Raw genomic sequence first — 144,179 nt, forward strand, 5'->3', positions numbered from 1 at the left:
TAACAAACAAGTAGCGGGTGCCTTATAAATGGCTTTAAGCTGTACATTTACAAGATTGCGGTTCAGATCCATCTCTGCAGACTTCTCATCTGTACACTTATCAATATTCCATTTTATTCCGTTAGTCAACATTAAAACAATGCGGGCAAATAGTATTGTTGGAGCATCTTCAATTGAAAATACAATCAGTTCTACAACACAAAAGTACATACAAAATAAACTCCTATTTGCCACTTTCCAAGATGGTTACCCTCTGTTTAGCCATATTCATTTTTAGGGTTTAGTTCTCCTTTAAGTAGCACAGATGTTTCATCACTGATATAGAATCAATGTAGCATCATACTCAAAAGCTAAACCACTAAATGATCTACAAATACTGGAGAAAACGAGGGGTTCTTCTTAAAGGAGAAGGAAACCCTGTAGAAAATGTATCTATGTGGGGTGGGGGGTGCAGGTTTTTTCTACAGGGTTTCCTTCTCCTTTAAATCTTGTTTTATTACCCGGTTGCCTCTTTAAAATAACGCTTTAATACACAATTTGATTTCATTATCTCCTAAAATGTTGAAATTTATAGGACAAGAAATGTACTGCACGTTGGATTAGTTATATCAAAAAGAGAATAAAAAGGTTAGGGGGAGAAAATGCTTTTATAACCATATGTAGAGCACAAATACCGTACTAGCGGACTGCTGATACCCAGTTCATTTATGGGGGCACATTTAATTAGGGTCGAATATCGAGGGTTAATTAACCCTCGATATTAGACCGTCTACGTTAAATCCTTCAACTTCGAATATCGAAGTATTTAGCGATATTCATTCGATCGAATCGAGCGATTCGAAGGATTTTAATGCATCGATTGAACGATTTTGCTTCAATCAGAAATTGCCTAGAAAGCCTATGGGGACCTTCCCCATAGGCTAACATTGATGCTCGGTAAGTCTTAGGTGGCGAAGTAGGGGGTCGAAGCTTTTTTTTTAAAGAGACAGTACATCGACTATCGAATAGTCGAACGTTTTTTAGTTCGAATCGTTAGATTCGAAGTCGTAGTCAAAGGTCGAAGTAGCCAAAAAAAATACTTTGAAATTCGAAGTATTTTTATTCCATTCCTTCACTCGAGCTAAGTAAATCTGCCCCATAGTCATTGTCTGGCACCCTAGGATTGTATATTAGTGTGTGAACTGCTTGCAATTCTTTATAAATATATACATAAAAGATATTTGTAGCCTTAAATGTTTCCTATATATTATATACTGTCAGTGTTACAATACTTACTGAAACTATTACTGCCCCTTCTGCAGGCTCTAATAATGTGCAGAGAAGTAAAGGCAAGGCTAAGCACTGCAGGATAAACATAAAGAACAGGTCTAGACACCAAATCTGGTTTTTCACACCAACCCACTGCTAGAAACTCACTAAGATGTGCCAAATAAAAGCTGCAAGAAATTTGAAAGATACCGTCTCCTGTGTTGTCTTCGATCTGCACCATGGAGCGGGGTAGGATTGTGGGTAGGATTGTGCATTAAGCACTGCAGGAGTCTGAGAGTCAGAATATTTTACAGTCAAAACAAAAGTAAAGCTAATGGCACACAGGTGATAATGCAAGTAGCTTCCAGAGTGTTTTCTTGTTTGGCGGGAAGCTTAACACTTATAACTGCCCCCCCATTAATTCCTATGGGAATAATGTGCCTGTGGTTCAGGTGATTTCTAAATGCATGGGAGGGGGTGCTTCAATGCCAACATGAAATACACACGATGGCAACAAACCCACAGTATCCCTCTTGTGCCATTACTATAAACCTACAAATACAATGTCTCCCCCAACCCCCCCCCCCCTTGTAGGTTCTTTTCATTTTTAAGAGACAGACCATAAATTTAAGCATTAAAACTAAAAAAAACTCGAGGCTTTCCAAATATTTGTTACACTGTCCCGGATTGATAGCTCAAGCAATGTTAGAAAATTTACAAATAGAACATTTTAAAAATATCACAAAAAATATATTACATCATTTTTTTTCTAATAAGAAACAATACAGTAAAATCTAGTTGAAAACTCTATTATTTTACATTCCCATAATCCCATATTTGCATCTATACATTGAGGAAAGCCATTGAGTGTTTGCATGAAACAAATTGCTGTAACACATTGTTGCAGTCCACAAAGCCCCTCCCTTCCCGAGTGTAACGGTAAAAACCAATGAAGAAAAGCTTCAATAAAAAAAAGTTCAGTTCCTAAAGCAGGTGTTATTGACCTATGGGCCACAACTCAAAAATGGGTTGGCCAAATATTTTACATTATTTCACGATCACCCCCTTGAATACAATGTGAAGATGGAATCTACCACACTGCATGGAAGCCATGGTTTTCATGATCGACAGGTATGGGTCCTGTTATACAGAATGCTCGGGACCTGTGGTTTGCCGTATAACAGATCTTTCCATAATTTGGGTCTTCATACCTTAAAACCTACTAGAAAATCACTGTAAACATTCAAAAAACCTATAGGCAGGGTTTGCCTCCAATGAGGATTAATTATATCTTAGCTGGGATCAAGTACAAGGTATTGTTTTATTATTATAGAGAAAAGGGAAATCATTTTTAAAAAAAATTGGAAAAATGAAGTCTATGGGAGACAGGCTTTCCATAATTTGGAGCTTTCTGGATAATGGGTTTCCGGATACCAGATTATATACCTGTATTGGAGCGGTACGAGCTCCTGCATGATTATACACAAATATACAGATAAATAAAGCACCCTGTGTTAAAAAAAATCATGCATCAATATTTTTTTCTGAACATTTATGTATATCAATAAATGTAAACCCTTACAAATATTAAATATTTTTAGGGATTCACCAAATTTAAAATTTTTGGTTTTGGCAAATACCAAACTCTCCAAATAAAACATATGGCAATGCTCCCAAAGCGAATCATAGATTTATCTATGTTATTTAGAGATTATTAAAAGGTTCTTAAAGGGTCAGTTTACTCCTGTTTACAGCAAAATAAATTCTTAAAAATTATTTTTTTATTGTAAAACATTAACAATATTTACTTCCTCGACGCGGTGCATCAGCAGATGAAATTCTCAAACCTGCCCCATCCACAAACTGGTATCTACAGAACATGGGGTATTGGTGGAGGTCAGCTGGCTACAGTACACATAAAATAACCATAGCAAACAGAATGATTGTTACATGTATGGCCTGTAATTAGCCCAGTTAGTTTAAATAAAGTTCATAAGATCATCCCCAGGAAGATGGCAATATCTTTACTTGCCTTGTTTAACTCAAGGAATAAAAAACACACATTTTTTAAATTGTAAATAAATAATGTTCAGTGCAAGTCCAGTTTGTGAAACTACTGTTGAACAAGGATGTATACTGCCTCTTTAGATAGAATAAAACTAATTTAGTGCTGATTAAGACTGAATATTTTTAACACCTTGCCACAGATCTGTTAGTTAGGCCCCCATATGCACACCAAGAAGCCTTTAACTTCAGTGGGAAATGGTTACACTGTGGGCCACAAATCAGTATAATGTGATTGATTTATTATCTGAAACCGTTCAATTAGCAGTTCTGCTGCACAGTGCAAAGTGGTTTCTGCAAATTGTACTGGATGCATCTTTTTAGTAAATCAGACACATACCTACCTTGAGCAGGTTTAGTGTAGTTTAATGGGATAATGTATGAATTTTGATCAGTATTTATGCTAGCATAACATGCCCCTTCTTGTAAGGTTCTAGTAAAGCTAATGGCACACTGGATGTTTTCTCCAGTGGTGCAAATATGCCAATCCACTGCATTCCTTCCCCTGTATGTGTGCACTGATAGACATGGGATCAGCCCATACAGAACAGATTTCAGCGTGGAAATGCCAAAAGCTGAATCATACGTAATCCGTCTTATCTGATAACAGCATCCCTTTAACTGGCATCCCTTTATCTCTATGCCTTTACCTGTGAGTATATGCATGTCTGAAGAGAATAACATCTATTATCTTTGGTAGGATTACAAGAAATCCCCATTAGTATAGAACAGCTATAGGGCAGAGACACACACATGGAGATTTAGTCACCAAGCAACAAATCGCCTCTTCTTCGTGCGACTAATTTCCCTGAACTGCCTTCCCGTCGGCTAGAATCGAAATCGCCGGCGGGATGGCACTCAGAGCGCTTTGTTTTCTGGAGACGTCCGAAGTTGTCTCACGAGGAAACTTTGGACGACTTCAGAAAACTAAGTGATATCATAGCGCCGGCTACTTAGATTGTAGCCGGCGGGAAGACATTGCGGGGAGATTAGTCACCCAAAGAAGAGGCATTTTGAATGCCCTACTACTCCATCCTCAGAAAGTCTTGATCCTAGGCCAGATCAGGACATCACACTGTAGAAGGGGACATGAGCTTCGGGGGTGCTAGGTCCAACAGGGCCTGTACTGTTCCTGCCACTTCCTCCAAGCCAGATTCTTCAAGAATGTGAGGAGGAATACACAGTCGACCCTACAGGAATGCCATTAAAAAAGTGACAAAAACAAAACATAAGAAAAACAAAAAGTGAAATGATATAAAAATTTGATGTATAAAGACAAGAAATGAAAGAAATGTTAACAAAAAATAATGGCAAAAAGAACAAAAGACATGGTTATCCACTATACAGTTAGGTCCATAAATCTTTGGACAGAGACAAACTTTTTTTCTAAACAATGAAATGAAACAACTCAGATGCTGCATTTTTCCTGCGTTCGGTGCCTACACGCGCCTGTGTGAGCACAGCCCCATTTGAAATAATGAAATGCGTCTATTCCTGTGCTCCCCTGTGGCTGAACGCCGAAAAACGGAACGCAGGGGAGCGCAGGTAAAAGCGCTCATGTGTAAGGGCTCTAATAGTGCTACTCCAGCAGACTTCTGCACTGAAATCCAATTCTCAAATAGCAAACAGTTTTTTTTATATTCAATTTTGAAATCTGACATAGTGCTAGACATATTGTCCCAGCTGCCCCAGTCGTGTGACTTGTACCTGCACTTTAGAATGGAACTACTTTCAGGCAGGTTGTAATTTCTCCTACCTAATGTAACTGAATCAGTCTCCATGGGACTTGGCTTTTACTATTGAGTGTTGTTTTTAGATCTACCGGGGAGCTGTTATCTTGTATTAGGGAGCTGCTACCTCGTTACCTTCCTATTGTTCTGTTGTTAGGCTGCTGGGGAGGGAGGGGGTGATTTCACTCCAACTTGCAGTAACGGAAGTAAAGAGTGACTGAAGTTTATCAGAGCACAAGTCACATGACTGGAGGCAGCTGGGAAACTGACAAAATATCTAGCCCCATGTCAGATTTCAAAATTGACTATAAAAAAATGTATTTACTCTTTTGAAAAATGGATTTCAGTGCAGAATTTTGCTGGAGCAGCACTATATATTAACTGATGTGTTTTGAAAAAAAAAACATGTTTTCCCATGACTATCCCTTTTAAGCTGCAAAAACAGAAAAAAACTCATCCGAGAAATTGCTACAATATTAGGAGTGGCAAAATCTACAGTTTGGTACATCCTGAGAAAGAAAGAAAGCACTGGTGAACTCAGCAACACAAAAAGACCTGGACGTCCACGGAATACAACAGTGGTGGATAATCGCAGAATCATTTCCATAGCAAAGAGAAACCCCCTCACAACAGCAGAACAAGTGAACAACACTATTTAGGAGGTAGGTGTATCGATATCCAAGTTTACTATAAAGAGAAGACTGCATGAAAGTAAATAAGATTAGAAAAAAAAGTTGTCTCTGTCCAAAGATTTATGGACCTAACTGTATACTTCGGGTCTGGAGTGTAAAGCAGCAATATCACAAGAGAACGTAGCAGAGAATAATAGACAGAATCTGAGAGCTTCAATGAAGTCTGTAGCAAAATTTATTAACAAAAAATTTGCAGAAAAACAAAGTGCAGTTGGCATCGAGATGATCGAGCATAATTACTTTATCAGTGCTCTGCACTTATCCTTTAACCTTGCCAGCAGCCTGCAATTGTATGTACCACTCACACCTTTAATTTTGTATTCATTTCTATGACAGAGTAAAAAGTTAACAGTCAGAATGTGTAAGGCACCAAACCCACATGCAAACCTTAGATCTCTACATTACGTACAAGTTCCTTGATAGCTGGATAAGTCTGAAATGCTATTATGGATCCAGTCAGTGGGCAGGCCATAGAAATAACACTTGCAAACCTGCAATGAGACGCTCCATTTCTGAAGTAGGCTCAACAGAGTTTCTTGTTATGGCCTGTTCTTAGGCATATCACAGTGATTTTCCATTTGTTCATGTGCATATTTACTAGGACTGAGTGAGCACCAAGTATTGTGGTTTCTTTGCAGCATTAGAGAGTCAAAAGTACACCACAAGAAAATCAACTTTGGTATAACGGCTTTTATAACAGCACCAAATGAAGCCTAAGCAAGTTAAGTTCCTAGGTTATAAAGATGTGACCTGTGTACATACAGTAAATGATAAAGGTACACAAATAATACAGTACTTTGAGGAGAAATGAAGAAATATACTGTTGGTCTTTAAATGTATGCAATAAAATTATACTCCCTCTTTATTGCGACACTGGAATATTGTGCTGCCTGAATATAGGCCCCACCCCCCCAAAAAAATCATGTTTCTTTTGTCTTTCTTTTGTTTGAGTTGCTTCCTTGAATGCACCACCACAGTTCACCTCTACCCATTTCCCAGAGATAAAGAAGTGGAATTAAGGTATGAGGAAAGTGCAAGGCAGCATTAACCTAATGTTTCCTTTTCAATACAAATAAAGAGCTGTTTGCAATACAAATAACGAGTGTCAGATCTCCTCAAATTAAAGAAATACCAAGCAAGTATGGGATGACTGTTGCACCCAGAGCTTTCATTTAGAAGTCAACAGGAAGTGTTAAGTAGAAGATCTTTTCTGTCCCTCATGCATAGTTGTGATGTACATACTTGTATGCAGAGATACTGTAGTCTGTAGCAAAGTACAGGTATAACACTAAATGTGCTTATCACCGAAAGTTTTAAGGAGAAACGCAAACTGTTCACTTGTCCCTTCAAAAGTAACCCCTGCCTTTTTATGCCTGTGTCCAAAAGTTCAGAACCCAGCGATAAAGCAGGAAGAGAAGAAGCATGAGGGTGCAGTAGAACACCACAAAGCCCAGGAGATGAAGAGAAATAGCAGGTGTTTGTGAGCATTCTCCAAAGGAGAGAAGACATTCCAGAGTTCCCTTAATGCTGCAGAGGTTTAGCTGGAGAATATCAGAAGGAAGACAAACTTTGTCCTGTCCAGTGGTGCAAGCACGAAGGCAAAAACAGAAATGCAAAGTCAGTCATGCAAATACGAACCTGCAGTTAGAGCCACATTAGTCCACATAACAGAACCAAAAAAAGCAGGGTTAAAGGAGAACAAGGACAATCTGATTTTTTTTTTAACATTAGAAAACATTTCAACAAATTCCTATACATTGTGCTCATGCAGAAAATGTGATGTAAAAAGGCATATAGTGACCCTCGTGTTTATAAGGCTAACACGTTACTACCCTAAAATCCTACCAAAACTGACTTGTGTTTCCTGCATATCTTATGAAAGGACACAAATTCACCTCACCCCAGTTATGCTTAGGAATGTACCAAATCCTGCAGGATTTAGCTGTTCTAGGATTTTTCCAACAATTGTCATAGTTTGAATATAGATGGAGTAAATATACTTCCATGAAATATTTGGAACAACTTCCCCCTTTCTGTACTTCCTAATACAAAGAACTAAGAAAAACAACACAAGTTATATAAAATGATCTATCACTGAATTTGTGAAGGAAAGGAGAAATAAAATAGGACGACTGTAAGGAGACATGGGTTAGATAAGCAATTAAAGAACATTATTAGATGAGTAAAGAAATCAAAGGAACCTGGGAAACAGATCATTGCTACCAATCAAATTCCATTTAGATCGAAATGGATAGAGGAAAACTAAAAGGGATCTACCCTTTATGATATCATATGATTCATGTTATATGTTCCCACAGTTGTTATAACTCATAACAAGAATGTAGAATATGTAGAATGACACTATTTACAATCTCACTTTAAACTAAATAAAGGCTGGCTGCAAATAAAGAGCAAAACCCTTACTTGAGGAACACCAATTTTCCTACAGGCTTCCAGGAAGTTTTCCACATTGCGTCGGCATTTTGCCATGGAGAGCTTGGGCTATAAAAAGAAACAGTAATGATGTTACAAGGAGGGGGGGCACCTTACGCTTCACCATAAATTTGGCTAAAACAATATAATTTGATTTTTACTGTGCAAAAAGCTTTAAAGGGATTCTGTCATATTTATGGTGGTGCTTTTATTGCTAAATGACAAAGCAAAAATCGACAAGTGTAGCTTTTGTTGTAATATTAGTATGTAGGCAGCGATTCCAGGTTATTGTCCCTGATCCTGTGCTTTCCGAAAGAGCCAGAACTTATTGTTTCTCAGTACAGTTATGGCATCCGTTATCCAGAAAGATCCGAATTATGGAATGGCCATCTCCCATAGACTCCCAAATTTTTTAAAATGATTTCCCTTTTCTCTCTAATAAAACAGTAACTTGTACTTTTTCCCAACAAAGATATAATTAATCCTTATTGAAAGCAAAACCAGTCTATTAGGTTTATTTAATGTTACATGATTTTCTAGTAGACTTAAGGTAGGAAGATCCAAATTAGGGAGAAATACGTTATCCGGAAGCCTCAGGTCTCATGCATTCTGTACTATTGTTTCCCCAACTCAATGAAGGACTTGGATTTTAACTACTCTTATTCTCATAACTATCAGGGAGCAGTTATCTTGTGTCAGGGAGCAGGTCAGCACTATTAACTGATGCTTTAAAGGGATCCTATCATCAGAAAACATGTTTTTTTTCAAAACGCATCAGTTAATAGTGCTACTCCAGCAGAATAGCAAACAGATTTTTTTATATTCAATTTTGAAATCTGACATGGGGCTAGACATTTTGTCAATTTCCCAGCTGCCCCATGTCATGTAACTGATTCATTTTGAAATTTTTTTTTCCCATGACAGTATCCCTTTAACAGGTGCTTTCCTGTGACAGAATCCCTTAAAGGGGAGTACAGCATCTATTACATCTAAAGATGTTTCTACCACATCAGTATTATTAATATCTACCCTATAGGTTCGATAGCAGTTGTTTTGCTAAAGGTAGGCTGCAGTGAGTCAGAGTCAAATCATACAGCCTGCCACACACTTACACAGTTGCTGTGCTTTCAGCTGCAGAAAAAATGCCCATATAGAAAATACAAGTCATAAAGACACACATACTGTACATGTAATGTACATGCTTAAAACAAACACACATACTTAAAATACATATAATTAGATAGATGTGGTAAAAAATGTTTCCACACTAGCAGCACTTAACAGGTCCCCTTTTTTAAGTAGTTTTTGGGTATTTTTACCTCCTGGATTTTGTAGGGAAAAACTAAACCCACAGATTTGTTTTCCAAGCTGTATCTACTACTGTGACACTACTTCAAACGAAATTGCAGGAACTCTTGACAAGCTTATGTACACTTTTCTAAAATATGTAGTTTTTCAGCGGCAGCTGAACAAAATCTCCAGATGGCTTGCATGCATATGGGGTAAAGGTAAAACATTACAACTATTAAGTCAAAGAGGATGGGGCAGCTGGGAGCGAATAAGTGTGATTAACGTTTTGTAGATCACATTACTGTGAAACACTCCCTGTTACATCTTTAAACTAATTTAGGCATGTCCGGTTCACTTTAAAGTGGACCTGTCACCCAGATACAAAAAGCTGTATAATAAAAGTCCTTTTCAGATTAAACATGAAATTGAGTTAATTTTGTTTTATTAAAGCATTCATAGCTGTTGTAAGCTCATTTAAAAATTTCAGCTGTCAATCAAATAGTGTCTGCCCCTCCTCTATGCTTTAGGCATAGAGGCAGGGAAGATAATTACTTTCACTTTCCATTCAGCACTTCCTAGAAATTGCTGCTCTCCCCACATTCCCCCGTTCTCTTCACCATTTAATTGTGTTTCCAGGGCATGGGAATGGACATCGAGTCACCCATTCTGGTGCACAAACAAGATTCTGAGATGATGCAAGGCTTGCCTAAATGACAGTGTCATCAAAATGGCTCCTGCCTGTTTTCTATAATTATGAGATCCCAGACTGCAGGAAACAGAATTCAAATAATTTATGTAGTGTAAGTTCATTTTGCTTGACTAATGTGATAAAATAGGATTTTAAATCATTTTTTTTTGGGTGACGGGTCCCCTTTAAAAACGTGATAACAGCACTTGCATTTGGTGCGGAGCTGTTAGGGAATACTTACGACAGCAGGAGAGGGAACATGGATACTCGGCACTGACCGAGGCCGAACATGATTGGCTAAGTGACACAGGACCACACCATCCATCAGGGCCGCACCAAGGTCATGGGGCAAAGACAGCTTTAAGCGTGACTCAATGTTCTATGAGTATAAAATACATCTTGTCAGCAGGGCAGATAAACAAGAAACAATAACATTTAATACAGAGTTTTGATTTAGATCCCCACAGTGAACATATATTTTATTTGTGTTCCACCTTTGCAGTATAAGGAAATTGACAAACACAGTGATTCTGGATGTTGTTCCCAGACAATTACTTTCCATTTGCTTCAATAGCAAGCACCTGGTACAACCCAGTCCACTCAGCAAAATGTGCCTGCTGCTTGAAAACCCACTGTAAAACTATAATTTCCTGATCCAAGAGTGCCATATCTCGGGGACAGCCCTTGAAGCAACTGGGAAGAAATTCAGGGCAATTGGATGCCCACCAGTCAAATTACTAAAGTCTTTTATAACAAAAAGCCCACAATCACTGCATGCATCAGCGTCTTGATGTATAGACATGAGCAGCAGACATTTGTGTGCACATTTTGAATTAGTTGTGCTTCTAACTGTTAAAAGCAGCAAGAACAACCTGCCGCCAACGCAAGAACAAACGTGAATTTAAAGCAACCAGTAAGCTCTAAATAAATCAGTGGACTGTGTCTCTAGCAACAATGGATGAATTCTCTGCAGTACCATTTCAAATTTCAGAAACGAATAGGCAGCCTGCCTGTGTGCCTGTATTAAAGTGTAAAGGAGCAAAAAAATCACTAACAAAAGCATTATATCCTTGCCCTTAATAAAAAGAGAGAGCACCGACTACAGAGGGTTACACAAGTTTTTTTTTTTTTTTTTTTACTGATGCTGAGGACCTTACAGAAGGATTAAAGGCGGTAGATGAACTTCAAATTAACTGTATGATGTAGACTTCAATGGAGGTTCATATTTTATTTTTGTAGTTTTTTAACTATTTAACTTTTTCCTTCAGTGGCTTTCCAGTTTTGAACTTGCCAGCTATCTAATTAAGTCTAATAGGGCCAGGGGCATAAGTGGTGTATTTTGGAACAAGAAATGCAAACTTTTGCCAAGCCAACACTGTGCCTGTCAATGAGGCTGCATGAAGGAGCACATGACAGCGGACATATCTGGGCTTTGTGATGGCCATTCCGACAATATGGATCACTGTTATGCTGGAATACAATTTTGCGACCAAGTTTCTGAGGTCTTAGCAGAGTTATGTCAACTTGATGTATATAAAGAGCGGAAATTAAGCTATTACAGATTAGTTCATAGAGAAATAAAGTACATACCCTTTTTAAAATAAAACAAGCAATGTATACTAACATGAAAAGAGAGAAGTTCTATATATAAAAAAATAAATTAATTAATTAAAAAAAAAAAAAAAAGAGTTTGAACATCATTAATAAAGGTGTATTTAAACGTTGGGGCTCAACTCTATGCTCATTTCTATAGGTGGTTTTTCCAGCAAAACTATTTAAATAACAAGAACTCACCTGTTTGAGAAGCAGGTGATACAGATGAAACAGACGATCTCTCATCACTCAGCAGGTAAAACATATAAATGAGCTTAGGACCATAAATACAAATACATGTTAAGGATTAAGGTACAAACAAATGGCATTATATTATAGGTATGGGATCCGTAAATTTATCTGGAAATCTGTTATCGATAAATGGCAAAAACAAAATAAGCCATTTACAATAGAACCCTAATTAAACAGTTAATTTTTGACTTATTATGTTTTTTTTTTCTTTTATTTCATGTTTACGGGGTGGCTTTCTCAACTGGGATATCTATGCCACGAGAGAAACACAGACCTCGGCTTTCTTTCCCTCCCACATCACTGTGCATCGACAGACACTATCAGCTTGTTAGAAGCATGCCAAATGAGGAGTTTACATCCGGTCTGTGCACTCAGGCCCATGGCACATTACCCATATTCGTTGCTAAAATATTTCATCCAATCGGAGACTCTCCTAAACCACTGCTGCTGTGTGATATTCACTTGCATGGGAAATGTAGAACAGCACTCCTACAAGCAAGGTTTAGCCTGATTATAGCACTAATGAATGACTTTGGGTTAGAAGGTTCCACTAACAATGATGGCACATATCCCTCTCAAGGGACTGAAAGTCAGCAGCAGAGTTTTGTGCACGGCACAGCTATAGGGTTGCCACCATTTCTGCAAAAAATAATGGAGAATACACGTGTGTGTGTCATGAGTTTAGATGTTTTCTATTAGGAAAATTACAGAAAGACCCCTTATCTGAAAAAATCCAGCTAAATGATAAAATTCCAGATAAAAAGTCCCAAACCTGTTACAGAGCAAACACGTAACAATTGCAGATCTCCCTACTTCCAACTAAAGACTGAAATATCAACCAAAACAGCACACTCTTTGACTCCCTTTTGAGTGCTCAACACCCATGGGGAAAAAGATGCAAATATTAAATTATATTTCCTCAACAGCCACTGGACCCAAAGAAAATGAATGGAAAAACAAGACCAGCTAATATGAAATACAATGGGCATAACACTTTCCTTAACTTGTTTGTTGTGTTTTTATTCCTAAATATTCCCAACAACAAAACAGAATATGAGGGTGAGGGGATTGCCCAATGAAACCCAGTCTAGACTATGTATGCCTGTTCTGCTGCCTATTCTACTCTGCTAACTGTATAAATATGTAAGTATAAACCAGCAAAACATATATGCAAACTATATTCAAAGACTGGAGCTTTCCAGGATGCTGTAGTAGGGTAATCAGGATATGGGGAGAAAAAACAACAGGAGTCATTATGCATTATTCACCTGCATGTGGTTTCCTGGTCTCCTTTTAATGGTATTCGTGTTACTGTCAACCTCAAAAACCAAGTGCGGCTCAAACCCATTCTGTCAACATCATCAGCAGCAGCACAATAAAGTCAAAAAGAAAAGAAAAAAGGAAATAGAAAAAGTCCTAAGCCAGAGAAGGACAGTAGACATAGATTGGCAACTGTGTGCTAAATAACAAAGCCTGGCAAATGGCAGAATTTGAGAAGAGTTCAGGAGTAGTAGCAGAATGCATGACACAACAAAGCATGCAAACATTGATCTACAAGACATCTGAATGAGGAGCAGAAGGTGCCAGGAACATGCATTAAACTCTGCATCCCTTGCATTTGCTGTGATCAAAGGATTCCAAAATGTAGAACAGAGCTTACTTAATTTTTTTATTTCTAAGTTAAACATAATTACTGAACTAAAAAGGCATGCTGTGACCACAGGGAGATAAAAGGTTACACAGCAGCAAAGGAGAAAAAAAATGGGATAAATAAAAACAGGAGCGCAAAACTGATCTGGGGTGAGAAGGGTAGAGACAAGGTGAAGGATAGAAATGTGAAAATCATATAAAAAGAGGAAGGAAGAAAAATTCTGCAAGGGAAAAGAAGAGGAGGATGAGCAGGGATAGTGTATGGTAGTTAAGCCACTGCTTTCAGAAAGAGCTAAAGTCAAAATTATGTTCTGCTTCTCATTTATATGCCTATGGTATAGTACTTCTATTTAAGTGAATGGGGGGCAGCCAGGGTAGTTTTAGGCATTCTCCTTTATTTGAAATACACCTTCATAAACAACAGCCAGTGTGTCACCAGTCTAAGCGAAGGAACATGCAGATTCATATGTGCCGCACTGTAAGCAGTATCAAAATGCGCACGCACGCACACACACAAAAACAAAGTCAATTCCATGCAGAAGAAGAATATTGGAAGAAATTAAGTAAACATACAAATAAAGGCTATACAACGACTACATATTTTATTATTATTCTACATTCTTTATTTTTCATTTTAAAAAGCTCATGCAATTCCTTTAATCTGTTATTAGCACTGAAGGTATTACAATTGCATGGAAATGTAAACCAAGCCAAGAATTTTACTAACCCATGCAGTCAACAAAAGAAATACACATTTCAAATTGAGAACTATTCTTCATAACAGCATAAACCAGGACTTGTTAAAGGCTATTTATTGGGATGGATAAATGGTTAAAAAAACAGCAAAAAACTGGATTTATCCAATTACACTTTGGATATGCCCTGGATTTAAACAAAAATATTGGGGTTCACGCAGTACAGGTACTTGAGTGGCACATACCAGGTAAGTTACACTAAAACCCACTTAAACCCTCCTGTTCAATTAACTTCAAATAATATTCAACAACGGGAAAGTCACTAGGTTGAAATCTCTGTTCTAAACTAGACCAAGAGTCACATTAAGGGTAATGACAAACTATGCAAATTCTAGCCCCCCCCTCAGCTCCTGGCCCTGTCAATGTGCAGATTGATGACTGTTTGAACAGTAAACACAGGTCACTAGACAGGCCCATGTGATTTTCACTCACCTTGGACTGGGGCAATTTGAAGCATTTTGCCCCCTTCCATAGAAGGGGGAAAGTGCTAGAAATCACCCACCATGCCATTACCCACACATTCTCCATGTTTGTCTAGCCCAGAAGCACTGTAGACAACCCTAGCTTCAGTGAAGGCATGCAACATTTATCCAAAGTCAACTTGCAATATTTTGTATGGTAAGGTCATACCGGGCGTTTGATTTGCAAGCGAGAACGTGTAGCAGAAGTCAGTTCTCTTTCAGGTCTTTTAATTAGCTGGCTTCTGCTACATTGTTTCCAGAGTCAGAACACCTATCAATAGCAATTAAATGTACATATAACTTTAACAACCATTAAGAATATAATTAATGTATATCTCAGAATTAGTGAAGCTGCAGACAGTCGCATAAAACAGTAATAATACCACATAGGACAATTTGCTACTGGTAGTCCACATTAATTTAAATAGATCCAATTCTACTGTCTTCTAATAATTTTTTTTGCAAATGAATGAGTAAGAGGCACCACGGGAGCAGTAACACTTGAAGCTACAATGTCCTGTCTGATTTTTACTTCTGTTTGCTTCTGCATTACGAAGGAGAGGAAATTACGAAGGAGGGGATAGCATGAAGAGTATCATGCTTTGATAATTTCACACATAGGACGTGTTTTTGTTAAATAATTTGATTGGGAACAATGTTTATTTAGCAAAGTTCTGCAACTTCAGTTATAATTTTGCAATATATGGAGATGTTTTCACTGTCCAAGTAGCAAAATATTATCTATTGGTATAAAAAACACTCTTTGTGCCTCTATGTTAAAAACTATAAAGTGATGTTCTGTGGGCTAGGAGCTGTGCGGTGTCATATGTGTTTGGGGTAGAGATGCATCGATTCCAGGATTCGGTTCGGTATTTGGCCAGGATTCAGTCTTTTTTAGCAGGATTCAGATTCTGCTAAATCCTTGTACCTGCCCAAACCGAATCCAAATATTTAAATTCATGTGGCTTTTCGTCACAAAACAAGGAAGTAAAAAAAAAACATTTTCCCTCCCTGATTTGCATATCCAAATTAGGGTTCGGATTCAGCCGAATCTTTCACAAAGTATTCAGGTGTTTGACGGAATCCAAAATAGTGGATTCATGCATGCTTAGGGGGGAAAGATAAGAATGCCTAGAAAGGATGTTCACATTTCAAAATACACAAACATGCATAATGCATTTTAATGAAAGATATAAGGCAACATGTACAACAAAGTCTATTTAATGGTGTCAATTGTCAACAGGCACTGCATGTAAAATGCCTCTGTGTTACTTCAGACTAATTACATGCTATTAGACTTGAAGAAGCCAAGGATGCTGCAAACAAATTGCATATTTTCAGTGATCTAATTTTCTGAGACATAGTACAAGGCAACTTAGGGTTCAAAACATTTACAGTCTTGGTTTATGCCATTCACATGCGATCTGCATCCCATGTTTTGTGTAGAAATGTGTCATGCTACAAAAACTTGTGGCAGATTTCGTGCAAGGTTCTTACCACTAACAAGGCACTATCATCTGTGTGCTGGGAACGTCTGGATGGAAAGGAACACTGAGATGGAAGTTGGAAGAGATGAAGGAATGTAAAAAAACAATAAAAAAATTAAATGCAAATTTAAACTGAAAATAATATTACATGGACAGAGACCGTTGATGAAATGGAGGGTGGGAAGGAAATGACAAAACAAAAGGGACATTTCCTATGAAAACTGAAAAGAAACAGAGTCTGGGTCAGGTCACATATTGAGATGCAAAGTGAAATGCAAGGTCACTCTTATCTGGCCATTAATGACTTGCTGTCTCAGTTTGTAGCTTTAACTTATTTCCAAAGAACTTTAACATAATAGGAAACAGCCTGTCAAGGAAGACAACCTGAATTATTTCAAATCATGCTATAAATTACTCATTCCTTTTGACGACCTAGCTTTACTCATGAAGGGATATCCTTAACATCTGGATTTATGACACTGAATGAAATTATTCTATTTTGCATTTAAATGATACATTTTCAATAAAATTACAAATTTTAATTACAGGTATGGGACTTGTTATCCAGAATTTTCAGGACCTGAATATGGGGCCTTTTTCTAAGTCTACTAAAATATATGTAAATAAAATACACCCAATGAGATTGTTTTCCCTCTAATAAGAATTAATTATATCTTAAATGGGATCAAGTACAAAGTATTGTTTTATTATTACAGACAAAATGGAAATGCATTTTAAAAATGTGAATTATTTGATAAAAATGGACTGTATAGGATATGGCCTGCCGATAATTTAGAGCTTTTCGGATAACTGGTTTCTGGATAACGGATCTCATACCTATATTTTAATGTTATTTGAAAAATTTAACCGACATAAGAAACAGTTTGTTTGTCTCTTACAATTCCCTCCTTTTTCTGACTACTCATACCATTGAAACATTTTACTCGTAGTCAGCTATCCTCAAGCCAAGAATCCAATTCCAACAATGCCTTACATTTGTCGTTGACAGAGCTGAGATGAAGGAGAAAGAGAAGTAAATGTAGATAAGGTGTGCTTCAAAAGCAGATTAAGCTCTTTGCAGCCCCGGGTGCACGCCGTACCCCCTGCCAGGGCAACGTATACATATAGTGAATAAAGCAGCAGCACTCCGGTATTTTTGAAAATTTGTAAATCTTTACTTAAATGCATTTAAGTAAAGATTTACAAATTTTCAAAAATACCGGAGAAAGAGAAGTAGAAACCTGCAAAGCTTTGTCTTCTTGGCTGGAAGAGAGCTGAATTCTGATACATTCTTACTGCTGTCTAGCAAACCGAGAAAGGGAAGAGCAACAGTAGACAGAAACTGCTTCAAATGTAATCTCATTCACAAAATACAAGATGCTTAATGAATGTATATTGAAAAGTAACTTGGAATTACATAGTTTTCATTAAAAAATGTAAAATGGCCATTACAGGACTTCCGGGGGGCGGGCCCAAGAGATGGCCGCTTTTTAATCAGAGCTCCTCCATCCATAGCGCCTATTCACGCTAAATACCAATTTTCTCCCCGGCACAATTGGACTGCCGGCTACTGGGAACAGAGGATAACCTGAGGGGACAAAAGGGTAAACACCTTACCACCCGGCTCCCCCTCATCTTGCGTCCCTGGAAGTCCCCGCTGCTGCACCAACTCAGAAAGCGGCTCGGGCGCCATCTCTGCGCAGCAACGCAGGAGGAGACGGCAGGTCGGGACACATCAGCGGTTAGGATATATCGCGCTGTCACAACTGTCAGTTCTAGTTGCCGGTCGGCGGGTGCTCTGACCGAGCAGCGGTGCTTCAAAGAGGCTGCGGATTACTGTGGGGTGCGCAGTCACGAACTGTTGGCCACGTGGAGACGCCATGTTTTAGAGATGCCATTATTGAGCGCCCTCCATCCACGGAATAACACTGGTGCTTATTACACATATAACCCGCTCTGCTTACGTGACAACACCCCAGTAATACTTTTGGCCATTACTTCCTGCGCAATCATTACCAGCAGGCCCAGGGGAAACGCCATATTTCGGCCTACCTGCTGACCTGACCGCTCCTACTACACTGCATAACTACAAGGTACCACACATAAATCACGCACTGACAGCCTTGCAGAAGATTTATTCAGCACTTTGTCCACACTTTTACAGTAAAGGTACTGAGACACGGCTGCATTGCCACAGCTATACTGCAACCTGCCCCTCTATCAACTATACCAGAACTCCAGACTCAGCCTCATTTCTGCAGTGACCTAGATTCGCTATTAGGTTGGTTTACCGTTTGGCTGACTGGGCAACTTCATATGGCAACCATGGTAAGGTTATCAGCCATACTATAAAAGTTTTTTCGTCAACCTGCTGACTTTGTTTACAAAATAGAGTTTAGTTAAAGAGTCTGCAGCACACCCCCTTCGACTCGATGGAGAATATGTAAAGGTTTACCTAACGCACACCCAAGGTCTTGCTTTACCAGTGAACGGTATCGCACTATCATTATATTATCCGGCCAATTCTCCTTTTGAAAAGGGAGCAGGATACCCTAGTTGGAGCTCGTTAATTCAACTCTTTCCTCATTTCTGCCAGAGACATGGATAAATTTCTCGGCCAATCTACAACTAAACCACAAAGACCGAACAGAACCAAACCGAAAGATAACAAAAAATCTGCTGAACAAATGGAGGTGGAATCTGACTCGCTACACTCTCAGGCAGATATTCCCACTACCGCGGAAGATCTGGTCCATATCCTTGGTCCCTTGCTTGACCAGAAACTTGCTCCGATAAAGGAATCTCTAACTGAGGTCTTGCAGCAAGTGACACACCACTCCCAACGGCTGACGGCTGACGAAAGCGGAGGACCGCATATCGACTTTGGAAGATGACTTGGAAAAGGCCCAGAATATCATCGACACACAACAAAAAGAAATCATCATCTTAGCCGACAAAATGGAAGACCTTGAAAATCGCAGTAGAAGAAACAATTTGAGACTTATAGGGGTCCCAGAATCCGTTAAAGGCAAGGATCTGGAAGATCTCTTAATTAACTGGCTACCTTGTGAGCTCCAACTACCTCTCTCACCGCCCCCGTTTCAAATCGAGCGTTACCACAGAATTGGCCAGCCTTTGAAAGAAGGGGCATCTAGACCAAGACAGGTTATTTTTCGTGTCCTTAATTTTGCCGACAAGAGCAAAGTCATTGAGGCCTATCGGAAGACAAAGGATTTGCAATTTGATGGGCACAAGATTTCTCTTTTTCAGGACTACTCGGCGTCAGTTTCAGCGAAGAGGCGAGAATTCTCACCCATTTGTAAATCTCTCTATTCCTCTGGATATAAATTTTCTTTGTTGTACCCAGCGAAACTGAAAGTTTTCAACAAAACAGATGGCAAACCACAATTCTTTGAGGACCCAGACAAAGCATTGGAATACATCAACACCCACCATTCCACCCAAGATGGCTGATTACCTCCGGAGGTAATTCTATTCATCTTCGAGTTGGTTTCTAAGCTACTGTTGGCTTGGCGCCTTTCTCACCATGGCTATCCTAATTTTGATAGACGTTTTTCTGATCGGCTACATTTTGAGATCGGCATAATCCGACTCTGCTCATCTCTCAAAACATGGAGACTCTTTATATTAGTCAGTGACATTTCGACTTGAGCCCTCATTAAGGGCAACTAGGGGATATATGCTACTGGACTTGATATCTGCGGAACTGTCTGCCTTAGATTGCATAAAACCCAAGATTTTTCAGCTGAGTGTGATATTGGACTGGGGTATCTTTCTGCTGAACTCAACCCCGTGAGGACAAGCTGACCTTCAGATGTTGAGATGGTGACTTGAAATGTGCTCAGTTGTCTTACCTACTCTGTTTTAGGGGATACCCTAGGTGAAAGGCTTAACGTGTTAGCTCTGTTTAAAGGTTCTGAGATTCCTAGTTTCCCTTTTTCAGGTACCTATCTTATCTCTACTATAGTTTAAACAAATTAATCAGTTGTGTTTAACATGTTACTCCACGGTTCACGGGAACACAGTTCGGAATGTCTTCAATTATGGCTACGGGGTGGAATGAGTTATTCCTTGCCTTGTGCTCTTTCTCTGATTTAATTGTATTATTCTAGTACATAGCGGGACCGCGGGTGTGCTCTATCAGTGACAGCTAGTTACACTGTCGCTAAACTCTGAGTCATGTAAATATTTTTGTTATTGTATTTTTTATGTTATGTTTTGGAATTTGGAATTTAAAATCTATCTACACACAACATGTTTCCCCATATCCTTCCTAGGTCCCGGACCCTGGTCTGCTCGCTGGGACAGCCAGACCGGGCATTCTGTTGGAATCAATTTGTTTGTTTTCTTCTTGAAGGGTATAGGATAACTTAAAATGGCGGCTAGCAGTGATAATACGGATTATACTTCTGATAAAAACCTTGAAAGTATAAAAATTATTTCATGGAACGTTGGGGGACTAAATACACCTCTTAAAAGACGTAAGGTTCTCGATCATCTTAAAAGGGAGAAAGTACATATTGCACTTCTTCAGGAAACGCTTTGGCGTAGACAAGATACAATTTCCATGAAAGACAGGTGGATAGGTTCATTAACAGCTGCTTCCTATGCATCAAAGTCCAGAGGGGTAGCAATTGTAATAAATGCTTCTTTACATTGCAGGAGGGGAAAAACTTATAAAGATAAATTGGGCAGATACCTGATTATGGACTTGGATATTCAAGGAACGAACTATACCCTTGTAAACGTATACGCTCCAAATAATGATAATCAATCTTTCTTTGCAGAATTGCTTCAGCGATTGGACTCCTGGGGGGCTTCGAATGTAATTCTTGGTGGAGACATGAACACAGTGAATGACCCGTATATGGATAAATCAGGTACATCTCTCATTCACACATTGAGACGTATCAAACCACTCCACACTTTCTGTAACCATCTTTTATTAAAGGATGTCTACAGATATTTATACCCTGACACTAGAGACTACACCTTTTATTCTGCAGTCCATAACTCTCATTCGAGAATTGATTACTTTTTTCTCTCTATCCACCTCCTCGCATCACTAGAAGACACCAGTATAGGTAACATAGACATCTCAGATCATGCACCTATGAGAATGACACTGAAATTATTTAATCCACAGCCTTTTTCTTCTAATTGGAGATTTCCAGCATATCTATACCATAACGACGATTTTAGAACCTACATTAAACAACACTGGGCTAATTATATCGATGATAATTTGGTACACTGGGAGGAAAAAAATTTGCTGTGGGCTGCTGCCAAGCCAGTTCTACGGGGTCACATAAAAGCCTACCTCATTAAAAGGAAAAAATCGTTTGATGCAAGGTACAAATTACTACAAAATGAGCTCACCCATGCTTATAAATCCTTCAAACTTACTAATTCACTTACTGCAAAAAAAAAATACGCAGAAACGAAGGCTCTTTTTAACACTTTATTGACAGAGCAAATGCAACATAAATTAAGCCATACGGCAAACAGATTCTATCGCTGGGGAAACAGATCAGGTAAATTATTAGCTAATATAGTCAAGAGCCAACAAGGGTCTACTTTTATTCAGAAACTTAAAACACCCACTGGCTGGGCACGTGATACGTCTGACATTGCCACATTGATGACAGCACATTTCAAAACACTTTACCAAAGAGTTCCTGATTCTCCTGAGCCCGGTCTCAAATTTCTTCAGGAAGCCCATCTGAATAAACTTACGGTCCAGGATAGGGAAATCTTAGATGCACCTATAACTGAAGCAGAAGTCTCAATGACGGTCACAAAACTTAAAAACGGCAAATCCCCAGGTCCTGATGGATTGGGGGTGGAATTTTATAAATTATTGTTGCCAGAAACGACTCCTTTACTTACGTCTCTATACAATGGTGTATTACAAGGTACCCCATTATGGGACAAGGCGGCCGATGCCAGAATTATTTTGCTACATAAGGAAGGCAAAGACCCTACTGACCCATCTTCGTATCGACCAATATCATTATTAAATCAAGACCTCAAAATTATGACGAAAATTATGGCTACTAGGTTGCAAAACATTCTTCCCCGTATACTTACCTCTAATCAGATGGGCTTCCTTAGGGATAGGCATCCGGTTCGGGCTATCAGACAAGCTATCGCCACAATCTATCAGTGTAACCTAGAAAAAAGAAGACAGGGATTGCTCCTAAACTTAAATGCTGATAAGGCCTTTGATAGGATCTCCCATGCACACATTCGTAGGCTCTTAAAATTCCAACATTTTGGAATTCATATGCTTAACCTATTCAAAACCTTGTATGATGCTCCTCAGACTTTTGTAACAGTTAATGGCTACAATTCAGAATCATTCGACATTCAACGAGGGACTAGACAGGGCTGCCCTCTTTCGCCTCTACTATTCAACATTGCGTTGGACCCCCTTATAAAACATCTTCTTTTAAATGAAACATTTGCAGGCATACCACTTGGACATATTAGACATAAAATAACAGCCTTTGCGGATGATATTTTGCTGTTTATTCATCGCCCTCACACAGAACTGGCTACGATCCTAGATACCATACGGATATTCAGTACTTTTGCAGGCTTTCGGATCAATCTCAATAAGTCTGAAGCGTTAGAACTTGGTGGCCCGGGGACTACAACACTTGGGAATACCGAATTCCCTTTTAAGAGGGCACAATCCTACATAACATATCTGGGTATTAAACTGCCGAAAAAACATACAGAGCTTTACTCACTCAATATTAGACATACTATTGATAACATTCAACAAGATCTAAATAAATGGGACTCACTAAACCTAACCTTTTTGGGGAGAATTCATCTAATAAAAATGATTTTATTTCCTAAATTACTCTATCAACTACAAATGCTACCTTACAGCATAAAACCATCCGACTACAAAAGGCTACTTAAAATGTTGCGGACTTTTATCTGGAAACAGAAACGTCCGAGGATGAGTCTATTCAAATTGCAACAGACCAAAGCCTTGGGTGGGGTTAACTTTCCAAATATTCGGGAATATAATGAGGCAGCATTACTACGTTTCGCTGGGGACTGGATGTATAATAGGGACACATATGCCTCAACAGAGCTTGATCAGCTCCTGACAGGAGGTCTCTCCCTTAACTTTCTTTTGCACACTCCATTAAGGGATATTCCACAAGATATGCGTGAACACCCCTTATTTATAGACACTTATAGAACATGGCATTCAGTGAGGCGCTTGTTACTCCATTTATCTGTCCTGGCTCGATAATCCGACATTTCCGATGGGGAAAAATAATAACACTCTAGTGGAATGGCATCAGGCCCGGACTGATAATCTGTCTAAACGGGCAAATGCCCGTGGGGCCGCTCTGTTTTTTATTAAGTGGGCCGCTCCTGATCTTATTGTCGGGGACTTGTAACTTTCACTACTCTTAGAAACCCCACCAAGTTCCCTTCCCCCAGCCCTTAGTACTGACTTTGTGGAGCAGTGACACGGATCTTTCTGCAGCTGTGCTGTCTCCTGTGCGTCTCCTAACAATCGGCTCTCGGCTAGCAGGCTGCAGTACAAACAGCAGACATGATCAGTGGATTGCAGAGTGAGCACCACAGTGCACCGTATGCTGTTTGCAGCCTGTCAGCTGAGAGCCGATTGTTAGGAGAAGTACAGGAGACAGCACAGCTGCAGAAAGATGTTTTAGTGAGTTGTGCTAACATGAAATACAAAGGCCCCTGACTGTGTAATGTGGTGTTTGTCATTGGTCTGGATGTTGGTAATAGGGCAGTCTCTGGGCAGAAGGAATATGGGGGGGGTCAAGGAATGAAGTGGGGGGACTGACCTGCACATGAGAATTACAGGGATTTCAGCTGGAATGTATCATTTGTGTGTTATAGACTGGGCTGAGGATTATTAGTCTGCTTCCATGGCTGCCCTTTTCTGTTTCCTTATTCTACAACTGCCAGTTTACTGAGCTCTGTGTGTGTGTGTGTTTGGGGGGGGTCGCCTGACCCCTTCTCCCCCCCAGCTGTCTTGGGGTTGCTTGTCCTCCCGGGTCAGTCACTTGACAGTCACCTGTGCTGTCTAGAGTCACTTGAGATAGGGACAACTTCATTATAATTGATAAGAAGAAAATTACCGGCACTCAGGACTCCATGCAAGCGGGCCATGCCTTGCGTGTTTATTAAACGTAACATTTCAGGGGCGTACCCATTTGTTAGACTGACGAAGGGGTACGCCCCCTGAAACATTACGTTTAATAAACACGCAGTGCCTGGCCCGCTTGCATGGAGTCCTGACTGCCGGTAATTTTCTTTTTATCACGTATTGCTGAGGGTGCCAATTCCCCCTTTTTTACTGAGCACCGGACCAATTTTGGCATGAGAGGCCAGGGTGTGCTGTTGGGTTTTGTAATTGGGCAGAACTATAGGTTCCATGCAGGATGCTGCCACTTTGTGATTTGTCTAAGTTGGAAAACTGGGCAGCAAACTGGAAAATGAGGTTCAATGTTGATAAATGCAGGTTATGCACTTTGGCAACAATAATATAAACACAAGTTATACACTAAATGGCAGTGTGTTGGGAGTTTCCTTAAATGAGAAGGCTCTTGGGGGTTTTTGTAGATAACAAGTTGTCTAATTCTGGGCAGTGTCATTCTGTGGCTACTAAAGCAAATAAAGTTCTTGTATAAAAAAGGGCATTAACTCAAGGGATGAAACATAATTGTGTCTCTTTATAGGTCCCTGGTGAGGCCTCATCTGGAGTATGGGGGCAGTTTTAGACTCCAGTCCTTAAAGGAGAATTCAACCCATTTGCAAAAAACCCTTTACCCCCCACCCCACGTAGACCTCCCTCCCTCCTCCCCCAGGCTAACTGCCCCCCCGGGGGAAATGTCCCATACTTTATACTTACCCCTCGGTGCAGATTCTGGCAGCGGACTTCATGGCATCCATCTTTCGGGTCCTCTGTAAGTTGAGTGGGAAACCCGCATTTTAGGCCCATGTGCAGTTGGAGCCGTTTGCCGGTTTGGACAACTGCGCATGCGCCAAATTCAACGGAAATTGCCGAATCGCTAGAAGAAGACCTGGAAGATGGATGCCGTGAAGTCCACTGCCTGAATCTGTGCAGAGGGGTAAGTATAAAGTATTGGGCATTTCCCCGGGGGGCAATTAGCCTGGAGGGAGGGGGGTACGGGGTTTTATAAATGAGCTGGAGAGAGTGCAGAGACTAAGTGCAACTAAACTGGTTAGTGGGAGAGAAAAGTTAAATTATGAGGGGAGACTTACAAGGTTGGGGTTGTTTTCTCTGGAAAAAGGCGCTTGCGAGGGGACATGATTAGACTTTACAAGTACATTAGAGGACATTATAGACAAATAGCAGGGGACCTTTTTACCCATAAAGAGAATCACCGTACCAGAGGCCTCCCCTTCAGACTAGAGGAAAAGAAGTTTCATTTAAAGGAACAGAGTAGGGGGTTCATCACAGTCAGGACAGTGAGGTTGGGGAATGCACTGCCGGGTGATGTTGTGATGCTGATTCAGTTAATGACTATAAGAGGGACTTGGATGATTTCTTGGACAGACATAATACAAAGGCTATTGTAATACTAAGCTCTATAGTTAGTATAGATATGGGTATAGATCATTTATGTGAAAATAGGGAGGGGTGTGTGTATGGGGCTGGGTTTTCATTTGGAGGGGTTGGACGTGATGGACTTTGTCTTTTTTCAACCTGATCTAACTGTGTAACAGACCAAAAGGCAGGATGGTACTTCCCTAATTTGCAGATTCCCATTCTCCCCGTCCCCCCAACAATCAGTGCAGATGAATGCTGGATACAAATCCCCCTTAATTTCTTCTGCCTTATGGTGTTTGTTACTTTACTATGTTCAGTTCCCCAACATTCCCTTATCAAAACTGTTGCAAGGATTTGGCTGGCTTTCCTCTGTTTTCCCACTGTGACACCATTCACCCTTTTCTTCCCTTAAAAAGCCATTCTGATTTTTAACTATCAAAAAAATAGGACTGATATACACGGAATTGTTTTTGTGCCATCTTCCTATGAGTTCTGGGGTATTATACTCGGAAATGCCTTTGTGCCATCTGTTATGAGTTTTAGGGTACGTTATACATTATATGTGTGGATGAGTACAAAACCATTGTGTGTTTACATGTGGGCTGCTTTGATTTTTTTTTTTGATTTTTTTTGCCCGGGCTGCTTTTTACTCCCAGTCCGGCCCTGAATGGCATAACCGAAATCTGAAAATTGTTAGAGATATTGTCAATGACACTTTCACTGTATTGCCCAAAGACAAGCTTCTCCAGAAATTCCCATTCCTGGCGAATGACTATCTGCTACTGAACCAAATTGTCCACTAAGCCACGAAAGTGTTGAGGCGTCTTTCCACGACAGATAAAGATAACCCAGTAAATCTACTGTGGCCCAGATGTAACACAATCAGAACCATCTCCCAGATTTACCGCTTTATTAGGACTGCTCTGTCGACTGAAGCACAGGACAGATCTTTACTCAGATGGACTTCTGTGATCCCACAAACAGAGGCCTCCCAAATACTTCAGTATCATGCAAAAACAATGCAAGCAATTTCTGTTAGCAAGTATCAAGAAATGGCTTTACAGGTATTGCATGGCTCTTATCTTACTCCTCTTAGGCGGCATCACATGGGTACTCTAAATTCGGATAATTGTCTGAGATGTCATCAACCCCGGGCTGACCTTGTGCACTGTCTTTGGCTCTGCCCTATCATTCAGCAATTATGGGGAGAAGTTCAGATATACTGGAAGTCTCTGACTCAACGAGTAAACGTTTTTACGCTAACATGGGCAATTTTTGGGATACCTCCTCCACACCTGAAGCTTTCGCACTCTGAAAGGCAGCTGGCAGAAAGGTTAATGGCTGCAACCCGGAAAACCATATTGCACCATTGGCTTTCTCCATCTGCACCCCCCCTATCTCTGGTCAAACAAAAGCTACACCATATATTTCACATGGATTGGGTGGAATCCACTACAAACAAAGAACAATTTACTGATAAATTTTTTCGACATGGATGAGTTACATTCAATCACTCCCAATTCATACTAGACATTTAACGATATATGCATTTAGATACACTACGTGGTATGATACGGAACTATTACTGGATAATGCTAATGTCCAAGACACAGACCGGTATATTCAAGATCTCCTACGCTCTCAGGACCAACCGCCACGAACGCCCCCCAGGAGCCACCACATAAATCAGATATTAAGAACAAGGTATTCTTAATTGTTTTTCTTTTCCCTTTCAATGATATGTATGAGGAAAATGCTGTTGTGTATTGTACGTTTGAAATCTATTAATGATGGATTTGTCCGTCTTTTTTTTTTTCTTTTCGTAATTCCGAATTCCTTTGTGTTTGTTTTTTTGATTTTTTATAAAATTTCAATAAAGACATATTAAAAAAAAAACAAAAAAAAAACATGGCCATTACATTAAGTGCTTATCACCTATTAGCCTCTTAACCACCTTAATTTGCAAAACTAATAGCATAAAGGCAGTTACTCTTGCCTAGACACAATAAATTAAATTTGTAAATACAAAACAGAACCATTTACAGAAGTTAAAAGTGTATTTGTGTCGACCATTGCTAAGGTTGGGAAGTATTTAGAAGACCATGTAATTTTAAGATAAATGTCAAATTTTACGCCACTTGAATACATATTTGGGACTTAATCTCACCTGATTGTTGAGGATGCTCTTTCTCTCAGGGCTCAGGGATATACTCTGTATAAATAATTAACAAAAATGTTATCACAGTATCAAAGAATTGGTTAATATGCCATATTGCGGAAGAAGTACTAGTCAAGGTAGCTGGAAGGAAAGGGTCAGTGGGTAATATCTTTATCATTATTACTACTAACACATGTATAAAATGCAACAATATTATGTAGTTCAGTACCACAGAACACTCTTGATGTTACTATGTAAAAGGATACACCATCTGGGTGTGTGCAAGATAAGGAGTCAGCAAAGTAATAGCTGTAGAACTTTGCCTTTTAAAGGGATATAGTATAGTATATACAAAAAGGGGGGTTGTGGGAGCACTCAAAAGGCTAAGTTAAAGTATATTTAAGTACAATGGAAGGGCTACTTTTTAATGCACATTCCCTGGTCCCCTGTCTCATAAGCAATTCTGTATAAATGCAAGTGCATGTGTTTCCAAAGTTATGATCATAAAGTTGATAAGCCACCATTACACGGCAAGCTAAACCCCATACGGTGGTCCCTAACTCATAATATAAAAAATCTTTTACTTCTCTGCATAGTAGCATTACTTGTAATCAGTGTCTTGTTGAACCTTGATTTCAGTCTGTGAAGTATAGTATATTTAAGTATGGATATGTTAAATGAGGGTAATTATTTTTATAATTCTTATTTTAGTAATTTTGTAATATTTTAATACCATGTAGGCAAAAGAGATAAATGGCCAGAGCGAGACTACCAGCTCTATAACTCCTCACCCTGCTAAGGGTGGTGGCAGACGGGGAGATTAGTCACCCAGCGACTAATCTCCTTTACTGAGAGTGACTAATCTCCCAGAATTGCCATCTCTTTGGCAAGAATATGAATCTCCGGTGGGATCGATTTGGATTTCCGAAGTCGACCTAAGCTGCCTCAGGCTGGGCGACTAATCTCCCATCTACCACCACCCTTCTAAAACTAAGCCTTGTGCAGTGTTAGACTCCCAAAGACAAAAATAACTATTTTCATTTAATGGTTTAGATTTCCTTTCAAATTTAGGGATTATAAGGGAAACCTACTTTTAAGGAGCCAAGCAAAGAATCAGTCTGTGATAACCCCCTTCTTATTCTCTCTTCTTCATATCGCTGAGCTGCTATTTGTGCCTCTCTCCTAGTGCTTTCTAGCAAAACTCTCTTGCGTTGTAGATCTGTGTCTGCTTGTGTTACCTGTAACAAGCCAAAGAGTTAAACTTTTAATTGGTATCAGAACAGAACTAATGGCTGCCACTTGGGTTTTCTGTTTGTAGTTGTTTTTGGTGAAGGAAAATAAGTTTGCTTGCTTTTCCCAGTGACATTATTACAGATTGAGTTTTTTTCTGTTAAAGTAGAACTAAAGCCTAACTAAAGAAATAGGGTAGAAATGTTGAACATTATGTTTTGGGCTTCTATACCAGCCCAAGGCAACCACAGCCCTTAAGCTGTAAAGATATGTGCAGCTGAAGATGCCCCAGTAGCTCCCAGTCTTCTTTTCTGCTGAGAAATGTCACAATATAAGGCTGATTAGTACTTAATACTAATACTTGATACAGACTACTACACAGTAGCTCAGAGACCAGGTATAGATGCGGGTTATGGATCTTAAAGGGATACTGTCATGGAAAAACATGTTTTTTTCCAAAACACATCATTTAATAGTGCTGCTCCAACATTTTGTCAGTTTCCCAGCTGCCCCAGTCTTGTGCCTGTACTTAAGAATGGAAATACTTTCTGGCAAGCTGTTATTTCTCCTACTTAATGTAAATGAATCAGTCTCGGTGGGACTTAGCTTTTACTATTTAGTGCTGTTCTTAGATCTTCCATGGAGCTTTTATCTTATGTTAGGGAGTTGCTATCTCGTTACCTTCCCATTGTTCTGTTGTTAGGCTGCTGGGGTGATATCACTTCAACTTGCAGTACAGCAGTAAAGAGTGATTGAGAGCACAAGTCCCATGACTAGAGGTAGCTGGGAAATTGACAATATGTCTAGTCCCATGTCAGATTTCAAAATTGAATATAAAAAAATCTGTTTGCTCTTTTGAGAAATGGATATCAGTGCAGAAATCGGTTTGCTCTTTTAAAAAATGGATTTCAGTGCAGAATTCTGCTGGAGCAGCACTATTAACTGATGTGTTTTGAAAAAAACATGTTTTCCCATGACAGTATCCCTTTAAATGTGGCAAACTCTACACTTTTGAACATTTTTTTTTTTAAACTTTTTAACACTATTTTTGCCCCAGCCCACATTTGATGATGTCACTGGTTTGCAGCAATAGCTGCTGGTAGCATATTGGGTTGTGAATAGGGCAGTTGCGGGTCAGGCCATCAATCAAAGCAGGGGAAAATTTAGGTCGCAAGTCTGGGTTTTAAAAACATGGACCTGTGCAGGACTCCACCTTATGCAATACTAAAATGGAGAACTACGTAATAATTGTTACAAAAACTAAAAGGAATAAGTGGGAAATTCATTTAAACATTATATTTTTAAAAACGACTTTCTGTTATTACAAAGCTGTACTGATTGAATCAGACCTCTCTGTCTACCGAAGCAATAAAGTAGTATTAAGGGCATCTTCTCTTTCAATTAAGTTTATTTTTAAAAACAACCCAAAGCAAGATTGCACATTTAAGATAAATAATGTAGAGACTTTGCAGCAGTGTGATGAATTAGTAATGGCAACCTCCCTTCTATAAATGAGATAGTGGTATTTGTGTGGCTATTTTGTCCATTGAAGTTTACAACAAATGTAAATCATGCTTTTTCATATCTTTGTACAGGTGGAATATTACTGAAGGTTCCTAAATAGACAACCGTTTTGGAGCTGCAATGCAATGAATGAACCCCAACATTAAATTTTCTGTTCCATATTGCCCAGCTGTCCAAAATATTCTGAAATAAGCACAACATGTCTAGAATATATCTAAGGGACCAAATAGCGAAAAGATACAAGTCTACCTTTGGCAACAACAGCATCAATATAAATGAAATGCAGTCCAAATAACGGTTTACTTTTTATGAACACAGATACAGTACTTACTTGGCTGGAGTTGGGTGTTGTGGAAAGCAAGTGACTAGCATCCAGAGGTTGCCTGAAAAAGAATAAATATACAGTTATAACAGTGTCTTTACAGTATGAATTGACTAGTAACAAAAGAGCTAAATCTATATGGACACCTTTCATTTTGCATTCGTGGTGACAGTTGCCTTTCTTTGTGGTGCAAAATGCTTAAGGATTCTGGTCTTCTTAGATCTTCTCTTTCTCTGTCAAAGAAGACAACATTTTAACACTTTGGTAGAAGTCATGTAGGTTATTCAATGCCTGACATGGCAAACTCCCTGAAGAAGCCGAAGTCCTTTAATTATTTGATAATAGTGGATATAGATTAATAGATGCCACTAACCTGGTTCGATGTAAAATGATCTTTCCATCAGCTGTTCTCATATCTTTCACTGATGATTTTTTCACAGGAGATCCCTATAAAAAGCATAACATGTCAAAATTAACCTATTCCAGCATGGAAAAATACAATAAATTGCAATGTGACAAACAGAATTGCATTCACAAATAATCTCACCTCATTGGAAATTCGTCTCTCCTCTATGTAAGAGATAAATTGTGAGCTCAGACTATTTCCTCTGGATAGCCTATTGTCCTCCTCCTCCTCTTCTGCAGCAGAGCTATCTATATAATCTATTTGATCTAAATCATGTTCCACTATTTAAAGAGAAAATACAGTTACCATACTGGTTTGCAACTAACCAGCCTCTCTTATAACTTTACACTGTTAGATAGGCCTTACCACCACCGTTGGGAATAACAGAGTTGCTCCTACTCTCTTGCAGATGATGTTCTCTCCGAAGTCGCTGCTCTCTGCCTGCATCGCTGTTTCTTACAGTTAGTTCTGAGAACTCATCAGTTGGCTTTATGAAAAATAAGATTGAAATAAAAAAATAAACACCTCAGATTTGAACGAGATATCTATCTTAAAAAAATGTATGTTTGTGTGTGCTCAAACTATATATGGTTGGGTGGTCGTGTCCTACACCTAGAGGGATGGAGTTAACACATAGGTGATACTTTCCGACAAAAGCTCCCTTGTAGTTTAGCGTAAGGGTTCAGATTCAGTTCAACTGAACAGTAATGACTGGCATATTGTGTGTTTTAAAATTCACAAAATCACCACATCTTACAGCAATATGGGAGTAAGGGATCCATTATAGGGAAACCCATTACTCAGAAAGCTGCTAAGTAGGGGATGATCATCTCCTATTGAGTCCATTTTAAGCAAATAAACCAATACAAATTATTTCATTCTTCTCTGTACTAACAATACTTTGTACTTGACGTTTAAATGTATTTTAGCAGACTTAAGGCATGGAAATTATTGAAAGATCCCTTATTCGTCAACCACCTGTAATTTTCTGGTGGTTACACCTATTACACATATTAGAGCTACAGTTTTTTTTTTGTTTTGTTTTTTTTTAAACAAAGTTTTTACCTCATTGCCAGACCACCTCTTGTCGCCACTATCCACACTGTTAAAACCAGAGTCCAGAGCACCATACCGGCGTCCAGTATAGACATCATCACGGCTGTAATGAGAAGGACACCTACTTTATGATCTATTTGTGCATGAAAACCATGGGCAAATATCACAATACCTTCACTGTTGCAAGTGATTTGTTTACAGGTAAATGGTCTTTGGGATTTAAAAAGAAAGGAAAAAACTAGTTCCTATTACAACTAACTTTTGTTGTAAGTAATTGAATGATGGCAGAAGCAGTCTATTATACAAGAGGAAAATTGTTAAGGGAATGCTAACAATCTGATTCCAAAAACAGTTATGCCTTTTAGATTACCCACTGTGAAACTGCATGACTAAACTGTTTGCAGTCAAGAGAGCATACTAATAAACCAATTTATATTTCATAAAAAGGTGCGAATACCCCAGAAAGTTATATATAATTCTGGAAAGTACACATTTTCTGGAATACAAAATGGATAAATATTTCTTTCTACTACAAACTACCAAAAGGCAGCAACTAATCTCCCATTATCATTAGGCACCAAGATAAACTATGAATGCCAGGGGTGTACTGAACAGTTTCATGCCCAATGTGCATAGGTTTACTAAAGTATATGGCATTTAGGGGATTATTTACTAAACCTCAAATTCTCTTAGGTAATCTTACCTAAAAAAGCAGCAATGCTAATAATCTAGTAACCAATACAAACCAAATGTGTATGCTTTGAAACAGGTTGCAAATAAATTATACCTGCTGAATGGCTCAGTGGGTTATAGACCTTGTGCAAACTTGATATTTGCATTGCTCCATGAAAAGAAGCAGGAATGACATAAAAGTTCTACAAAGAAAGAAAATCTCTCTACATTGGAGTTAAAAGTGCTCTGCTTACGCTCTTTTCTATTGAGTGATGCAGCAGCCACTATGCAACTATGCTGCAGTGACAACTGGAAAACCACAGCCAGGCCAAATAAAACTTACTTTGAATATTTTCAGGATTAGCCGATGGCTGGTTGCCTGGAGACATCATCACACTACCTTTGTAAAATATTTTAGTCTATGTAGCTTCAGAGGGCAACAAATGATGAATCAATAGCGTGTAAAACAAAATCAAAATAAGAACGTAATATCAGTACTTAAGAACATAAACTATAACGCAACATATGCAGCAGTGATGTAAGTCTGTAGCCTGGCCCTGGGCAGCACTTGACTATTAGAACATATTAGGGATGCACCGAATCCAATATTTTGGATTTGGCCGAACTCCCAAATCCTTCGCGAAAGATTCGGCCGAATACCGAACTGAATCCTAATTTGCATATGCAAATTAGGGGTGGGAAGGGGAAATCATTTTTTACTTCCTTGTTTTGTGAGAAAAAGTCACGCGATTTCCTTCCCCGTCCATAATTTGCATATGCAAATTAGGATTCGGATTGGCCAGGCAGAAGGATTCGGCCGAATCCTGCTGAAAAAGGCCGAATCCTGAACCGAATCCTGCATTCGGTGCATCCCTAGAACATATGAATCAACGTAATATCTTACCAAGTGCTAAAACCAAGTGTTCTCCGGTCATAATCAGGAATATCGGGGGCATTCTTGCAGGCTTCAATGTTCAAGTATTTGAATATATGGATTTTACCTTTGGTACATATCTGTTTAAATGTAAAAAAAAAAGTAATGTAACCATCATATGTCACAAACTAAATAAGCTAATCATAGCAAGCTTTCAAAACATTGTAAATGGATGTGGACAGTGAAGAGCAGTATAATGTTTACCTTTGTTAGCAACTAAAAAAAACAAGACAACGTGAAATTAAATCTATACCCTTTACTGGATAAATGAATACATTAATCTGATGAATGGACTTGAGAACTGGTGAAGCTTGAAGTTAAAAATCTATTCAGTCAGGAAATAAAAGCCATTGATTTATAACCACAGTATTAATTACTAACAACTGCATGGAAAAAATCTATGTTTTTTTGGGTTTTTTTTAACCGTTTTACTCCTATCTTGACTCTGCAGAGCACAGGCTCCTTACTGGATTAAACCATTGCTTCAAAAGATGTACAATGTACTAGCGGAAAAAAACAGTGCATACTGGAAGGTGTTACCTGGAGATTCAAAGTTTAACAAAAAAAATTTAAGCGTTGATATTGAACTGTGAAATTGTAAAAGAAACTTCAAAAGATGTACAATGTACTAGCGGAAAAAAACAGTGCATACTGGAAGGTGTTACCTGGAGATTCAAAGTTTAACAAAAAAAATTTAAGCGTTGATATTGAACTGTGAAATTGTAAAAGAGGGCATATGAAATGTAATGCTTATATAATGTCAGACCACTTTTTGGTTAATATTTGATACTAGACTAAGCTCACAGCACATAGGACAGGCAAAGACAGGTGAAAGGTGCAGTACATTCCCTTGTTCAACACAAGAATAGGGTTTGTGCTCAACATAATTTTTGCCTATTGTTAAAAAAAAAACAATAAAAAAACAAACAAACCTATGATTTTTTAGCTTAGCAAGGCAAACAGGAAAATATACTCCGTGTTTGGCTCTTGTGACATAGATACCGTATATACTCGCGTATAAGCCGGGTTTTTCAGCTCCCAAAATAAGCTGAAAAATGCTGCCTCGGCTTATACGCGGGTCAGTTAAAAAAAATTACCTCTTCCGTGCTGATGGCTGCGCCTGCGCCTTCCCTCTCTTGCTGACTGCTGCCTGGCTGCCGCCCCTGACTCCCAGGCTAGGGAGTGTGTGTGCCCGCGGTGCGCGCTCCCTGCAAGGCGTGCTGCTGCTAGTGGTGTCAGAGGAGGAGAGAGTCAGGGAGGGCGCCATAGAGAGAGAGAGAGGTCTGAGCCCGGCTGTGTGCGGCTGGGAGAGTCCGTGGGGATGAGCCAGACAGCGGGCGGCAGAGCTGAGGGACAACAGAGGAGAGAGTGAGGCAAGACCGGCAGCAGCAGCTTAGAAGGCGCAGGACAGGGCAGAGTGGGACACACGGACAGACGCTACCACTGACTGCGGGGGGAGCGCCTCGCACTTCTGCAGCCTGACATGTATGTGATCATCATAAACAGCATGGACTGTCTGTAGGCTGCATATAGTCTGCCCCCCCCTCTCTTTTGTGTCTGTGTGTGATTCCTACTGTGGTCTTTTGTCTGTCACCCTCTTTGTGTTTGTGTGGGCTCACTGTGACCTACTCTGTGTGTGTGTGACATTCTGTGTGTGAGACATTCTGTCATCTGATCTGTGCAAAATAGCCCCTTTTGTCCTTATTCTAATAATATCACTTTGTACTATACAGAACAGGGAGTGACACAACAAAGTGTGATGTGTTTGAATGTTACTGTTGTCACTCGTCAGTCACAATATTTCCCAGGGAACATGAGATCCATGCAGCTGCCAGATACTATCAGTGTAACTGTTACTCATGTACTCTCTAAATGTGTAAGTAGGCATGGTGTGTGGAGGCGTGACATGATTATTGAAACTTACCAGTAGCTGCTGCATTTCTCACCCTAGGCTTATACGCGAGTCAATAAGTTTTCCCAGTTTTTGTAGGTAAAATTAGGTACCTCAGCTTATACACGGGTCGGCTTATACACGAGTATATACGGTAATTAGATAACCAGTGCACAGGTAATTCCTCTGCACAAAATGGACTTTTGTTTATCTTCAAGCCAAAATAGTCAAAACAAATAGCTAAGAGAATGGGGCTGTTAATACAGACTTCATAATTTATTGTTCTCTCTCTCTCGCTCTTAAAGGACATGTCAACTCCTACAACAAAAATCTTATAAGCGATATGCCTTGTTACATGTTTTACATACCTAGTATTGCAGCCCTTGGAAAGTGATCCGTTTAGCAGCTCTGTTGATTTTGGCTGCCTGCTGCTGTCCTGCACTATCTGCCTCTCTCCCCCCTCCCTTCGGAATGCAAGCTGTAGTCTGGCGAGACGCACATGCGCACTTGTCTAAACTAATCTAGCACATGCGCAGTTTAGTTGAATCGGCCTCGGCAAAGCCATCCAGCCGCATCATGAGTGACCTCTGTGTCTTCATTCCGCCAATCAAAAAATAGCATTGGCGGTTGCTAGTGACTGTATTCTGCCAAGCTTTAGCTCTCTGCTCCCCCCGCTTCTAGCACATACAGTGGTGTGAAAAACTATTTGCCCCCTTCCTGATTTCTTATTCTTTTGCATGTTTGTCACACAAAATGTTTCTGATCATCAAACACATTTAACTATTAGTCAAAGATAACACAAGTAAACACAAAATGCAGTTTTTAAATGAGGGTTTTTATTATTTAGGGAGAAAAGAAATCCAAACCTGTGTGAAAAAGTAATTGCCCCCTGAACCTAATAACTGGTTGGGCCACCCTTAGCAGCAATAACTGCAATCAAGCGTTTGCGATAACTTGCAACAAGTCTTTTACAGCGCTCTGGAGGAATTTTGGCCCACTCATCTTTGCAGAATTGTTGTAATTCAGCTTTATTTGAGGGTTTTCTAGCATGAACCGCCTTTTTAAGGTCATGCCACAACATATCAGTAGGATTCAGGTCAGGACTTTGACTAGGCCACTCCAAAGTCTTCATTTTGTTTTTCTTCAGCCATTCAGAGGTGGATTTGCTGGTGTGTTTTGGGTCATTGTCCTGCTGCAGCACCCAAGATCGCTTCAGCTTGAGTTGACGAACAGATGGCCGGACATTCTCCTTCAGGATTTTTTGGTAGACAGTAGAATTCATGGTTCCATCTATCACAGCAAGTCTTCCAGGTCCTGAAGCAGCAAAACAACCCCAGACCATCACACTACCACCACCATATTTTACTGTTGGTATGATGTTCTTTTTCTGAAATGCTGTGTTACTTTTACGCCAGATGTAACGGGACGCGCACCTTCCAAAAAGTTCAACTTTTGTCTTGTCGGTCCACAAGGTATTTTCCCAAAAGTCTTGGCAATCATTGAGATGTTTTTTTAGCAAAATTGAGACGAGCCTTAATGTTCTTTTTGCTTAAAAGTGGTTTGCGCCTTAGAAATCTGCCATGCAGGCCGTTTTTGCCCAGTCTCTTTCTTATGGTGGAGTCGTGAACACTGACCTTAATTGAGGCAAGTGAGGCCTGCAGTTCTTTAGATGTTGTCCTGGGGTCTTTTGTGGCCTCTCGGATGAGTTGTCTCTGCGCTCTTGGGGTAATTTTGGTCGGCCGGCCACTCCTGGGAAGGTTCACCACTGTTCCATGTTTTTGCCATTTGTGGATAATGGCTCTCACTGTGGTTCGCTGGAGTCCCAAAGCTTTAGAAATGGCTTTATAACCTTTGAAATTGAACTCAGGTGTGATAAACCACAGTTAAGTTATTTTTTAACAAGGGGGGCAATCACTTTTTCACACAGGCCCATGTAGATTTGGAGTTTTTTTTCTCCCTTAATAACGTAAACCTTCATTTAAAAACTGCATTTTGTGTTCAATTATGTTATCTTTGACTAATAGTTAACGGTTTTTGATGAGCAGAAACATTTAAGTGTGACAAACATGCAAAAGAATAAGAAATCAGGAAGGGGGCAAATAGTTTTTCACACCACTGTATTTCTTCGTGCTGACTGCAGGGAGCAGAGCAAGAGAGCGGAGACATTAACTATTACACTGCCAACCAGGATAACTACTGTATGTAAGTTATTAGCAAGTTAGCAAGTCAGAAGGAGTCAGAGTATTGGCACATGCGCATTGCTAATAGAAAGAGCGCAAGCATGAAAAAATGGCCACTGGGTTAATGAAGGCGCTGGGAGGCAAACAATGCATCGGTGCAGGGAAGGTAGAGCGTTTTTCCAAGTAAAAATAATGCAGTTCGATTGGGGCTTAAGTAGGCTACACAGGCTTGGTAAAAGTCAAAACCGGCTTGACATTTCCTTTAAATGAGTTGCATTTTCCTTTAAAAAAAGTTGCGCTAGCGAAGGCTAATTTGCATACGGCGCGAAATTCAAATTTCAATGGAGGAACACGTATCTGCACTACAAATGCCTAGAAAACCTTCAAATCAGGCAATAAAAATGTTATTTTGCCCTACACATGTGCCCACTGTCTAGGTAAGTTGCCATGAGTCAGGAAATGTAGGGGGGAGGAAGGGGAGCCCCAAAAAATTTTCGATCTTTTTCAGCCTGTCAGCCATCGTGTAGAAAACACGCCAGCGTTTTTTGGGACTTAGAAAAAATTTTGACTTTTTTTGAAACAATCCCTATCTACTCTATTGCGCCTCGCCAGGTCTGAGGTGGCGAAGGAAGTCTAGCGTAAAAGGTAGCGTTCGCTACACTGCGCAAGTTAGTGAATTTGCGTAGTTTCGTCGCTAGCGAAGATTCGCCTGGCGTAAGGTTGCGAAGTAACACAAGCGAAACTACGCCAGCGTTCGTTAGTGAATTTGCGCAGTAGCGAAAATGCCAAACGCTAGCGAATTAACGCTAGCGTGCGGCGCTTTGCGCCTTAGTGAATTTGCCCCTAGGGGTCTTCTAAACAGAGGACACAAAACTATCCAGGCCAATTATTTCTATCCAGGATGTAGCATTCTTGCAGCACGATCTAGACAAAAATGGCAAACAGAACTGAGTGTTAATAAATGTAAATGTATGCACCTGGGAATAAAATATGCAAGCCAATTAAACCCTAAATGTGTATAGGCAAATTATTGATGGAGAGGGGCCAAGGGTTAATAAATTTAGCTAATAATCAGCTTGTCTGTAGCAAGCAATGCCAGTCAGCAGCTGCAAGGGCAAACAAGTTTTTGGGTAATTCTTTCTCTTTGCAAATAACTTGTAACTCCTCGTTTTAAGTGTGCAGTTCCGATTTATTCTCCATTGCTCAAAAGGGATTACTGAAATAGAGACAGTCCAGAGAAGAACAACATGGCGGGTCAAGTTGGGATAGTTTACACTGGAGAAAATGTGACTAAAGAGGGTAATCATCAATGTGTATACATATACAAGGGGACAATAGAATGAAAGAAATTGAACAGTAGATCCCACCAGCAGAAATTACATGATCCATTCAGATTTCAAGAAAAGAGGTTTTAAGTCATTATACTGGAAGATAAATTAGATGGCTTCTAGAAAAGTTTAGATGACTATTAAGCAAGAAAAAAAACAAAGGTGTATGAAAATAGATGTAACCAGGGACTGGTCCAATAGCCATCTTGTAACCGGGTAGGAATTTTTTACCCCCCTTTGAGGCAATTTGTAAAGGATTCAGACAGGATTTTTTGCAACTAACAGTTCAACAGGTTTCACTTAAAGGAGAACGAAAGCTTACCCAACATAGTTTACTGGAATGTAAGACCTCCTGATAAGTGTCCTGAATCTCTAGGTTTTTATTGCTGTAAAGGCATTCAGCTACCCATAAATCATGACTCTAGCTGTCCAAACTGCAGACCCTTTTGCGCATGCGCTAAAGTCCCTTCTATAGAAGGAGCATGAAGGATCAAAAGGAGCATGCGCCATAATGAGAGATACCGGAGATACTGCCCGTGGCAGTGGGGGTGTGGAATGCTAGCAATGCAGTGACGTCACTGTACTTCTACGGAGAGTTTGGAAGACTGGAGCGTGCAGAGAGAAAGTAAGCAAAGTAAGGGGAAACAGTGAGTGCTTAGAACAGTTTGAAAATCATGTTAAAATAAAACAGACTTAATTTTAACATGTCCTTGTCCTTTAAACAAAAATGCTGAGGTTGATGGATGCGTGTTTTCTTTTTTTAAGCCTAAATTACTATAAATTGAGATAGTTGTCACTTGAACCACTGCAGAATCCAAATATGGGTAATTGTTTTTCTAATATACTGTTTCCTGCACTGGTAAAATTTAGAAGAATTTACTTCAGAAACACAACTATAGTTTATATAAACAAGCTGCTGTGTAGCCATGGGGCAGCCATTCAAAGCACAGGTTACACAGTAGATAACAGATAAGTTCTGAAGGATCCCATTGCATAACAGTGAGCTTTTCTGTTATCTGCTTCATATCCTGTACCTTTTCTCCTTTTTCAGTTTTTAATGGCTGCCCCCCATGGCTACACAACAGCTTGTTTATATAAACTATAGTAGTCTTTCTGAAGCAATCACACCAGTTTTACCAGTGCAGAGCAACAGTACATTATATGGTCATTCCTTTAAAACACTTATATTTTGGTGTTACTGTTCCTTTAACAATGTAACTGGCTATAAATTAAATGATCCGCTTGTCTGGCAAGGGGCTGAGTCAGCAGCTTAAATCTGCCCATATATGGCCACCTTGAGACATGTACGTGCAACTTGATTATGTATGTTAATATAAATGAAGAAATCCCTGATGTAAACACTCACCTGTGCTGGTGGAGACTGCAGAGGATTGTTATCAAGGGTGATGGTTTGGAGATGCCGTAGGTTTCGAAAGCATACTGGAATACAAATAACTTTATTACATGAAATATCTAAGCGGACTAGTGGCAGTTCTGCAAGTTCTAAACAGAATGAAAAAAAAATAACATTTAGTATTTATTAATATTCATAAGTAAGAATATTGACATTTGTTTTGTTACAGAACACGTCATACATTTATAAATTACTTATTGCTTTTTTTAGGGTCAATCAGATTAAAAAAGAACAGACAGGTTTGAAGTACACACAGTAGTAGTAGCAGCACAGGAAATACAATTCAAGTAGGACAGACAAAAAGTGTCAGCTATAAAATCCCATATAACCAAGGAGAAATATAAACTAATGGAAGTTTATGATTGTAAAACAGTTGACAGTATAGACAAGGCATGCTGCCATAGCAACAGCAAAGAAAAGCATTATAAATCTCATGGCCCATTACATATTTGAAAAACAAGGTTGTCTTGGCATTATTGAGCATTTTAAACTAACATTTGTTTGTCCTCATCTGTAATGTCCTAATGTTATTGAATTTCTAACCACTTTTTGGTTGATTTTTTTGGAGAAAACTCACAATTCCTGTTGTTGCTTTATATACATGCACCCATAGACTGGGGTGAACTGTGAGTATATTCTCACTCTTTCACATTTTTGTTTATTTCTGTTATTGGACTTTAATGTACTTTGGTAGGGCTTATATTGGCATTTTGCACCATTCTTTTATTGTACCATTTCTCATTCTCTTTATTTGTTATGAAATTTTACATTACTGTTCCCAATTTCTAAATGGTTTTGGCTCAGCAGATATTCTTGTATACACCCCCATAATTTCAAGGCAAATACATCTACAATTTTTTTTTTGCAATTAAACTTTTATTAAGTTTTCAGATAAGTAGAGAAAATAAAAGAAAAAAAAAAGGGGGTACAGAAAGGAGAAAAAGGGGGGGGAAGTACATACAATTCAGATCTGCAATGCAAAAAATAGGCCCAAATATCGTATACATGAAGGCAGCAAAAGGGTGGACAGGGTTAGGGGAAGACAGAGGGTGGTAAACCCACACTTTATACTAAGGTTCGTTTATAATAGTCGGACTCCTTAAAGGAGAGCCATCGTAACCACCTTGCGGCATAAACAGCAGAAGAATCAGACAAATAAAGAGAGAGCTCCTCAAATTTATGCAATTCTTCCACCTTTAAGTACCAGTCACGAATCGTCGGGGCTAAGGTTTGCTTCCATTTTAAAGGAATTAGCAGTTTAGCAGCATTAAGTAAATGTGGTTCAATCGTGGAGGTAAAGGCACCAAGAGATTTATCCATGTGAAACAACAGGACGTATGTCGGATCATCTGGGATGTCGAAATGTAAGATTTCACGTATAGCTTGCCTCACATCATTCCAGAAAGGCATAACAGATGGGCAGGACCAGAAGATATGTAATAGGGAACCCTCATTTGTGCCACATCTCCAACACCTGTCACTAGTATTAGGGTAAATATGTTTTAGCCTGGTCGGGGTATAGTACCAGCGTGACATTATTTTGTAATTGGTTTCCTGTATTCTACAACATCTGGTACTCTTAAACAATTTAGACATGATAGCACTGAGCTGTTTTTCCGAAAAGTGTACATTGAGATCAGAGGCCCATGAGTCAACAAATGAAGGGGTAACAGAAGCGGTAGAGTAGCGTAAGATTTTATAAATGCTCGAAATTATATGCATGGGAGCGAGTTCCATTGAACACAGAGATTCAAAAGGAGTTTGAGCTCTACCCAATACGGTGATGCCACCTAGGGAATGGAAGAAATGTTTAATTTGAGCAAATTTCAAATGATCCAGTTTCGAGAAAGGTTTGACAGCGTGAAACTTTTCTTTATCTATGAAGTCACCCTTATCCAGAAAATGAAACAATTGCAAATTGTCTTCTATCAGCCAATGCGAAAAATATTGCTGGTGTTGTCCCAATGGAAATGCAGGGTTATTGATGATCGGTACAAGTGGAGAAGGGTATTGTGTCAATTTAAATTTTTGGCGGCATTTATCCCATATCGACAAAGTATGGGGAAGTAAAGGGTGATCAGTGAACCGAATACGTCTGTGTCTAGCATCTAGCCAAGCCAAATGAAGTAGGTAACTGTATGTTGCCTGTTGTTCTATCTCAACCCATAGTTTGGAATCTGTGTGATGTGACCAGTCGACAATTCGACCCAATACTGCTGCATAGTAGTAAAGTTTACAATCAGGAAGAGATACTCCTCCCTTTTCTCTAGCCATAACAAGGGTCCTATAGCTTAGTCTACTCTTTTTATTCTGCCATATGTATTTGGTAATAGTGGATTGTAGAGTGTCTAACATATGGTCTTGCACCGGTAAAGGGAGAGTTTGGAAGAGGTACAGAATGCGAGGAACAATATTCATTTTGATAACATTCATTCGACCAAACCAAGAAAGTGGTTTATCAAACCAAGAGTCTAGGTTTTTAGTAATAGCTGTCAAAAGATCTTTAAGGTTTCTCATCATCCATTCGTCATAGTCCTTGGTGATTTTAAGGCCTAAATATGTGATATACTGTGGGGACCATCTATACGGAAAGTTCTGTGACAAGGCTTGAATAGTTCTAGCGGATAAGGATATATTTAGTGCCATAGATTTAGAAAAATTTATTTTAAAGTTACTAAAATAGCCATATTGTGTAAATAATCTGTTCAATACCGGGATAGAGATTATAGGTCTTGTAATAAAAAAAAGAAGGTCATCGGCGTATGCCGCAATTTTATGGTGTAGTTTATTGACAGTCACACCATTAATGTCAGGGTGCAGGCGGACATGACAGAGGAAAGGCTCCAGAGCCATGATAAATAGAGTAGGGGATAGGGGGCATCCTTGTCTGGTGCCATTGCGTATATCGATGTAGTGAGACATCTGACAGTTAACGCGTACTCTGGCGATTGGATTATCATATAGAGCGTATATCCAATTTAAAGTTTTCGGGCCAAGACCAATATACTTCAAACAGGTAAACATGTATGTCCAATTGACACGGTCAAAGGCCTTTTCCGCATCTGTAGAAAGTAACATTAGTGGTAATTTATGAATTTTCGACCAATGTAAGATATTTATCAATTTGTTAGTATTGTCGCGGCCTTCTCTACCTCTCACAAAACCAACCTGTTCCGGATTTATGATTTTATGAAGAATGTTATTCAGCCTAAGTGCAATAATTTTCGCTAAAAGTTTAACATCACCATTCAGTAAGGATATAGGCCTATAACTGCTCGGGTCGAGTGGAGTCTTGCCAGGTTTCAACAGAAGACTGATGTGCGCCTCTAGCGATTGTTTATGAAAGCGGGACCCTTGTTGGATACTTTGAAAGGCTTTGAGTAGTTTAGGGAGAAGGCAATCTTTAAATGTTTTGTAGTATAAGATGGTAAGGCCATCCGGACCGGGCGCTTTCCCCACTGGTGTGTTTTGAAGGGCTGTCGTTAACTCATCTAAAGTCAAATCCGCATCCAAAATATCGAAGTCGTGTAGGGAGTGGCCATATTCAGGCATATCATCTAGAGAATTATCTGGCAGTTGATAAAGATTCCTATAAAATAGTTCAAAGGTTTCTGTTATTGATTCCGGAGTATGTGTAAGAGCACCATTTACTTTTTTGATAGCAGGGATAAAGTTTTTAGTTTGCTTATGTTTTAAAACCCTAGCCAAGAGCCGACCACATTTTTCTCCGTGTTCATAAAACCTATGTCTGGAAACAGTAATTGCTTTAAGGGTAAAAAAATCAAAATGAGTTGAAAGGGCTTTTCTGGCTTCCGTTAATTTTGCAAGGGTGTCGTCACTGTGTGACCGCTTATGGGTTTGCTCTAATTGTTGTATTCTACAGATGAGATCGTTTCTAGTATGTTCCCTTGTCACGTTTTCGTTTGGCGCCATGTTTGATAAGGTGTCCCCGTATTACGCATTTGTGTGCCTCCCAACATGTTAGGGGTGAAACATCAAGTGTGAGGTTCTCAGCAAAGTAGTGTTGAAGCTGAGTTGATATGTCCTGGCGTATGGTATCATCTGTCAAAAGCGATTCATTGAGACGCCAATTACCTTGTTTGAGTGTGGGAATAGGTGTACTCAGGGTAAGAGTTACCATAGAATGATCCGACCATGTTCTAGTGAGGATGTTACTATCTAAGACATCACTGAGCGCCGCATGGGATAAAAAAATATAATCAATTCTAGAATATGTGTTGTAACGGTGAGAGTAAAACGAATAATCCCTTTCATTGGGATATAGAATGCGCCAGGGGTCAATTAGTTGAAGGGAATGTAGCGTTTGTTTGCAACGCGACAATCGACGGGGCGCTATACTAGAATTGCCTTTAGAGCTGTCTAAGTGCGGATCTAGGGGTAAGTTGAAATCACCTCCCAGTACCAAGGTACCTTCTGTAAAGAGTGATAGTGCGTCTTGTATTCGCGTGAGTTCCTGGTCTTGGTCACTATTAGGTAAATATACGTTTGCGAACGTGTACCTCCGGCCCATGTAGAAGCCCTTCACAAAGACATACCTTCCCAACACATCACTCTTTCTATCAGTTACAGAAAAACCAAAGTTACTGGAAAAAGTAATTGCAACCCCGCGTGTTTTAGTGGGCTGGGGTCTACTAGTGAATAATTCTGGGAAATGTTTGTTATTCCATTTAGGCACTGCATCTTCTTTAAAGTGAGTTTCCTGTATAAAAATGATATTGGCCTTTTGTTTCTGAAGGTCTGAAGAAAGTAAAATCCTTTTTTGAGGGGAGTTGAGACCATTGGCATTAATGCATTAATGCTAACAATCTTGAAAGAACTTGTACCTCGAGATGTGGTGCGTAAGGCAGGCATTTATTATCTCTCAAATGGGAGTAGTAAGATAGTAGGTGGGAGAGACAAAAATGGAGAACAGAGGGAACAAAACAGAAAAGGGAATGGGGGATCAAAGTACGTCGCTACAAGGGGTAGGCTCAAGGCACTACTCCCGCAGGGTGGCTTGAGACGTAATAGCAGGGGGAAGTAGGCTGTGGGTCTAGAGTTTGGCAAGGAATTAAAGGAGAGGGCTCCCGCTCCTCAACCTCCGGGTCAACCACCGCAATCTCGAACCCAGAGAGACATGTATAGAAATAACATCAAAATAAGCTAATACCGTGAACAATATATTATTTTGCATTTTTTATTTTTTATTTTATTTTTTCTTCTTTTTTTTTTCCCTTCTTTTTTTCCCTCCTTTTTTCTTTTTCTCTCCTGTCCTCCGATATAGGCAAAAAAATAGAGGGGGAATCAGAGGGTAGGGAAGGATAGATTAAACAAAAAAAAAGGGGGGGTTAAAGGGGAAAAAAAAAAAAGGGGGGGATGTAGGGGTGGGGCAAGTAAGGCACTCTTAGGAGGTTAATAAACAGAAACTGGGGGTATGGAGGTCGCCTACGATAAAAGAGAAGCCCAGTGCAAGTATATATAGCAAGAAGTGTTAATTTCCAGTTGTATCCACAAGGTGAAGATGTCCAGTTGCTGCAAAGGACTTGTCCAAAAAAAAAAAAAAAGGGGGGGAGGAGGGAGGGGGGAAAGCAAGAACAACTCTGAGTCCCGTGGACAAAAATATCGCAAACCGAAGCCATAAGGTAGACAGTCTGTCTATATGTGAAGGTAAGGCTGTGAGTAACAAAAAGTAGAACCCACATTCAAACTTAAACCAAGAATGTGTAATCAAAAAAAAAACCAGTAGAAATTGGGAAAACATCAACAAGAGAGGCTCATGAGGAACCAAAGAGGTAGAGCCTTAGAGTTATCGAGTAAGGAGGTGGAACAGCCGAGCAGGGCAAACAAACAGCTTACCAACAAAAGTGTAGCGGTGATAGAAGTTGACCCTTCATCACCGAATCGCCATAGGAATCAATAGAGGTGTCGTGGAGCCGTCATGGATGCCAGGGCAGGCAAGAGATTCATCTCCGATGGTGTTATAGCGAGCCGACGCACCATGGCCTTAGGTGGGATGGGGTGGCTCCTCTGTATCAGATCTTTTCTCGGCAGCAATTGGTAATGCACTCCGTTGATCCAGGTCAAGCGGGGGTCTGTCTGGATAGACATATCTTTGCCAATCTTGTATATCCACAGGTGGCAGCTCAAGCTTGTGAAAAAAGACCTGCGCATCAGAGGGGTCTCTGAGTGTGTGTGTTTTGCCATCCTTATGTGCCAGTAGGGCGAAGGGGAAGCCCCATTTATAAGGAATATTCCGTTCCTTAAGAAGTTGAAGCACATTGCGTAGTAGGCGTCTCTGAAGGACCGTAGTATAGGCAAGGTCTTGATAAATCTCTATATTGTCTCCGTCTAACTGCACCACTTTGAGCTCCCTGGCCTTACGCAATATGGCTTCCTTAACGGTACAATTATGGAAGGCACAGAGAATATCTCTAGGTTTGTTAGGGCGGCCCCCACTAACTCTATGTAGTCGATCAATGTGCAGAGTTACCTCTTTGTCTTGCCCTAGGAGCTGATTAAAAAGGCCGGTAAGAGTGGGCCGTAGAGCTGCATTAGGAATATCTTCAGACACACCTCGTATGCGAAGGTTACAGCGGTGGCTCCTATTCTCCGCATCTTCCAACATGCGACGCAAGTTAAAGATGTGTCGGGCTTGCGTGGTCAATCTAGAGGAGTGGGTCGTAACGGTATGCAGGAGATCTTGATGTCGCTCTTCCAGATCGTTCAGTTTAATAGCAACGGTACGGATTTCAGCTTTTAAGACCTGCGTCTCCTTCTGTTGGCCGGTTTTAATTTCCGTGAGGAGATTTGCCAGATCAGCTTTTTGTGGCAGAGCAGCGATCAGCGAAAGCAAACTAGCAGTATCTGTAGCACCGGCAGGCTCCTGCATTTCCTCTAGGCGCTCTTGCTGCGTAGTATCAAAGGCCTCGTCAGCCGCCATATTGGGAGTCTCGTCAGCAGCAGGAGACGAAGGCGTTTTATTAAAAAACTGCCCGATTTCTTTGTCTTTCCTCGTCGGGACAGACTTCTGAGAGGAAGAAGTGGTAGTAGCTCTCTGGTTCCTTCTCATGATAAGGCAAATGTAGGAGAACGGTAGCCCAAAAGCGGTGAGGAGCAGGAGCCCTTGAAATACACGTCCGCTCTAGGCAACCATCAAGCCACGCCCCTCACATCTACAATTTTAATGCTGCATATTTAAATGGATTCTGTTGTGATTTTTATGGTGTAGTTTCTATTTCAAAATGACATGATTACATAACAAATAAGTTACTCTACCATATAAAATGTTATTCCTGAACCAATGAATGTATTTTTTTTTAGCTGTAAGGTGTGTAGGCAGCAATCTCAGATCACTGTGCCTGTGGTTCCAGAAAAAGCACGCACTCCACAACGGAATTGCTATTGTTTTTCCTACTCAATGTAACTGGAAGGTTTAGAGTGGGACTTGAATTTTTACTACTGAGCAATATTCTCATATATACCACTAGATGGAGCATTTTTATCAATGCCGGGGATCTGTTGATGCCTATACTCATGCATTAAAAGTGGGAAGGTGCTAGTTTTGGGATCATTTTCCTGTACTTATAAACAAATCTATATCTGAATGTGCCAAAATTACTATACAAATATGCAATAACTCTTACGCCATACCATATTAGACAATAAGAGGTCAAGCTGTTCAGTATGATCAGTATGAGATTCTAAAGTAACTAATACAGCAAGAGTGGATTCTGGACGTTAACGCTAGCATTTTAAAAATACACTTAACTCTTTGTGTGCCAAGCAAGAAGTGATGCATTCCCTGACAGTTCATAGAATGCACTTTCATAGCAGCTTCATCCACCTCTGAGGTGCATTCTTCTCTTTCAGAGCCCACTGAGGGCTTTGTGACAGATTGTGAGAACAGAGCTTCCTAGGATCCATAGCAAACAGCAGAAATGTGACAACAACGTGTTAGAAAATGTCTTGCTGTCCACAAGGAAGCTATTAACACTTCATTCTGTGCAGACTATTCATTAACGATCCTTTCTTTGCAGTGCTGTAGCCCTTCTGCTGTCTTTAGTTAGTGCACACTTATACACACACAATTCATCCTTTTAGGTCTCTTATTACTATGCACACTTATCCACAATGGTGCACACATTTGCACTCTTGCATACATTAAATAAAAAAAAAGAAGAAGAAAAGATGTAAAAAGTTTATTAACTGTGCGAAGTATATAGTGGATTAAGTTCTTTGACCACTAATCAGAACCGGTGTGTTGTGTGTTGCATTATTATTATGTGTATACATTGTTTATATGAATAGTAAGTAATAATTTGCAAAAAGCAAATATACATGACAATTGACACATTTACTTATCTTCATAAGCTAATTTAACAGAACTGTAAATTACTATAAATATGTCCATTAGCTATATAAAAGAGATTATGTAAATTAAATGTAGCACTTCACAAATAAAAGCAACAAACAACTTCAGGAAGCGTTAATTTAGAGAGACTAGGAAAGTGGAATATATACAACCAGCACCTGCAGAAGAAATTAAGTTACTCTACCACCTACCTTCAGGAAGTTGTACAAGGTGGTTTCTCCTGATGTTTAAGTCCCTTAAGGATTCTAACTTTCCGATTTGTGTAGGAATTGTCTGAATTTCATTACAGCTTACATCCTGAAACATCAAGAAAACATTTAGAAGAAGGAATCACTAAAGACAGATCTCAGACCATGATATTTCCTTATCATAATGGATTCAAATATTTGAATCCATGATAAGGAAATATCATGATTTTTTTTTAATTACAAGGCAGGGTACTGAAAAGGTATCACCCACCTACATTAGTTCAAGTATTATAATCTTACATACAAGCATGCAACACACTATTATCCAGAACTTTTTGGGGACCTTTTTGATCACTATACCTAGGGGCAGATTCACTATGGGTCGAATATCGAGGGTTAATTAACCCTCGATATTCGACTGGGAACTAAAATCGTTCGACTTCGAATATTGAAGTCGAACGATTTTGCGCAAATCCTGCGATCGAACGATCGAAGGATTTTTCGTTCGATCGAACGATTAAATCCTTCGAATCGAACGATTCGAACGATTTTAATCCAACGATCGAAGGAAAATCCTTCGATCAAAAAATCACAGGCAAGCCTATGGGGACCTTCCCCATAGGCTAACATTGAGTTCGGTAGCTTTTAGCTGCCAAACTAGGGGGTCGAAGTTTTTTTTACAGGGAAAGTACTTTGACTATCGAATGGTCGAATAGTCGAACGATTTTTACTTCGAATCGTTCGAATCGTTCGAATTCGATCGAATTCGAACGAATTTAACCAATTCGATGGTCGAAGTACCCAAAAAATACTTCGAAATTCTAATTTTTTTTCATTCGAATCCTTCACTCGAAGTTAGTGAATCTGCCCCCTAAAGTCTACTAAAAACATGTAAGCATTACATAAAATCCAATAGGGCTGTTCTGCCATCAGTATGGACTTCTGCAGCTTAGTTACCATCAAGTATAAGTTACTGCTAAATTATACCAGAGAAAAAGGAAAATATTTATAAAAATTATAATTCTTTGCTTAAAATGGATTAAATGATAGATGGCCTTCCTATAATTCTGAACCTGGATATTGGGTTTCTGGATAATCGTCAGCAATTTATAAAAATCAAAACAGGCCATTTCCTTCCCACATAGAGTAAAGGCCCTCCAATGGGCTTTCCCGAAACTATATATATATTGGGCAGGGTTGAAAATCCCATCTGATCGTGGCCGCATCTGTTTGTTGATGCAGTCCCACAATCTGACCACTGGCATTGCCTCCATTCTGATCTGATTGTTGGGCCCTAGGGCCCACAATTGGATCAGCCCGATATCGCCCACCTCAATGTAGGCATATCAGGGAGAGATCTGCTTGTTTGGCGACATCGACAAACGAGTGGATCTCCCTGTGTACGGCCACCTTAATACACGCATATTCTTGGTAAACCTACCAGTCAGATTCCTTAATGATCCAATCTCTTCTGGCAAAGAATCCAGCTTATTGTTACTGGCAATAAGAACTTTCAACGGAAGGCTGCATAGGTGTCCAGGCAGTGACGTGAGCTGATTGCGACTTAAAAAAAAAAAAAAAAGGTTTAGAAAAAAAGACCAGAGTAAAAAGGAATATTGCAATCACTCTCATTTAAAGTAGAATATACACACAAGATCTAAATTGCAGCAACAAGGTCAGTAAAGAAAAAACTTTTTATTATAACTACTGAAAGCAAAAGTTTGGAGAATTCTCTTTATTGTTTCAGCACAATAATGCCCCTTTGCACAACAGTTTTGTTGAAATGGGAGTAGAACTTCAAAAATCCCTTTCTTCCACTGCAACACCCAAAACAATGATATTTCTCTTATCATTTGTGAAGCAGTAGGGTACTGAATTCCAAATGACTCCCAAAAATCCACTGCTTATTACTTCCTGTTGCCAGTCTGAAGGCAAAATGCTAAATCTGCTTGTCATTAACATCAATAAAGTCTGCAAGCCAAAGAATTCCAAGAGAAATTTATAAGCAAAAACAAAGGACAAAAAAATATATTAAACAACAGAAGTTTAGCAGCTGCATGGAAAGTAGCGATCGAGCTATCACTAGGACACGTATGATGATATGGACAGCAGCTGTATGTGAGAAGTATATTTAGCCAATAAGTGTAGTGCATGTCAATAGTAATAATAAATTGCTGCTTCTCATTATAAAATAAATATCTAGGCACAACAGTTTTGGTTCAGAGACTGTGCAAATATCAATTGCTGGATACTGACAGATATTAATTCATTATTTGAGTGCATAGAAAAGCAGATCTCTGTGTTATACAATGCAGTTTAATTACATTACAACATGGAGTGGTTACCTGATATTCAGGAAGTTCAAGGCCTGTAAATTTAGGGTTGTTTCTGGCACATGTCGGATGCAGTTCTGGTAGAAGTTCAGAGTCTCCAAGGAAACATAGTTGCAAATCTCAGGTGGAATCTCACTTAGTCTGTTCCGAGATAAGTCTATAAGAAAGACAATCATTACGTCCTGAATAAAGTCTCACAATAGCGTAAAGTACAACCAGAGAGAATTTCATAAAATCCATTTGTAAGGGAATGAAAGACTGGCTGTAAAAAAAGGTGTCTAAATCGTTCCCCAAAAAGCACAGATCGCATGGCACAGAGAAAGTCTTGTAGTGGAAGCATGGGTCAAAATATTTTCAGCCAGCATTAACCTGCCCTCACCCATCCCAAAAGCCCCACTGCACAATGATAATTTATATACACAGGCTGGATTGACAATCCTTGATGTCACAGCTGGCCAAGACTTTTGGGGACTGGCAAAGGGTGCTGGGAAGAGTAGGGGAAAGGCGGAGGTACTGAACTGGGGAAGACTGTTTTGACATATGGAATTCTAAGCCAGTCCTTGTATGGCAACGTTTATAGTTTACTATATATATTTGTTCACAAAGATTTTCTGTAATTTTCCCAAGCTTTATATTTCAGAATGAAAACAAGAGTAAATGAAGATTTTCCTACATAAAGTGAGAAAATCTTAGACAGGGCTGCTGTTAAGGTGGCCATAGACGCACCAATAATATAGTATGAAACTAATTTTCGGGCAATATTCGGTGTGTGTATGGTGGGAGATGAGCCAATCAATTTCTAACCCCAGTAACAACAGATTAAAGGTGGCCATACACGAGCAGATAATGCTGCCGATATCGGTCGTTTAGACCAATTTGACAGCTAATCTGCCCATGTATGGAGGCTTCCAATGGGTCTTTCCGATCGATATCTGGACACGATATCGATCGGGAAGGTTTGATTTTTCTCCTGACCCGACCCGTCAGAGCCCATTGCGCTCGTCGTAATCCGATCGTTCGGCCATAGGGCCGAATGTTCAGATTACCCCTGAGATAGCCCTACCGTTAGTGGTATATCGGGGAAAAGATCCACTCGTTTGGCGTTGTCGCCAAACGCGCGGATCCTTTAGTGTATGGCCACCTTAAGGCTCTACCCACCACGTCACACCTTCAAGCCATTTTTCTCAAAGAATAAGCAGGTCAGACAAGAGCTGACAGACTACTTATACAAAGGATAGATTTTTTCTTTGTACATAAACAAACATATGTACTCATAGTTTGTGCAAGACTATAAAAGACAATCATTCTAATTTTGCTGCACAGTCCTAATGCAAAAACCCATAAAGACGTACAGTTACATAGTTACATTGGGTTGAAAAAAGACCAAGTCCATCAAGTTAAACCCCTCCAAATGAAAACCCAGCATCCATACAGACACCCCTCCCTACTTGCAGCACAGTTTGATTTATCAAGCCAGCATCATTTTCCAGGGGAAAGTCATTAGGACATAAAGATTTAAAGGAATAGTTCAGTGTGAAAATAAAAACCTGGTAAATAGATAGGCTGTGTAAAATAAAAAATGTTTCTAATATAGTTAGTTAGCCAAAAATGTAATATATAAAGGCTGGAGTGAACAGAAGTCTAATAAAACAGCCAGAATCCAACTTCCTGCTTTTCAGCTCTATAACTCTGAGTTAGTCAGTGACTTGAAGGGGGGCCACATGGTACATTTCTGTTCAGTGAGTTTGTAATTGATCCTCAACATTCAGCTCAGATTCAAAAGCAACAGATATGACCCATGTGGCCCCCCCTCAAGTCTCTGATTGGTTACTGCCTAGTAACCAGGGTAACCAGTCAGTGTAAACCAAAAGAGCTGAAAAGCAGGAAGTAGTGTTCTGACTGACATGTTATACATCAAATCACTCCAGCCTTTATACATTACATTATAACTGTTAGAAACATTTTTTATTTTTTATTTTGCACAGCCTATTTACCCAGTTTTTATTTTTTTACACTGAATTCCTTTAATGCATGGTCAAAAGGTAAGCCCCATATGCAATGCATACACTTAAAGGGGCAGTATACCCCTTGTTCAACACGAGTTCAATACTGAATACCATTTTTGCTTATTTGTTTAATCATGAAATATCTACAGTTTTTGTTATTTTCTTGAGCTAAACAGGGCAAACAGATAAATTGAAGTTACTCCATGTTTCATCTTTGCATGGTTGTGGAGGCCAGCCTGAAACCATCCACCTTCACCTATTTAAACTAACCACCACTGTGTGAGCGCACACAAGCAAAAGCAATTCAAATCATTGAAGATGGGGCACGGAGTGGATGCGTTTCTCTCAGTCTGCAAAAATACACAAGCAGAGAACAGCGGAGCCCATAGCCTTAATCTGCTAAAAAAAACTTTAAATATGAACTATACTTCCCTTTTTAACATTCAATCAGTTCAATGAATAGGCCTGTGCCTAGCATTTCTTGCCTTTTATTTTAAATATAAAATTTGTTTTTTGTTACTTCTTTGCACAGGGTAAAATCTCAGTCTACCTGTTCCTATGAGATAAAATCACCAAAAAAAACCCCCAATCATCAGTCCACCAAGAAGCCTTTTCTATAAACAAATCTCTCCCTTTCCCCAGCTGCTGTCGGTTAGACTGTACAATAAAATACAGCTCATTATACAAAGGTTTTTTTTTTTTTTATCATATCACTCGTTGGTGAGACCATACTGTCATTTTTATCATTCATTTGCCCTGTTTAAGAACTCAATTAAAACAATAGGCAAGACATACGTAGAGGTCAACCCCCTTTTTTTGTGGGTAGTGTGGTGAAATCTGAATATGCAAATTAGTTTAGTCAAATCTTTTGTGGAAGATTAGGCATTCAACAAAAATTGTGGATTTCATGGATTCACTATGCAAAACAATGGTAAGAGAATGCAAAAAAGGAGTACACTATGAGCTTTTTAAAGAGAAAGTTCATCTTTAACTTGTTACCAAGCAACATTGCAACAAGTTTTGCTTTATTGTCTGGCTTCTTAGCTGCTGACATTTCCATTCTGCCTTGTTCCAAAGTCAATTTTAACATTTATCTCATTGTGAAAGGGGTTGTTCACCTTCAGAAGACTTTCAAGTTGAGCTGTTTTCAGATTGTTTTCCAGAAAAAGTTTTCCAATTAATTTCCATTTTTTACCATTTTTCCAAAATCTAAGTTTAAAATATAAAGGGGAACTCCACAAAAACATAGCTTATGCTTTTTGAAAAGTAAACATAATGTCAAGCAACTTTGCACGAATGGCCATTACGTTAAAGAATACATAATTGTCCTTTTTACCATAGTCTCACTGCTGCAGCAAGGTATTCTATTTGGTTCTGTATGTCATTATAGTCTGAGAGCACAGTCTTCACATAGGTTTGCACAGAAATAATTACTTCATACATGCGGAAAAGTCACAGTATTTTTTCGTGTGCATAGGGCACAGATTAAGGGATTTTGCTACTTTATAGCATTTTTTCTATGAAAAAAAAGAAAGGGATTTCCTCTCTACTCATACTGAACTGTTGGCTTATTATGGTAAATGTGCACAGATGACTTGGCAATGTCCCAACACTTTCCAGGATTTCTGCAAAGACTGGTTTATTCTTTCTTAAAATGAGGATGTTCTGGCCTTGTTTATTAGGCACAATGCACTCTTTTTCAGATGATGTCATTGTATGGAGGATTGCCTGAAGGAATTAGTAAAAGAACACAGAACTTTTCATGGCTATACTCCCCCTCAACAACAAATAATTCTCTGTTGGGAAGCAACTTGTGGGACACTGAAAGCAATTTTTATAAAGTTGGAATACAGTGAACAAATCTGAGGCAGAATTCCATTGTCGCAAAATTAGAAGATATATGAACATATCAGTGTAAAAATAAAAACTGGATGAATAAACAGGCTGTGCAAAATAAAACATGCTGATAATATAGTTAGGCAAAAATGTATGCTGGAGTGACTGGATGTCTAACATAATAGCCAGGACGCTACTTCCTGCTTTGCAGCTCTCTTGGTTTCCACTGATTGGTTACCAGGCAGTAACCAATCAGTGACTTGAGGGGGGGGGGCACATGGGTCATAACTGTTGCTTTTGAATCTGACCTGCAAGCTAAGGATCACTTGCAAACTCACTGAATAGTTATGTCCCATGTGACCCTCCTTAAAGTCACTGACTAACTCAGAGTTAGAGAGCTGAAAAGCAGGAAGTTGTGTTCTGGCTATTACATTAGACATCCAATCCAATTTTTACCACAAAGTAATCAGTAATTTAGATTATATTCAATAGGTAGCTGGAATTTAACTTGAGACTGCTGAGCGAGTTTGAAGCAAGTGGGGTACTTTTTCCTTCTTATTAATTCTATTGCTATTTTGTATTACTTATCCTTCTATTCAGGCCCTCTCATTCATATTCCAGTCTCATTCAAACCAATGCATGGTTGCTAGGGTAATTTAGACCCTAGCAACCAGATTGCTAAAACTGCAAGCTAGAGAGCTGCTGAAGAAAAAGCTAAATAACTCAAATAGCACAAATAAAAAACAAACGCAGATTGCTTCGTAATATCACTCTCGACATTATAGTAAAAGTTAACTCAAAGGTGAACAACCCTCTAATCTGAAACATTGGGGTTTTCTCATTGCCATACAGGTCTGCTTTTTCTCACATTTTTTTGTGCTCTGAGGGTAACCTTTGGTATGTAATTTCTTATGATTTTTTGTTGTTTTTTTATTTTGTATATGTGTGCTATGTGTGAGCTATACATAAATATTTTACAAAACGCACCAGTTAATGGTACTGCTCCAGCAGAATTTTGCACGGAAATCATTTTTTTTTAAGTTTCCCAGGTGTCCTCATTTCACATGTAGGGTTGCCACCTGGCCAGTATTTTACCGGCCTGGCCAGTAAAAATGATGGTTGATCCCAATGTTATTAATAGGGAAAAAATATATATTTATAAAGGAATGCCGGTATTTTTTTCCAGAAAAGGTGGCAACCCTAGTCACGTGACATGTGCTCTAATAAACATCAGTCACTCTTTACTGCTACATTGCATGTTGGAGTGATATCACCCCCTCTCTTCCCTCCCTAGCATACTATCAACAGAACAATGGGCAGCTAACAAATTAGCAGCTACCTGACACCTCTGCTGAAGGATACAGGATCAGGTTGGCGAGACACCGGGAAAAAAGCAGTTAGGCCCCGCTGGCGCATACCCACTGGGTACACAAAGGGACGTGGCTTCCAACCCCCCTCCTTGGTCTTCCGCACGTTTGCAAAGGAATAGAAGGTAGGCAGGGGGTGCCAGAAGGGGTCGTGGCCAGGGCAGGGGGGCTTAGGATGTTTGCATTGCTAAAACTTCTCCCCAACTCCTACTTTTTCCTGCTTGGGTGCTATTATCCTGTCAATTTTAGCAATGCTCCCACCACCTTGTGGTAAAATACAATGGAAAGGGGACACACAATAGCTGTCTCAAAGCAGTTCCATCCTGAAGTGCCAGCTCCTTAACAAAGCTCAGAATCAGGCACAATGCACTGAGATGGCTGCCTCCACAACAATAAATTTGTTGGCTCAAGAATAAAATTTTAAATGGTAGGGTGATTTGCAATAACAGTGCAATTTAGAAGTAAGAAGTAAACCATAAAAATCATGACAGAATACCTTTAAGAAGGGCTGTGAAAATGAAGAATACAAATTCATGAATAAGGAAAAGGAAAACAATACCCAATTGTTTGCATATCCCAGCAGTTGCTATTGGTTTAATTACCAGGAAGTGAAAGCTTCATCCAACCACCCAGAAAGGTTTTCTGTCAAAAGTGGCCACAGAAAGACCAGCAACAAATTTGAAGGAGCCATATGGCTCAGTTTCTGCAGAGGTCAATGGATCTTCCACAATCCTCTGTGAAACAATTCAGTAGTCAAACTGCAGTGCTAAGAATGAGCAATAAAGGTATATATGGTGCATTATTTTAGTGATATTCACACACCTTATGTGCAAGAAAAAAAGGGGTGATTTTTAGCGCATGGTATTTATACCATGTAGACACCTTAGGGATTTCCCCCTAAAACTGCCACCGTAGACACAAGAACTTGGCTGCCTATGTGGTAAGTACAGCTCTGTACTCTAGATCCTCTAGCATTTAATCAGATTTATGACATAAATGCTTTTCAAAAAATACTTTCTAAAATAGCCTGTTTAATTGTCACTTCCCACTGTAATAGTTCGTCAAATTGACATGGTTTTTTTTTTGAGGAAGATTCTTTGCATTCTGGCCCCTCATATTTAGCAGGCAAAGCAACAAAAATGTCATTTTACAATTGAAGGTGCCCAAATATCGTAAAAATATAATTGCTTAATCAGATAAAGGTAAAATTATATTGTTTCTACTTGCATATCTGACAATTCAGCAGATACCATGGGTCACAAGAAAGATCATAATTGTAACTTATATGGCCACCTTTTAGCGTTTATCTATAGCACAAGTTGGCCATAGATGCAAAGATCCGATCGTACGATACTTTCCCATCTCCCGACCCGCCACTAATCATTCAGATCAAAGTCTTACCAGTCAGATGAAATAAAGAACAGATCAGCAATGTTCTGCCCCTGACAGCAATCGTACAATATCTATGTCCAACCAAAGCTAGTGACAGTCTCCCACTGAAAATCGTACGATCGGCAATACACGCAGAGATATTATCGGCAGCCGACAGAAATTTTCTAACCTGTCCGATCGACCAAACGACCGATCTCCGCCGGACGAAAAATGTCGGGACTCTCCACACACGGTTCGAAAATCGTACGAATCCTCGATTCGTACGATCAGATCTTTGCGTCTATGGCCAGCTTTAGAGTAAACGGTGACCGTCTGTTAGATTAGATAATGAAGGATTTCTTACCCTGGAACAAGTGGTACAAACTGTGAGCTATCAAATTACGATTGCAATAACTGAAGAAACAATCTCTAACAAACAACATGCCCCTTTTTAATCTACTAAAACAGTTGCATAAGGCTTCAGATTTGGGGTTAGAATGTGGCTTTTTTATGTATTTTCACACGAGGCTGTGCTTCGCCTTTAAATAACATACAATCTGTTTTAAAGTATCTTGAAATATGGCACAGCTCATTGGTGTTCAGTTACACAACATGTTATTTTTAAACTGCTCAGTAATTTGTAGCATGTGAAAAACCAGTCTGGGTTTCACAGCCCATCCTCCCAAACAGTCTTGGTTCATATGAGATTGTTTAGGATACTCATCTATGAACAGTCTGACGGATGTCAGGAATAAGAACGAATATTTTCTGCAGAATTGTTGTTGTTATAATCATGGATAAAACAGTACCAAATCATACATGAAAGGATTCAAATGAGCCGAAAAAGCACCAGAAAAATCAACATAATATAAGTAAAAATTACAGGGATTGAGAAGTACATCTTGTATTTGCCACACAGCTGTAGATAAATGTATGTACCGAAAAAGTAAATTTCATGCTTACTCAAAAAAGAAAAATAAACGGAGCAATAAATACATAGTTCCAGTCGAAACATTTACTCATACAATCCATTCTAATCGTGTTACAATGACTGCTTCTGCATTTTTATATACATTATGATTTTAAATTATGCTGTAAATCACTGACAGATTTCACCTGCTTTAATTGCAGCACACTGCTGACAGACAGCATGGATGAGCTGCTTGCAGCAGGAAAATATGTTCGGTTTTGAGAGACAAATGCAGAAGTTTGAGCCATAAACCACTTGGAAGGTCCCAACTGGCCCTTAGATTTGAACGCTTGTTCTCATGCAATCATAAACAAAACCCCATGTTAGTTTACTAATCACTCTGGGTGTTGTGCCAAAAAAACCTTGGCAATCCACTTTTGTTACAAAGAAAACCCTCTGCAGCTTTTAGGCAAACTAATGTAGGCTGCCAAGCTTTTCGTAGCACACAGGGTTTCAGGCAATCATAAATGGGCCCCTAAATGTATTCTGGGGCACCTAATTTACAGTTCATATATGTTGTGGACCCTATTTATAGGACCAGTAACATAAAAAAATGGAAAAAAAATGTGTTAGTATATATCGAAAAATAAACACCAACACAAATTAAACTTTTAAATTGCAAAGCCTTTATTAAAAAATGTCTAACTAAAACTCGACTTCCTCTCCTCTTCAGAAAAGGTGACAAGGCGACTATCCATTCTGCAGCAGTTGATTTCTCCTCCCTGGCTATCTCTCCTGGCCACCCTATGTCTGGCGTGCTCTGCTCTGCCAGCAAGAATGGGGCAGCGAAACCCCTCGCCTCTCCAGCCTGAACCCTCCTCCTGCTATAGCCTCGCAGCCCAGAAACCAGGGAAGGACCACCACATCCACACTCAGGGATTCCCCCCTAAAACTGCCACCCTAGACACAAGAACTTGGCTGCCTATGTGGTAAGTACAGCTCTGTACTCTAGATCCTTTAGCATTTAATCACATTTATGACATAAATGTTTTTCAAAAAATACTTTCTAAAATAGCCTGTTTAATTGTCACTTCCCACTGTAATAGTTCAGCTGCTGCAGAATGGATGGTCACCCTTTCTGCAGAAGAGAGGAAGTGGAGTTTCAGTAAGTTATTTTTTAATGAAGGGTTTTCAATTTAAAAGTTTAATTTGTGCCGGTGTTTATTTTTCGATGCATACTAACAAATTTTTTTAAACATTTTTTTGATGTTACTGGTCCTTTAATCTACTATCTCTACAAATTCAATCAGAACAATGCATAATCAGGCAAAGCCTTAAAGGGGTGGATCACCTCCAGGTTAACTTTTAGCATGTTATAGAACGGCAAATTCGAAGCAACTTTTCAATTGGTCTTCATTATTTTTTAATAACGTTTTTGCATTATTTGTCTTCTGCTTCTGACTCTTTCCAGCTTTCAAGCGGGGGTCACTGGCCACATCTAATAAACAAATTCTCTGTAAAGCTAAACATTTATTTCTACTTTTTATTACTCATCTTCCTATTCAGGCCCTCTCCTATTCATATTCCTATATATATTCCCATATTCCTTACTGTGCGGGTTACCATATGCACAAAACATAAGTACTTTTGCTCTGTTTTGCTGGGCTTCACTCTGTGCTGTGCCTGAAATCTGTGGTTTACTTGTGCATTCAGCAAACACCCAATGACAGTATAGAATATAAATGTAAAGAATAGTTTTCCTTTAAGTAGAGCATTTCTATTTAGAATAAGATGACATTTTGCTGGGGTCATTGGTTGTACTGAAGTGATGCAGATGTGGCCTGTGAGAAATTAATTGAAAATCAAGGCCATTTTTACATGGGCTTTATTGCCTAGTTTTGTTGTCCATTCTTTACATTTATATTCTATACTGTCATTGGGTGTTTGCTGAATGCACAAGTAAACCACAGATTTCAGGCACAGCACAGAGTGAAGCCCAGCAAAATAGAGCAAAAGTACTTATGTTTTGTGCATATGGTAACCCGCACAGTAGGTATGTTTGTCCCACAATGTGCGGTATCCGTATATATATTCTTCTGCAATGTTTATCCCACTGGTCATTTACTTCTTGTGGATGTTTTTCCAAAGTTATGACAAGTCTTTCCTAGTGTTAGTGGATATGTTCTTAAAGAGTTTGTACACTTTTGAATACATTTTTGCACTGATTTGAATAAGAGACTGGAATATGAATAGGAGAGGGCCTGAATAGGAAGATGAGTAATAAAAAGTAGAAATAAATGTTTAGCTTTACAGAGTATTTGTTTATTAGATGTGGCCAGTGACCCCCGCTTGAAAGCTGGAAAGAGTCAGAAGCAGAAGACAAATAATGCAAAAACGTTATTAAAAAATAATGAAGACCAATTGAAAAGTTTCGAATTTGCCGTTCTATAACATGCTAAAAGTTAACCTGGAGGTGATCCACCCCTTTAAGGCTTTGCCTGATTATGCATTGGCTTTGCCTGATTATGCATTGTTCTGATTGAATTTGTAGAGATAGTAGATTAAAGGACCAGTAACATCAAAAAAATGTTTAAAAAAATTTGTTAGTATGCATCGAAAAATAAACACCGGCACAAATTAAACTTTTAAATTGAAAACCCTTTATTAAAAAATAACTTACTGAAACTCCACTCCCTCTCTTCTGCAGAAAGGGTGACCATCCATTCTGCAGCAGCTGAACTATTACAGTGGGAAGTGACAATTAAACAGGCTATTTTAGAAAGTATTTTTTGAAAAACATTTATGTCATAAATGTGATTAAATGCTAGAGGATCTAGAGTACAGAGCTGTACTTACCACATAGGCAGCCAAGTTCTTGTGTCTAGGGTGGCAGTTTTAGGGGGGAATCCCTGAGTGTGGATGTGGTGGTCCTTCCCTGGTCGCTGGGCTGCGAGGCTATAGCAGGAGGAGGGTTCAGGCCATGGGCGTCCACAGAGGGGGGCAAGAGGGGGCAGTGCCCCCCCCTGGGACTGTGCGTGGTTTTTCCAAGTCCAAACCCGCCAATGGCTAGTTTTGAAAAAAAAAATGAGAAGTCCCGTGGGTAACTTCAGCTAATGAAAAATCAACACATTGACTGCATTTTTGTGGGGTAAAAACACAGAAATATATATTTACCCCCCAAAACCCATATATTTTTGGAAAGTACACATTCTCCCGAATCTAAAATGGGTACCCATGCCTTTCTGGTCCAAACTACTGAGTCGCAAGGCTTTCCCACAATTGTCGGTTTTGGTGAAATATCTGAAAATTGCCTCAAAGCTTCAATTTCTCAGCACCATATCACCCATGTATCGTTACACACCAAGAAAAAACACCCTAAATATGATTGCCAGGGTTCCTCCAAACAGTTTGGTGGCCATTGTTCATAGTTTTACCAAAGTATCTGGCAGTTAGAAGCCTCAAAATGAAGTTAGCGCATACAAATAGTCCTGTGGGTAACTTCATCTAATGAGAAATCAACACATTGACTGCATTTTTGTGGGGTAAAAACACAGAAATATATGTTTACCCCCCAAAACCCATATATATTTTTGGAAAGTACACATTCTACTGAATCTAAAATGGGTACCCATGCCTTTCTGGTCCAAACTACTGAGTGGCAAGGCTTTCCCACAATTGTCGGTTTTGGTGAAATATCTGAAAATTGCCTCAAAGCTTCAACTTCTCAGCACCATATCACCCATGTATCGTTACACACCAAGAAAAAACACCCTAAATATGATTGCCAATGTTCCTCCAAACAGTTTGGTGGCCATTGTTCATAGTTTTACCAAAGTATCTGGCAGTTAGAAGCCTCAAAATGAAGTTAGCGCATACAAATAGTCCTGTGGGTAACTTCATCTAATGAGAAATCAACACATTGACTGCATTTTTGTGGGGTAAAAACACAGAAATATATGTTTACCCCCCAAACCCATACATTTTTGGAAAGTACACATTCTACTGAATCTAAAATGGGTACCCATACCGTTCTGCTCCAAACTACTGAGTCGCAAGGCTTTCCCAAAATTGTCGGTTTTGGTGAAATATCTGAAAATTGCCTCAAACCTTCAACTTCCCAGCACCATATTACCCATGTATCATTATGTATCACAAAAAAACACCCAAATTGTGATTGCCAGGGGTCCTCCAAACAGTTTGGTGCCCACTGTGCATAGGTTTACCAAAGTATCTGGCATTTAGAGGCCCCAAAATGAAGTTAGCGCATACAAATAGTCCTGTGGGTAACTTCAGCTAATGAAAGATCAACACATTGACTGCATTTTTGTGGGGTAAAAACACAAAAATATATGTTTACCCCCCAAACCCATACATTTTTGGAAAGTACACATTCTACAGAATCTAAAATAGGTACCCATGCCTTATTGCTCCAAACTACTGAGTCGCAAGGCTTTCCCAAAATTGATGGTTTTTGTGAAATATCTGAAAATTGCCTCAATGCTTCAACTTTACAGCATCATATCGCCCATGTATCATTACGTATCACAAAAAAGCACCCAAATTGTGATTGCCAGGGGTCCTCCAAACAGTTTGGTGGCCATTGTTCATAGGTTTACCAAAGTATATGGCATTTAGAGGCCCCAAAATGAAGTTAGCGCATACAAATTGTCCTGTGGGTAACTTCAGCTAATGAAAAATCAACACATTGACTGCATTTTTGTGGGGTAAAAACACAGAAATATATGTTTACCCCCCAAACCCATATATTTTTGGAAAGTACACATTATACAGAATCTAAAATGGGTACGCATTCCTTTCTGCCCCAAACTACTGAGTCGCAAGGCTTTGCCAAATTTGGCGGTTTTGGTAAAATATTCTGAAAATTGCCTCAAAGCTTCAACTTTCCAGCATCGTATTGTCCATGTATCATTACCAGCATAAAGCATCCTAAATATAAACATAGGGGTCTACTAAACAGTTTGATGCCCAATGTGCATAGATATACCAAACTATGTGGCACACAGAGACCCCCAAATGACAATATGTATAGACATTTTCACGGCTGACGCGCTGGCTGCTGCAATATAACCACCCGGTGTGTGTATTATGCGACATTAGACCACCTAACAGTACAGAGACCCCAGAAAACCATATATTTTCAGAAAGTACACATTCTGACGAATCCAATATGGGTAAATAAGTGTTTCTACTGCAAACTGCATAGCAATGCTGAACATAACGGTTTTTATCAAATTTCTGGAAATCGTCACAAAGCTTGAATTTTACCCCATTATATGCCCCACATTTCGTAACTTATCAGCATAAAACATCCTAAATATGAGCGCCAGGGGTCTATTGAACACTTTGATGCCCAATATGCATAGATATACCAAACTATGTGGCGCACAGAGACCCCCAAATGACAATATGTATAGACATTTTCACGGCTGACGCGCCGGCTGCAGCAATATAACCACCCGGTGTGTGTATTATGCGACATTAGACCACCTAACAGTACAGAGACCCCAGAAAACCATATATTTTCAGAAAGTACACATTCTGACAAATCCAATATGGGTAAATAAGTGTTTCTACTGCAAACTGCCAAACTGCAAAGCAATGCTGAACATAACGGTTTTTATCAAATTTCTGAAAATCGTCACAAAGCTTGAATTTTACCCCATTATATGCCACACATTTCGTAACTTATCAGCATAAAACATCCTGAATATGAACGCCAGGGGTCTACTGAACACGTTGATGCCCAATATGCATAGATATACCAAACTATGTGGCGCACAGAGACCCCCAAATGACAATAGTGTATATACATTTTCACGGCTGACGCGCGCTGGCTGCTGCAATATAAGCATCTGGTGTGTGTAATATGCAACATTAGACCACCTAACAGTACAGAGACCCCAGAAAACCATATATTTTCAGAAAGTACACATTTTGACGAATCCAATATGGGTAAATAAGTGTTTCTACTGCAAACTGCCAAACTGCAAAGCAATGCTGAACATAACGGTTTTTATCAAATTTCTGAAAATTGTCACAAAGCTTGAATTTTACCCCATTATATGCCCCACATTTCGTAGCTTATCAGCATAAAACATCCTAAATATGAGCGCCAGGGGTCTATTGAACACTTTGATGCCCAATATGCATAGATATACCAAAGTATGTGGCGCACAGAGACCCCCAAATGACAATATGTATAGACATTTTCACAGCTGACGCGCTGGCTGCTGCAATATAAGCACCTGGTGTGTGTATTATGCGACATTAGACCCCCCTAACAGTACAGAGACCCCAGAAAACCATATATTTTCAGAAAGTACACATTCTGACGAATCCAAAATGGGTAAATAAGTGTTTCTACTGCAAACTGCCAAACTGCAAAGCAATGCTGAACATAACAGTTTTTATCAAATTTCTGAAAATCGTCACAAAGCTTGAATTTTACCCCATTATGTGCCCCACATTTCGTAATGTATCAGCATAAAACATCCTAAATATGAACGACAGGGGTCTACTGAACACTTTGATGCCCAATATGCATAGATATACCAAACTATGTGGCGCACAGAGACCCACAAATGGATATATAGTAGATAAAATTTACATAGGCAAAACTAACACAGAACAGTGTGAAATGCAAATAAATCACCAAAAACTAATAAAACCGCACAAATCAATGCTTTTTTTTTTCACACTAGTGTAATCGGCCACCAGAATTACCGTTTGAATATTTTAGCTGGGCCAAATCGATTATACGGACAGAAACAAGTGAACTTTATAGTCATCCAAGGGCCGCTCCCCCATAAAGCTGCTGCCGTAGGCACAGATCCTTATGTGCCAATATAAAATAAAGCCGACTGCCAGATATCAGGTAATAATTTTATTATTACAATGATGCACAGATTGCCACCTCTGCCTTTCTTGGCATGGCTGTGGTCTATGGGCACCCACAAATGCACCTGTCCTACCTTGTTTCACATTATTATGTGGAATGTGCATTGTCACCCAGAAAAGACTGCAGTGGCACAAATTTGCTACCATAATTTAGCTCATATACGGGGCTGCCATTAGAAATCGTGGGGCCCATACAACAAATATATAAACAACCTAAACACGCATTAATGGCCAGGGCTCTGATGGTCCCAGGGGCTCTATTAAAAAAGAAACCTAAAAAAAAGTCATTGCTACATCAAATTCTGCATGGCAAGAAAGCAGCAAGCAGGGTTGTTTCTGTCCAAGGTTAGATTAGTGAGTAGCAAAGACATGGAACAACCCTCTGTGCTGCTACCCTGCTGTCCAGAACTTGGAGCAGCTGATCATTTCACTATAGTCTCAGTAAGCAGAGCAAGTGGAGCGATGGGGGGAAAACACAGGCAAGAGATCACTTTTTTTATTTAATAAAAATATTTTGGATTTTTCAGTAAATGTATATTGGAAATAGTTTTATCTTGGAATAAAAAAAAAACCTGGGACTTAGTTTATGACTTTACATCCCCTTTAAAAAAATAGGGTGTTACTCCCACAACACCAGTCGGCTACCTAGAGAAGATCTGAGGGGACCTCTACCTCTCTGCCAGCTGGACCCGAAACCGACGCACAGGTTCCGGTTTTGTGTAACGTCACCCGGAAGTGACGTTACACGGTGACAAGCAGGCTTGCTCGCGCCCACATATCTTCTCTGTTGCCACGGAGACGGAGGGAGGCGGGCTCCGGAGAGCAGCCAATGAGTGAGGAGATTGGAAGGCAGTGGCCCGGCTGTCAATCTGAAAAGTTAAGGGAGGGGAGGGAAGGCAAAGAAGGGGAGGTCCGGATAGGGGAAGGAAGGCAAAGAAGGGGAGGTCCGGATAGGGGAAGGAAGGCAAAGAAGGGGAGGTCCGGATAGGGAGGGGACTGGGGAAAGTGTTTTGCGCTCTTCTATACTGGCGCAGTTAGAGGCAGTAGCTGTGAGAGACGGTCACAGTGCAGGCTGCTAGTGCTGAGCTAGTCGTAGAAATTAGAAAACAGGCGTTGTGCAAATATTGCGACTGTAGCAGGACCTAGGCAGGCATTTTTTTTAGTTTAACTATAACTAACTACTAGTTGAATATTTATTATATTTTTTAAGGTCTGAGTGAGACCTTGTGCTGGTCTTGTATTGTGGTGGACCACAACAGGGCCTGATTTAGATCAGTCTAAATAATCTTCATTAAGCACTTGTGACTGAAGTTCAGTCTGAGTCAGTCCTACACCATTGTATTTGGCACCTGAACAGGGAGTGTCTCTTGTAACTGAAGTTCAGTCAGGTTAAATAATTTTATCCAGCACCTAGGAGTGTCTCTCATTTTGTAACTTGAACATCAGTCAGGTTAAATAATTTTATGCAGCTCCCAGAACTAGGAGTTTAGTCAGTCTAAATAATCTGTATTCGGGGCCTTATAGTGGCACTTGTTCTATCTGAAATTCATTAAGCACTTAGGAGTATCACTTGTGCTAACTAGCTACAGTTTGGTTAGTCTAAATAATTTTTATTCATTTCAGAGCCTAGTAGTGGCACTTGTTCTAACTGAAGTTCAGTTGGTCTAAATATTTTTCATTAAGCACTTAGGAGTATTATTTGTTCTAACTAACTACAGTTTGGTTACTCTAAATAATCTTTGTTCAGGCCTAGTAGTGGCACTTGTAATTGATGTTCAGTCGGTCTAAATACTTTTCATTAAGCACTTAGGAGTATCACTAGTTCCAACTAACCTCAGTTTGGTTAGTCTAAATAATTTTTATTCAGGGCCTAGTAGTGGCACTTGTCCTAACTGAAGTTCATTAATATAAATATTTTTCATTAAGCACTTAGGAGTAGCACTTGTTCTAACTAACCAGTTCTGTTAGTCTAAATAATTCTAATTCAGGGTCTAGTAGTGGCTCTTGTTCTAATTGAAGTTCGGTCTAATAAATATTTATCATTAAGCACTTAGGAGTAGCACTTGTTCAAACTAACTACAGTACTGTTAGTCTAAATAATTCTTATTCAGGGTCTAGTAGCGGCTCTTGTTCTAATTGAATTTCATTCGTCAAAATATTTTTCATTAAGCACTTCGAAGTATCACTTGTTCTAAATAACTACAGTTTGGTTAGTCTAAATCATTTTTATTCAGAGCCTAGTAGTGGCACTTGTTCTAACTGAAGTTCAGTTGGTCTAAATATTTTTCATTAAGCACTTAGGAGTATAACTTGTTCTAACTAACTACAGTTTGGTCATTCGAAATGTTTTTTTTATTGAGGCCCTAATAATAGTGGCACTTGTTCTAATTGAAGTTTATTCATATATATATTTTTCATTAAGCACTTAGTAGTATTATTTGTTCTAACTAACTACAGTTTGGTTAGTCTAAATAATTTTTGTTCAGGGCCTAGTAGTGGCACTTGTAATTGAAGTTCAGTTGTTTAAATATCTTTCATTAAGCACTTAGGAGTATCACTAGTTCCAACTAACCTCAGTTTGGTTAGTCTAAATAATTTTTATTCAGGGCCTAGTAGTGGCACTTGTCCTAACTGAAGTTCATTAATATAAATATTTTTCATTAAGCACTTAGGAGTAGCACTTGTTCTAACTAACCAGTTCTGTTAGTCTAAATAATTCTTATTCAGGGTCTAGTAGTGGCTCTTGTTCTAATTGAAGTTCAGTCTAATAAATATTTATCATTAAGCACTTAGGAGTATTACTTGTTTTAAGTAACTACAGTTTGGTTAGTCTACATAATTTTTATTCAAGGCTTAGTAGTGGCACTCAGCACTCAGGAGTATCACTTGTTCTAACTAACCTCAGTTTGGTTAGACTAAACAATTTTTATTCAGGGCCTAGTAGTGGCTCTTGTCCTAACTGAAGTTCATTAATATAAATATTTTTCATTAAGCACTTAGGAGTAGCACTTGTTCAAACTAACTACAGTACTGTTAGTCTAAATAATTCTTATTCAGGGTCTAGTAGCGACTCTTGTTCTAATTGAAGTTTAGTTGTCTAAATATTTTTCATTAAGCACTTAGGAGTATTACTTGTTCTTACTAACTACAGTTCGGTTTGTCTACATAATTTTTATTCAGGGCCTATTAGTTGCACTTGTTCTAATTGAAATATTTTTCATTAAGCGCTTAGGAGTATCACTTGTTCTAACTACCTTTTGGTTAGTCAAAGTTTTTATTCAGGGCCTAGCTAGTGGCATTTGTTCTAACTTTAGTTCAGTCTGTCTAAATATTTTTCATTAAGCACTGAGTAGTATAACTTGTTCTAACTTACTACAGTTTGGTTAGTCTAATTAATTTTTATTCAGGGCTTAGTAGTGCCCTTTTACATCTCTTGCCTTGAGCCACCATTTCGTGATGGTCTGTGTGCTGTCTCAGAAATCACCTGACCAGAAATACTTCAACTCTAAGGGGGGAATTCACAAAAGTGTCGGTAAAATAAGTAACCCAGAAGTGGCGGTCGACAAATTTGTAAAATGTCGTACGAACAGCAAATTCACAAAGGCAGATGTTACCATCTCTGAATGTCTCGTAAGTCCGACAATTTTCTAAAATGTTGTATATCTTTTCATCGTACAAACGACATTTACCAAGACTTTTCAAAAGACAATTTGACCGACATTTTCGTTTTGGAGAACCTAAAGTGTCTGAAAAATTGTCGGTAAAAAAATGAGTTTACGAGTAATTCATAAAAATGTCGGGAAAAGTGGCGCCGAAAAAACCACGCCCACTTTTAACGACACTAATTCAAAAGTGTCGTACATGTCAGAAAATTGGCGGAGAAATGCTCTGTGAATTTGTCGGCTGTTGCTACGACACTTTCTACGACATTTTAAAGACATTTTTTCGTTCCCGACACTTTTGTGAATTCCCCCCTAACTGTAAAAGGGAGAAGTGTGGAAGCAAAAGACACAACTCTGTCTGTTAATTGGCTCATGTGACCTAACATGTATGGTTTGTTGGTATGTTTGTGAGTACAGTGAATCCTACGATCCCAGGGGGTGGCCCTTATTTTTTAAAATGGCAATTTCCTATTTATGATTACCCAATGGCACATACTACTAGAAAAGTATATTATTATGAAAATGGTTTATTTACATGAAGCAGGATTTTACATATGAGCTGTTTTATGCAATATCTTTTTATAGAGACCTACATTGTTTGGGGGGTATAGTTTTCCTTTAAGTATGGAGAATACTGACCTCAATGACAAGCAATGCAGGTGAAATGTAAAAGCGTTCCGAGTAAACACAGTGCAGAACAGAAGCTCAAGCCAAACAAATGCACATGGAAAGACCTTCACAAAACATACATTACAATGAAGCAGTATGCACAGTAAAGCCAAGTGACAAAACAGTGTTAAATCTCTTAAAAAAAACAAAAAAAAAACATACATACATTACAGCAGTGAAAAAAATTACTTGAGGTTAAAACAATGGCAGGAAGATATTTTTCCCAAGTATTATCAAATCTTCCAGCCACATAGCATGAAACCACTTCAGATTCTTGCTTATAACCCATTGTAGAAATTTAATTAAAAAAAAAAAGAATACAAAATAGTTTAATGACCAACAAATAAAATTACACCAGAGACTGTTTAATTCAGAAGTTTGTATATCACATAGCATGTATGTGATTCGGAGGACAAATCCACATATAAAATAATCCCTCTGTATGAAAGGAGCAGGAAAATATAATCAGTTAATGAACCAAATTGTGGATTTAATTCTGAAAGATGCTAAACATAATCCAAGACATAATTTCCGCCCAGAAAAGCAGCTGTTATCTGCATAATCCCTGTGCTGCAGAAAATGTACTCCTGAACTATTCCCTGATAAACCTTTAAAGAAAATATACAGATGAAGCAAAATGTTCACACAGAACAGCAAAGATAACTTGTCACACCATTCAGGCATTAGTCTTCGGACTGCCCAAATACTAAATGCAGACTAAACATACCATACTATGCTCACTAGTTTTTAAAAAGCACTTTTAGGGGCAGATTTATCAAGGGTCGAATATCGAGGGTTAATTAACCCTCGATATTCGACTAGGAACTAAAATCGTTCGAATATCGAAGTCGAACGATTTAGCGCAAATCCTACGATTGAAGGATTATTCGTTCGATCGAACGATTAAATCCTTCGAATCGAACGATTCAAAGGATTTTAATCCAACGATCGAAGGAATATCCTTCGATCAAAAAAACTCAGGCAAGCCTATGGGGACCTTCCCCATAGGCTAACATTGAGTTCGGTAGCTTTTAGCTGCCGAACTAGGGGGTCGAAGTTTTTCTTAAAGAGACAGTACTTCGACTATCGAATGGTCGAATAGTCGAACGATTTTTAGTTTGAATCGTTCGATTCGTAGTCGAAGGTCGAACTAGCCCATTCGATGGTCGAAGTAGCCCAAAAAACACTTCGAAATTCAAAGTTTTTTTAATTCGAATCCTTCACTCGAGCTTTGTAAATGTGCCCCTTAGTATTAGTGAACTATCCATTCACATCCAGTGAAACATTACATTCCTGCTTTTATGCATCGTTAAAAATATGTATGGAATAAGACTTTACTCTGAAATTAGTTGACAGGTGCGCCTTCACAAATAAAGTAAATATGTGGCCAAAAAAAAAAAGTATAAATTTTTTTTTAACTTCGACCTTTGATAAATATGCCCGAGTGTTGCAGTGGTACAAGAAGATTTACAGAAAGATTCTACTTTTCCACAGATGTGGAAAGAATGATGTATAGAATAAATATAAAGACAATGAACTCAATGAACGGACACATTAAACAATTCCATACAGGTATGGGAGCTGTTATCAAGAATGTTCAGGACCTGGGGCTCTCCGGATAACAGATCTTTCTGTAATTTGGATCTTCATAAGTTAAAGGGAGTCTGTCATGATTTTTATGGTGTAGTTTTTATTTCTAAATTACACTGCAAATAATTCACCCTACCATATAACCTGTCATTCCTAAACCAGCAAATTTATATTTTTTTTAGTTGTAATATTGGTGTGTAGGAAGCCATCTCAAGTTATTTTGCCTGGTCGTGTGCTTTCAGAAAGAGCCAGCACTTTAGGATGGAACTGCTTTCTGGCAGGCTGTTGTTTCTCCTACTCAATGTAACAAAGTGCCACAGTGGGACCTGGATTTTTCTATGGAGTGCTGTTCTTAGATCTACCAGGGAGCCGTTATCTTGTGTTAGGCAGCTGCTATCTGGTTACCTTCCCAATGTTCTGTTGTTAGGCTGCTGGGGGGGTGGAGGGGAGGTTGTTATATCGCTCCAACTTGCATTAAAGAGTGACTGACGTTTATAAGAGCACAAGTCACATGACTGGGGGCAGTTGGGAAACTGACAATTTGCCTAGCTACATGTCAGATTTCAAAATTAAATATAAAAACATCTGTTTGCTCTTTTAAGAAATGGGTTTTAAGTGCAGAATTCTGCTGGAGCAGCACTATTAACTGATGCGTTTTGAAAAAAACCTTTTTTCCCCATGACAGTATCCCTTAAGTATACTAGAAAATCATGTAAACATTAAATTAACCAAATAGGCTGGTTTTGCTTCCAGTAGGGATTAATTATACCTTAGTTTGGATCAAATACAAGGCACCTTTTGATTACAGAAAAAAAGGTAATAATTTTTAAAAATTTGGATTACCGTATATACTCGAGTATAAGCCGAGTTTTTCAGCATCCAAAATGTGCTGAAAAAATCTACCTCGACTTATACTCGAGTCAGTGGGCAGTAGCTGAGATTGCAGTCACTTTTAATCATTCCTATACCAACAGTTCGCTTGGGAAGAGACTGCAATATCACACAGTGCCCTCTGTTGGTTATATGAAAGAATAACAGTGCGCCCTCTGTTGGTTATATGAAAGAGTAACAGTGACTGCAATATCACACAGCGCCCTCTGTTGGTTATATGAAAGAATAACAGTGACTGCAATATCACACAGCGCCCTCTGTTGATAATATGAAAGAATAACAGTGACTGCAATATCACACAGCGCCCTCTGTTGGTTATATGAAGGATTAACAGTGATGGCAATATCGCACAGCGCCCTCTGTTGGTTATACGAAAGATTAACAGTGATGGCAATATCACACAGCACCCTCTGCACATGGTAGTGGGACAGTGGGACAATGCACACAGTAATCTGTTTGGCAATTCTCTCTCTTTGTCACCATCAACTTTGCAAAGAAGTCTGTTTGATCACTGGGGGGGTCGCTTTGGCGGAATGTGCGCTGTTGGGAGACAGGGCTGTAGTTGTCTCTAGGCTTATACTCGAGTCAATATGTTTTCCCAGTTTTCGTAGGTAAAATTAGGTACCTCGGCTTATACTCGGGTCGGCTTATACTCGAGTATATACGGTATGTAGATAAAACAGAGAGACATCCGTTCTGTAATTATCCAGAGTATTCTGGATAATGGGTTTCCAGATAACGGAACCCATACCTGTACACACATCATATAACAAACACATACATTATTACATGAGAGAGAGACATTTTTTTTTAATTTTTTTATTAGGGATGCACCGAATCCTTCTGCCAGGCCGAACTGAATCCAAATCCTTATTTGCATATGCAAATTAGGAGCAGGGAGGGAAATCTGACTTTTTGTCACAAAACAAGGAAGTAAAAAATGTTTTCCCCTTTACAACCCTAATTTGCATATTTGTTTCGTATTCAGCTGAATCTTTTATAATCCTCCAATGAAAATGCCGCACTCATAGGTCTTATCCATAAGTACTTTGAAAAGGGCTGAGGTGCAACCAAAATGTTAGTTTCTTAAATAAATCGTTTATACTTATGGATAAGACCTGTGAGTACGGCTTCTTCATTGGAGGATCGTATGTGTTATTGGTGGCACGCACCCAGGCAATGAGACCCGAATTATCGTGGGTGCTGTGATTTTGGGGAATATATATATATATATATATATATATATATATATATATATATATACACATATGTATATATATATACATATAGATATGTATATATATATATATATACATATAAGGATCCATGAAAAAGGTCTCTATGTGACCGAAAATGTCAGATAAAATGCCATTTGTGTGAAATAATCACAAACAACAGATAGTGCTGATCCTGCTTTTGTATATATGCTTGACAATTGATCGTGCACCTCTGGCCTTGCTAAAGGGTGAGTTTGGGCACTGTGGGATAGATATATATATATATGTATATAGATATATATATCTATATACATAGATATATATATATATATATATATATATATATATATATATACATCTCCTGTGCAGGGCACAATCACTAGATATCAACATAACTTCAATTTTGGGAAGAAAAAAATGCCAATAAAAGAGAACATTATTCTAAGATACCTTCCAATATACATTTATTAAACTAGGTCAGTGTTTTTAAAAATTATTTGTAAATACAATTGCTCTTGAAAGCAGCATTTGCTTAACTCTTGGGTGTTACTTTTTAAACAATGTTGCAACAATGTTCCCCAACAATGATCAGGCTTGTCTTGTCATTGTATCTACAGTCTGAGCCAACAGTGCAGAGTATAGAAAGGGATAAACACTGCTTTCAATAGCAATACATATACAAATAACTTAAAATACATAGAACATTTGTAATTAATGTATGTTACAAATTTGCTTAGACATGTTTTCTTTTATTAGGCAAAACTTATTTTTTGGGTTGACTTTCCTTTTAAAAACTTGCAGGATGTATATAGTTCATTGTGTGCCTTTAAGAACAGTCAGACGCATTCACTCAAGCAGTGTCCTGCAGTGCATACCAGATTCATAAATGTATGGACTTATATGGAGCAGGTTGAAAGACGTAAGTGTAAATGAAGCTGGAAGAGGTGGCACATATTCTGAAATGAGCTGGAAATGATCATAACATTTGCATTAAGGGAAGCCATAAGTTATGATAGGGCCTATTCAAATTCAACTATTCGCTGCCTAAAACCTGCCGAATTGCTGTTAAAGACTATGTGAGAGGTCCAGGGATCAATTTGGAGATGTTTGCAGCCTTCCTGACATTCAAGTTTTTTCTCCGAAATAAACTTGAATGTCAGGAAGGCTGCAAACATCTCATATCAAAGATGATCAAATACAAATCTAATTTGATTCGAGTTTTTGGCTCTTTTAAATTCATCCAGACAAAAAAAAAAAAAAACATTTTATTAATACATTTGGATTGGTCAAATTTCGAGTTTATAGGAGTTTTAAAAAACACATAGAGCATCAGTGGTGGTCTGCAACATCTGGCACTAGTCTTAGGGCAGAAAATGTGCTTTTAACTTTTTTCTATAAAAAAGTTCTTTGCCCAGGCTTGGAGGGGGCAAATAAATAGTACAGCGATTCTTGTAGGTCAGTCTTGTAAAGGCTGTACATGCACCCACCCCAAGCATATGCCAAAGTAACCCAAGCTGGTTTGTTTTTTGTTTTTTTTTAAAGTGGAGGCCCATGAGCATGGGGCACAAGGTTAGTTGCTCAATGGGGGTTCCTAACAAATTGCCATACATCAGTCATTTATTATTTTCTTACATATTAAGCAGTCGCCTGTCTCGAGATTACCAAACGTTAGTTAGAACAACTCAGTTTTCAGAAAAGCTTGCATTCATGCAGCTCTATATATTTGCTCAATATTCTTTTTATGTACAAACCCTATGGAAAAACAGATGTTGACAGTAAATGCAACAAAGTTTTCCAAATATAATGTAGGTGTCTGTAGCCTTAAATTTGCAGCATTTTACTGAAAACCACCACTATTTGTTTCACATACAGGTACGGGACCTGTTATCCAGAATGCTTGGGAACTGGAGTCTTCTGGATAACTGATCTTTCCGTGATTTGGCTCTTCAAATCTTAAGTCTACTAAAAAATCCTTTAAACATTAAATAAACCTAATAGGCTGGTTTTGCTTCCAATAAGGATGAATTATATCTTAATTTGGATCAAGTACAAGGCACTATTGTATTATTACTAGGGATGCACCGAATCCACTATTTTGGATTCGGCCGAACCCCCGAATCCTTTATGAAAGATTCGCCAATACCGAACTGAATCCGAACCCTAATTTGCATATGCAAATTATGGGTGGGAAAGGGAAAATTTTTTTACTTCCTTGTTTTGGGAAAAAAAAGTCATGCGATTTCCCTCCCCACCCCTAATTTGCATATAGAAGTTAGGATTTGTATTCGGTTCGGCCGGGCAGAAGGATTCGGCCGAATACAAATCCTGCTGAATAAGGCCGAATCCCGAACCGAATCCTGGATTCGTGTATCCCTAATTATTACAGAGAAAAAGTAAATCATTTTTTAAAATTTTAATTACTTTATGTCTATGGGAGTCAGCTATTCTGTAATTCAAAGCATTCTGGATAATTAGTTTATGGATAACAGATCCAATACCTGTACCAGAGATGCAGGCACAAGCAGTAAAAAGCTGAAACCACACATTGCAGGTATGAAGTCTCCATACATCACAGCATAAATTACCATAACAGACATTTTTACACATTTAAATTGTTATAGAACTAGCTATAAAAAATGTGTGCTTTGGTCAGATTCACACATATGCAGACACTGCTGTAGGAGGTCAGTCTCAATCTGCTTAGACTATAAATCCAACATTAACAGCTACTTTATGTAATCAAGTAATCATGTATGTGGTTTATTTTTTTAGGTAATCCTTTCTGCACATCTGCACTGTGAGTGGCATACATTCATTTTAGCATGAGGCAATGTTAGACCAATCAATACAAATAGACAATACTATATTATTATCAATCATTTCCTTTGAATCACAAGGAATACAAAAAGCAGGGCTGTAGCAGTAGTAAAAAAATACATGACAACTACTAGGAAACGCTTCCCAATAACAAAGATCAAGTTGCCCATGACAGTGGGATGGTCTCAAGGCAGGAAACAGATGCTGGGACTGCAGCCACAAGAAACCAAAGACTGGAAGTAGGTATAATGTATGTACAGAGGTCCTGTTGTGCACGAACAAATACGAACAAATAATATAAAAGGAATATGACATCATTATAACAAAAGAAGGCAACAAATATCATGCATCATGCTACTTATTATAAACTGTCATAACTGAAAGGCTAGCAACTCCCTCTATGATCCTCTTGAAACTCAAGCAGTCAGTGGCCATGCTTCCTGCAGCAAAATTCAGCACAAAAGGTAAGTATGTTGTCACTGCCAGGTACCACTTGTGCTCATGTCTGACAGGCTTTCACTACACAAACAGGGAGCAGAGTAACTAACTATTTACATTTCAGGAGGATCACGGAGGGGGCAGGCAGTTGCTGCTGGGGGCACTGGGGGTATATGTTCTATGATACATTAAAAAAAAAAATTAAACATATATTGAATGGTTTGCATGTTTTAAGGCGAATAGAATCCCTAACATTTAAGAAAAAAAGTACTTCCCCAAGTACAATTGTTTTAAAGTAATAATGCATATTTAAAACTGCAACTCAAACTCTTTCTGAGCACAATAAACAAAATATATTTCAAAACACATTTGCACAGCATTCTGTCAGTAACCTCAGATCCCCAAAGGTACAGGCTAAAGACTGGATCTACAATCCTTCCCCTTCCCTATCAAACACCAAACGAGGTCAGCTTCCAGTAATCATGCCACAGACACTACAGCGTATACTAGCCATCTGTGCAGCTGACTCAGTCCGTCAGCTGCTTTTATCGGCCCTTGTTTGGCCACCTTTACGTACATATTTTATTCATTGTTGCTGCAGGTGCACTACAGCCCAGAAAATTTGTAACAGCTCATTCATTTCTAAATAGTACTATTACTGAGTTTATCTGCAATTGTCCGTGAAATCAGCAGTTAGAAATATTTCTGACATAGGACCCTTCACCATCTTTCCCTGCCACTGTACAATAAAACACACGGAAAGACTTGTCTGCATATAATACCTTATTTCCCTACATGTTTATATTTTCCAAACACTTGAGCTACCAAACTTGTTTACTCAAGGGAAAAGCAAATACTGTATGATCCAGTCTCACAGCTCAACAAATCTAAAAAGGGCCAAAAACATAAAAATTAAAGCTTTATATAAGTATAAACCACGTGCTACTTCATAAGATCTCTAACTCCTTTGATATCAATAAGCTGTTTTGTACTTAGCAGCCCAGGAAACAGTCAGGAAAGTCAAGTTCTTGTGTGACTTGAAATGCCACCATTACATAGCAGATAAGCTATTGAGAATACAATGGTGCCTTAACAGAAGTCAAATGTTATTTAAAGTTCTACACACCTGAAGCAAAAATAAAAATATCTGCTATACAAACAGTGCTGAAGCAGCCAAGAAATATTTTGCTTGCCAATGAGAGACAAACGTATTTTCTATAACCTGTGTGCAGTGTTTTCAGTATAAGGTGTTACCGGCCATTTAGGGGCTACGACCAGCCAACACTGGACAAGAATCCTAGTCCAACATTGTTTTCACTTGAGTGTTGCCTCTGAACTTCTACTGATATATAGCCAGTCCTACAGACCTGCAATGTCTTTAGTGGAACATGCTTGTTAGAACATGCTCAGGAGGTATTTTGCACATGCCATTGGTAGGTAACACTATATGGTGTATGTCTTTCAATCCACGACCTCTGACAAGCCTTGCACTTGCTTACACCTATGTTGCCCCATGCTACAGGATTTTATTTTACAAATAATTGATTATGCTATAGTATTCCCAACTCCATATGCCATGCACCTGTCACAGGGACAGCAGGGACCCATGCCCTCACTACCTCAAGCTCCTCCCCTCTCTCTATCCTTTAAACTGGCAGCACCGGCTCTTCAGATATGGCACCAGCAAACATCACACCAGCCCAATGTGCATCCTGACAGATGTCAGCTATTAGTTTAACTCTATGGCTAGTATCCCCGGTCCCTCCCCAGCACGCTTTGCCTTGTCACAGAATAATAATGTCCGGCTCATTACAGGTCGCTAGAGGCCCACCAGCTGTTTTCGAACTAGAGTTTTGCTGTCAGGGGCTTCTGGGAGTTGTAGTACTACAACAACTGGAGGGACAATGGTTGGACATGCTGAGTGTGAGTGTCAAGGCAAACTAATATACACTCCATGGCTCACCGGCTTGGGTGGTGTCGCTGAGGTCGTGCTGGACTGCACTGCGCGGAAACTCTCTCAGTTTCCTGCCACTCAGGTTTAGGACCCCGGTCATGGCCGCTTCCTCCAGTGCTCTCTCTAAAGAACGGTTCCATGCAGCCGGCCCTACGCCCACTCCGACCCCCGACGCTGCTCCATGACTGTTATGGGTAATCCCAGAATAAGCAGACACTACCGAGCCCTCGGCCAACACTGCGGCCGCCATAACACCGACTCCTCTTTGCGCTTGCGCTGCCAGACTGACAGGAAGCGGGACACATGGGCGGGACTGGGCTGTAAAGCGCATGCGCTTCAGTGGAAGGCGGGGTCTGCTGCTAGACAGTGCTGCTCCTGCGCGTTTATGGGACCAAAAATGGAATTTCCGTACAACAGTGAAAAACACGATCAAAATATATTTGCTAATATTCCTTATTCTGTTCATGCTTATATTAGTGTCTCCTCTCTGCACCTGATAATCCCAGCATAAAGTACGACCGTGGCAATTATTAAAAGACATCATCACACTTCTCACATAATATTCTCCAGTTATATAAATGGTTATTAATCAAAATAAATAGATAATGAGTTCTGTTTAAATACTCGAGTTTTCTCCTCTCCTACAATGACACTTCGTTATTCCATACCATTACTTGGCTTCAGTGTGTATACTTTCAATTGCAAAGGCCGAAAAGGCCAGTCTGCACCTATATGTGCCATAAAGAAACCTTGACAATAGTCTGCAACTAGTAAGAACCGCGCAAATACAATGTACAGGGATTTGGCTGAACACTAACACTTCGTTTTTGCAGGACTCAGATTCACTTTTGAAGGTGAATTGCCCTGTAAGCTGTGAGTCTAACTTCTCCCAAGCGACCTGTTATCTAAATTGTTACAATTACCTTTTTGCTTATCTCAAAATTATTACAACAGTATCTTATCTGAACCTCGTGGCTGTTCTGGGCTCTCTGCCAAAAGCCAATTAAGTAAGAAACATTGTATCTGTTTTTAGCTGTTCAGTGCAGACAAAATCAGGACTTTCCAGTACAAACCCATGACTGCGGGTTGAGCTGTCAAAAGCCGGACTGTCCCTCTGAAAACAGGACAGTTGTGAGCTATGCTTTTTTTTTTTAAATTAAATGTTATTGATTAAACACATGTATGGCATACATAATCCAAGAATGACTTTTGCGTTACATATTTGGACAGGTTTATACATTATGATGTTGCATTGACAATAAACTTATTTAGTACCCGCTAAAACCTGTGTGGTGTGCTGTTTGTGTTTTTTGGGCAGGGCCACTCAATAGACTATTATTGAGTATTTTAATGCCTTGTATAAAAGTGTTACAGTCTACACTGCTATCATTTTCTGTTTCCCTTTATTTGAACGGGGGGGGGGGTGAGGGAGGGGGGTACCAACTGGTAGTCGTTCTGCATATGCTATATCAGATATAGAGATAATATAGGTCCTATAGTTTACTCTGTACAGAGCGTTTCCGTTTTGCATGTTAGCTACACTATTGTACATTTAGTCAAGGGTGGGAGGTATGCTTTTATTCATGCAAATTTTTATCACTGAGACCAAAGCACTGGGAAATTTAAAAACCTTTATCTCCTGCGCTTCCCCTGTATTTCTGAGCCAATGTGGTGTGGTTAGGCAGCATGCTGCCCCCTAAAATCCTGGTTCTTGGTGGCCTTTCCACAAATCTGATTCTCAACCTGCATTTATTCACAGGCCGAGAATGAACCTGGTGTGGCAGTACCCTTAGCCGAATAATACAATCTCCTGGGGTAATGAGAGAGCTAGGCCACCACCTTGTTGCCTGTACCAGGGATCCTTTGCAGCTGTTGCATTTGCTACTGATGCTGCACAGATTTTTGCAAGGCACTTGTTTATATTAAAAAAAATCAATGCCTTCAGAGGGTGTTTGTTTTTTTTTTTTATATAAAACTCTGGTTAGTACATCCTAGCTCAAGATTGTCCCCTGAAATAGATGAAATCTAAGCAGCGTCAAGATTCCTGAAAACCGTAAGTTCCCAAGGCACAGATAAGTAGAAAGACAAATCATAAAGTAGGAAATGTTCCAACATTCTAAAAGTGATAATTTACGTATAAATGCTGGTGTAATACTTTGTAAACTTGCAGTTTATCTCGATCCCCCATTTTATACTGGCCTGGGATATTTCTGCAGGAGCACTATGGAGTGATCATCTTCATCCACTTTTTCACTCTCCAGTGGCCCCAGACCAGCATGTGTGCAATAGAATTAAAAAAAAAAAAGGAAGCACTTTGATTGAAGTTTTTATTCTGTTGTACATGCACTAGCCCAGAAGTACAACATTACATGTTACTCCTACAGAAGTACTCTGGGCCAGTGCAGCTTCCAGTGACCAGGATCACTCGCCCAGTATATCTGGTAGGTCATTATAACCACTGATGTTAAAGTTTGGCACACTTCAGCTTTCCTTCTCGTTTAAGGCAAGGTAAAATACATGAACATCTAATGATTCTTTTTTTTTTTTTTAAACAGATTTTCTTTATTGCATTTTAAACATCCAGTTACATAGAAAAAGAAAGAGAAAGAGTCAAGAAAGATAGAACCTCAGGGTAAACCGAGGAAAAGGAAAGAGTAAAGAGGGGATGGGTCTTCCGCGTTCGGCACAAAGTGTTGCCAATGTGGGCATGCCTAACTAGGCATCCCACTACGGGTAAAAGTGCACAAGCCAGTTTCAGTCCGTACATATCAATAGGTCCCGGTCACATTCCACATATTGCCTTTAGCAGAGAAAAGGTAGATGACTTTCAAACATTCTGGCCCACCTCCAACCAGGCACGCCATATCTTCCCAAATTTTTCTGGGCAGCCTCTAGCCATATATGTCAATTTTTGACTGGGAAGAACACTGTCGATTAGTTTTTTCCAGAAGTTCAAAGACGGAGGTGCCGTTGCCTTCCAAGTCATCAGGATGGCTTTTTTGGCGAAGTGCAATAGCTGCAAAAGGCAGATTCATTCACTGGTGCTCAAATCTAGGCCTTCAGTTATTCCCAGTAGACAAAGTTCAGGTGAACATACATTGGGGAGTCCAAGCTTAATCTCCGCAAACTGCATTTTTTCCGCCCAGAAACTCTGCATTTCAGGACAGTCCCAAAAAACATGGCTATAAGTACCTTGAGCACCATTACACTTAGGGCAGACATCAGGACAGCCAGGATAAATCTGGGCCAGTCTGTGAGGCGTCAGGTATACACGATTAAGAAACTTTGTGTGTATGTACCTATCTCTACCAGAAATGTTAGTCTCAGGAATTTGACATAAAATTTCCTTCCAGTCACCTACGTTCAACTGGGGAAACTCAGGCTGCCATTTCTGGTGGAAATGTTGGAGCGGATCAAAGTCATCCCGCAGGAGAAGGGCATAGAACCAACTAAGTGACCTTACCAGTTCAGGGCGTCTCAAATATTTTTCTAAAGTAGTCTTCACTACCTCTGGAGCTCTCTCTGGAAACTGAGCTGATAACGCATGACGTAATTGCAAATATCTAAAGAGCATGTGATTTTGTAGGTCAAAGTCTTCCTTCAACCTTGCAAATTGTTTTATCTCCCCAGAACCAACCACATCCCCCAAAAACTTAATTCCAGCCGCTGCCCAGGTGGCAGCATCAGGCAAATGCCTTAATTGCAGAAAAGCGTCATTCCCCCACAAAGGGGACCACTTGGACCACTGATTTCTCTTACGGCAAGGAGACACCACCACTCTCTGGAAAATTGTACATATCGTCTTCATACCTGGTGTAAGAACATATATCGAGGCTATACCTCTATGTAACTGATTGGCCAAAGCCTCGAATGAGGAGACTATCCCTGCCTCAAGAACCACCGCCTGGTTGTTTGGATTGGGGTTCAGCCACCACCAGGCATATACCAGCTGGCTTGCATAAAAGTACAGTAGGAAATTAGGAAGGGCCAATCCCCCTCTGTTAGCTGGAGCCTGGAGAGTCTGCCACCCAATCCTCGGACGTTCACCTGCCCAAACAAAGCCACGTACTATGGCGTCTAAGTGCCTAAACCAGTTCCTAGGGGGTATAATTGGAGAGTTATGAAAGGCATAAAGAAATTTTGGTAGAAAAAACATTTTCAATAGATTGATGCGTCCAGGTAAGGATAAAGGTAGATTTGCCCAATTATGCACCCTAAGTTTGAGAGATCCAATGAGAGGGGCCAAGTTAAGATCCACATATTTTCTTGTATCTTTGTGTATCATTATCCCAAGGTATCTGAAACTATCCACCCATTGTGATAGGGGGCCATGTAGAACATCCTGCTGGGCTCCAGCATCAATGGGGAAAACAAGAGATTTCCCCCAATTTATCCGAAGACCAGAAAAATCTCCAAAGCCAGCTATCTCACTCAGGAGCTCGATCGCGAGGGCAAAGAGAAGAGGCGACAACGGGCACCCTTGTCTCGTCCCTCTAGCCAAGGGGATCTCACCAGATAGACCCGAGTTCACCCGTATCCTAGCCCTGGGGGAATCATATAAGGCCTTAACCCACGCTATAAAGTTATTACCAATAGCAAACCGAGAAAGGATCTGCCACAGGTAAGGCCACACTATAGTGTCGAAGGCTTTCTCGGTGTCCAAGGATACCACAATTCTCTCTCCCACATTCCGATGATTGGCCGAAATATTAGTGTACAGGCGTCTAATATTGATATCCGTACCCGTGTTTGGCATAAAGCCTGTTTGATCTGGGTGGACCAGATTGTCTATCACCAGTTTCAGGTGGTTTGCAAGGATTTTGGCCAGGATTTTAACATCAGAATTTAGGAGAGAGATCGGTCTATAGGAACCACAATTGTCAGGGGGTCTGCCTTCCTTTAAAATCAACACAATAGTCGCAAGTTTAGAGGTGGCTGGAAGGGGGGCACCCTGGATAATATCATTGAATAGAGAGGCCAATCGTGGGGCAATAGCCTCACCATGTACCTTATACCACTCTATAGGAAGGCCATCCGGGCCGGGCGACTTTCCATTTGGAAAAGCGGCTATAGCCTCCAGAACTTCCTCTGTGGTTATCACTTGGTTTAGTAACTCTGTATCATCTCTGGAAAGTTTAGGGAAGGGAATGCCATCCAGACACCGGTTCAGGGCATCCTGAGATAAGTCAACTTTTGAGCTATATAAGTCAGAGTAGTAGGAAAAAAATTCCTTCAATATCTGATCTGGGCTTTGGTGCACTGTTCCGTCAGCCGTAATGATCCTAGGGATTGCCGTTATCTGTGTCGGTTCTCTGGACAGCATTGCCAACAGCTTGCCACACTTATCCCCCTTGTCATACCAACTAGCTACTCGATACATCTCTCTCTCTGTGAATATTTTTCCATATATGCTAGATTGACATTCCTTTGGGCAGATAACAGCGCTTCACCAGTATCATTAGTTGGATTAACCGCGTGTGTTTCCTCTACCTCCTCCAAAACCTTGCGGACTTCTAACAACCCTGTATCCGCCTTACGTCTAGCCTCTTTGATAAGTGAAATGTATGTGCCTCGAGTGTAGGCCTTGGCTGCATCCCATACAGTTGGGGCTGGCGCTGTGCCTGAGTTAATCTCCCAGTACATTTTGAATTGCTGAGTAAACTCCTTCTTGACAAACTCATGTCGAATCCACTTTGGGGGTAGTCTCCACTGCCTCCCTCCCGGTTGGGGCTTAAGACCCAGGTCCATTTGCAAAGGAGCATGGTCCGAGCAAATGTGTGTGGTATAGCTAATGGAATCCACAAACGGTAGAAGTGTGGGGGAGGCAAATGCTAAGTCAATACGCGAGAGGGAAGCAGTGGAGACTGTAAAACAAGAAAATTGTTGCTTGTCAGGGTGGGACCACCTCCAAACATCCGTTAAATTGGATGCCCGGAGCCAGTCCCTCACAGCAAAAGAGTCACCCCTGCTAGGTTTAAGGCGGTCAATTCCCGGAACAGGTACCGCATTAAAGTCCCCCATCCAAATTGTGGGGTAATCCCCTAAGGTAGCCACCTTTCCCAGAATAGTCTGCAGGAGGGCAATGTCCCCCGGGGGTGGGGAGTAGACGTTCACTAATATAAATGGGGTCAATGCTAAGCTCAATTTAAGAATTATATATCTGCCATACCTAGACTCAATCACAGGCAGAAGTGTTTTCCTAAAAAGGATTGCCACCCCCCTCGAATACGTAGAATATTCAGCATGAAAGGTAGGATTCAACCAGTATCTCCTGAGAGCCCTTACCCTTTGCCCTATTAGATGAGTCTCCTGCAGAAGCACAATGTCCGTTCCAAGTTTTTAAGGTGATCCAGTACCAAGGATCTTTTTATCCTATCATTGAGACCTCTTACGTTCCAAGAGACTAACCTAATCTTAGTACCTGCCATGATGCATGTGGTGGCTGGACAGCATTAGGTATCATTGGACCGCTCACTGACTGACCCCAGGCCCACTGAATAGCCGCATGGAGAACCCATCCAGAAGAAATAGTCAGAAGCAGAAAGGAAAAGAAAAGTTAAGTACAGCATTTTAAATCCCTACAGAACTCCCCCACCCGGTATCACCACCCAAACCTGGAGATACATTAATCCCTTAACTATGAACTTCCCTTGTCTTTGGGGTATACGGTATTCCGGTATTCACCAAACCAAATAATCCTTCGCTAGACAAAAATATCAAAAAATATAAATCTCCTCCAAAACGTAGTAGTTCTTGAAAACGAAAGAATAACAGTAATTAAAGACAAACCACGGGCATGTCCGCTGCTATGGCATCAGAGCTCCTCTCAATCCCAGTAACTGTTGCTTTTCACACAATAGCCAGGTAATTATATATGCAAAGGGAGATGGACAAGAATTGAAAAATGCCCCTCGTACTGGTACCCATGTAGCGGTGACACCACATCAACCCCAATCCCCAGGGATGTCTCAACTCTTCCATTGTATAGACTTGCTGCCGAGTTGTATGCTCTCAGCCCCTCATCCGTGAAGAAGCAAAAGGGGATCATGATGAGGATGAAGGTGGACTGGCCTGCTCTGGGCGTGGGCTCTGTCTTTGCCTCGAGGGACGTGTTTCCAACCAGTGGAGGGCCCCTTCCGGACGCTCGAAGAACTGTGGCCTATCACCATCAATTATGCGCAGTTTGGCGGGGTAAATCATGTTGTATTTGATTCCCAAATCTCGTAGCTGCCTCTTGACTCCTAAAAAGGAGCTGCGTTGTCTCTGCAGCGCGGCCGAATAATCAGGGTACAACTAAACCCGTGCGCCCTTGTACTGCAGATCACCTTTTTGTCTTGCTGCCCTTAATGCTGCATCCCTGTCCCGGTAATTTAACAGCTTTATCAGGAATGGACGCAGAGGGGCCCCAGGAGGCAGGGGCTTGGTGGGGACACGATGTGCCCGTTCAGCAACAAATTGCGAGGAGAAAATCTCTGCCCCCAATAGCTCTTTCAGCCATTGCTCTGCAAAAGTTTCAGGGTGGGCTCCCTCACTTCTCTCTGGCAGCCCCACTACTCTCACATTTGATCTCCTCTGTCTGTTCTCCATATCCTCTAATTTATCAGCAGCTAACTTCAGCTGCTTTTGGAGCTGCGTAATGTCCCCATTGACAGGTGCTGTGCGGTCCTCCAGCGCACTGACTCTCTCCTCAAGTGCACCAGTGCGCTCCCTAATGGCCTGCATATCCTGTTTAAGGAGCGAGATCTCGACCTTTACTTCATCTATCTTAGATGTAAGGGTGGCGGTAATGGAGGATTGGCAAGCCGCAATTGCAGCCATGATATCTTGAGCGGATGGCACAGCCTCCTCTGGAGGGGCTGCGGAAACCTTGGGAGAGGAGGCCTGCTTAGGCGGAGTATTGGGGCTGCGGGCGCCATTTTGATCCATGCTGCGCGCAAACTGCCCCAGCTTTGCAGCCGTGTCAGCACGTACCTTTTGCGCTCCTCTGCACATATTCTGCTGCGGAAGGTAAGTGCGGATGTTAGCACCGCTTGAGGGCAATGTCCTGCACGAGAAGGAGCTATTACATGGGCTGAACAGGATTCTCCCGAGTTGCGCGTCCTACCGGCTCAGCATTCGGCTCCGCCCCCCCATCTAATGATTCTTTATTTGTCATTTCCAAAATAAAAAAGGGACAGGTGTCTTATTTGATAAATATACAGTATTTTTGAGGACATAAAATTCTGCTGCTGTACATAGCTTGGCTGTTTACTGTGTCCCTCTTCAGATTTGTTTAAATGTTGGGAAGGATGAAGCTGTTCAGTTCTGTGCAGGCCAGTGAAATTCTTCCACTTCTATTGCAGGACATAATCATGCTAAAACAGAAAAGTAGTGTTAAGGTTTGCTTTCACTAGAACTCAGCCCACAATCTGAAAATCAGCTCCCAACATTTATTCTTCTTCACCTTAAACTACATGTTTAAGAAGGTAGCATGCTTCTAGCAGCCACCAAACCCCAACTCTTCCTTGAGCCTGCTACACCAGTGGCGTAACTAGTTGTTACTGGGCCCCATAGCAAATTCAATTTAGGGCCCCAAAATATTTATAAGTTGGCCTATTTTACCAAGATATATTAAAATTGCTAAGTAATTAGGGTCTCGCTGGGCCCCCTACCCTCCTGGGCCCTAGTTCCTCTATAGTTACGCCCCTGTGCTACACGTAAAGCTTTGTTATCACTCCAGAAAAAGTTTCCAGTGCTCATGAAACCAATGCTGCCAATTTTTACAAAAATATGCCACTTCGCATTGTGGTGAAAGATTTGGCTATTTACCTATAACAATCCACACTCCATGTATATTAGAAAGTTGCTTAGAATTATGTTTACCTTTATTAGGCAAATGTTTATTTGGGGTTGAGTTGCCCTTTAATATTCTGCTTCTTTCCAGCCTGCAGCTGAATTGCTATAAGGTTGTCAGGGCCACCGGCCACAGCAACTGAAGTATAAATTGGTTGACTTTAGTGTTGTCTTTTTTATTTTATTTTTACAGCTAAAAATAGCAGTTCGATTCAAGGATTTAATCGTTCAATCAAACGTTTTTACTTCAACCGCAAATGGCCTAATTCAATGAAAAAAAAACTTTGACTTCGATATTCGAAGTTGAAGTAATTCAATTTCAAAGTATTTTCAACTTCGAAATTCGACCCTTGATAAATCTGCCCCTAAGAGTTAATTTTATTTTGAACTACCCTCTTCAATCAGTTTTTTAGGATTGCACATAGAAACACTTCAGCCATTTATTTTGCCCTGCATGCTGTCATATACATTATGCTGGACTGAGAGTATATCTGTAGCTGGCTGGGTCATGTAGCTTTTATGCAAGTCTGTAGTTTTGAGGTGCGCTTTGCTGATCGATACAAGCCCTGTCTCAAGATATACTCACAATGGAGCTAATACAATGGAGCTAGTACTTCATCAAGAAGCCGCTCCAGGTTAGAGCTTGAAATAAGCGTCTGTTTTGCACCCAATACTTCAGTGGGAAGCATTTTCCCAACACTCCTAAGGAATAATATTCATATGGCAGTCCCTTGGCATGCATAGTTAATGTAAAGAGAACTGTTCTTAGTGTAATAAGCCCATAAAAAGACGAAGGAAGGAAATTAGTGCAGTTCTTTCTATTCAGTTAATTTCATATTTTGATAGAGGTCGCGAACTGATGACCAAAACATCAGTTGGGGTAATAGTTTTGTTGGTTAAGACATGTGAGAATTGGCTTTATTTCTAAATCGACCATTTAATCCTTGTTGCTGCTCTTTATATATCACTCTCATCCTGTGAGCATAAGTTTATTGTTGTGTGTTGGATATAATTCTTATATTGTATGCTTGAGGGATACAACTAGATCTAAAATATTAAGGGCTGCAAATAAAACAAAAAAAATTGTAGTTATCAAATACTTATAGTGAGGAGTGGGGTCAAAGGCAGCCGATTGGCATTTTCTCCTCTGGGGAAAAAAATTACTCTACTGTACTCTACATCAGTGCTGTCCAACTGGCGACCCACGAGTACCCCTTGTGTGACCCCAACATGAAGTCTGCCTGCTGTGACTGAACAATTTCGGCCCTTGGTACCACAGAAGTTGGACAGCACTGACCTATGTAGCTTACATTATCTACTATGTCAAAGTGAGCCTTGTAGCCCAGTTTCAACCAAAATAGCAGCCTCCACATACAGTATACACAGCAGCATATTTACATGAAACACAATGTTTTAACTATTGCAGTTTAACAGTATATTATATAGGAATACATACAAAACCCTTTCATTTATTGTTACTGGTGTTTTAAATCCTGGATCTCTGTATTCAGTTGCAATGTATCACTGTAGCTGCTATATAAATCTGCATGGTAATCAACTGAACCTTTTATCTGACACACTACTGGAATATATGGAAAAAGGTGCATATTATGGATACCTGATGCATACCTGAAAGTACAGACCATATCTGATGATCCTGACTGCCCTGTCATGTGGAAGGATATCTGTAACATATACTATAGTGCCAGACATATCTGGCTTCTCCTTGTAAAATTCCATGTGCTCAGTAGGAACAACTTGTGCTGTGGTTCGAACTGCACATGCCAAGAATAATTCCTCTGGAGTATTACATGTAAACCTGAAAACAATGTGCAATGTTTTATTTGATGCCTGGCAGTATTTCTATGCAAAATATTGCTGTAATGTGCACAGACAAATCTTGTGTCCACTAACAATTTAAACTCGAGACAGAAGACGGGCTAAAATTAATCCCAGCTCTCTGTAATATAAGCAAACGCTGTACTTTGAAATGCAAATAGTTTACCGAAAATGAGAAGAGGCTTAAATAGTATATTTTAGGGTTAATGGCAGGTCCAACAGCATGAACAGACGTGTTGCTAATCTCTACACGAGTTGCTATTAAACCTTTTCTTATTTGGCAGCCATGATATGTTAACGGCCGTCATCTGGGGCCCTTGTAAATAGACTGGTTATAGCATTCTCTCTAGTCTCTGCCACATCCAGCAATTCCTTCTATTTTGTGCTTCAGTACAAAAACATGAACAAAAGTTCTGGGAACTATGGCAACAACAGAAAAGAGATGCTTACCAAAGACAAATGTATTAAGAAAACAAACATTTAACGTATCTTGGGTTGCAGTAACAATTTTGATAGCATTGTGTTTAGGAAACTTGCTTTTACTAGTGGATACATTTCACTGGAATAGGGGAATTCGTCGTTTTGATATGAAATCATTGAGAGAGAATTCAGCCAAATAACAAGGGAAATTCTTGTTCCCATAAGAGACTACACCACATAGTAAAGCAGCTTTGTGTTTATCTTCCATCAGACCAGACTCTGATTGCTCCCATATTCTTGAGTGCCATTAAGGATCATCCAAACATTATACAGCAGTGTATAAGTTAAGAGTGTGCTGCAGGGCATTAAATCATACATTCTGCTCAAATGAAGATTATTGCAAGAGATAACAGCTCAATTTAAACACGAGAACAGAAAGGTTACGGTTTAATGCTGCCGGGCAACTGTAGCATCCATCTTAGAAAGGTTTTGCTCAGCTAAGCATTAGAAATTCAGAGAAACATCACCCCTTCTGTTAAATATATTGGGATTAAGGGGGTCTTCAGGACACAGTCTGCTTAAAGGTACAGTGAAGGTCAAATACAAGGCGCACTTGTACAGTCATAGATTTATTTGTAGAAGGTTTTTTAAGAGCAAATATTAGTCCTGTTAAGTGTTAAAATACAAACCCATCAGCAGCCAAAAGCTGTAAGTGTAAGCGGTCTGTGCCACTTTTTAACAGATTGAGGATAACAAAATTTCCCTGAATTACATCAGTACAAAGAATACCACATGCTTTATGAAATAAAAACTAGCTCTCATACTATACATTGGGTCCTGTTTTAGCTTTGTGAATTTTAACATGCAGCTTTGAATGGAAGAGCAGCCATTTAAGATATCTTGTTTCTTTATTTGTAACAAACTCAAGCGGACATGGAAAAAAAGAATAGAAAAAACACAGGCTTCATGCAATCAAACTCACTCCATAGTGAAGAGCTATAATGGGAAAATAGCAGAACTGAAAGGGTTTATGTCAGCTGCTAGTGTATATAGGGGAAACGCATGCACCCATTCATTGCCAAGTCAAGGGGGGGTGCTGAATCAACAGGAATCCAAAAATACAATCCAACTTTTGCTTGAAAAGTCAAATTAGCTCAGAAGTAACAGGCTTGAGCAAGAAAAACATACAATGAAGCCTTCCACATGAATATAAACACAGCTCAGGGGTGCTAGCGCCTAACTAAACCATGTGTTCTTTACAGCTACTGCAAATAAATAAAGGCAGGACTGGATCCATGGAGCTGGAACATTAGCAAGTTTGCACTGAAGCAAAGCTAAACATTACAGAAGACTACCACGTAGAGAGATGCACCTAATAAAACCTGTGCCGTTCCAGCTACAGCTCAGTTGATGCTGCAAGCAGTTTACACTGAGTTTTATTTATTCATTTAGGATACCACACAAAAAAGTGGAGTTCCTTAGATGGCGGGGAGGGATTCATTAAAATCCCTTTGAGGTCTACCTTTGCCTTGGTAGTTGATTTTTTTATCTGTGAAATCTGTGAAGTATCCAAGGCTGCCTTCTGCTACATTGTTTCACGGGAAAAACGGCTTTTTAATGGCATGTTACAATTATTTAAAATATCAAATTAATATTAATCAGAATTAGTTTCTTTGATTAGACACTCCCTTTTATTACAGACATGATACAGACAGCAGAAAACCTGGTTGTGAGCATGTGAAAAGCTGTAAACTTTACATAAGACTTGGGGAAAGAGCAATGCTGGGTTAGCAGTGATCATACTGTGTGCACAAGGTTGTAAAACAGGATCATTGTCGACTACCATAGACACTATGCTAAGAGACAGGAGCAAGTTGGAAATAGCATTGTGGCTAAGCACTAGGGGAGGCGTAGAATCAAGTTCCCATTCATGATTTCCTTCTGCTGCAGAGAACTCCCAGGAACAGCACTTCAATCATCCTGCCACTTTGCAGAGACAGGAGACTTGTGTGTCAAGTAAAGCACAGTTTAGAGAGTTATGGAGCAGAGGAGAGCTGAACAAGCTGTTCACACGGTGCAAGCCTTTGAAGAGGCTCTTATATACAAGTGGTCTGTCTTGTGCCGACTACCTGTTTTCTTCACATTTTCTTCAATCTGTTTATAGTTACTTGAAGGTTGGCTTGTGCAGTTCTTACCTATTTCATTGCAAATATTATTTTTTGGATGTTGAGAACCAATACATTACTTTCCCTAGTATAAGCTGAACATGCTTACATGTGTTGTATTTGTACTTGAAAACATTCATGATCACAAGCTGATTGTTTGAGGACAGTGTTCCTTATAATTAACATAAGGTTATATATTCTCAATGCATTCCATAGTACTTTTTACAAACTGTACTAGCCCAGATGTCAGGATAAAAGTTTTCAGCTATCACGCCATTATCTGGAAACCTTTTATCCAGAAAGCTTCGAATTACAGGAAGGCCATCTCCCATAGACTCCATTTTAAGCAAAGAATTCAAATGTTTAAGAATGATAACAAAAAAGTAGCTTTTATTTGATCTCAGCTAAGATACATTTAATCCTTATTGAAAGCAAAGCAGTCCTGTTGGGTTTGTTTGATGTAAATTATATTTAATTAATACAAAAAGAAATTTTTGTCGGCCCAAATAGTCCTGTATCTATATATAAGAAACGGGAAAAGACAAAACGTCTTGTGCATGTGCAAAATTAATAAAATTATATTCAGAGGAAGGTGAGAACGAAAATCTGTCTCAAATGAGCTCACCCTTGAACTCTGTTGACCCAGGTGTATAGGGAACCCTGGGTCCTGCACATGAATTCAATCCCGCAATTAACTCAAACACGGCTTAATGTAGAAATAGCACTCACCAAACATGCAGGGTGGCCCGGGTGCATCGCCCCGAACCCGTAGCTGGGGTGAGTAAGGAAATATGAAGAAAACGGCAAGCACTCCTGGAACCACTCGTAAGTAAAATCAGCTTTTATTCAGTCGGTTAAAAACATGGGATCCTGACGCGTTTCGTATCTCACCGATACGTAGTCATGCCTATGACTACGTATCGGTGAGATACGAAACGCGTCAGGATCCCATGTTTTTAACCGACTGAATAAAAGCTGATTTTACTTACGAGTGGTTCCAGGAGTGCTTGCCGTTTTCTTCATAACTTATATTTAAGTAGGCCTTCTGGCCTGGAATGACAGACCTTCCATTGGATTTTTCTTCCTTGTTCACCAGTTGGAAGTTACTTTTTCTTTTTGGCTCTCTAGTTTTTTCTGTACTGGACTTCTTCAGTTAGACTACTTGCTATGGACTATTTTTCTTCGGAATATAGTTTGCATTGCGTTTTTTTCTTGTTTCCTTTTGCATTACAGGATGATAGGTTTACTTATTGATCCTTTTGGCCTACACTTATATTTCTATATTATTGAAGAGACCTAGGGCGTGATATGAACAGTCGGCTAAGATGCCGCCATGCTGTTTCAAGTTGAACTTTTTGATTAGTTATTATGTTTATTATGTTTTAATCTGGAATTTGGAGGCCAGTGCGCCTTTAGGAGCAAGTCACTTTCCCACACCCTTAACCTATTCCGGTCCCTGGTCTGCTTGCTGGGACAGCCAGCCCGGATACGCTATCACTATTGAGACATACGTTTTCCAAAAAATAGGTATAGGCTAAATTAATATGTCTTTTACTCAAGATTCTATTAACCCTTGGGTGGATAATATCCCTGAGAAAATTAAGGTTGTGTCTTGGAATGTCGGGGGTCTAAATACTCCTATAAAAAGACGTAAGGTATTGGACCACCTTCGAAGGGACAAAGTCCATATAACTTTTCTACAGGAGACACATTGGCGCAGACGTGACACGACTTCTCTGAAAGATAGATGGATAGGCTCTGTCACGACTGCCTCTTATGCTTCTAAATCTAGGGGTGTGGCAATTATTTTGAGCACTGCTTTGAATAGTACGGTGGGAAAAATATTTAAAGATAAAATGGGCAGATATCTAATTATGGATGTGAATATATATGGGACTAAGTATACTCTTGTTAATGTCTATGCTCCGAACAATGAAAACCAATCTTTTTTCACAGAATTGCTCCAACGGTTAGACTCCTGGGGGGCCTCAAATTTGATCTTTGGTGGTGACATGAACACGGTGTGATCCCTACATGGACAAGTCAGGTACATCATCCACACACGTCCTCAATAGAATCAAACCGCTGCACTCTCTCTGTGAACATCTTTGCTTACAAGATACTTACAGATACTTACAGTATATCCAGACACTAGGGATTACACTTTCTTTTCTGCAGTCCACAACTCACATTCGCGGATTGATTACATCTTTCTGTCCCCCATCTTTTAGCCTCGATTGAGGACGCTAATATTGGTAACATAGATAATTCAGACCATGCCCCGGTGAAACTCATCCTCCCTCTGTCTGCACCCCAGCCATACTCGCATAATTGGAGATTTCCAACTTACCTCTACCATAATGAAGACTTTAGAAATTATCTAAAGCAACATTGGGCCAATTATATTGATGACAATTTAGCCCACTGGGATGACAAAAATTTACTATGGGCAGCAGCCAAACCAGTGTTACAAGGCCATATCATATCTTACCTGATTAAGCGGAAGAGGTCCCTTAGTGAAAAGTATCGGTTGCTACAAAAAGAACTCACTCAGGCTTATAAAAACTTAAAAAATCTACTAATTCTGCTGTAGCAAAGAAAACATACACAGAGTCGAAGGCTCTTTTCAATACTTTATTGACTGAACAGATGCAACATAAATTAAACCATACTGCAAATAGATATTACCGATGGGGAAATAAATCTGGGAAACTATTGGCGAATTTAGTCAAAAAAACAAACTCCAGAAACTCAAAACTCCCACTGGATTGGCTCGTAGTACAAATGACATCACAGACGTGATGGCATCTCACTTCCAAAAACTTTACCAACTGACTCCCGATTCCACAGATAACGGCCTTAGGTTTCTCCAAGAAGCTCATCTGAATAAACTCTCTGTCCAGGATAGGGAAATCCTAGATGCACCTGTAACGGAAACAGAGGTCACAATGACAATTACTAAATTTAAAAATGGCAAATCTCCAGGCCCAGATGTCTTAGGCGTGGAATTCTATAAATTTCTACTCCCAGAAACAACCCCTCTATTGACATCCTTATACAATGATATCTTACAAGGGAATCAGTTGTGGGATGAAGCTGCGGATGCTAGAATTATCTTACTTCATAAAGAAGGAAAGGACCGCTCAGATCCGTCCTCCTACAGACCAATCTCTCTCTTAAACAAAGACCTAAAGATTATAACAAAAATTATGGCAAATAGACTACAAAAAATTCTCCCTACTATACTTACCTCTAATCAGATGGGCTTCCTCCAAAACAGATACCCAGTCCAAGCGATTAGGAAAGCAATTGCTGCTATTTATCATTGTAACCTAGAAAAGAGACAACAAGGATTATTAATAAATTTAGATGCGGATAAGGCTTTTGATAGGATCGCTCATATTCATATACGGAGACTTTTAAAGTTTTAACATTTTGGAATACATATGCTAAACTTATTTAAAGCATTATACAACTCTCCCCAGACGTTTCTCACAGTTAATGGTTACAATTCGGAACCTTTTGTAATTCAGCAGGGAACTAGGCAAGGCTGTCCTCTATCCCCTTTACTATTCAATATTGCGTTAGACCCCTTAATAAAACATTTGTTGCAGAATAAGATATTCGCAGGGATCCCACTAGGCCACACCAGGCATAAAATTACAGCTTTCGCTGATGACATCTTATTGTTTGTTAATGATCCCCAAATAGAATTGACTACAATTCTAGAAACAATAGAAACTTTTAGCACTTTTGCAGGTTTTAGGATTAATCTGAATAAATCAGAGGCACTGGAACTAGGGGGTTCTGGTATATTGAGCAGAAATAGCGATTTTCCTTTTAAAGTGACAAACTCTTACATAACGTACCTGGGAATTAAGTTGCCAAAAAAACATACTGATTTATACCCAATTAATATTCGTTGTACTATAGACAAGATCCAGCAAGAGTTAAAATCCTGGGAAAATTTGACGCTTAGCTTCCTAGGCAGAATCCACTTAATAAAAATGATACTTTTCCTGAAAATCCTTTACAAAATACAGATGTTACCATATAGCATAAAACCAACAGACTATAAACGATTAATTAAAATGCACTTTTATCTGGCAAAAAAAGAGACCAAGTATTAGTATGTTTAAACTGCAACAAACTAAAGATAAGGGGGAGTCAATTTTCCAAATATAAAAGAATATAATGAAGCGTCTTTATTCAGATTTGTGGGTGATTGGCTACATAATAGAAATATTTACACTTCAACAGAGGTGGATCAACTTCTGTCCGGCGGCATGTCTCTCAATGTGCTCCTTCATTCTTCTCTAAAAGACATTCCCCGGGATATGATTGACCACCCTTTATTCATTGACACTTACAAAACTTGGATCTCGGTGAGGTGCAGATGTAGATTAACTCCTAACCACTCAATCTATATGACCTGGATTGGTAACCCGGCCTTCCTGATAGGGGAACAAAATAAAACAGTTCTGGACTGGCAAAACCAAAATTTAAGATTAGTCAAAGATATCATGAGTGAGGCTTTTTCTATACCATCAAAAGAGAATCTTATTCGAAAATTCCCCTTCTTCTCTAGTGATTATTTGCTTGCAATTCAAATTATCCACTTCACTACGAAGGTTCTTCAACGTCTATCTCCTGAGGACAAAGACAATCCGATAAATACACTATGGCCTAAGAGTGACTCATACAAAACTACGTCCAAGATCTATCGAATAATTCGAACCATAGTTCGGGTAGATTCAACGGATCCCTATATATAATATGTCAGTACAGTGAGCACACTCTTTCCAGATTTAGAATGTAGAGGGTGGTGCGTTGGTCAAAACTTCATAATACATCTTAGTAAATGGACCGGCACTCCTTCATTTTGGTGAAATAAATCTATGTGCTTTATTCACAAATTCATCTCCCAACATTTCGGTCCTCTCTGGGACCTTTTTCAAGGAGATATATATATATATATATTATATATATATATATATATATATATATATATGATAAAAGCTCTACAGAAGAGCTGAAGATTTAACACCGACCTGGTAATAAAGCTATTCTGTCATTAAAGGAACAGTAACAACTAAAATAAAAGCATTTTAAAGTAGTTAAAATGTGCTGTACAGTTGCCCTGTGTTGGTAAAAGTTACGTGTTTGCTGTAGAAAGACTATTATAGTTTATGTAAATTATGTTACTAACTCGATCAAGGGGGACCGCTCCAGTTTACACTCCCTTTTGCTGCTTCAGTCGGGTGCTCTGTCTGCAGCGTCCCCCGTTTGTAATAAGCAATATGTGGGTCGAACTACTCGTTGTCTAAAAGAAAGAATACGGGAACATCTAAGATCGATTGAGAATAGGGATGAGGGGACTCCCATGGGCAAACATTTTACTTTATGCTCAAAAAGAGGGGTCCGAGACTTGTTGGTGAAAGTCATCGAACAGGTGAGGTTGCCCCTTAGGGGTGGGGATGCAGAACGTTTACTAAATTTGAGAGAGGCGTTCTGGATCCTAAAATTGGAGACTAGGATACCCAGTGGCCTGAATACCAGGCATGACTTGTTATATCTATATTAGCTAGTAAGGGCTTTAAAATGAGTTATGTTCAACAGAAGCCCGGCTTTCCCTTCTATCTTCCCTCAATCTCTATCCCATTGTCCCTCATTTTACCTTATTTGATTCATGTAGAATTTTTGAGGATTCTCAATTTACTATTTTTCTACAATTTTCCATATTTTTCTACTCTTTTAAACATATTTATATTTACATTTGTATGTTTGAACAATTGAAGATCTATATTTATTCATCTATTTATATTTGAACCAAGGTCTATCCCAGGTAGCTAGTTACCAACTATTAATAAATCAATTACTAGTTACTTATTCTCCAACATTTTAAGTAAGATTCACACATCTATGCAAGGATTTTTGTTTTGTTTGTTCTGATTATAGAAAGGTTTTTATATGAAAACGAGGTTTTTACCTTTGGTTAATTGGTTTTACTAAATTAATAAAATATGATTGTCTTAATTGAATTACTATATTGCGCCCAGTAGGGGTCGCTATTTACATTTTGTATATAACCTGTCTGTTTGGATCAGGATGGATGCCTATGATTAAGGGAGTGATTCCCGAAACGCGTAGGGCGTTGGATCCTTGTTTTAACCTGGAATAAAAGTACATTCCAGTACATTCGGAGTGCCGTCTATTTCTTTTCGAGGTCTTTATGTAAATTATGTATGCATACATAATGAGAGGACATTACAATGTCCCTATCCCGCCCCAGACCACATACATATTACACATACTCCCAAACAAACATATACTGTGTTACAAATTCATAATACTAAAATCTACAACTAGTATAGATGTTGGTATATATAGCTAATATATGTGAGTATATAGATAGGTTGGAGATTATTAATTTGTTAAAGCTTGGTTGGAGTTATGTGCCCATGGTCAAACTGAAACCCTGCAATACCCCTCACAGGGGACCCCCATCAAGTTCCCTTCCAAACATTTTGCTACAGTCAAGAGGGAAAAAAGACAAAACAGACAAAGTTGCTGTGTAATCAGACAATCCTTTTAATGATGATCATTGTCCCTGATGACTGGCTATTAATAAATGTAAATTGCTCGGGAATCCTGGAAGCTCTTCATCCTGCTCTTATTTTGCTTTGGCCATATAGTCCTCCAGTTCTTTGTCCAGCTGTTCCTTTGTGAGCTGCACATGTTCTCTGGCTTTCCAATAGGGTACATCGCTCAGGAACTGTGCGAGCTCTGCATCCTTTTCTTTTACTTTGGCCATATAGTCCTCCAGTTCTTTGTCCAGCTGTTCCTTTGTGAGCTGCACATGTTCTCTGGTTTTCCAATAGGGTACATCGCTCAGGAACTATGCGAGCTCTGCATCCTTTTCTTTTACTTTGGCCATATAGTCCTCCAGTTCTTTGTCCAGCTGTTCCTTTGTGAGCTGCACATGTTCTCTGGCTTTCCAATAGGGTACATCGCTCAGGAACTCTGCATCCTTTTCTTTTACTTTGGCCATATAGTCCTCCAGTTCTTTGTCCAGCTGTTCCTTTGTGAGCTGCACATGTTCTCTGGCTTTCCAATAGGGTACATCGCTCAGGAACTGTGCGAGCTCTGCATCCTTTTCTTTTACTTTGGCCATATAGTCCTCCAGTTCTTTGTCCAGCTGTTCCTTTGTGAGCTGCACATGTTCTCTGGCTTTCCAATAGGGTACATCGCTCAGGAACTGTGCGAGCTCTGCATCCTTTTCTTTTACTTTGGCCATATAGTCCTCTAGTTTTTTGTCCCACCATTTCCTTGTGAGCTGCACATGTTCATGTTGAGCTGCTTTATTACTGGGCCTCCAGTATCTGCTTCCGTATGTTTTCTGCCAGGCACCCAGTCCATAATGTGCCTTGGGCATTGCTTCCTTCTGTGAGCTTCTCCGTCTCCATCTTTGTCCACTTATTCCACCTGGGAGAAGTCTCACCTGCCTGTATGTTGGTGCCTGGATGTGTCTCTTTTCATGGCTCTCATTAAAGCTCTCTTTGTGCCTGAGATGTGCCTGCATTGAAGGTCTCTTCTCCATGTGCTGAATAAACCTTCTCCCCCGTGCTCTAGCCAAGTGCTGCTGTCGATTCTTGGCTCCAATATTTACAGGGATCCAATTTCTATTCTTCCACATATGAGTAGTGTATCCATTTAATGGCAACTATATCAGTATTTGAAGGAGCACAAGGCTCATAATCAGCTACAGTGTTTACATTAATCCTTATTGGAAGCAAAACCAGCCTATTGGGTTGTTTACATGGTTTTCTAGTAGACTTAAGGAAAGAAGATCTATATTGCGGAAAGATCAATTAACCTGAAAACCCTAATTATATTGTCAACGAGTATCATTCTTACCAGCTACCCATGTAAAATACCAGCTAGGTAGCCGGAGTAACTGGAATACATCAACACAATTTATATTTTTTATATTTTTATATTTTTTACATTTATATTTTTTAAAAGGGTTATTATATTATACTTTAATAGCTTGGAAGTGAATACCACCCTTGCACCGGCGCTGCTTAGTACTATGAATTATTATCCTTAAATACAGTTGTGGAACTAATAATGCCCCCCCCATGACAAACCTGGCATGCAGAGTTCAGGTCATCCCAAACCCCGATGTAAGGGTAGGACTACATGTAAGCTTTCGGAGCGATCCGACGCACAGCAACAAAACGTCTGCGACAAGTCACATGCGGCAGAAATAGCTGCGTCTGCATCAGACAGTCGTGTCGGATCAATGCTGCAACTTCATCCGACATTTCTATCTCTTACCTTATTTCTGTCGCATGCAACTTGTCGCAGGCGTTTTGACGCATCACGTCGGTTGCACCGAAAACGTCCATGTAGTCCTACGCTAAAACAACACACCAAGTTTAATGGAAACACTGTCCTGTCATCTAACTCCACAAACCTCCAAAACAAGTTGGCAGTACTGTCCCACCTTGCTTAAAGGGGTAGTTCACCTCTAAATTAACTTATAGTATGATGTAGTATGTATTCTGAGACAGATTGCAAATGGTCTTTATGGCTTTTCAATTATTTAGCTTTTTGTTCAGCAGCTCTGAGTTTGGTTTTTCGGCAGTTACTTGGTTGGTAGCAGCCCAGCTGTGGTTTGAATAAGAGTTCGAATAAGAGATTAAAATAATTATAGGAAAGGGACTGCATAGGAGCATAACTAATATAAAGTAACAATAACAACAGAATTATAACCTCAAATAACCTAAAACTGATAACAATAAATATTGTAGACCAAATGCAAAGTTGCAAATTACTGATGGTTGGAGATTGGACTTGTTGCTGCAGGTGAATGGGTGAGAGGACTTACATAGTAACATAGTAAGTTAGGTTGAAAAAAGACACATGTCCATCAAATTTAACCTTTTTACTTTTTTAACCTAACTGCCAATTACATCAGGAAGACTACAAACAAATATGGGAGAGTTAACGTGTGAACAGTCCAATTCTTGCAGGTAATTTTGAACATACCTTCTCAAAGGCGAACTATTGTATGAAAATTCAAATCAAAAACACACAGATATTTGGGCAAGCCATGGACCCCTTCTTGCACTTTATAATTGCCTCTATGTGAGCTCCACTCCCTTTCTCCCCTTTATCTATTCTGAAGCACCCAAGTACCAGATATCCCCAGACTGCAGAGCCTAGACCGATCAACTATAGGACATGTTGTGCAGCCATACAGCATAGATATCAATGATGTTAGCTCTGATCAAATGTGGATGTCATTGGCGTGTTCTTTTTATTTGATAGACTTTTCAAAACCATCCCTTAAAATAGGACACACATGATTTTTATTCGATCATAAAAAGTGCCCAAAACCTATCTACAGTGTTCCAATAGGTTAACATTCAATTCGGTAGCTTTTATTTGGAGAAGTATTGAGTCAAAGGATTTTTTAAACAGACAGTACTTCGACTATCGAATGGTCGAACGATTTTTACTTCGAATCGTTGGAATCATTCAATTCGATCGAATTTCGATGGTCGAAGTACTCAAAAAATTACTTCGAAATTCAAATATTTTTGGATTCAAACTATTCACTCGAGCTTAGTAAATCTGCCCCTTAGTGTGATGTAGAAATTCTGAGACAATTTGCAATTGGTTTCATTGTTTTTTTTGTGGTTTTTGAGCTTAGGTTTTCATTCAGCAGCTCCCAAATTTGGAATTTCAACAATCCAGTTGCTAGGGTCCAAATTACCATAACTACCATGCATTGATTTGAATAAGAAACTGGAATATGAATAGGAGAGCCCTAAATAGAAAAAGGGAGTAATAAAAAGTAGCAATAACAATACATTTGTAGCCTGGCCCTTACAAAAGCATTTGTTTTTAGACGGGGTCAGTGATCTCCATTTGGAAGCTGGAAAGAATGAGAAGACAAAGGCAAAATATTTAAAAAATTAAAAATAAACAATGAAGGGCAATTAAAAAGTTAAAGTTAACTTCAAAAAGGGGAATATGTTGGTGGTCTGTAAATGTCTTACTTCCTTGTAGTTACTCTGTTGCTCTGTGCTGCAATGTCTCTTAGTCAGCAAAACAAACACAAAAGAAAAAGGAAGAAGAAGCCCAGCAGATTAACTGCAAAACAGTTTATTCCAGGTAGTGGTTACACGACATGTTAAGTCAATACCCTTTATCAAAGTATAAAGGGTATTGACCTGAAACATTTTGTATAACCACTACCTGGAATAAACTGTTTCGCAGTTAATCTGCTGGGCTTCTTCTTCCTTTTTCTTTTGTTTTTGCTGAGTAAGGTGAAAATCCCTTTTAAATTATAAAGTTTCAAGGACTCCATTAATAGGGTGTAAGAGCTCAGTAATACCTAATTAAGCATGCAGATAGCTGGACACATGATTACGTAACACAGGAGGCTAAGAAGTAGATAGGTGGGTAATAAATTACATTACTGCCCACTGTGGAAGTTACCTTAGTCTCACTTCTCCTACATGTTCTATACAAATGCTAGCAGGGATTCCTGTTAAGGTCTGAGTAATTATAGATTTAAAAAACGAAATATATTTTGCAGTGCTTTTCTTTGTATAGCAATAGAACAGCACTCCTATGGTACATACAATGTAGATGACTACAAGTATGGGACCTATTATCCAGGATGCTTGGGCCCTGAGGTTTTCCGGATAAGGGATCTGTAAATTGTGGCTTCTAATATACATGTATATCAAAGAAGGGTGTATAAAATTTGAAATATATACTGCTCAGGACCTGGGTTTTTTTTCGGATAAGGGATTTTTCCTTAATTTGGATATTTACACCTTAAAGGAGTAGTAAAGGTTAAAACTAACTAAGCTTTATCAGAAAGGTCTATATAAACACACCAGTAAACCCTCAAAATAGTGCTGCTCAGAGTCCTGTCAAAACAAACACCACGTTTCTTTCATTCTATTGTGTACACATGGGCTTCTGTATCAGACTTCCTTCTTTCATCTTAAACCTCCAGGTCTTGGGTTTAAGCATGCTCAGTCTTCTCCTCCCCTCCCTGATGTAATCTGAGCTCAGAGCAATGAGCAAGCAGGTGGAGACTCAGGCAGGAAGTGATGTCTCAGCAAGCTAATATGGCAGCTGCTATCCTAAACAAACAGAGACAGTGTCTAGAGCTGTTTACTCAGGTATGAAAAAGCGTTCTAAAGAATAAAAATGGCATTCTAGCTTGTACTGTTGTGGCTATTCTATTGGCAATAAACTGCCCTGGTAGCTTTTCTTCTTCTTTAAGTCTACTAAAAGATTTCTGCAAACATTAAATATACCCAATAGGCTGGTTTTGCTTTCAATAAGGATTTGTTATTTCTTAGTTTGGATCAAATTCAAGACACTGTTCTATTAGTACAGAGAAAAAGTTATCTAATAATTTGTATTATTTGGATAAATGGAAGTCTATGGGAGACAGCCTTTCCGTAATTTGGAGCTTTGTGGATAATGGGTTTACATATAAAGCAAGCATTTTCCACCTAATGACTTATGAATACAGTACTGCATGTAACAGGTAGTTGCAACTGCTTGCTCTTCATTCTAGGGGGCAGATTTAACAAAGGCCGAAGTGACTAACATTAGCAAAAATTCACCAATTTACTAATGGGGGCAGGCGTGACTTCACTAGCGAAGGAGATAGACTCTAGTTGTAATTCGCTCCCTTACGCCTGGCGAAGTAGCGCTCTGGCGAATTGACGTGACTGCGCAAATTCACTAAAATGCGGATTTTACTGAATGTTACCTCTTGTGCCAGACTTGCCTTCGCCAGCTCAGACCAGGCGAAGTGCAATAGAGTAGATAGGACTTCCTCAAAAAATAGTTTAATTTTTTTTAAGTCCCAAAAAAAGCTGACGACTTTTAAATTTTCAGGGTGATTGGCTGCAAAAGATTGTAAATTTTTTCTGGGGTACCCAGCTTCCCCCCTAAATTTCCTAACATATGGCACATAAACTATACACTGGGCTCATGTGTAGGGCAATATAACAACTCTATTTTATTTTATTAAGGTTTTCCGGGCTTGTGTAGTGTAATGTATTTGTTGCAACATATATATCCATTCAACTTGAACTTCCTGCCGTATGCAAATTAGCCAACGCTAGCGCAACTTCACTTGGCCCTCGTTCGGCGCCCTGGACGTAACTACGGATTTTAGTGAATTAGCGTTGTCCTGGCGAATTTACGCCTTGCGAAGTGTTGCGATGTGAGCGAAGCGGACGCTAGTGCAAATTCGTCGCTTAGTGAATCTGCCCCTAGGAGTGCACAAAGTAGAATCTTTGGAAGCAAAAAAATAAATAAATAAATAAAAACTTTGCACCCTGACCATTGTTAAATACACGAGGTCTACTGAGTATTGATAGGTGGCCTTTGATGCAGAACTATACCTCTATTTTGATGGTATGAGTTTTAGTTGTGCAGCAGCTAAAGCAAATTTTGTGGCTTTTGATACATATAGGGGTAAATATGGCAAATGCCGCTGATTCTTAATCTAGTACTTTTGTACAAGTCACAATGTTTGCATGAACCTTCTTCTTGCACACCATTCATTTCTCCACTTCTTCTCAAAAAGGCAGCATTAGACTGGCACCTCTAGAAGGATTATGGTATGGCTGAAATGCAACGCTTTTATTCATCTGCTTCTGTTTTTTTTATGCATGTGTCAGGCTTAAGACCATTTCTGTGGCACTGCAGGTTCATGTTTTGTCCAATTTGATCTCAGGGCTCAAAATGATGTAGAGCCCACAGTTATATGTTCCTTTAAGTTGCTTCTATCTCCCAAGCAGCTTTTAGGTAATTTTGTTAGAGTGCCAGAGAGCTTCCTGTTTTAGTCAACAAAAAAAAAAAACTGACTGCTTTGTTTGCTTTACAAATATACCGACTCATTTTTAAAGTGTGTGATATTAAGAGAGAGAGAGAGAAAAAAATGCACATAAAACAGAAGCCACATCGCAAGGATTGATGTACACGTGTATTAAGAAACAGTTCTAGTTTTGCATTTTACTTCCTTTTTTCCCATCTCCTTTTAATCTTTACAGCCGAGGATAATATAACATAATTGATCATTTCACTGTTATGAAATCGTTTTTTTTTTTATTAGAGTCTGAACATTTTAGATACGACTCAGTAAATGACAAGGGCAGAGTCAATCCTGGGGCCAAGTCACCCACCTATAAACAAACCACAGGCTCTGTGCTATGCAGTCTTCACATTTACCTGCCCCTTTTGTTACCCAATAATCCATGAGACGGTTTCGGGGCGAAAGGGTCACAGCATAGTTTTATAAATGGAACAACTTAAAGAACCTTAAGGTACCATAACACATCAGTGTAAACAGTAAATATACACCAAATGTAGTGCTACATGGGCACATCTGACCACCTGAAAGGGTTCTCTTTCAAAACATGACCTGGGAACCACTTTTTCATCGAACACCAATATTAATCCCACCTAATTGTAACCTCCCCACCTTCCTGAACTCTACCAGCTAACCCCCAAGGACAAGCCCATGCTTTGCTTTGACAATTTAAACAGGAGGTGTCATGGAATAACTTTCTCTCACTCCTCCCCTTCCCCGATCACCACCCCTAGTTAACCATTTCAACCCTGCATGCCCCCTTCTGCTCCACAGCTGCACCACTCACTCCATGGGCTTTCTGAAAGCTGATTTACAAACACAGCTGTATGCATTCACCAGGGGTATCTTAAAGTATCTTTCTGTATTTTGGTTCTTCACACCTTAAGTCTACTAGAAAAATGAAAATAAACCCAATAGGCTGGTTTGCCTCCAATAAGGATTAATTATATCTTAGTTTGGATCAAGTACAAGGTAATGTTACTGACAAAAAAAAAAAAAGAGTATGTTGATAAATACGTGCAAGAAGCATGTACACTGTGCAAGGGTCCTAGGTTGCCTTCTAATGCACATGCAGTAAAGAACTATGAGTGATGAGCAAATTTGTCCCATTTTGCTTTGCTGAAATTCACGAAAAGGCAAATCCATGGCTCCCAAAAATATTTCACTCATCACTAACTATGACGGAGCCGCACACACAATAATATGCAGTTGGGAAGCTTACCTCATTTATTGAGTCACCAAGGTATCAACGATTCGGGGGGGGTAAAACCCTCCTTTCGTCAGACAACGAAATGTTGATACCTTGATGACTCAATAAATGGGGTAAGCTTCCCAACCGCATATTATTGTGTGTGTGTGGCTCTACAAGTTCCTGACCTTGGCCCGCCAAACAGACAACCTGCACCACCAGTGCAGTTATAAGTTGAATCACAGGTGTTTTGATTATTTGGATAAATTGAAGTCTATGGGAAACGGCCTTCCCGTAGCTTCTGAACTCTCTGGATAATGGGTTTACAGATAATGGATCCCATACCTGTAACTATGCTGGCATCAATACATTTGAAGTAATTCTCTGTAAAACTACAACTCCAGGACTGCTAGCTTCCATGTCTACTAATTAGGGGATTTTAACACAACAGGAGGTCTATTGGAGGCCACAAAGAGTGTTGTCATCCCGGGAAACACCATTATGAAAGCTACGATTAAAAGTAAAAGTAATACTACATTCACTTCTTAAAATTTTATAACATTTTTAATTATAATTATATATTGGCAAACTTTCAATTTTAGGAGTCAAAATAAAACACTGTAAGCAGAGCATCAACGTGCCTTAAAGTGCTACTGACACTAACAATTTTCTTTTCAAAATATTAATCTACATTAAAAGTTACCTATAGGTCATGTTGATCGTTTTTCACTGACAGTTCTGCTTTTGTAAGTAATTGTTACTTGAAGTTCATGAACCTGACTGTCCCTTCTTAACCTGTCAGTTAGATTTTCTAATGCTAATGGACTCCTGCTGCACAGATATGGCAGCCCCCTCATAGAGGAACAGGGTACTAAGAAAGGCATTGTAAAAGTATCAGGCAAATAATTTAATGGCAAAATTATAACTAGCATTCATTGACAATGTTATGATAGATAATCAAAAAGTTATTCTCCGATGAAGCACCCAATTGCGCAAATGCGTCAGGAGGGTGTGGCTAACACAAGGTACAGACACTGCACTGTGGTGTGTTTGTAAATGTGTTATTATGCAATTTTGCTGTGTTTAAAATGCACAAATAAATGTTTTAAGTGAGAAGCTGTGCATGTCTCTAATTTGTGCATTTTCTGATGTCACTATCTCTTTAAGAATTAGCCCACCAGCATATTAATATGCACTTCTGCTCTTGACTTTGGAATTTCAGAATACTCTGCATGCAATTATTAACAGAATATTAAGTTGCTTTCCTCGGATTCATGCAAATGTAATGCATCACCCTCTCTTGTGACATAGAACCTTCTTCAAAAGTTGTTGAACTTGATAACACTCTAGTGAGTCAACAGGATGCGCTTGGCATTGTAGGACGAACAGTAGAAATCCTGGCAGAAACAACTGAGAGTGGATGTCCCACTGCTAAGTGAAAAAATACTCAATTTGTTTTAAACTCTTAACTCACACTCTCCTCTCCCACCACAAACACACACACATGGCCTGAGCCATAGACTTCTAAGGTTATTGTTGTCCAACGTAAATCCATAGCGCACAGTGCACTAAAGGTCAGTAAAGTCACCACACCTGTTATACGAATACAATAATGCAGACAATGAACACAGTATTACCAAAACTGAAACCTTGGCTCTCTTGATGCTCGAAACTGCATGCTTTAAGTAATGCAAATTATCCTAGGTGCTAACAAGAAGATTTTTTGAAATTTCCTCATTGAGATGCCAATAAACCCTTCCTTCACTATGCATCGCCTTTGTCTTAGTGCTTCTACATTAGTCTTTACAGCTTGAGCATTATCTGAGGGCATAGGCCTGGGTATCATCGACGATGGAAATCATTTCAAATATAAGGTAATATTAGTGAGACTGATGAAAAGAAAATCTGTGTGCTATTAATGAGGAACTAAAGCCTAGAAAAATAGATCTAGAAATATTGCATTAAAGTACAAGTATGGGATCTTTTATCCTTTATCCTCCCATCGACTCCATTTTATTCAAATAATCCAAATTTTTTAAAAATGATTTCCAATTGGATTTATTTTATGTTTATATGATTCTCTAGTAGACTTAAGGTGTGAAGATCCGTTATCTGGAAAACCCCAGGTCCCAAACAATCTGGATAACAGGTCCCATGCCTGTACTGAACTTCTAGATGTTCAGTGGCCCTATTATGACCAGGCCTTCAAAGTTGTCCACAGCATCTTGTTAGGCCGTATTTTGGATGCGACTGACACTTCACATTTCTCCGGACTGACTTTGAAAAGCTAAACTTAGGAGGAAATATTTAAAATATTAGCAAAAAATAAGTCATAGAAGTTGATACTACGGGGCAGAATAGATGTAACGTGAGTCGGAATTAATGACTGATCAGATTTGCATCATAAATTTTCCAATATATATATATATATATATATATATATATATATATATATATATATATATATATATATATATATATATATATATAGTACTGTATATTGTCAGGTAACTGACAGAAGTTTAAAGCATGTGCTGTAAATTTAGAAATTTTGAGGTAGGCAGCTACTGAGGGGCATGTTCTGCGGCAGATATCTTTTCGGTCAACTGGCCGAATTGCCAGTTTAAGTCTAATTCTTTGTTGAGCTTTACTTTTCCTTTAAAAGCTAATCAGTGGCTAAGAACAGTAATCTTGGCCATAGAAAATGGGGAAGTCCCCAGTAGCACTGACGGAAACACCACAATAAAATAAAAGAACCAGGCAGAGTTGCGCATTGTTGAATCAGCTGACAGCCAGCTGACTTGTACTTACCCCATACAAGCTCACAGGGGCATTCCCACTTAAGCCTTAAATGATTCAACATCCTATTCAAGGGGTAACGTGTGAAATGAGATGGTGTTATTGCGTGTAATGCTATGCTGGTTTACACAAAACAACATTCATTTCTGAGGAAAGGTGATGGAGGGAGTTAATTACCAATGTACTGTTAGCAAGAAATACTACCTTATATTTTGCAGATGGTCACATTTATTCCATACCACGCTAACAATTGTAAATAATCTGTTTTATGTAGGACATTAAGGGAGGGAAGCATCTTACTATGCAGTAATGAACAATACTTTTCCTATAGGCATCTAACATTAATGGGTAGATTTAGTGACCAGAACTGTTGCACAAGTTAATGGCTGGTTCAGCCATAACTACAAATTATTATGCATTAGAATTACAACGTGCCAATAAGTCCTACACGGTTGTAGGTGGTTTGAACCCTGTCTCTGCTTAGGAAGCTGATAATGCAACCGTACCCTACAGCTAGGCTGCAAATTATTATTAAAGCTAAACCAGTCTAAATGTGTAATGTATTCAGGAGACAAATTAAGGAAACCAGGGTGATAGAGCAAGAAGCTGCAAGGGCAAACTAATTGCATTTAAATGAACGCTAGTTTTTTGTGCACAGTCTGTATAAGATAGTCATGTTTAGAAATATTCTAGTGAACCAGTTTGATTTAAAAAATAACAAATACCATGGTAGTAGAAATAATCTTAGAAAATAAAACAAACAGAATAATATTTATAATATATAGTTCTGGGAATGACTGTTTATAGTCTCCTTCATTTCAATGGTTTGAAAGCAGAACGCACAAAACTGTAAATATTTCTGCTTGCACTTTTAAACGGCAGTGAAATGTTTGTATTTCGCATCAAAATCAGTCTAAAAGGTTTTCTTCGTGTAACTTTCACTTTCAAACGGTAATATTCCTACGAAGACTGACTAAAAACGTGCATTAATTTTTTTTTTTTTTGTATATTCTCTTTTTATTGAATAAAAAAAAGCACATTAAGACAGATCATAAACATAGGTATCAGGGTTAGAATAATATCACAACAAAGATATAGAGTTGGACAGTTCTCGGAAAATCACAGTCATCAATATAACAATACACTGTCACATTTATCATAATACAAAGTACGTCCCATATCGGAGAGCGTTTCGAAACTGCTACAGCAGTCTAGGTGCCATTCGCTTTCAAAGTACACTCATATCTTGTTGAAAAACAAACAATTTAGAAGCATAACAATAGGATACCAAAATCAAATAGATAACATAACAAAAAAGGACCAGAAAGGACAGAAACAGAAAAGAAAGAAGAAAAGGAAGAGTCAGAAAAGAAAGAAAGTCGCTCAGCCGTTGTAATTCACTCTGACGATATGCAAGTAAAGCCCACCATAAATATGTCAAAAAAGAATATGAAAAGCGGCTAAAGCAGATAAGCTCCTAGTCCGAGAGCAAAAGTTTAAACTGATCTGATTCCAAAAATACAACCCATGTCGTCCAGGTTTTAATATACATCTCATGTTTCTCATGTACATAACTAAGTAATTCCTCCATACGTTGAATCTCACCCATTTCTTTGAACCATTCCTGTATCGTAGGCGGCATTCTGGATTTCCAGTGACGGGGAATTATAGTTCTCGCAGCACTCAGACAGAAACCTACTAACGACCGTTTATATTTAAACATATTTCCTGGTAGCATAGACAGAATACCTATTGAAGGAATCATTGGAATATCCAGACCCGTTACTATATTAACAACTTTAAACACTCCTTCCCAGAAGGGTTTTAACAGCAAACACGACCACCATATGTGAGCGGGGGAACCTAATGCTGTTTCACACCTCCAGCAAAGAGCAGAGACCTTAGGGTACATTTTGTGCAAAAGCTCAGGACATCTATACCATCTAGAGACAATTTTATAATTAGTTTCCTGAGGTTTACATGCTATGGAGAATTTATGGGAAAGGTAAAAGCACGATTTCCATTGTTCATCACTAAATGTAGTTAGTAATTCTTTTCCCCAACTAACAGTATATTTAGGAAGCGTAATCACCTCTCCGGGGCCTGACAACTTATATAGTAGAGAGATCCCATGCCTAGGAGGGTCTGTTTGTAAACAGAGATCTTCGAAAGTAGTAGAGGGTGTATTCATAATCTGTCGATTCACCGGATTCCGTAGCCAGTGTTGCAATTGAGAAAATTTCAAATGAGATAAAAAAGTTGCTGGAATATCAGGGCAAACAGTCTCAAATGGCAACAGTAGCTTATCATGCATAACCTGTCCACATATAAAATTGTCATTAAACCGTCTACCCAGGAATAAACCCTTGGTCATACCCGGGGGAAAATCGGGGTTACCAATAATCGGTGTCATCAAACCAATCCGGGAAATCAAATATGGAGCAGTTTTCAGAAAACAATCTGCCTGTGAGAGGGTTTCTCTGCATATTTTAGGCAATGTGCATTTGTCAGGTCTGAGCGCGGGACGTAGCCACCACAGCGCCTGTATAGGTCTGTCGAGTAGCGCTTGTTCAATTTGAATCCACTTTTTCTGGTCTTTATAGTGAAACCATTCAACAATTCTGTTCAGAACCGAAGCTCTTAAATAGCTCCTTATGTTAGGGAGGCCTAGACCCCCATTAGATTTATGCATCCTCAAAACATTCCTACCGATTCTAGGGTTTTTCTTAGCCCAGATAAACTTAGTGAACGATGAGTGCAGAATATTAAAAAAGCGAGTAGGGGGTTGGACCGGGATAGCCTGAAATTGATATAACAGTCGAGGTAGAACATTCATCTTTATCAAACTAAGCCGGCCAAACCACGAAATGTGAGGTAATTGCCAATAATTCAAGTCCTTTACAACTTGAGAGAGGAGAGACATATGGTTGAGTTGAGATAACTTTCCCAGGTCTGATGGAATATATATACCCAGATATTTTATGGCCTCAGATTTCCATTTAAAGGGGAAGTTGGTTTGCAACAATTGTTGCGATTCTGAGGGTAAAGAAATGTTCAGAGCTTCAGACTTGTCCATATTAACCTTAAAATTACTAAATTTCCCATAAGTTTTGAATTCATTCATTAGTGAGGGCAGTGAGATATGGGGGTTAGTGACATATGTTAAGAGATCATCTGCATATAGTGCTACCTTATGATGTGTTCCTTGTATCAATATCCCGGGTATATTTGGATTATTCCTTATAGCTATTGCCAAATGCTCCATAACTAAAGCGTATAATAGTGGGGACAAGGGGCATCCCTGCCGAGTCCCATTGCCTATACGGATATAGTCAGTAAATTGGCCATTAACCTTAATTCGAGCCCGAGGGGAGTTATATAATGCCATTATCCTTTGTTGGGCCTTGGGGCCTAGTCCTATTTGGGAAAGAGTTTTGGATAAGAAAACCCAGCTGACCCTGTCGAAGGCTTTCTCTGCGTCAGTCGACAGGGCCAGCAGGGGAACTTTGTGGCGTTTAGCGTAATCAATAATAGTAATAGTTTTTAATATGTTGTCTTTAGCTTCCCTGCCCATCACAAAACCTACTTGATCCGAACCAATAAGATATGGCAAATGAAGTGTGAGGCGATCAGATAAAATTTTGGCATACAATTTAATGTCGCTATTCAGCAGAGAAATGGGTCTATAACTTTTACAAGAAAGTGGGTCTTTACCAGGTTTATGAATTAACGAGATGTGAGCCTCTAATAGCGGGCATGAGGGAAATGGGTATGTATCTATATTGTTAAAGGCAGCAAGCAAAGGATCTGAGAGCTCGGATTTCAGAACCTTATAAAAAAGGGAAGAAAACCCGTCTGGGCCCGGGGCCTTACTAGGAGGAGAGTTCATAATCACTTTGTGAAGTTCTGCAAGTGTTAACGGATCTTCAAGAGACTCTGCAACATCCTGATCAAGGCAAGGAAGAGCCGTGTCATTAATATAATTATCCATTTCTTGGGAGAAACGAATATCCGTTCCCACCTGCGAACCGGGGATGTTATATAATTCAGTATAGTATTGTTGTAGCACCTTCGCAATCTCCTGAGTACTGTAAACTATTCGGTCATTCTTCGATTTAATAGCCGGGATAAATGAAGTCCCTAATTTAGATTTAACAGCTCTTGCTAAACACCTACCCGGTTTATTACTATGTTCGTAAAAATAGCTTTTACATTTCTGAAAAGAGTAAATGGATTTCCTATTAAGTTCAGATTTCAACAATTCTCTAGTTAAAGTGAGCTCCTCGTGAATATCCCCAGAAAGTGAGTTTTTATGGGATAGTTCTAGGTTCATGATTTTCTTAGTTAAATCAAAAATGAGCTGGGAGCGTGCCTTTTTAAGTCTGGTGCCATGTTTGATAAGGATACCCCGTAGTACCGCTTTGAGTGCCTCCCACTTTATCACTGGATGAGTAACATCTGTGATATGGACTTCCTTAAAGGCTGCTATTTCTTTTTTCAGCTCCTCAAGGCAGTCCCCATCCCTTAGCAAAGATTCATTCAATCTCCAGGTCCAAGATTTACGTTCCACCGATGGGAGAGATAAATTAACGAATATTGGGGCGTGATCAGACAGAAGTTGAATACCTATAGAACAATTCGTAACCCAATCTAATGCAACATGGGAGAGAAATAGGTAATCAATTCTGCTATAGGTTTGATGGACCTGGGAGAAAAACGTATAATCTTTATCTTTGGGATGGCCTATTCTCCAGCAGTCCATCAATTGGTTATTATGGAGGTGGGCCTTAACTTTCTTCAATGTGGTATAGGGGACGCTAGTCTTACCGGAGGATGTATCAAGTCTAGGGTCCAAAACCAAATTAAAATCGCCACCTAACATAAGTACACCTTGAGAGAAACTTTCAAGCTGGGCCATCATGGAGTCCACAAATTGGTGTTGATTTACATTAGGAGCATAACAATTTACTAAGGTCATTAAGTGACCCGCTAGATTTATTTTCACAAAAATAAATCTCCCTTTCGAGTCTGCTTTCGAATCCAATATTGATACATTAAGGTTTTTATGAAACGCAATAGCAACACCTTTGCTTTTGGAATCCGGAGTGTCGCTGAAAAACCAAGTTTGATAGAATTTGTTACGAAAGTGTGGACGGTGGCCCAGCTTAAAATGAGTTTCTTGCAAAAATAACACCATAGCTTTTTGTTTATGCAAACCTGTCAAAATTTGAGATCGTTTCGTAGGAGAATTGAAACCTCGGACATTATAGGAGCAAACCAGGAGATCATGCATGGTCATATCTACGTGAGCGGAGCTGCTTAATAGAACGGCTGAGCGACTGAAAGAAAAGAACAGGCATTAACATTGAAAGCAATGCATTCCCAAGTAAAGATAAAACAATAGAATGACATTTCTGAACAATAACCTTGCTGTAAACCATAGTACCAGTCTCGGAAACAGACAAAGTATGTCTTGGTTCAGTGAACCTATGTGGGGGCATAGGTTGCAACACAAACATATTATTGTGTTAAGCACAAAAACAGTGAAGTGAGTATTAGAAAACACTAAATGAGGGCACTAGAAGTGCAACAGAGATATCTAACTGAGATCAAACGATAGGCAATTCGGGCCATTTTGTAGCGAAGGGCTGACTCAGGGGCGCTGAAAAGCACAGAATATTTGAAACATAAGCACAGATGAAAAAACCCTTATCAAGTAGCAACCAGTCTTTTCTTGGTCGGCGTACTCTGGCCACTTCTTGGGATTTGCTCTCTTGTCTGACGGTTATTGCGGTTAGACGAACCTTTCTGTGCATAGGTAGATGAGGAAATCCAGTCCCATGAGTTCCAGTCAGGAATCTGCACCTGTGGTAGATCAAAACAGTCCAGAAAAGAGGCGATATCTCTGTATGACTTGACTGTGATCGCTTTCTCATCTTTCATAGCGATCAGCGCGAAGGGAAAGCCCCATTTATATCTAATGCCACGTTCCGTAAGCAGATCAAGAACTGGTTTAAGGGATCGTCGGAGCCGCAGTGTATGTCTGGATAAATCTTGGTATAGTCGCAGTTTCCCATTTGCAAAATCTATGTCCCCTTTGTCCCTGGCCTTGAGCATAATCATTTCCTTCACTTTATAAAAATGAATCCTGCAAATAACATCTCTGGGGGAACCAGAGGTTGGATCCTTAGGCCTCAGTTCCCTATGAGCTCTGTCTATGATTATAGGATTATCAGGCCGTTCTCCAAGTAAGTCATTGAATAATGTAAGCAGAGTACGGCCAAGGTCTGCATGGTTTACAGACTCTGGAATGCCTTTAATCCTAATATTATTGCGCCTAGAACGGTTTTCTTGGTCATCAAGAAGGTTCTGAAGATACAAAAATCTGTCTTCATAATGCATCATGGCCTGTTTCATTTGTTTCAGCTTATCTGTATTCTTGTTAACAGATATCTCTAGCTGTGTGTGCTTTTCGCCAATTTCTGATAATTTATTATAAATCGTAGAGATCTCAGACTTTAACGTAGTTTCAGTCTTTATTACCAGAATTTCAATGTCCTGGCGTGAGGGCAGGGAAAGGATATGGGCCCTTAGGTCTGCATCTAGGGCAGGGGTCACGTGGGATTCTCCCAAATTACCAGGGCTCCGGGCTATTTGGCTCCTAGGGGGGAGATCCTCTGTAGAAGGCGACTTGGTCTGATCCGGACCATTTTGAGTGTCTGTAGTGGGATTGGAAACCGAATTTTCCAAAGAGGCCCCTGTGTCGCAGTTAAGCGGTATGCTAGGGGAGGAAGGGGAGACCTGCCAATCATCGCCACTTTCCCACTGAGGCGAGTCTCTCGGGCGGACTACGTGTGTGGTAGTAGTGTGGGATAAGAAAGAGTTACTTGCCGGCATGTCCCGTCCAACCGACTGGTCTCCCCCTTCCATTCCTCCGTCCATGCGCGCAGCTGAATCGCTGCGGAGATGCGGCCCTTCCCAAGATGGCGCCTGAACTTCCGCCTCAGCGTGCATGTCCGAGCAAGAAGCTGAGCGTCTTTGAAAAAACTTGGTAAGATGGGATTTCTGCGGGATAACTTGTTTGTCGGGACTTTTACGACTTTTCTTTGTCCTGCCCATATCAAAAGAGTTTCTTAGAAGCCCGAATTGAAGCGAATACCGTCTCTGTGCACGGAGCTCTGCAATTTAGCGTCTGCTCTCCGTCATGTCCAAGCCACGCCCCCAAAACGTGCATTAATTTGATCCTGTTTACACCCATCGGCAGCGTTTATTTTTCAGTCGTTAAATGAATGTCAAACCTCGTTTCTTACAGTTACTACAATGGCAAAATAAATAGTTCATCGAACAAACCTGATTCGGTTTCATTCGCTGACATCACTAAGCCCCAGATATTGATAGCAAAAGGGTGGAGAAGGCAACCCGTGGGCGGCTTAATAAATGATAAACACCATTAAACCAACAGAAAAAAGTATTGCTAAACCTTCCTAAAATGAGTATTTTTGACTCTGTTTTTCGGTGTGTTGGCGTATGTCAAAGGGTAACTATATTTTGCTTGTCTGTAATGATTCAGACTGAAAGACAAAGAATACAAGCTGGTTTATAGATTCAAATTAGTTATTGGCAAAAATGTGATCAAAAATAGCTTTTTCTGTACGGTAAACATACTAACCTCATACAGGAAGTAAGCTGTGGAGAGCAAAGAACGATTACAATTTGAGGGAGATGGGAAAGTCACAACATGTTCTACAGAAATCGAGAAAGAAAGAAAAAACAACTTTTTTTGTTTCAATGTTATTTATTTCGTTTTTTTAAAGGACTCGCCCTGTGTTTATGGTAACAAACATTTGTTCAAAGATTTCTGAACAAGAATAATGGCTGCCGCAAAGTTATACAAATACACTAAATATAATAATGTAGTGGTTGCTGTTTTAAGAATCAGGTTAAACGGGTAAACGTCCCTGAAGTCTAATAAGGTCAGGCAGGCAAAACTGCCCCCACACAATCCAAAACCCTCTGATCCACACCTACATTCACTATATTAGTCTACCAAGACTCACATAGCTGCTCCTTAATTGAGTAAGCAGCCAGACCTACATTTAATGCATCTTGCTTCAGAAAAAAAAAAGATTCCAGACCAATATAAATTTCGCTTTGTTAATTACAGAGCAAAATAGTCGGGGGGGGGGGAAATCACTCAAAAAGCAGCAACTCAGAAAGAAATTGCAAGTTAATAGATGCCTGGCACATTTTTAGTTTTACTTTTAGAAAAGAACCACACTCGCAGAAGTGCCATCAACATATAAAATATGCAGTGGTTTAAAAGGAATAATGTAAAGGTCACATGTCTGTGGGTTTATACACAGCAGAACATACATTTACCAGTTTTGGAAGTGTTTTTGTACTACATGCATACACCAAGCGATTCAAGTCACTGCAAACTGTAGTATAACACTCATATCCCCATATGTAATAAAAGGCACTAAGGGGGTTATTTATCAAATGTCGAGTTGTTTTTTTCCACACAAAATAATTTAGTTTTCAATGGTATTTTTTCGAGGTTAAAAAAAAAAAAAAAAAGTGATTTATGGTACCCTGAACCTGGAACTAGCTCGAATCCGAAAATACACCATCTTAAACCTGTCGAGGTCATGTAGAAGTCAATGGCAGGTCCCTTGAACCATTTGAAGATGTTAGTAGCCTTCGTGATGTTCGAGTTTTTTTTCAGTGGGTTTCGCACGAAAGCTCAATCATTCAGAGCGATTCGAGTTTTCGGGTTTCTCAGTTAGAATTTACCGATTTCAATTTTTTACCTTCCAGTTTTTTCTTATAATAGAAACCATTTGAGTTGTGAGTTCATTCGAGGTTTAAAAAAAGCTCATAAAGCTTTGATAATTAACCCCCTAAGTTTGCCAAGTATCAGTAACTCATAACAAACAATAAGATGTTTGCTTTTAAACAGGTGACCAGTAAACTCTACATGCTGATTGGCTGCTATGGGTTATTGCTCCTTGGCAAACCTAGTACCTACTATTATATAACTTCTTCAGCCAATAAACGACCGTCCACATTTTACATGCACAGTAGTCACTTTATTTGCACCCCTACCAGGGTTACATACACAGCAATTGCAAGATACAATTTTAACACCAAGATTAAAATCAATACAGAACAAAGAACTTTTATAGGTTATCAGGTTCACTAATAGATCCATGTGTGGCCCTAGTTTGGAAAAGGATTAAATGTTAAGGGATCGTAAATTAATTGCAAACTGGTTTATATTTGTTCAAGTACAGTATGAATTTGTGTAAATAAAGTCCTTGCTCCAGAATACATAAAAATTCACTAGAGAAGTCGTGTTTTCAGGTTTCTGGCCTCTTGCTTGATTGTCAACGTTGGTGGAACGTCAGCTTTGTTCTCAGCCAGACATATGAATGTTTACACAGATTATGGGCAAATATTCATTTGGGTGTGCTAGGGTAGGTGCTTCAGCAAAACAGTTTAGAGAAATAATAGCTTTACGTAAATTTCACTTGAATTCATATTTAGTGGTTAGATGTTTTTTTTTATCTGCTGCCACCCTTTAAACTTAATAGCAAAGTCCAACATAACTACAAATAAACAGCAATGCTTATAGAGTCATGCCATTGTGTTCCTCTGGAGCAAAAATCCTCTGCACTTATTGGCGAGTGCAACAGAACAGAACACTGAATCTGAAATGCTCCACTTTTTCCTGCGACTGAAAAACATTCATAGCAGAACTAAAACCTGCAATTCATGCTTGTGTTTTCTTATAACATCCATATTAAAGCAAAGCAACTCTGTGTAGCTACGTGCTGCTGCTGCTTGTTGCTGTAAATTCAGAAAAGGTTAAACAATTTTCCTACCGAAACTGTGTGGGTTGTGAAAGAACATTTTAACCCTTTAAGTGCCACAGAACGTAGAATCTACGTTCTGTGGAAAAGTAACTTGAAATGCCACAGAACGTAGATTCTACGTTCTGCAGCACTTCCGGGTTCTGGAGCGGAGGAGCGGCTGTTAGAGCCACTCGCTCCGTTCCTCCTCGATCCCCTGCCCCTAGGCAACGAGCAGAGCAGGGGATCGAGTGGCCCCTGGGGCGTGATCGCCCAGGGGCCCCAAAGCAGCAGCAGGCACGTGTTACTTACGTGTCCTGCTGCTGCAGCCTGCACTGCGCCGTTGATCTCCGCCCCCACAGCACAGGAACAGGCAGATCATCGCAAAGCTCTTCCTGGGACCCCTCCACATCATGTGCAGCACTCTTCAGCGACTTTTTCAGGTTAGTGCAACAATTACACACACAAACACACCAACACACACTTATTTCAGTAATACACACTTAGATTCACACTTACACATACATTTTTGGGGATTGGGGGGGTCACTTACACTCACTGCACTCACACACACGTGCACACGCACACACGCGCACATAACATGTAATTTACTAATTGTACACACGCACACGCACATATATGGCATTGTGGCTTTTTTTTTTTTTTCATATCGCATCGTCTCTTTTTTTGCCTGAAAAAAATGTTTTATTGCCATTACGAATAGCGTATTTGCTAACCGTACTATGCAATACCTTTTGTATGTTATTTCGGTGATTATATTGCAATTTTGGGTATTTAGGTGCATTTTTAGCCATTTTATTGAATTTTTAGCCATTTTATTGCATTTTCAGCTCTGCATATGTTGTGTTCACTTGTTTCTAGCCGTATAACCTGTTTGGCCCGGCTAAAATATTCAAACTGTGATTCTGACGGCCGATAACACTAGTATGGAAAAAAAACATTGATTTTTGTGGTTTTATTGGATTTTTTTTCATTTCACTCTTTACTGCCTTATTTTGTTTTGCCTTGTAAATTTTATCTACTATATATCTATTTGGGGGTCTCTGTGCGCCACATAGTTTGGTATATCTATGCATATTGGGCATCAAAGTGTTCAGTAGACCCCTGGCGTTCATATTTAGGATGTTTTATGCTGATACATTACGAAATGTGGGGCATATAATGGGGTAAAATTCAATCTTTCTGACGATTTTCAGAAATTTGATAAAAACCGTTATGTTCAGCATTGATTTGCAGTTTGGCAGTTTGCAGTAGAAACACTTATTTACCCATATTGAATTCGTCAGAATGTTTACTTTCTGAAAATATATGGTTTTCTGGGGTCTCTGTACTGTTAGGGGGGTCTAATGTCGCATAATACACACACCAGGTGCTTATATTGCAGCAGCCAGCGCGTCAGCTGTGAAAATGTATATACACTATTGTCATTTGGTGGTCTCTGTGCGCCACATAGTTTGGTATATCTATGCATATTGGGCATCAAAGTGTTCAGTAGATCCCTGGCGTTCATATTTAGGATGTTTTATGCTGATACGTTACGAAATGTGGGGCATATAATGGGGTAAAATTCAAGCTTTCTGACGATTTTCAGAAATTTGATAAAAACCGTTATGTTCAGCATTGATTTGCAGTTTGGCAGTTTGCAGTAGAAACACTTATTCACCCATATTGGATTCGTCAGAATGTATACTTTCTGAAAATATATGGTTTTCTGGGGTCTCTGTACTGTTAGGGGGGTCTAATGTCGCATAATACACACACCAGGTGCTTATATTGCAGCAGCCAGCTCGTCAGTTGGAAAAATGTATATACACTATTGTCATTTGGGGGTCTCTGTGCGCCACATAGTTTGGTATATCTATGCATATTGGGCATCAACGTGTTTAGTAGACCCCTGGCGTTCATATTTAGGATGTTTTATGCTAATAAGTTACGAAAGTGGGGCATATAATGGGGTAAAATTCAAGCTTTCTGACGATTTTCAGAAATTTGATAAAAAACGTTATGTTCAGCATTGCTTTGCAGTTTGGCAGTTTGCAGTAGAAACACTTATTTACCCATATTGGATTCGTCAGAATGTGTACTTTCTGAAAATATATGGTTTTCTGGAGTCTCTGTATTGTTAGGTGGTCTAATGTCGCATAATACACACACCGGGTGGTTATGTTGCAGCAGCCAGCGCGTCAGCCGTGAAAATGTCTATACATATTGTCATTTGGGGGTCTCTGTGCGCCACATAGTTTGGTATATCTATGCACATTGGGCATCAAACTGTTTAGTAGACCCCTATGTTTATATTTAGGATGCTTTATGCTGGTAATGATACATGGACAATACAATGCTGAAAAGTTGAAGCTTTGAGGCAATTTTCAGATATTTCACCAAAACCGCCAAATATGGCAAAGCCTTGCGACTCAGTAGTTTGGAGCAATAAGGCATGGGTACCCATTTTAGATTCTGTAGAATGTGTACTTTCCAAAAATGTATGGGTTTGGGGGGTAAACATATATTTCTGTGTTATTACCCCACAAAAATGCAGTCAATGTGTTGATCTTTCATTAGCTGAAGTTACCCACAGAACTATTTGTATGCGCTAACTTCATTTTGGGGCCTCTAAATGCCAGATACTTTGGTAAACCTATGAACAATGGCCACCAAACTGTTCGGAGGAACCCTGGCAATCATATTTAGGCTGCTTTTTCTTGGTGCGTAACGATACATGGGTGATATGGTGCTGAGAAGTTGAAGCTTTGAGGCAATTTTCAGATATTTCACCAAAACCGACAATTGTGGGAAAGCCTTGCGACTCAGCAGTTTGGAGCAGAAAGGCATGGGTACCCATTTTAGATTCTGTAGAATGTGTACTTTGCAAAAATATATGGGGTTGGGGGGTAAACATATATTTCTGTGTTTTTACCCCACAAAAATGCAGTCAACGTGTTGATTTTTCATTAGCTGAAGTTACCCACAGGACTATTTGTATGCGCTAACTTCATTTTGGGGCCTCTAAATGCCATATACTTTGGTAAACCTATGCACAGTGGGCACCAAACTGTTTGGAGGACCCCTGGCAATCACAATTTGGGTGCTTTTTTGTGATACGTAATGATACATGGGCGATATGATGCTGGAAAGTTGAAGCATTGAGGCAATTTTCAGATATTTCACAAAAAAACGTCAATTTTGGGAAAGCCTTGCGACTCAGTAGTTTGGAGCAGAAAGGCATGGGTACCCATTTTAGATTCAGTAGAATGTGTACTTTCCAAAAATATATGGGTTTGGGGGGTAAACATATATTTCTGTGTTTTTATCCCACAAAATTGCAGTCAATGTGTTGATTTTTCATTAGATGAAGTTACCCACAGGACTATTTGTATGCGCTAACTTCATTTTGAAGCCTCTAAATGCCAGATACTTTAGTAAACCTATGAACAATGGCCACCAAACTGTTTGGAGGAACCCTGGCAATCATATTTAGGGTGCTTTTTCTTGGTGCGTAACGATACATGGGTGATATGGTGCTGAGAAGTTGAAGCTTTGAGGCAATTTTCAGATATTTCACCAAAACCGACAATTGTGGGAAAGCCTTGCGACTCAGTAGTTTGGAGCAATAAGGCATGGGTACCCATTTTAGATTCAGTAGAATGTGTACTTTCCAAAAATATATGGGTTTGGGGGGTAAACATATATGTCTGTGTTTTTACCCCACAAAAATGCAGTCAATGTGTTGATTTTTCATTAGATGAAGTTACCCACAGGACTATTTGTATGTGCTAACTTCATTTTGGGGCCTCTAAATGCCAGATACTTTGGTAAACCTATGAACAATGGCCACCAAACTGTTCGGAGGAACCCTGGCAATCATATTTAGGGTGCTTTTTCTTAGTACGTAATGACACATGGGTGATATGGTGCTGGGAAGTTGAAGCTTTGAGGCAATTTTCAGATATTTCACCACAACAGCCAAATTTGGCAAAGCCTTGCGACTCAGTAGTTTGGAGCAGAAAGGCATGGGTACCCATTTTAGATTCTGTAGAATGTGTGCTTTCAAAAAATATATGGGGTTGGGGGGTAAACATATATTTCTGTGTTTTTACCCCACAAAAATGCAGTCAATGTGTTGATTTTTCATTAGCTGAAGTTACCCACGGGACTGTTTGTATGCGCTAACTTCATTTTGGGGCCTCTAAATGCCAGATACTTTGGTAAAACTATGAACAATGGCCACCAAACTGTTCGGAGGAACCCTGGCAATCATATTTAGGGTGCTTTTTCTTGGTGCATAACGATACATGGGTGATATGGTGCTGAGAAGTTGAAGCTTTGAGGCAATTTTCAGATATTTCACCAAAACCGACAATTGTGGGAAAGCCTTGCGACTCAGTAGTTTGGAGCAGAAAGGCATGGGTACCCATTTTAGATTCTGTAGAATGTGTACTTTCCAAAAATATATGGGTTTTGGGGGGTAAACATATATTTCTGTGTTTTTACCCCACAAAAATGCAGTCAATGTGTTGATTTTTCATTAGCTGGTTACCCACGGGACTGTTTGTATGCGCTAACTTCATTTTGGGGCCTCTAAATGCCAGATACGTTGGTAAACTTATGAACAATGGCCACCAAAATGTTCAGAGGAACCCTGGCAATCATATTTAGGGTGCTTTTTCTTAGTACGTAATGACACATGGGTGATATGGTGCTGGGAAGTTGAAGCTTTGAGGCAATTTTCAGATATTTCACCAAAACCGACAACTTTGGGAAAGCCTTGCGACTTAGTAGTTTGGAGCAATAAGGCATGGGTTCCCATTTTAGATTCTGTAGAATGTGTACTTTCCAAAAATGTATGGATTTGGGGGGTAAACATATATTTCTGTGTTTTTACCCCACAAAAACTTCAGTCAATGTGTTGATCTTTCATTAGCTGAAGTTACCCACAGGACTATTTGTATGCACTAACTTCATTTTGGGGCCTCTAAATGCCAGATACTATGGTAAACCTATGAACAATGGCCACCAAACTGTTCGGAGGAACCCTGGCAATCATATTTAGGGTGCTTTTTCTTGGTGCATAACGATACATGGGTGATATGGTGCTGAGAAGTTGAAGCTTTGAGGCAATTTTCAGATATTTCACCAAAACTGACAATTGTGGGAAAGCCTTGCGACTCAGTAGTTTGGAGCAGAAAGGCATGGGTACCCATTTTAGATTCTGTAGAATGTGTACTTTCCAAAAATATATGGGTTTGGGGGGTAAACATATATTTCTGTGTTTTTACCCCACAAAAATGCAGTCAATGTGTTGATTTTTCATTAGATGAAATTACCCACCGGACTATTTGTATGCGCTAACTTCATTTTGAGGCCTCTAAATGCCAGATACTTTGGTAAACCTATGAACAATGGCCACCAAACTGTTTGGAGGAACCCTGGCAATCATATTTAGGGTGCTTTTTCTTGGTGCGTAACGATACATGGGTGATATGGTGCTGGGAAGTTGAAGCTTTGAGGCAATTTTCAGATATTTCACCAAAACCGACAATTGTGGGAAAGCCTTGCAACTCAGTAGTTTGGAGCAGAAAGGCATGGGTACCCATTTTAGATTCGGTAGAATGTGTACTTTCCAAAAATATATGGGTTTGGGGGGTAAACATATACTTCTGTGTTTTTACCCCACAAAAAATGCAGTCAATGTGTTGATTTCTCAGTAGCTGAAGTAAAGTCCTGAACAATTTGGATGTGCTAACTACATATTGGTGTCTCTAAATGCCAGATACTTTGGTAAACCTATGCATAATGGGTATCAAATTGTTCAGTGGACCCCTGGCAATCATATTTCAGGTGCTTTTTCTTGGTACCTAATATAGTTTGGGATATGCGGAGCAGCAAAATAAAACCTTTGAAATGATTTTTCAGAATTTTGAATTTTGTGTTGAAAAACCGCTATGTTCAGACAAGCTTTTCTGTTTGGTAGTTGGGAGTAGAGAGACATAGTTACCCATTTTGTAATCGGCAGAATGTGTACTTTTCAAAAATGTATGGTTTTCTGGGGTAAACCTACGGTTTCAGGATTTTTTGCCTTGGAATCTAAAGCATGCCGTTTTCTGCCTTAGTGCTTTCAAAATTCGGTAATATACTGCCGGGAGTTTTTGCTGTACAGAAATCCTAAATCTCCCTAAAACTATACATATCTGGTATTGGCACGTTCGAGAGACATAAGGCTTTCCAAATCAGTTGGATTTTCATCCGTAAAATTAAATAATTTTTCTGGTATAAATTGATATACGATGAAAAATGGTAATTTTTCATTTTTTTTTGGTATTTAGCACTATAAATTTTTTTGCACAGGTGGAAATACATGAAAACTCAGGCAGATTTAGAAAGCTCAGTTTCTACCGAAAAAAACAACAATGTATAGTTTTCCTAGGTAAACTATAGGTTTCCCCTCAGAAAATGCCCCTAAAGTGAGAGAGCACAAAATGTTTCAAAAACGGCTGGCATTTCGCGTAACCAAAATGTGAAATTCTGCTGGCACTTAAAGGGTTAAAGACATGTCCAAAGCTGGAAAGTGACTTTTGGCCAAGGCAAGATGATAGGGCAGCAAGACAAGCCTGCAACACAATCAGCCAATATCGATGGGCGAATATGTCCAGCTTCGCCGAAAAATTTGTGAATTTCCTGCGAATTTTGACGGCACGTCAATTTTGACGCCGCCGTTAAAGTCAATAGGCGTCTGAATAATGTTGATGGGCTGTGGTTTTGACACGGGTGACTATTTCGACACGCGTCCAAAATTTTACACAAGTGAATTTTCGCAGAAGTTTTGCAAAACTGCGGCAAAACTCGCAGTGCAGTGAAGTTGCGTCTAGCAAATTTGTTCGCCCATCACTATCAGCCAGTTGTGAGACTGCTTAATGCTGAAACGGTGTACTCAACTGATTCAGGAAACAAGATCTATATATTTGAGAGAGAAAAACTAATATACATATATAAGATTGAGTTGCATCAATCTTAGGTGACATCAATACTCATTTCCAAATGGTTTTCCTTTCAAAATAGAGAGAGTCAGCTGATTTATAAACACTGGAGAAATTAGCACCTGGGCAATAACTCATAACAACCAACCAGTGATTCATTTTTTTCAGCCAGCTGCAAGTTAAACGCGGAAAGAAATTATCTCATTGGGTGACTTAATAGGTGCATACAGTATTTGCCCAATGTTTGTAAATGACACCCATCTGCTATGATTTCACCAGGATGCCAGGCACAGCTAGTCCGTTGTGTTTGGGTGAACAGCAGGGTAAAAATTGTCTCTTTTAAGGGATGCTAAGTGAACCCATGTACTTTATGGGATGACTTTGCAATCCCTTGACAAAGCAGCTGTAATGGGGTTATGTTCACATTTCTCCTGGTCTGAAAACCTCAAAAAGATGTTTCTAAACAGCAAAGTAGTAATTGCTATTAGCTATTAGCTGATGTAAATTGCAACAGGGCATGGACAAGGAACAAGGAACACATATAAGATCTAAAGACTTGGTGCCAACAGAAACGATAAGGTCTATAGAAACAATAAGGTCTATGGAAACGATAAGGTCTATGGAAGAGGAACCGACAGCTCCATTCTTACTAATTATTTGTTAAGTGTTTGTTTTCCCCCCCTTTTAGAACCTTTGTCTTAACTAATCTACAGTTATGTACTGAGTAAAGACTTGCATTGTGCTATTCTACATTTACACCACCAACAATTCTAGACACATTATCCTGTGGTACTTGTTCCAAGGCATAGTACAAGTGAAAATATACTATATTTACTGCTAGATTACATCCGTTTGTCCAGCAATTGCAAATAATGTATTTATGGCAGCTGTGCTATGGCCAAAGGTAACCAACGAGGCAGTTTGATCAGTCTACTACAAGTTGGAAAATAAAAGTCCTGATTTTTGCTATTGGCAATTGCACTTGTTCAGTTCAGCCCTTTTGTGAGTAAATCAGCATTGCTCTGGAAATACTGCTTGTGTCATCAGTGTTTCAAGCAAACTGACTGATAAATATGCCCCTTAGCATTGAGTAAGGCTAGGGAACTCCTTTGTGTGTGTTTGAAAAACACTTTCAGGAGGTACTATTTGTTACATCAGTTTACAGTGTACATTTGAGGTTTCCTCTTGAAATACATCATCTCTTCCCCCTTATATAGATAGTCTCAAAAGTACAGAAACACAACACTCCCAGTGTTGAGTACTCTATATCTAGAGGTTTTCTGAACAAAATGTATGTAAGCATTACTTCAAGGTTACAATCTCTATTTAAAGAACAACATATCTATAGAGGTATTTATAGACACTGGTTATCTTCTCCATAATTTTATATTTAAAGGGGTGGTTCACCTTTAAGTTGACTTTAGTATGTTATAGATGACTAATTCTAAGAAACTTTTCGATTGGTCTTCACAATGATTTTGCTCAGAGTTTAACCAAACTCCCAGCATACTCCACTAATGGAGTTAAAGTGTATTAGTAGAAGTACAGCAGCTTCAGTGATGAATTTGTAGGTACCCATAAATTTAATGTGCCTCTATGACTTTAAATCCCTACACTTCCTGATCTCCCTAGTTGCCGAGCAGATGCCCATGTAGCTAGTTGTAATTTACACTTTGGTATAGTGAGTGAGAAGGGGTGGATCTTCCTCTTTGGCTCCAGGTGTCTGACCCATATGGATGTTTCCAGTGAGCCTGTGTACAACAAGGCGCAGTAAAACCAATTTGCCCTAGAGGGAGGACCAGTACCTCTAGAGAGAGATAAGTCGGGGAGCAGGGACCCCCGTGAATGAGGCTAACTAGAGATAGGATACTACCTGTAATAGTACTCTCTAGGAGAGTAGGATAGGTAGGTTAAGCAGCAAGAGAAGATTAGCTCTAACTAGGAGATAGTAAGGGGGTAGCTCTCCCCTCAGGCAAGACTGGCCTGTAGTATAGGGACACAGCCTAATAGGGAATTAGAACTTGTGGTTTCCCTGATCCAATGAGTGAGGATCCAGGTCACGGTGCTGAGATCCTGAGGGTGTATCTATCCAGGTGTTACGTTATCACTATAGGGACTTCCACTGTGCTAGACTAGGAGAATAAAGAGGTTGAGTGAGGGGAGGAGGAATAATAGTTTGGAAAGTGGGCCCATGGTCTAAGTTTTTCTGTTGGGCCCCTGGCATCCCAGTCCGAGAAAGAGGAGGAGATTTGTCGTCGGGAGACTAATCTGCCCGAATCTGACTGTGTGTCTCTGCTCTTAAGCACAGCAAAGTTCAGCAAAGTGATAAGGTTATAAGGCTATTGTCATCATAGGGAGATTTCAATGTCCCAAGCAGGAAACAAAGCAGGCCATTAGTGAGCGTCTACCAAAGAGGGGCCATTTATAGGTACATTTCTATGGCCTTTTAGCACTGCAAGTCTGCCAGTCTGGTCATAACCTAGATATTACTGTAGGAATGAAGAGTAAACTTAGCACTTGCATAATTTTTCCATTAAATCCAAAATCTGTTTTTCCTTTGCATAAGGAAAGCAAATGTAATTCTTAGCACCTTTCTATTATCCATTAAAACCGGTTTAAAGTTACTTGTTAATGGAACGGAAATTTAAAGCAATATTTGTTTTTTCCCTTCCTGTTCCCCTGGTTTTGATGAAGTGTAGCAGATGTGAGTACTTCTTCAGTTTTTCAAATCAGCTGGCTTACGCTAAATTGTTTCATGAGTCGGAAGCAGCAGTGCTTCCAACTGCATTTTTAATTACTGTATATTGGAAATGGCAAAGCAACTGTTGCTTTAATGCAGACCTCTGCTTACAAATTTAAAAAAAACCCACAAGCCTTGGAAGTCCAAAACATGCTTCCATCAGAGCACAAACATGTCTCTCAAGAGCAGCGGTGCCCATGCTTTATAAATGACTGAATCGTTTCTTGGCATGAGAACCCCTTTGCAAACCAAACGTATATTCAAAATCAGACTATGAAAGAATAGTTTCACAATGAAAAATGTTTCTAAATAAATTATTATCTTGAGTGAGGCTACAAATACTAGCAAGATTTCTTGAACAGGTAGTAGCAGAGATCAGACTACACAGAGTTTGTACAGGTATGGGATCCGTTATCCAGAAAGCTCAGAATTTCGGAAAGGACGCCTCCCATAGACTCCATTTTATCCAAATAATCCAATTTTATTTCCTTTTCTCTGTAATAATAAAACAGTAGCTTATACTTGATCCAAACTAAGATATAATTAATCCTTATTGGAAGCAAAAGCAGCTGTTTGGGTTTATTTACCGTTTACATGATTTTCTAGTAGACTTAAGGTATGAAAAATTATGAAAAGATCCGTTATTCGGAAAACCTCAAGTCCCCAGCATTCTGAATAACAGGTCCCATAACTGTACCTGGAAAATATGCGTATTTCGAGTACATTTCAATATATAAATGCATTTATATAAATATACATATGGTCATATTGCAAATGTCGTTGAATTAACAATATACTGTTTTTTTTCTGGAAATTACACCGCTCTTAACAATTTTTTGCAGAAACTTGGCACGTGATTCCAACATGATAAAACGCTTGGTGTTAAGTGGGTTCCAAAATCTTATATTCTGTATTTTCTTAAACAAACAGAAATGCATACTGCTAATATTTACATTGGATACAAAGCTACATAGTAGAATTCTTTGCTTGTACAAGGATTTGCCAAATGGCAGAGTTGCTGTTTATAAAGAAATGATTAGAGATTTGTTTTGGGGGAGGAATGACCATAAAAACAATAGTATGAATGATTCTGGTTGTAATGGAAACTAAATAATAATGCCATAGAATTAAATTGGCATTCAACTTATTTACTACTAATGTATGTGTGCAGAGCAGCAGTGCACTATGGAATTGGGAATGCAGAGTGAGTGTACCCCGTGAAATACAAGGGTCACTTTAGAGTGGCAATGACATAACTACAGCCCCTTAGGCCCTGGGACAACAGTTTTGGGAAGGCTGTTTCCTGTTCCAGTACAATAATGTCCCCCATGCTCAATGAAATTCAGAATTGCTTGATGAGGTGAAAGTGGAAAAATACCAGGGAACTTCAAAAGAGGCTGGCACAGGCCTGGACCCACGAGATAGTAAAGCCGGAGTCAGATGGTAAAAGGTTAAAAAAGCTTACATTTTATTTTCCATAAATTAAGAACCAAGGCCTGATGCGTTTCATGTCTACCAGGGACACTTAGTCATAGGCTGAGCCTATGACTAAGTGTCATGGCTGAAGGTCTGGGGTGTGTGCCCCCCGGCCCACCATGTATAGCGGTAAGCTCACTCAACGTATTTAAACACATCATATACTGGTTATATATCTGTTAAATTATGGAAGTGGAAAAAACTGATTGGCCTACACACAGTCCCCTGAACAAATGTGGCATGAATTGGAAGGGCTGAATCCGACCAAGAATTTTTCCAACCATACAGCAGACCCTGCTGTCATGAGGGGACCTGGGTTACAAGGGAACCCAGATAGCTGGGTCTACAATATGGCATACCTGCCAACTGTCCCGTTTTCACTGGATAGTCCCAATTTTGACAGCTCAACCCGAAGTCCTGGATTGTTAATGAAATCTCCCGACTTTCTCTTTGATCTCCTGCACTGACAGCCAGAAAAAGGTACAAAATTTCAAACTGAATTAAATAAGAGGCTTTTGGCAGAGAGTCCAGCATATGTGGCAGCTGAACTTAGATACATTAGATACATACTATTTAAGATAAGCAGGTCTCTTGGGGAAACCGTGACTTGCAGCTTAAAGGGCAGGTCACCTTCATTAGCAAAAGTCTAATAACACATAAAACCTGACCCTAAAACCCCCAGAAATGTGTTCAAACATTCCATAACCTGCCAAACTTTGTAAAAGTGATGTAGTATTTGGGGGATGTGGCCATAAAATGGTCGTGGTCAAAAAACGTTTCGACATGCTTCACCAGCCAAATCTTTTCGCCCTTCTTTCTATTTTCCAAATGTTGGGAGGTATGGTAGCTCCTAGTACCCAGTCCCCATTTTAAACTTTGCTGCCAGCCTGCTTGTTTGGTTGCTGTAGGTAACAGCAATGCAGTAAATGGGAGAATGGTCAAGTGCTTAGAGCCCTTCCTCCTAGAAATTTTGTGGGGGGGGGCATATTAAAGGAATTGTTCAGTATAAAAATATAAACTGGGTAAATGGATAGGCTGTGCAAAATGTTTTTAATATAGTTAGTTAGCCAAAAATGTAATGTGTAAAGGCTGGAGTGACTTGATGTCTAACAGAACAGAACGCTACTTCCTGCTTTTCAGCTTTCTTGGCTTTCACTGATTGGTTACCCTGGTTACCAAGAAGTAACCAATCGGTGACTTGAGGGGGGGGCCACATGGGTCATACCTGTTGCTTTTAATCTGAGCTGAATGCTGAGGATCAATTGCAAACTCACTGAACAGTTTTGTCCCATGTGGCCCCCCATCAAGTTGCTGACTAACTCAGAGTTAGAGAGCTGAAAAACAGGAAATAGGATTATGGTTATTATGTTAGACATCCAGTCACTCCTGCCTTTATACATTACATTTTTGCCTAACTAACAATAAAACATTTTATTTTTGCAAAGCCTGTTTACCCAGTTTTTATTTTTACACTGAACTGTTCCTTTAACAGTACACTGTTTCCAAGATCTAATGGAAAGGCTTCCCAGTAGGATGGAGGCTTATATAGTAGAATGCATAAGCTCTATATTTTAACCCTCAGTTTTGGAATGAGATGTTAGACAGCTAGGTGCTAAATATTTATCAAAATTCGCATTTGAGAATTTTTGCATTGTTTTAATTGAAAAACTCAAAATTAAAAGAAAACATACATTTTGTCTAGCACAACTCCCATTTATTTCTACATGAACTTGCCAGCTAAACTTTTGAACTTGTTCCCCCATATGTAATTAACGGCATTAAGTTTGCCCAGTAGCAGTAACCCTCAGCATCCAATAAGATGCTTTTAAACAGGTGACCAGTACATCCTACCTGCTGATTGGTTGCTATGGGTTACTGCTCCTGGGCAAACTTAGTGACTTATATAACATGACCCCCTTAGATGCTAAATTTTTACATTCAAGTTATTTGAGTTTTTGCGCTTAATGAATCTTGAGAATTCAAGAGAAAAAACTCAAATCGTGCCACCTAATGTAAGAATTCAAATGCAAAGAAAACATGCTGATAATTGTCTTCTGCATTGCTTTTGTACTACAGGTTAGTGGGCAGCTCATACCCCACAGGACAAAAGCTGGCCTTATACATTTGAGTTTTGGGAAATATACCATTATCTTATTTAGAGCCGGGCCTGGCTGGCCGGAAGCCCTAGGCAACCTGGCCGGTCGCGGAGCCAGCAGAGCATGTGCATGCATGAAAATGTCGCTTGTGCGCATGCACAGAAGCGCAATTACACTAGAAAGTAGCAGTCAGGGAGAGAGGGGACTGGACATTGGGGAAGGCACGTGCTGGCGCCCGCCCAAGCTTTGCGCCCAAGGCACGTGCCTACTCTGCCTACCCCCAATTCCAGCTCTGATCTTAAGTTTATTAAAGGGGCATAATGTATAGAGTAATATTCTAAGATAATTTTCAGTTGTGCTTCATTTTTATTTTATATGGTTTATGGTAGCATTTTTGTCAGCAGTTTTCTACTTTGGAACTCCAGCAACTAACTGGTTGCTAGGGTCCAATTTACCCTGGAAACCAAGAAGTTGTTTGAATAAGACACTGGAATATGAATAGGAAAGGGCCTGAATAGAAAAGATGAGTAGTAAAAAGTAACAATAACAATACATTTGTAGTAAACCAATAGTTCAATAACTTTGATTGGCTGCCTGGCTGTCAGTGGCCCCTAACAATAAGATCAATGTTTTAAACTACAAGCTAGAAAGAGGCAAAGTAGAAGGCAAATAGTTAAAAATATAAATAACAACTGAAGAGTGCTAATTTTCTTTATTGCTAATTTTCTTTATTGACTGACAATGTAAACTTCAGGTGAACAATTGCTCCACTGATTATAAGTCATTATAGGTTAGGGCCAGAAGGGCAGCCATCACTTAAAAGGGTTGTTCACCTTTTAATATGATTCTGAGACAGTTTGCAATCGGTCTTCATTTTTTATTATTTGGAGTTTTTCAATTATTTAGCTTTTTGTTCAGCAGCTCTCCAGTTTGGAATTTCAACAGCTAACTGGGTGCTAGGGTCCAATTTAACCTAGCAACAAGGCAGTGGTTTGAAAGAGAGACAGAGCTATGCATAGAGGAGGGCTTAAATAGTAATAAAAAGTAACAATAACATTGTAGCCTCACAGAGCAATATTTTTTGGTTGCTGGGGTCAGTCAGTGACCCCCATTTGAAAGAAAGAGCCAGAAGAGCAAGGCAAATTCAAAAATTGAAAAGTTGTTTAGAATAGTCCATTGGGTAACATACTAAACGTTGGAAGTATGTTACATTGGATAAATGTTGTTGGGTGTGCCAACATAATGTTACATAAATGCTAATAACCTGGTATGCCTCAATGCAAAACCATACAGTCCATAAAACAACCAATATCCATGTTAAAAAAGATATGTTAGGGGCAGATTTATCAAGGGTCGTGAATTCGAGGGAATTTTCGAAGTTAAAATATTCCAAATTCAAAGTAATTTTTTGGATACTTCGACCATCAAATAGGATACTACGACTTTGAATTTACTTTGATTCGAAGTAAAAATAGTTTGAATATTTCAACCATTCGATAATCGAAGTACAGTCTCTTTAAAAAAACTTTGCCTTCAATATTTCGCCAAATTAAACCTGCGAAGTGCTATGTTAGCCTATGGGGACCTTCTACAACCATTTTCTAAGTCTTTACACATCGAAGTAAAATCGTTCGACCGTACGCTAAAATCGTTCGAATCGATTTAATCGTTCGATCAAACAATTTTACTTCGAACGTTGGCCAAATTCTCTGAAAAATACTTTGCCTTCGATATTCGAAGTCGAAGTATTTCAATTCCATGGTCGAATTTCGAGGTATTTTACACTTCGAAATTCAACCCTTGATAAACCTGCCCCTTAGTTATCAAAGGTCGAATTTTAGAGCTAGATGAGCTTTTTTAACCCTTGAATGGTTTCTAATTTAAGAAAACACTCGAATGGAATTTCAAGGATTGGGGTATAATAGATCTGTTTTTTTAACCCGAAAAATCTGCCCCTTGCCCCTCCCCCTTGACAGCACATCCTGAAAACTATACACACCAGTACAAACTACAATGTCGGTGCACATTTGGCCAGCTTTAGGTTTCACTGTTTTCCATGGGGCATGCAATCTATTATGCTACAATGGGAAACAAACCTATTTCAAAGCAAAAAAATGTGTGACTCCAGCCAACACTGAGTATAATATAAGGATCCTCCTACATGGCAGCCTGCCTACATCTTCCTCTAACAGCCAGTCTGAGTTCCTCAGCGATCTCCTCTGATTTAAGTGCCCTGTCCCATAATCTGCATGTAAGGAGATGCAGGGCTCCCCCCCCATTACTGCAGGTAATACCTAAGTACGTTTGTAGTTGCTAGGGTAGTTTGGACATTAGCAACCAGCTTGCTGAAATTGCAAACTGGAGAGCTGCTGAATGAAAAAGCAAAATAGCTCAGAAGCCACAAAAAAAAAAAAAATGAAAACCAATTGCAGATTGTCTCAGAATATCACACATATCTCTACAGCAGTGGTCCCCAACCAGTGTCTCTCAAGCAACATGTTGCTCCCCAACTCTTTTTGCATTTGAATGTGGCTCAAGGATAAAAAAAAGTTTGGGGACCCCTGCTCTACAGCATGCTAAAAGTTCATTTGTAGGTGATCATGTCTAATAATCAGGGCCGGATTTACATAGAGGGCGCCCCTAGGCCCACTGTCGTTCATCACCCCTGTGCCCTTCAATTTATTTCTGCAAATTTTCATCATCAATGGGGAAATGTAAAAGATTATTGTATCTCCAGCTCATCCCCCCTGTTTTTGAACCAATTTGGTTGTGGTTGGGCAGCATGCCGCCCCCCTAAAAAGGTGGCCTTTCCACAAATCCGGGCCTGCTAATAATTAATATATGGACATTTATTTATTGTTTATGTTCTCAATGAAAAGTCAAATGCTATTATAATAATGACATGCTCTATCTATCATCCATCCCTCTGCCCTATTTACTATATTTCCCTCAATTACACAGTAAAAAGTATCTCCAATGTGACTAAGTTCAGCATTTCAAGCTAAGATCTCACAACAACAATAGCTGACCGATGGTTATGACATAGCAAGCAAGTTGTACAAAGATAGAATGGCAGCAGTCAGCATGCCAGGAACATACAGTACATACCCACTGGGCACAAGAGAGGTCCCCCATTTCACTTCAACACGACTACTGCACCGACACTTCAGCGCTCAGACCAGAGTGAAAGGAAAATGAGAAAAAAAAATCCTAGAATTCCATTGTGAAGAAGAAATTTCTCATTATTAAGCATTACCATCTGAATGAGAAAAAAAAGGGCTTGAAGTTACATGAAGGAGATTAGGCACTCTGACTCACCAACCGCTATTTCCTCCTGATACATTCTTCTAATTCTTGTCACTGTGACTGGCCAAATTCTCAGGGCCTCTGGATGTCAGCTGCAGCTCTTCCAGTAAAGAAGGGCCCATGGGTGGGAAATGGCAAGATCACCTAACTCTTATCATGAAAACAGGCTAGCAGCTTTGCTGAAAATAGAAAGGGGTGGGTAGCTGGTGGTAGGTAGTTAGAGCAATGAAATGATATAGCTGACACAGGCATTTACCAACATGTATTACAGATATGGGATCCGTTATCCAGAATTAAGGGGAATGCCATTTCCCCTAAACTCAATTTTAAATGAATAATTCAGATTTTTACAAATTATTTCCTTTTTCTCTGTAATAATAAATCGTTATTATGTGCTTGATCCCAACTGAGATATAATTTATTCTTATTGGAGGCAGAACAATCCTTTTTAATTAATGTTTAAATGATTTCCAAATGAGATCCAAAATTCCCTTATCTGGAAAACCAGAGGTCCCAAACATTCTGCATAACAGGTCCCATGCCTTCGGTATTCATACAAGTATGGGAACCGTTATGCAGAAACCCGTTATCCAGAAAGCTCCGAATTATGGAAAGACCGTCTCCCATTATTCAAATAATCCAAATGATTTTTTTCTGTATAGGTATAGGAACAGTATAGGTATAGGCAGGGCTGGGCCACGCCGCACAGGCGCCCAAGGCAAGCCTGCGGACGCGGCGCCGGCTTAGCCCGAGTGCGCATGGGCAAGGTGGCGCTCGTGTGCACATGCACAAGAAAGATGTGGTTTTTACTTATTTTTGCGCTCGTGCGCATGCGTGAATTGCCGTGAACGTGCGCATGTATGAATTGGTGTGAGCGTGCATTCGCCTGCATGTGCAGGAGCGCAAGAAGATGGAAAAAACACAGAGAGTCGGCACCGTCTGGGGGTAGGCGACAGAGGAGGTACGTGCCTGGCACCCCCCAGCCTTGCGCCCTAGGCATGTGCCTACCCCTTGGCCCGACCCTGGGTAAAGGTATAGGAACAGTATAGATATAGGATCTGTTATCCAGAATGCTCAGGACCTGGGGCTTTCAGGATATGGGGTCTTACTTTAAATACATTACATAAACATAATAAGCTGGTTTTGCTTCCAATAAGGATTAATTATATCTTAGTTGGGATCAAGTACAAGCTACTGTTTTATTATTACAGAAAAAAAGGAAATAATTTTTAAAAATTTGGATTATTTGGATAAAATTGAGTCTATGGGAGACAGCTATTCCGTAATTCTAAGATTTCTGGAATATCGGGTTTCCAGATAAGGGATCCTATACCTGTACTTGTTTTGGTTTTCTGTTTATATTAAATAGGAGATCATTGCCTTGGGTTGGTATTCCTGCTACACAGTGCTGCATATCCCTAACTAATAATACCCTTTGGGTGCACTGTACAGTCAAGATCAGATTTAAACTTTAAAGTCACAAACTTTAATCAAGGACAGAGCAGAGGATTTCTGGGACAGTGGAGCGACACGGCAGGAGCAACCCGGGTTGTTTCAGTGGACACAATCACCAGCTTGGGGTATCTAACACATTGCCCCCCCCCAGTAAAGTTCACTCCCCTTATCCTTTTACTTGTATAAGCCAGTTACTTGGCAACACAAATACAGTATATAGTATAGATCTTCAGGGGCCTGGATAATTTATAAAGGACAGCAGGCCTGGACTGGGAGTCAAAATAGGCCCTGCCATTCCAAGTACGCAGAGGCCCAAACAGCCCCCTGTCAGCCCAAACAGCCCCCAACCAGCCCACTCTATGGTAACTTTTTATGGAACCATACAGCAGCCCCTCTGGCATTTGCCAGAACCCACAGATTGCCAGTCAGGGTCTGAAGGACAGCACAGCTGGGCCCCGTTTTGCCAGGTACAAATGTACCTCCTGCATAAGGCTCCGACTAGCAATCTGTGAGGGCTTGCTGTAAGATGCCATAGACAGTCACTATTCAGTGGGCTGGTGGGGGGGTCTGGTTGGGCTACTGTGTACTTGAAATGCCAGGGCCTGTTTTGACTCCCAATCCAGACCTGCCCCTGATGGTAGCCCTGCATGCAAGTATCAGTTTAAAGCATGAAAAAGCTGGAAATCCCAACCTTCCTGGATGATAGGTCCCAAGATAACTGCAGGATTTTCAGTATCTAGTTACCGCCTGAGCAGTACACTGTATGGGGCAAATTTACTAAAGGGCGAAGTGACTAAAGCTGGCGAATTTGCGATCTGGCGAATGGACGTAACTACGCAAATTCACTAAGATGCAGATTTTACTGAACGTAACGTTACCTCCTGCAACAGACTTGCCTTCGTCACCGCAGACCAGATGAAGTGCAATAGAGTAGATAGTTCCAAAAAACACTAGCGTCTTTTCCTTTTTCAGGGTGATAGTTTTTTTGGGGGTTACCGGCTTCCCCCCTACATTTCCTAACATATGGCACATAAACTATACACTGGGCTCATGTGTAGGGCAATATAACACCTCTATTTTATTTTATTAAGGTGTCCTGTACTTGTGTAGTGTAATGTATTTGCTCATACTTCTGTGTTCTTCCCAGGGACAGGGACCAGCGTTTTCTCTAAACCTCCCAGCAATTAAAACGAAATAACTAATCACAGTAAATCTGTCTTTTTTTTCACTTTTTTTTTGCTGGCTACGACATGTTTTTCCCTCGCTCCCCCCTCCCCTCGTTGCTTCTTCCTTTCAGCAGACGCGATGATCACTCTGTGAACGTGTATGCCAGACTGAACACAGCTGATCGTATCTGCTATTAGCAGGCAGCCGAAGTCTGCTTGTCAGAAGGCGAGAGCGCGGTTCCTTATCTCAGTCACAAAGAGCATGGGGGAGGGGACTTTCTCTGAGGGACGTTATCTTGGCAAGCGGGGAGGGGGGAGCGAGGGACGCACTGAGCGGGCTAAATAAAAATGACACGTTTACTGCAGAGTTATTTTATATATTAAAAAAAAGAGTTAATACAATAAAGAAATCGTCATTTATTTTTGTATTATAAATTGCAACGCCACAAATTTTGGAAACCCCTATGAGTGACATAGTGGAGGGAAGAAGTGGAGAATTGAAACAGCCTATCAGTGGTCTGGAAAAGTGCGCCAGGATGTGACGTACTAGCAGGGTTGGGCTGGTTGTAGTCAGTGTAGTTGTGGGCAGCTACTGCAGAAGCTCTGCACATGAACACACACTGAGGCGAAATATCAGAGACTTTAGTGTAGAAGGGGCTCAGGAGTGTAAAGATTATGGGAGTGACAAGGGAGAAGTGTGAAGGGGGTTAAGAAGTTTGAAGACAAGGGTCATTGGTGTGGAAAGGGAGAAGGGTGGATGGAGGTGGTTGTATTTTGGATAACGATAAAGACTTCTATACTTTTTCTATTATTGGATGTGGTCAGACTTTTGCTGCATCTTAAGAAGGGGAAACTAATCTATTTTTTCTAATCACCGGTTGCGGTCAGAATTTTGCTGTATATTTAGAAGGAGGAAAAGTCTTTTAACTGTATTCAATCAGAATATTGCTGTTTCTTCAGAAGGAGGAATAATTTAGTTTATTTAATGGAAGTGGTCAGAATATTGCTGCATCTTAAGAGGGGGAAAGTATCTTCTATTTTTTTATTACTGCAATCAGAATATTGCTGTATCTTTTAGAAGGAAAATCTGTTTATTAATTACCTGCGGTCAAAATATTGCTGCATCTTTAGAAGGGTAAAATAATCATCTATATTTTTCCATATTACTGGCTGTATATTTAGAAGGAGAAAATAATCTTCTACATTTATGGGCTGTATCAAAATATTGCTGTATCTTTAGAAGGGAATCTAACGGGCTGCGGTCAGAATATTGCTGCATCTTTAGAAGGGGAGAAGCATCGTCTATATTTTTCCTTATTACTGGCTGCAGTCAGAATATTGCTGTATCTTTAGAAGGGGAGAAGCATCGTCTATATTTTTCCTTATTACTTGCTGCAGTCAGAATATTGCTGCATCTTTAGAAGGGGAGAAGCATCGTCTATATTTTTCCTTATTACTGGCTGCAGTCAGAATATCGCTGTATCTTTAGAAGGGGGGGGGATCTTTTTAACTGGCAGCGTCAGAATATTGCTGAATCTTTAGAAGGGGAAAATTATCTATGTTTTTCCTTATTACTGGCTACGGTCAGAATTTTGCTGTATATTTAGAAGGGGAAAAGAATCTTCTATATTTTTACTTATTACTGCCTGCGGTCAGAATATTGCTGTCTAATAGAGGTATGAAGGCAGTTTACTAAAGTTCAGTTAAAGTCCACGCACAGATCAAGGCAGGCAAAGCTCAGAAAGCAGGTCAGAAAATGGGCAAAAGTTGCAACAGCAATCCAGGAACAATAGTATATGTATATATAAGAATAAGATCAGGTGAGCCTAAAATCAGTGGGATCTATGAATAATGAAGTTTCATGCTAAATGGAGTACTGACATGTTCCCCCTGGATTGGTAATGATGTATGCACTTTGATGATGTTAGTAACTTTTTGCTGATGGGTGTAGAGACTTTACTGCTTGTGCTGGAAGCCCTAGCTGGGCACCTCCTTACATAGCATGTCTTTTTTTAGTTACTTGACAAGACACAACAAATATTTTTCAGTATCCCGGGGAAAACTATTTTCTATAAACTTTCCTGTCAAACAAAACCTAATTTACTAGATGAGCATAATTTATTTCCGTGGATGAATAAGCTGCAATAAGCAGTTATCCTCTAGTAATCAATGTGACAACCTTCAACTGTCCAAAAACCAGTTGGAATAAGGTAAAAAGTTATATTGCAACAATATTCCCATTATAACACATAAAGGCCCATGGATCAACATTCTGATTTTAGTGGTTTTAGAGAGTTTAGAAACCATGAATAACTCATTTTCTCTAAACTCATGAATGGTGGCGTAATCTTTGGTAGCAACAAAACTTTCAGTAAGAAGTTTTATTACGTACATTGCACACTAGCGCATTCTTCCACTGTCAGAAGTGGTCGCTGAACATTTACCAGGTTTGCCAAAGATATAATAAATTTGCGAAAATGAATATTTGGTCACACAAAAGCATATATTTTCACATTACAATTAGGTTTTCCATTACTGACTATTATTACAGTCCCCCAACTGGCTTTTACAATAACTCGACAGCTTTTATTATTTTTTGTGTGATTTTAACAATTATGTTGTGACTATTTTGTGATTTAGAGAACAGATTTAGAGTAGATTCAGTAAAATCCTTGACTTTTAGCACTAAAAAAAATGAAAGTGAAATACAAATGTTAGTAAATGGGCCCCATAGAGTGTAATAGACATTAAACAGGCTCTCGATGATTATAATACAAGCCTCGTGATCCCAAACATATGTTTGCAACATGCTGCCATGTTATAATAATCTCTCAATGCTTTATTTACCAGTGCAGTAGGTTTTTCCAGCTGACTCAAGGTCACCCATTCCGATTAGCAGAAAGGAGATTCCAGCTAAATATTCCCAAGGGCTTTTTTACAGTATGAGCTGTGAAGATGTGGAATTCTCTCCCTGGGTTGGATGGCTTTTTAGCAAGTGAGGGAATACAGGGTTATGGAAGATAGTTTATAGTACAAGTTGATCCAGGGACTACTCCGATTGCCATTTTGAAGTCAGGGAGGAATTCCCCCCCCCCTCTGAGGCAAATTGGAGAGGCTTGAAAAAATTTTTTTTCCTTCGTCTGGATCAATTAGCAGTTAGGCAGGCTAAAATAGAGTTAAAAAAGGTTGAACTTGATGGACGTGTGTCTTTTTTCAACCTAATTTACTATGTTACTATCAGTTGTGATTGCCCCAAGCACCATTAACTTCTTGAACAAAGCCCTTCCTTGTTTTAGTCAGCTCCACCACAAGATATATATTAAGGCACATATTCAATTTTTGTATATTTCCATTGGCCTTTGTCCTTATCACAGATTATAAAAAGTCTGGTTGTATCATTTATCCACATTGACATTTCAGAAAAGGAAGCCACTGATCAATAACCAGCAAATGATTCACAATGTGAACAAATCATTAAATAGTCGATTCTTCCTTCCAACAGGTATATGATTTATTGCTCCCTAATATACAGCTAAGCAATGGGACTAGGCAACAAACTGGGTATTAATAAAATATGATTTAAATTGCCTTGGAAAGTTCTTTTGTCTAATTCATCTGTTTGAAGGATACACTACATCAGCTTTAATAGAAATGTCATGCCATATTTAATAAAGCTATTCTGATACTTTCTGTGCAATTTTCTTTTAGCTCTGCTATAACTAAATTCTTTTCAACAGAAAAACACTAGTAAAAGACTAGCCGGGGGTATTGTTCTTTGTGATCATTTGTGCTGGTTCACTTTTCTACTAACAGTGATTTAACTACAATTTATGATCTTGATTGCTTTCAGTTTACAAGTGACAGAATAATCTCATTAGGAACAGAAATAATGTCACAAGGCCTTTGCCCATCCCTACACTGCTCTACGATATTTTGATTTCAGATTTTAAGTAACAACAGTGCATCACCTTTTAACACAAACCCTCAGCACAAATAAATATCAGTGAATTAATATGAAGTTCTGAAAAAGTTTGTCCCCAGGCAATAAAATCAAGCTGTGTGTTACTCAATCCCTTTTCCTTTTATGTCTGTAAGAAATATGGCCCCATTTCTCTCTAAGATGCCACTGTCAAGGTGAACCCTGGTTCTGTCTAAAATTTCTGAACATGATTTAGATTTAGATTTTCTGCGATGATTTAGATTTTTAGGTAACACATATTAACTGTAAATGAACTGGGCACTCTATTTATTCAATAGATCTAATATTATGTGACATAACGTGAAAGACTAAGATATATAGTAAGTGACCAGACAATGGCCTGAACTTAGTTATGTTGAATTCTAATTAAACTTTCAAACCGCAGCGGAGCGCTGATCAAGAATTACTCGATTACCGATGTAATCTTCGTATGTGTCTGAATAAAGCCGAAAATTGATGTTAGCAGTGTCAGACTCCTGAGTAATTCTTGATCATCGCTCCACATCGGTTTGAATGTTTGCAGTAGCCGGTAAGGAGTGACCGGCGTATCGAGAGAGCTGCGATCAAGCAGGAGGATACACAACTCCGGGTGAGCTCCGCCATTACCGCATCAGCAGTTGATGTTTGAATTCTAATTAGCCTGAGGTCTCTGAGGCCTATATAACCTCTGAACTCTGGTTCATTTACATGCCATTTCCTATTGCTAAAGCATATATTTTTTGTCACAGTAATCAAGCTATGTGCAATGAAAGCGGAACCTAATGGCCAACACCTAGCTAGCTGTTATTATGAAATTGCTTTTTATCTGGAAAATAAACAACTGTTTCAAGGATAAAGTTGGTGCCCATATAAGAATAATGGATTTTTCTTTCTATAAGTATTAACCCTTTAAGTGCCACAGAACGTAGAATCTACGTTCTGTGGAAAAGTAACTTGAAATGCCACAGAACGTAGATTCTACGTTCTGCAGCACTTCCGGGTTCTGGAGCGGAGGAGCGGCAGTTAGAGCCGCTTGCTCCGTTCCGCATCGATCCCCTGCCCCTAGGCAACGAGCAGAGCAGGGGATCGAGTGGCCCCTGGGACGCGATCGCCCAGGGGCCCAAAAACAGCAGCAGGCACGTGTAACTTACGTGTCCTGCTGCTGCAGCCTACACCGCGTTGGAGATCTCCGCCCCCACAGCACAGGCACACAGAGGACGTCGCAGATCTCTTCCTGGGGCCCTTCCAGATCGCCTGCAACAGTCTCCAGCGACTTTTTCAGTTTAGTGCAACAATTACACACACAAACACACCAACACACACTTGTTACAGTACAGGTTTTTATGTTATTTCGGTGATTATATTGCAATTTTGGG

General features: G+C 39.5%; 1 protein-coding gene and 2 long non-coding RNA genes across 4 annotated transcripts; all 3 read right to left on the reverse strand.

Annotated features, from left to right (window-relative positions):
* Positions 1 to 6,817: 6,817 nt before the first annotated feature.
* On the reverse strand, positions 6,818 to 80,247 carry LOC121393924 (DISP complex protein LRCH3-like). The gene is made up of 21 exons (XM_041563773.1): positions 79,604 to 80,247; positions 51,961 to 52,105; positions 51,034 to 51,178; positions 49,619 to 49,724; positions 41,009 to 41,082; positions 34,214 to 34,323; positions 32,647 to 32,740; positions 31,948 to 32,068; positions 31,723 to 31,862; positions 31,549 to 31,622; positions 31,322 to 31,408; positions 31,185 to 31,236; positions 29,191 to 29,337; positions 28,109 to 28,153; positions 16,354 to 16,407; positions 13,259 to 13,339; positions 11,918 to 12,012; positions 10,727 to 10,838; positions 10,387 to 10,524; positions 8,159 to 8,236; positions 6,818 to 7,308 (listed from the first exon to the last, which is right to left on the reverse strand). Exons 1-21 carry the CDS (start codon positions 80,136 to 80,138, stop codon positions 7,102 to 7,104), a joined length of 2,640 nt encoding a protein of 879 aa, XP_041419707.1. The 5' UTR covers positions 80,139 to 80,247; the 3' UTR covers positions 6,818 to 7,101.
* LOC121393774 lies at positions 22,113 to 24,190 on the reverse strand. Its single transcript, XR_005961336.1, has 3 exons — positions 23,849 to 24,190; positions 22,455 to 22,536; positions 22,113 to 22,135 (listed from the first exon to the last, which is right to left on the reverse strand). It is a non-coding gene; the product is annotated as an uncharacterized LOC121393774 (long non-coding RNA).
* A 15,223-nt stretch (positions 80,248 to 95,470) lies between the features above and the next one.
* LOC121393775 lies at positions 95,471 to 136,342 on the reverse strand. 2 transcript variants are annotated; one of them, XR_005961338.1, is made up of 4 exons: positions 136,237 to 136,342; positions 136,027 to 136,128; positions 96,101 to 96,182; positions 95,471 to 95,775 (listed from the first exon to the last, which is right to left on the reverse strand). It is a non-coding gene; the product is annotated as an uncharacterized LOC121393775 (long non-coding RNA). The 2 variants fall into 2 exon arrangements; XR_005961337.1 differs by lacking the exon at positions 136,237 to 136,342 and having other exon boundaries at positions 136,027 to 136,230.
* Between the last annotated feature and the right edge of the window lie 7,837 nt (positions 136,343 to 144,179).

The sequence above is a fragment of the Xenopus laevis genome, chromosome 5L, assembly GCF_017654675.1.
Source record: "Xenopus laevis strain J_2021 chromosome 5L, Xenopus_laevis_v10.1, whole genome shotgun sequence".
NCBI classification, from domain to species: Eukaryota; Metazoa; Chordata; class Amphibia; order Anura; family Pipidae; genus Xenopus; species Xenopus laevis.

Excerpts from the sequence above, each read along its gene's own strand:
- LOC121393924 (XM_041563773.1), bottom strand. The coding sequence starts at position 80,138 with ATGATGTCTTTTAATAATTGCCACGGTCGTACTTTATGCTGGGATTAT. Across the intron at positions 16,408-28,108 it reads AGAGCATCCTCAACAATCAG|TGTTCCTTTCCATCCAGACG; the intron begins GTGAGATTAAGT and ends CTTCCATCTCAG. Across the intron at positions 7,309-8,158 it reads GGAAAATTGGTGTTCCTCAA|GACAAAGTTTGTCTTCCTTC; the intron begins GTAAGGGTTTTG and ends ACCACTGGACAG.